The 124,812-nt window shown below is 36.0% G+C and overlaps 1 protein-coding gene across 1 annotated transcript; it reads left to right on the forward strand.

Moving 5' to 3' along the window:
• Nucleotides 1-21,903: 21,903 nt before the first annotated feature.
• On the forward strand, nt 21,904-98,408 carry LOC118278269 (atrial natriuretic peptide receptor 2). The gene is made up of 8 exons (XM_035597477.2): nt 21,904-22,066; nt 82,007-82,146; nt 83,903-84,047; nt 86,645-86,794; nt 88,274-88,466; nt 90,158-90,332; nt 94,029-94,219; nt 95,092-98,408. The coding sequence occupies exons 2-8, from the start codon at nt 82,011-82,013 to the stop codon at nt 95,608-95,610; spliced, it is 1,509 nt and encodes a 502-aa protein (XP_035453370.2). The 5' UTR covers nt 21,904-22,066; nt 82,007-82,010; the 3' UTR covers nt 95,611-98,408.
• The last annotated feature ends 26,404 nt before the right edge of the window (nt 98,409-124,812 follow it).

Here is a 124,812-nt window from a genome sequence, read left to right on the forward strand (position 1 = left end):
CAGTAAACAATTGGCGGTCTTATCACACAAGGCGATTTCTTACAGAATAGGCGGTCTTATCGCATGAGACGATTTCTTACAGACAACCTTTGGATGGAGCTGACATAAGAGTCTGATATGGGTCGTCTAGTGTACAATTTTTAAATACATGAAATACTACATAAGGGGTACACAATATAACAACGATTTGTATATAGGTATTATCACACATCTAAATAATAAAAACTTTGTTAGTCTCGGTTGTCACCACTAAACCATCGAAGGAGACAAGGACTTTCAAAGACAATACTTAAATTAAAAATAAGCTAAAAATACCAAGAAAACTAAATTTCCCTTTCCCATTTTAGTTCCCCACAGTCGAATGGAAACATAGGACCATTCTAGAACTATACCCTACGCCACAAGATTTATTAGGACGTCAACCTCTTTGGTTTTGATTTATACATTCATGGCGCGTCTCAAGCGCCCTGAGCTGTGAGCTCCCCCCCTTGACGTTTAAATTTATCTTTCCTTTCTTCTAGCTCGCTTAGAATTAGTCTAATAGATCCAAGGAGTGAAGTTTGAATTTAAGAAAGAGTTAAGTTTTTATCCTTACTTTTCACGCAGGTTTCACTACATAATATATATATAGATAGAGACACTCTATCTCAGATTAACCTGAACCTTTTTCTGCGGATTACCTAGCGGGTTACCGGGGCTCCTGCTCGAAAAGCAGGAGTATGAACGGAGTGGTTTTTAGTCAGTAAGAGTCTGACACTCCCTCTCGCCTCGCCCAAGGCGGGAGAAATCATTAGATGATTATCCCCCTCAAAAAAAAAAGCTCCAAGACGTACACTGCTGAACATATGCCTCCCCCAACGACACTATGCTTAAAATTACTTAAATATTCTTGAGAATGTTCAGAGCCAATTTCATGTCGGTGTCACTATGATACAGTGAAGTTAATCATTGTATATCCGTGGGGCGCTATCGTGTTGTATCCGTTTGGCCATCCGCCAGACGTCATATCATCTGGCAGGTTGCCCAATTGGTGTCCAGCCGTAACCTCCACTTGTTTATCATCGTCATCATTAACTTATGGCATATTGTTGGTGTTTGGGAAGTGATTGACTACCTTATTACATGGACATTGGACACACACAACTGATGTTTGTCTTGACTTACTTGACTCCATGTCCGATACGTCTTTATACCCCAAGCCGGTAAACGAGCAGACGGATCACCTGATAGTAAGTGCATTATTGGTCTTTTGGGAGTTAGGAAATTAAGGATCGTTGGGGAATCGGGGTTGACAATGGGAAAATTGGGAAGGGGGGTAATTGGGCCTCCGGTACCCTCACTCACGTACACTCGTATAGTAGCTAATGCCCATGGACTGAAACGTACAGTTGACACTCTTCATCATTATCATATCAGCCACAAGATGTCCACTGCCGACCATAGGGCTCGCCCAATGGCTTCCAGATAGGCCAGTTCGGAGCGACCTGTATCCAATGGTCCTCTTTGACCTACGTTGGCACACACTAGATAGAATTCAAGTAATTCTAAAGACCTTTTAAAATTATTTTCAACCCTTCGCTACTAAATTCGTGTACATGAAAGCTAAATATAACTTAACTACAAGAATTTCAGTGGCATTATTTCAGTAGCCCTTATATCTTATTTATATTGAAATCAGTATACGATAAATACATTTAGTGAATAAATTGTTACGGTACAGACTATCATATCTATTCAGCGAACGGTTATCGCAATAATAAAATACATTAACACTATATTCACTGAGTATTAACAATGTAAAGTAGATCGTATTGTGATTGTTATAGGGTTGCCTCTAACATTTAGAGAAAATGTAAAGCTGTATAATACAATAAGATATTTTAGAAATAACATTATTAAAGGACGTATTAAGTCAAATAGTTAACTAAAATCACAATATCTATCTGTCTGTGATTGGATCGATCTCAGTGGCATGCAATTTGCAGAATGCACTCTTAAATAGATGAGGTGCTGTATCTATGAAATCATAGGTACTGTAGGTACTTTATATACCTACACAAACTTCACAGTTGGCGCAGTGGTTAGGTGAACGGCTGCTGTGCTACGTGTCTCAGGTTCAATTGCCTGCGTCGGCCAAAAAGTGATAATGGCATTTTCTGAGTAAAACGATCATTATTAAGCCGGGTTAAAAATGTTCGTTGGTGTTTCACCCCCATGCCTCTGAAAGCACGTAAAGTCGTTGGTACTGCGCCTGACCTCTCCGTTTGTGTCGGTCTGCCGTCTGATTGGGTTCAAAGAGTGAAGGAACAACAGAGAGTGCATCTGTGTTTGCGCATACACTATTGTGCACTATAATATCTCCTGCGTAGTGGGCTAGTCTAGTTAGACAGACTGGCCACCGTGATCGAAATCAATCGGGAGGTTTTATTACCTACACATCAACGACTGTTCTGCCCACTAATGAACAAAAACTGTTTTCTTTTCTTGAATGGCAATCGAGTAATATTAAGTAAGAATTCTTTTAAATCGATGATCATTACATTTCGAACATTATCTAAACCTTGAGTATCAACCCTAATCTTTACACCAATAGCATCGTTTGCCGCGTCTAGACCGATTCGCAGTAGCCCTTAACTTTTTATTGTCGTGCTAACGTTTTAACTTGCAATCTTCTCAATAACTATACTATACGTATAATACTGTTATTTCTGCAATTGTCACAATGTTAATGGTAACAGTTCTCTGTAATTTCACTTCTTAATGTTAATTCTTAATTATTTCTAGAACGTTTTGTTTGAACGTAACAGTAATTTTTTCAATTATTTTCATTAACCTAGGTTATAATCTCGCAAATTGAATACAATTCACGTAAAACGAATTAATTTTTATAATTAGGTGTAATTCATATTTTTAGGCTCTAGTTAACTCATTCAAAGTGGTTCGACATTCCAGTCACATTTAAAATATTTTTTTATGAGGGAAATAAAAAAAAAAAACTATTGTGACATTTTCTATAATATCACATGAACAGTGGCTCACCTATACGTGGCTGCTGCTGACCAAAGGCCTTGTTTCTGTTTCGTCCTGTTTCGCACGGAGAAGCTTTGAGCATTAATGACCACGCTTGTTCAATGCGGGTTGGCGATTTCAAACTTATAATTAGAAATTATAACCCCAGGTTTCCTCACGATGTTTTCCTTTACCGTTTGTCAGTGGTGTCGTACTCGGAATAAAACACAGTGGTATTTGCCGTTCGTAGGTTTCGAACCCGCACTCTCATGCATGAGAATCGGCCTTAACGAGCCACTACGACCATAATATTTTCTATGCCACAGATTATATTTCATAAAGCCATCTCATTCATTTCATTCAAATTGGAACAATAGAAATACAAAATCTTATTACTCGTAGCTAGATATAATAGCAATTTCTATCGAATGATATTGGAGATAGTTTTAAATAAATAATTTCTGGGAATTTCAATTTCGTTTGAAGAAAGTAAGCTCATTACGGTACCTAATAGGAAAATAAATGGTTATTGGATTCTTAAGCTTCTTATTATTTGATCATTTTTCTGTAAACTCAGGAAAAAATAAAACAAAAGGAAATTACGTGTCTCGACGGTCATGCTACACTTTGCTATTTATAGAATACCTAGGTTTTATTAGGTATACTTACTTATTTATTACCCTGTTTAAACAATGAAAAAATGGAGTGTACAAAAAATTTTGGGTAAACATTGCAATTTATAGTTTAAAAAACAATACCCACATTGATCATATTAATTCATTCACTGTAACTCTAATCCGAGGTTTTACGGTTTTGAATGCTCCAGGCACTCCACTATTTGTTATTTATAGAAGACAATATTATCTAGGTTTTACTTTGGTGTACTTACTTATTTATTACTCTGTACTTTAAGTAGGGATAAATATTAGTAGGTATAACGCGGTATTTATTACAACAAGTTGTTGGTTTGTATTTTAACGGGGATAATCATGTAATGGCTTTACTCAAAAACGAAAGAGGCTTCCTCGAAAGAAATGGTATATTTTGGTCTTGAATTATTTGTGAAGTCAGGGCAGGTGAGAAAAATATGTTTAAGGCGGTACGAAGTTTGCCGGGTCAGCTAGTAGCTAATAAATTAATATACGCGTCTTTTGAAGTAGGTATAGGGCTAACTACTCATCGAAATCATAATGATTTAATAGATAACGCCATGTATGGGTTTGTCTACGAACTTTTCAGTTCACCTATTACATTTATTTATTCAGTGAAATGTACTTACTGTAAAATCTTTTTGAACTAAACAAATTACGTTTACTTTATCACTAACGTACTTAAAACAAAACTTTCAAAATTAGCTACCAAATAGAATAACCATATTCAAATACCCGTGGTTTCTGTATATAACCCCTTTAGCAGATTAGTAATTGGGCCGAAAGCATTGACGGACAGACAGACGGGCCGTCACTCAGATACAGACGGGAAAATTAATTTCCAATGGTCGACGATGTTTCGATGTGGATTTCCCAACTTTAATAGGATTTGCCATTGGGGTTAGGAATAGGTGTTAGCTGTAGATACCTTTGGGTTTTCGTTCAATGGTGTAATGATTATTATGGAGATTTCATTTGATTTTAGTTTAATCGGTAAATAAAGTGTGGGAGAGCCATAATGCTTCGCCACGGGCTGGTCGACCGGAGTGATATTATGCGTATGGCCTCACAGAAAACCGACGTGAAACAACGCTTGCTTTGTGTTTAGTTACGTGAGTAATGTTACCTGTTTCCCAATTACCAAAACCTCACTTAATAAGTGCTACATGAAATCGAAATCCAGTCCTTTTCAATTCGCATTTGCTTATACTTTCTTTATCTTGAATACTTTATATTATCAAAACATCGCGAAACCACATAAAAATCTAATAAAATATTAACATGTCCTCTAACTGCTGTAACTATAGGTTTAATTAACTTTATTTCTTAGTTTTCATGGCGTATAAAACCAACATGGTTCCGTTTACGACCACACTTCGAGCTCAAAATGTTGAGTATACACCACATATAAAGTTATACATAACCAGTATAAACTGACCGTCGAATGTATGGCATGATCATACAAAGTGAGACCATGATAAATTGGTTTATTATAGCTCCATGTGCAGCCGTCTACATGTGGAACCGTTGCAATTGTGTACACAATATACTTGTAACGTCTTATGTGTGTTATTTACAATTGATATTTATATATTAGTATTTATGTGATGTAACACAATACATAATATGATCATATGAGCAATGTTAGACTGAGGTGTTTTCTTTTTAGAGGGGAATATTATCCAATGACTTCTTCCGCCTCGGGTGAGGCTAGAGGAAGTCTCTCTCTTACTGACTAAAATACCCAGTTCCTACTCCTGATTTCGAGCCGGAGTCACGGTAAACCCGCTAGGTAGTCCGCACCTCCGGATAGACAGATAGATATATTTAAAATATACTATCGACAAAATTAGCAATCGACCATCATTAAGCGATAATTATTCGCATCGCATGTACTCGGTGCGAGCGACTGCACAGGATTTCGTTTAAGAAGTGTACTACCGTATACTTTTGCGATTGTACTTATTAGGATCAACAATAGAAAATCTTAATTACCTAGCCAGGGAAGGTTCAAGAACTTTAATAACTACATTAAACACTTTATATGATTACATTAAATACTTTAGAAAAACAAAAAGTTACCGTATTTGATTAGTCTAGAATTAGACGTTTGTTTTAAAAATTATAAGAAGCTTTTATAGAAAATTTTCTAATTTCAGTCGAATATTATAAAACATTTTTATTATAACTTTCGTGAGCCATACTAAATTAATTAGTCGAGTTCCTTGTCAAACAGTTACGTAAGCCGATAACATAATAATTGATTATAAAATCTACCTAATCTTGTTTTTTAAAAACCAATTCTCTGAAATTTTCAAAGAACCAGTCAGTCTTCGTTTCCGAGCTTTGATCCTAATAACACATTTTATTTTCAGTTTAACTCCCATAGATATGTGATCTATCGTAATAAAGTCGTAATAGCAAGATTGCCATCTCGCTTTATAGATTAGTGTCGACTGGAGATAGATCGCAACAACGTGAGCAGATTGCAAATGGCGGCATAATATTCTGTAGTCAGCCTCGTCGACACACATCTACCTACATGCTTATATTACTGTTACCATCTTCTGTACCCTTAGTATGAGTTTGCTTTACGTCTAAGTGAAACGAGAACACGTTCGGCGCTCTGATTGGCTGGCTTATTCAAGCCGGCTTCACACTTCACACTCTTCATCATGAGCAGCGCGTGAAGACGCATCGCCGCGTCCACTGATAATTTGTTACTTGTAGATATTTTCTAAGGCTACGACCAGGTTGACACACTTACAGTGATTTGATGGAAAAACAATGTGAGGAAACCTGGGCTTATAATTTTTACTGGGCTACTACTATCTGGGCTTATATTTCTGGCTCAGCAGTAAGCACTTAAGCTGTCACTTAGTTGGCACTTATGATCACATCATAAGTGCTAACTTACACTGGAAAATCTTTCTGGAAGAGTTAAGTTAACTCTTAATAAATTTTCCTTAACTGTACCATAAAATAAAGCGCACTGCAAACATCAACATATATTAAAATTAGCAACTCTTTTATAATACCTACACGTGTCGAAACTACCCATATAATAGCTCGCCCTTATTATCATTACAATACACACTACACATTGCAACTAATATCCCTATAATAGTTACACGTGGTTGGTAGCAGCAGAACCAACACGTGTCGCGTCTTGTAACCTTCCACGAGGATAATAAAATTATTATAAAGCATATGCCCTTTTATCTTTCAAAACTATATATAAATTAATTTCACTAAAAAGTTTTTATGATTTAACTAAAAATACTGCCTCCTTGGTCGAGTGGTTGCAAATGCGACTGCCGGGCAAGGGGTCTCGGGTTCGATTCCCGAGTCGGGCAAAGTATTACTGGGCTTTTTTCGGATTTCGAAAATATCTCAGTAGTAGCATGGAGCCTGGAATTGTGCCCAGTATATGGCAATAGGTTCACCCCCTATTACTTAGGACTTATAACACAATTTGTGAAAAATGGGTGTACTTGCATAGCGGCATTACGTGCCGTAATGTGCACCTCTGCCTATCCCTTCGGTGATAAAAGGCGTGATGTTGAATGAGTTTTGATGATGATATTTTTTTTTGTACTGGTTGGAGATTACAGTTTAAAAGGAACCGGTTTATGAGAGAGTGCTATTGCTCGATCTGTCTTCTATATCTTTCTTCTGTTAAGAAACCCGCGTGAAGAGCAGGCTTGGTCAAAAAGATTCTACTCTGCCGTCATTATACAATTATTATTTAACTAAAATATTATATTTCTTTAGTTACACGTGTATGGCAGGAGATGAAGTAACACGTGTCGCAATTTGCCATGAGGATACTATTTGAAGAAGCATACGCTCATTACCATCAAGGATAATAATGCGTCGAGCGTATTCATGTTATATTGATCGGAAAATTGTTATCATTGAACATTTGAACTGCTATTTGTCTGTTAAACAGTTTGCTTGCATTGCTCGTGATTTCATAACTACTAAGTTTTTTAAACGTTGCCCGATATTAAGATTTTGTCCCGTGTCGTGGGTGCGTTTACACACATACCTACAATTTATATACACATGACACCCAGACCCGAAACAACAATTTGGTTCACACAAAGATTTGCTCCGGAATCGAAGCCGTTACACATAGAACGGCAGTCGGTTGCCTAACCACCACGCTACGGTGCAGTCGAATGTCTTTACAATAGGTCTTAGGCAGAGGTGTATGTGTTGGATGTTTTTAATCATATTAGAAGAATTACTCCTGCTTAAGATTGTCAATCTAATATTAAGCTTGCGGATACAATACTTTTACCCAAGACAAAACTACAAAATCTTAATTTACGTAAGACATCCTTAACTACACAAAAAAAAGGAATATATAAGCGACTATCAGATTAGAAAAACAAAAAAATAAGGCTGTCTAAGATTGTTTACATAGACTGGGTTGAGGTCAGTGACCTGCTTAGGATGTTTGGGATTTACTAGGGTTAGAATAGACCCAAGGGATTACATAGAGTGTCCGACAGGACGTAGTTCATTAACATTGAACAGCCGACGTAGAATTTTTCTTGTGTAATCAACATAAATATCTAGAAATGTCTAGCTTTTTCTACATTTGTTTCTAGTAAGTCATTCTATAGGAATGTAGGCATAAAATAGTGAAAAGTTAACTTTCCAAATGGTAAGAATTTTGTCGAAATTGGTTTACTAGATCCAGAGATTACTCTTTACAAACTCAATTTTACCTACTAGTAAACCTAAGGGAGCTGCGGACTACTTAGCGGGTTTACCGAGACTAGACCTAGACCTGTGCGAGGGTGCGTCGCGTTTTGCGCGTGCCTCAAAGAGCCATCAGACCACCAAAGATGGGGGTATGTATGTAGGGTTGATGCCTGATCCGGAGCTGCGGACTACCTAGCGGGTTTACCGGGGCTCTCGCTCTAAAAGCGGGGTGATTTTTAGTCATTAAATAAGAGTCTGACACTCCCTCTCGCCTAACCCAGCGAGAGAAGTCATTAGATGATTTTCCTCCTTAAAGAAAACCTTAAGCTGTTGACATACGAGGAACTGAAGATTATACAAACCCTCTAATAAAGAGAAAGCCCACAGTCCAGTCACACGCTGTGGATATATTCACATAAATACATTATCTCTACCAACCATTTGGGGAAATAAAACCTTAAAATATTTATGCCACGTTATGAGATTTAGGGCCAAACGCTAATCAACAATTTTAACTCAGTCACAGGAACAACCATTTAAATAAAAGCTACCATTTTTATGCCCACTTGTGTAAACATAAAAAGAGATTTCGTTGTAATTAAATTCTATTTTTTATTGTCATTTCATATTGTGACAATGTTGGGGTTTTTGGGACAAAAGGTGACCCTTAGGGCTATACATTGGATGTATCTGAGTAAACAAGACTTGGTTATATGAATGTTAATGTAATATGAGATGAAAAGGTTGTTTCTTTTGTTCAAAGAAAAAGTGCTGTGTACTATTTCTTTGGGTTAACGAGTAGAGAGAATATGTTGGATACGATGTTTAGGTAAGGAGATAAAATATGTGAGAGCTATGGAATTGATTTTGGAGTCGGTAAAAGATGTCACTATCCTCAGAAAAGAGAAGAAGAGATAGAAATAGCATACCGCTTGTGTTAGTATCAGAACCACAGAAAAGAGAAGAAGTTACTGTCAATTAGTAATAATTTTACAACAGGTTGTGTACGGTATTTAAATCAATGGCAAATTATAATTTTAATGAATCGTAAGCTTTTCTCGACATGAAGATAAATTTTAACGGATATCAAGCCATAAAAACAGTACTTGTTTATTAGGTTAGGTTACGTTTTACTTTTATTTAGGTGAGATTTAAAGCCAAAATCCATAGCTTACACCTCAAAATCATACAAAATACATTTACGTAACACGAGCCAGCCCCAAGATTGAGGGAATTAGGCGCTCTCCACACGTCGGCATCGGCTTTGTGGCTCACCGCAACTGGGACGGATATCAAAACGTATTCACATAAGTGACCACGGCTGGGCACATATCTGAGAACATCTGAGAAACCGTTCTCGTTCTTGTACATAGTGTATCGATGTAGGTATATAGATCTTCCGGAGCTGCGGACTACCTAGTAGGTTTACCGGGGCTCCGGTTAGAAAAACAGGTATAGAAACGGGGTGGTTTTTAGTCAGTAATAATCTGACACTTCCCAATCGCCTCACCCAAGGCGGGAGAAATCATTGGATGATTTTCCCCCCTTAAAAAAGGTATATAGATCTTTAAACCGTAATGTTATGTTTTAAGAAAATTAAAGGCCTCGAACGAACCAACTAATCGTAGCGCCGTACGCGCTCTCGTTTCGATTTCGTTAAACGTAATGCAAACTCGTACTACAGAATAGCTAAGCAAGATCGGAATAGATCGCAGCTCCGGAGCCCTTACTGTGCAACAATAGTATAGTCCTAAAAAAAATAACGGGCCGGGGCCTAAGGAAGCACGGCAATAAAGATCAGAAATGACATTATTATCATACGATTACACGTAAACAAAAGTAGACAATAGTCATTATTTACCGAGCAAACAATTACTTTCAATCACCTAACTTTCTATAAACAACAATAAATAAATATGTACCTACGGGAAGATTTTGTTCTTAACAAACATTTCGTGAAGGAATTTGGGCGCATGCCAATTTTTCATTTGTGGTCAAAGAACCTTGTTTGTGTACGAAAATAATAGTGATAGGTATTGTCTGGAAGCTTTACTAATTTTATTGGAGTTAGATTGGAAGTCTTTGCTAATTTCTAGCCTTGCGTCTGGTTCTGGTCTGGATGGCGAGCTATCCTAGCTCGCCGTCCCAGATCCGCACTTACGGTGGCCGGAGATCGTCACGCGGTCACCGACGCCCGGAGTGTCTCTTGCGACGGCTGGGGCGTGAGGAGGTTCGTTCCTTATTTAAGTACAACTTAAAATTGAGGAGCATTTCAGTATTCGAGCATAAATCTAGGTGGTTTTGCTCACCTCTTGGAGTGGACTGTAAAATTGAAATAATAACCTGTAAAATAAAATGAATAATCTTCAAATAAATGTCATAATAACACAATTCACGGCGTAATTGTTTGTGTTTGTTCCTTTATTGGTTTTCAGTAGGAAGTCCGTAGTATATTCAATGTATAAATTCACGTTTGATTGTTTAAGTTTGGTTGTAACAGTTGTAATTTATTACTTGTTTAGGTGCAAACTCGATGTTTTACTGTGATAACGAATAAAATCGTTTATTCTTGTATTGTTGACTTATTTTCTCACTTGCTTGTAGATAATTTATTATTCCTTGGGTTTTGGGTCTTTAAGTTGTAATGCGACTGTCAAGCACACAAGCAAGGTGTTTTTTATAGATAGTTTAATTTGAAATTATTTTTTAAATTTTTTATGGTATAAGCCGGTAAACGTGTTGACGGATCACCTGATAGTAAGCAATCGCCGCCCATTGAAACATAGGCATAAGATAGACAAGAAACATAGGATACGACATAGATGACACCAAAGTTTTGTTGTCTTTTAAGGAATAAAATCCAACGTCTTGGTTTCAAAACCTTTAACTCCAATCATAGTACCATCGATACAGTTTTTGTCGAGTCTTTGATGAAGCAAAAAAACTGGTATCAAATAAAACCGATACTCAAAAATATTTTTCAAGATTAATCGCAAAAGAACGTGGGTTCGATGACCGGGTCGGCGGGCGATATAATGACTTTGTTGTAAATAAGGAAGTTTTAAATTGTTTTGCTTGAAGATTTCAGCTGTTATTGCAAAGATTTCGTCTTATTTAATCTTCAGGTTTATTTTTGCCTTTTCTCGAAGAGTCTCCTTGTTAATTTGTTTTGTTTAGGATTGTGTTTTATATTTCAACTAGCAAACCCGGCGAACTCCGTTTCGCCACCAATAATTTTCCCTGTTTTCCTGCTTTTCCTTTGAATTTTTTCCAGATTTTTCTTTGCTATAAACCTCACGGAGCCCGAGACCTTTCCCGCGAATGCAAAACTCTAGAAATAGGTTCATGCGTTCTGGAGTTATAGTGTCAGGATGGAAAAGTCGACTTATTTTTATATTATAGATATGAAATTACGGGAGTCTTAATTTTTTTTAAGGGAAGAAATGGCAATTGTGACCAAGTTAGGTGCAAGGATTTTATCTGAAAACCAACAGGTTGAGGCGGATCCGAAGATCACAATTATATCAGCAACCTGAGGATAAAATTTGAAAAACTTTCATCATATAAACTGGCTCACAGTTTGGCGATTTTTGTATGTATTTTTATATATAAGTATAATGTGAATAAACGAATTAAAAAAAAATCCAACGAAGCTTTCAATTAGCAGAAACATATTTCCTTGTTTCATTTTTCAAAACAAGTATTCGTGGAACTAAATTAACGAGTTTATTTGACATTAATTTGACCTTGATACCGAACAGTTCACGTATTTCCGCTTCTGGAAAGTAACTGAGTAAAAAAACGTTTTCTTCAGAATAAAAAAGGCATTATCGTGATTATGGTGAATAGAATATTTAAGTAATTGACATAACTTTTTTATGGAATAGTTAAGGCTAAGTTTAGGTTACTTTTGGGTAAAGTTTGGGTTAGTTTTGGGTTAGGTTTGGGTTGGGTTTGGGTTGGGTTTGGGTTGGGTTTGGGTTGGGTTTGGGTTGGGTTTGGGTTGGGTTTGGGTTGGGTTTGGGTTGGGTTTGGGTTGGGTTTGGGTTGGGTTTGGGTTGGGTTTGGGTTAGGTTTGGGTTAGGTTTGGGTTAGGCTTGGGTTAGGCTTGGGTTAGGCTTGGGTTAGGCTTGGGTTAGGCTTGGGTTAGGCTTGGGTTAGGCTTGGGTTAGGTTTGGGTTAGGTTTGGGTTGGGTTTGGGTTAGGTTTGGGTTAGGTTTGGGTTAGGTTTGGGTTAGGTTTGGGTTAGGTTTGGGTTAGGTTTGGGTTAGGTTTGGGTTAGGTTTGGGTTAGGTTTGGGTTAGGTTTGGGTTAGGTTAGGTTTGGGTTAGGTTTGGGTTAGGTTTGGGTTAGGTTTGGGTTAGGTTTGGGTTAGGTTTGGGTTAGGTTTGGGTTAGGTTTGGGTTAGGTTTGGGTTAGGTTTGGGTTAGGTTTGGGTTAGGTTTGGGTTAGGTTTGGGTTAGGTTTGGGTTAGGTTTGGGTTAGGTTTGGGTTAGGTTTGGGTTAGGTTTGGGTTAGGTTTGGGTTAGGTTAGGTTAGGTTAGGTTTTTATCAATATCTTAGAGGTACTCCGGTAAATGAGATAGGTATACACGGCTCCGTCAAAACCTATACGTAACTAGTATAAACTGACCGGCGAATGTGGGGAAAGGTCATACAAAGCCGGACCATGATAAACTGGTTGTTAATAAATGGCCAGTATAATCTGACCATCGAATGTGCGGATAGATCATACAAAGCGAGGTCATGATATACTGGTTTGATCAACATGATGTGTAACCGTGTTTACCTATGTACGAGACTAAACATGATCGTTGTAAACTGAAGTAGTAAAATCGTTTATTGTTTTTAAATTGTTCTTGATCTTTGGCCAAGTGGTTGGATGTATGACTGTGGATTACGAGGAATCGGTTGTTGTTCTTGGGTGAGGTAAAGTGTTGCAATTATGCTTAAGTTGTTTGATTTAGAAAGGGGTTGACTTAAGCCTATACATTGAGCTAGATTAGGTATTTTTGGGATTCTAAGATATGATTATTTTTAATCGTGGATCGCATCTTACTTGAAATACAGTAAAAGGCCTCTATTAAAATAAGACTTGTGGCGACACATGACAAATGACAGACGACAAAACTCGCACATAGAAGATCGACGAACAAACAACGGATGGTGTCATAAATCCTACACTGCACAATACATGTGAATTTTACATGCGAATAAACATGGATAGAAAATCCTAATCAACAACAGTTGGGCAGAAAGACCGCCAGACACGATCACCTCGACTGATTGGAGGATCCTCCTTTTATTAGGGAACTTTACTCACTGTTCTTAAAGACTCAAAATATCTATCGACTGTTACAAATTAATTTCTAATTAATCCCTATTTGACCTTACCTGTGTATCCAAATATGATGTTGAGAGAAATAACCTTAAAAAGTCCTTATAAATGAAAGAAAATTTTAAGAAAAGATCGTTACACCCTGCGTAGGCGTGTCGCTAATTTGATTTATATATAGACTTCAGAAGTGGGTACCAAAATCCTTATTGCCAGTTCATTCAACCAGTTTCTAATCTAATAGTCTTCTATGGTAATGAGATAAATTAATATTTTAGGAAGTACTTTGAACTTTATTGTGAAAATTGAAGAAGGAAAATTACTATCGATTTTTTTATTATGTATTTAATTTTATTTATATGTCTATATTATTTACATTAGCTGATGTCAGCGGCTCGCGTGGATTACGGTCTTTGTCTACATCTATTTACAAGGCAAGTAGCTACCTGCCAATAAAACTGCACGGTTGGCGCGGTGGCTGGGCAACTGGCTGCCGCGCAACGGGTAGCGGGTTCGATTCCCGCACGGAGCAACTCTTTGTGTGATCCACAAATTGTTGTTTCGGGTCTGGGCGTCATGTGTATGTGAACTTGTATGTTTGTAAACGTACCCACGACACAGGAGAAAATCCTAAAGTGGGGCAACGTTTTTAAAAAAAAAAAAAAAAAAAAGTCCCGTAAAAATCGGTCCAGCCGTTACCGGGAATAGCCAGAGCATACATACAGACAGGCTGACAAAAATGTAATAACTATTAGTTTTGTGTGTGTGTATCACATCTCATGTCGAGTCAAACGAGTTAAAACTAATTATCTTTAGATACAGTTCTATACTTGCTAACAATGACTATTTGTACTGCAATAAACTACGTACCGCTATAGAGTAAAACTCACAAGTTAGGTTAAAATGTTGGATAAAAAGTACGAACTAAGACGTAACCTAGTTTCATCTGGCATTTGTAGTAAACCGAGCACAAGAATTGTAGTTGTCTAGAGCAGTTGCATTCGTTGCAGTAAAGGCAACGTGTTGGGAAACTGCAACGCGGCAGATGTTATGCAGATGTCAATGCTGTGATAGTTTACTTATATGTATCGATGATATTATAGTTTTGGCTGCTTTGACTTTGTTTTGGGAATTTAGATTTCGAAATTCAGTAGTTTAAAATTTGTTGTGGTGGCCCAGAAGTTTAAGACGACTGCTTCTCATGAATTTGTAACCCATCTGCGGTGATTACCAATGTGACTTTTTCCGATTTATATGTACTTTCTAAGATTATTTAGACTCCACTGACAAACAGTGAAGGAAAACATCGTGAGGAAACCTGGGATTATAATTTATAATTACAAGTTTGAAATAGCCAATCGACAGTCTGCCGGAACCGGTTCGGTTGGCGGAGCGGTCTCAGTCTTATATTTGTAAAGTTGAGTTAAGTTTTTTATGAATTTTTCTTATTGAAACTTGATAATATAGTAGGAGAGATTATTAAGTTTAGTCGTTAAGTCTAGGACTCCCAATTAGTACGGTAGCCTAAAACCCACCTCTTCTCATATATTAGCTAACCAATGAAATAATAGAGTTTCATAACACACTATTCAACATATACTATTTCAATCCTCATTTAAAGCTACCAATCATAAAAGCTGGCAACATACAATTTTTTCTTATAAAGTTTCCTACTCACGGTCCGTGTGAGTTTATTAATACTTGTGCAAGTGTGACCCATATCGGCGATAGTGTATAGGCACCATTAGTGTGATTAATTGATAATACGAGAGAGCCTTTTAAGCCTTGCGGCCAACCGCGCCATATTGAGACCGGGATACTGAGAGTCAGGCGAGGAAATATTGTAATATTTTGTTTTATAAATATTGTAAACTTTTGTAGAAGTAGGCTTCGTTAAAAGTATACAAGTTAGTATCCCCTAAAAAATGCTATTATCGTTTGAATTTGCTAATTTGTGTCTCCGTAAACTACAGAATCTGTATTATCAGACTTAATTTACTAGATGTCTAGTGAGAAAAAAACATTCTTTAAAAAATACGAATCTGATGAATTTCCTAAAATCTATTTTTAACTTCTTTGCTTTGCACTGGTTATTATAATAAATGACTGCACGGTTGGCGCGGTGGCTAGGTAACTGGCTGCTGTATAACGTGTCGCGATTAATCAAAGAATTCCGGATTTGAGTGTCATGTGTATGGGAATTTGTATGCTTGTAAACGTACCCACGACACAGGAGAAAAGCCTAGTGTGTTAGTTAAGACACACACGGCGAGAGATTAAAATAATTCCACAAATCAAAACAAAAATGTTCCGTAAACAAATATAAATAACAATAACACTGACATGATGCCACCTGCTTAAAATAAACAACAGGCAGCCATGACAGATCGCCTCATTTATCCACTTTTGTGCAAACAAACGAGATTGTTACCGATTCTGCATTTAATATTATAAATGTGTTTGTGTGTTTGTCTGTGTGTCTTTCTTTGACGTCAAAACGTCACGTCAAAGACAGCAGATTGACGTGCGTTGGAGATAGTTTTAATAGTTTTGCGATATGGGAAATAGTTTCATTTCCTCAAGGAAAAACTTATGGTGATAGATTCGGATATTATTGTTGAAAGAGTGGTTGCTGTGGAATGCTGTGTACCGCTGGTCGTTCCAGCTGATCTGAAAATCGTGGAGGAGGCTTCTGTTTAGCAGTAGACTCTTATGTGACTGATATGATGATAAATAAACTACTTTTAATTGTTCATATAATGCAAATAAGCCATTAAAATTTGTATCTTTAAAACTTAAGATGGGATATTTACCATGTTTATTCTGTTCATCCGTGATCATGATGCTTTCAACAGCGCCGAAATTTCGTAAACTTATTAATAAACATGATAAATTTCTGTTTCAAGTTCTAATGATATTGTTAGTGACCATGTAAGTTTCAAAAAAATAGTGCATTAATAAATATCATAGCTATTTTTCTTTAGTCTACAGGCATACCCGGGAGTACACCCTAGTGAAGTAATAAATCACATCAGCTATCGTTTGGTAGATGACTCAGTCGCACAGATAACATATTCACGCGTGGAGATCGGCGGCCATGGCAGTTTAAACAAAAATAATAAATGCCTCACGGACGCGGCTTACAAATGAGGTCCGTGAAAATAAGGATCGATGGCTATGTGATGTCGGAGGTACGAAAATAATATTAAAATATGGTTTATAAAGATCAGATTGTTGATATAGTCCGGTCAAATTAGACATTCGGTGCTACATAAATTCGCAACAAGCTGAATTTCGGTACAATTGTTCAAAACACGATTATAAACAATAGCTGAAAGTTCCCCATCATTCCCGTGTGTGGAAAAAAAATTATTCAAGTTTAAATGTCAAAAAAATTAGTTTTTCGCGATTTTCAGCAAAACGGTAAGTTTTATCAGAAAAATACCTGAGACTAAATTGTAGATCATTAAATTATCTATAAAAATATATCAATACTTTTTTTTCTCACGAGACACCGTTTCGGAGATATCGCAGTGTAAAAAGTTGTAACAGTTGCAATTGTCATAAAATGCACACGTTTCCACGCCACCTATGAGGTAGTGTACTTAGCGCGTTTTTTAGGGTTCCGTAGCCAAATGGTAAAAAACGGAACCCTTATAGATTCATCATGTCTGTCCGTCCGTCCGTATGTCACAGCCATTTATTTCCGAAACTGTTGGGTCTACATAGTTGAAACTCTGTAGGTTGATGTATTTCGATAACCGCTATTCGAATTTTGAATAAAAATTCATAAATTTAAAAATTAAAGGGGGCACTAAATACATGGAACTGATTAAAAAAAAAAATTTTTTCAGCTAATATATCCGTTATGGGTATCTATGGATAGGTCTTTAAAAAAGAGATTAAGGTTCCTAAAACCATTTTTCGTCGAAATCCACCGTTTGAAAGTTAGACGCTTCCAAAGTGGAATAATGAGTGTCGGAAGGACACTCATTTTTCCACTTTGGAACAATGAAAAAAAAAGTATTGATATATTTTTTATAGATAATTTAATGATCTACAATTTTAGTCTGAGGTATTTTTCTGATAAAACTTACCGTTTTGCTGAAAATCGCGAAAATCTCATTTTTTTGACATTTGACCTTGAATAATTTTTTTTCCACACACGGGAATGATGGGGAACTTTCAGCTATTGTTTATAATCTTGTTTTGAACAATTGTACCAAAATTCAGCTTGTTGCGAATTTATGTAATTTCACCCTAATTTTTTGGTCTAATTTGACCGGACTAATATTGCTAACTAGTATTTATCAATATCTTTGTTTTAATATTCTGGTTAAAATTTCTTTGCTATTTCTGAGTATTTTTCGATAATATTTGTTTGATTGGAAATCGAATTCTAGACTTCTTGCAAGGCATATTTGTGGCAACTCTTTTTTATGGAATTGGGGGCAAACGAGCATACCGGTCACATGAGCGATCAGGGACACCTGCTACACTAGAGGAGTCACAGGTGCGTTGATGGCCGACCAACTCGATTAACGAGGTTATATGACGATATTATGTGAGAAAGATGAGAATATTTTTCTTAAAACTGATTTATGAGTGTTATAAAAATTTACATACACTCATTGCCCGAATAAACTAAAGTAGGTATTTAGTGCCGCACTCAGAATCATTTAATGGTTACTTATCCCAGTTCTTAACCACTTGTTTTCGAAACAAAATCGTTACTAACGAATAATATAAGTAATCATTAAATGACTCTGAGTATGGCAGTTAATAATCTCAAAACTAAACATTATATTATGAAAATCGAGTCACATTTTTTCTTTAATAATTTCTCTAGAGTTAATAATGGTGATAGTAAAATATCACAATTTGCATTAAGTGATTTAAAGCTTAATAAATATGAGTCATGAGGTACATTATGCTAATACAAGCAAGATTGCGAGAAGCCAAAGTTTTTTTTAAAAGTCAAATGGATTTACAAATAAGGTTCATGAAATAAGCTTATTACTTTTTTATTTGATTTATAACTTATTTCATTTCGCTTGACAAAAGGAGGAAAATGAATTTCGTGTGTAAGGCGTAACATTTAGAGCTATAAGATAATATCATTATATTTAATACCTACGTTTTTGACGTAGTTAATATTTTAAGGGATTAGTGATAATGTTTTAAATGTTTTCCTGTAGGTTAAAGTTGTTTAACATAACACTCACATCACATTAAGAGCCTGATAGTTTTTTTATGGTATAAGCTGGTAAACGAGTAGACGGATCATCTGTTAGTAAGAAATTGCGTCCGCTCATTGACACCCGAAACACCAAAGACGTTACAAGTGCGTTGCCGGCCTTTTGGGTTTTAGGAATTTAAAGGGTGTTGGGGAATCGTGGATTGGAAAGATTGGAAAGCCCAATTACCCAATTGGACGTCTGGTAATCTCACTCACACAAGGAAACACAACGCAAGCATTGTTTCACGTCGGTTTTCTGTGAGGCCAGAACACTCCGGTCGAGCCGGCCCATTCGTGCCAAAGCACGGCTCTCTCACACTTAAAAAGTAACAAAATAAAACGTTCTTTACTCCTATTTAACATTGTGAAATAACTTTGCAATTCCTCATAAAAAGGTATGAGTCATAACCAGCGGACTAAAAAATAATCCGAGACGAAACGATGAAGCATAAAGACGGTTGAGAATTATGTTTTTACGAGCGAACCTACGTTATATACTACTTATGTACCGTAAAACATGGCAACTTTACCATATTTTGGAACAAAAATCGAAATATATTTTTAACCATAAGACGCATAGAAACCAAAACTATATATTTAAAATTGTAGTCTATCTGGCTCACTTTACTGTAATCGTCATTATATACAAACGCTTACTTTAGCCGTAGTAAAGAAAAAACAACATGGGTAAAGATACCAAATTTTTGGCAACTTTACCTACGCGCCGTATTCATCGTGTATTGCATATTAAAGAGTTGTTGAGGTACAGAGGGCTTCATCTAGGACCTCTTCGTATTATAATGCAAACAATATGAGGAAATCTATAAAGATAACGGCTACACAGACGTTCGGGAAAGTTGCCACGGGTTTCATCGTAATTTACATACAAATAATTTGTTACGCTCGGGGTTGTCAAAAAATGAGATTTTTTTTATGACATGTATATTTAAAAAAAAATTATAAACCTTAAACCTAAAGTAAAAAAAAAGCATAAATATCTGACATAAATATTGTTCCCTTTTAAACTAAATTAAGTTCTAAAATTTTAAGTATTTATGTTTAAAATTGTAAAAAAAGGCTACAAAATAATGTTTAATCTTTTGACTTTTTAATTTTTTGACTTCACTATCTCCATAGCTAATTTTAACATTACTTTCGTATTCTTTTTATATTGTCTAGCTCCGAGTTTTCTGCGGTTTTGTTTCATGTGAGCCATTTTGGCTCTAAAACAAAAGGTATTATTAAATACATTATAACTTATAATCCAGGATATTCACTATCATGCTGGGAAATTTAGGTATTCGAAAATGGTTACATACACACAAACAAGAAAAAAACATTTATTGCCAACCCTAACTGTAGGTAAAGTTGCCACAAAGCAGGCCGTGGCAACTTTACCTAACCTGTGTCAACATTACCGAAGCGATTATTTATCAATAAATTAAAGAAAAAGCAATTGCTGACATTACAACAGTAATCCCAACTATATTATACATACAAGATCAAAATTTCACTCACCTGTGACAAATAATTTAGGCTCTGTGAGTACAATTTAGGAACTACTAACTTTTAGCACATTTTCACGCATACATTGTGACGGCCAGTACTGGCATAATAGCAGTCTTACGTCTACGCAAAATATAGTAAATATTTCATTTTAAAGTCTAAAAAATACTACTATTACAAAACAGAATTCTAGTGGGTAGATTTTTAGATAAATGAGTTTATACCGAATACCTATAGTATGGTAAAGTTGCCAAGGGTCTGGTAAAGTTGCCATAGTTTACCGGTACTAAAATTTAATATAACACAATATTTCCCTCTGTTTAGTTAAATTTTATATTCAACATTTTGTAAATAATGAAACTTTATTTCGCGAATATTTTATTTTTTTAGTTTATTTTGTAGTTTAGTCTGAAAAGCTATGTATCTTTTTAATTGTACTCGATTAAAAAATAAATAAACTTAAATTGAAACCGGGCTATGTGTCTAACCTACAAAACAAAATCTTGTATCTAAAATAAAAGTAACCTAAGTTATTATTTAGTACATTAGCTACTCGTCAAATCGATCCAGCCATTTCAGAGATAAGCCGGAACAAACAGACAAACATTTTAAAAACAGTTCTTTTGGTCTACGTGTTGTATGGATGTTCATATGCATGAAGTATGCGGTTATTTCAATATAACAAATAGACACTCCAATTTTACTTATTTACTTTTGAAAAAGGACTTACCTATATAAGTACATACACATATACAGCAGATATCTTTATATAGGTTCCTTAGTTGTGTAATAATAGTCCTATTTCAGTATGATGCAAAGCTATACCAAATAGAAAATGTTAAATATTAATTATTTCAGTAAAAAACTCTTCAGCTAGGCGAGTACCGACAGACGTGAAAACACAATTTCTTGCTCATTTCTTCCAATACAATTTATTGAAAGATTTTGAGAGTTTGCTCCGAAGATTAAATTTTGTCAGCCATGCCTAATCAAATATTTTATTTATCAGAGAAATATAATTTCAGATGCAGTATATGAAATTGTAAGATAAAATATTATTTCCATTAAATTAAGAAGAAGAAGGAGATGGCGGGACGAACTTGACTTGACTCAGCACAGAGAGGAGTGCAAGGAGGGTAGAGGTCTTTGTCCTGCAGTGGGATGATCACGACTAAAAAGTAAGAAATAAATTAAATTAAACTTCATGGAAAGAAGACTGAAAATTGAAAACACTAAATTATCTGAACAAAACTTTCTCCGAAGAACATTTTACTAACTGAAAACTGAACAATTTCAAGTTCATAACTAAGTACTAAGGTTGTTAACGTAAAGTTGTCCAAGTTAAAACTAAGTTGGATGTAAGTATAAATCTCGATGCCTCAAGGATCACACCCTAAGGCTTAGGCGTAATGTCTCATCGATCACGAGTGGAATTCCGTCGGAACCCTCGTAGGCCGGCAGTGCTACGAAAAAGTCCCACAGTCGCGCCGCGCCCGTAGACAGCTACGCTCGTAGCTCCGTAGCACCGCTACGACCGCGCGCTACGAACTACATAAACAAGTGTATTTGTGAATGTGGAAGTGACTTTTGTGACTTTGTTACAACTTACATGTAAGTTTTAGATAAGTTATACTTAAGTTAAGACCTTAATTTGTTGTTTTAAGTAAATTTTTATGAGGTTGTTTATTTTTAAGCCGGATTTTACTCTTGAATGTGTTTTGAAATTTCCGTAAATTTTTAATACTTCGTACAGAGTTTTGTTTGTATATTTTTTATTTTAAAATATACAAGTATTAAACTATTTAATTAAGAGTGACTAATTAATTAATTTATATGTCAAATGAGTGATTAGTAAATACATCGGCAACTTTTAATTTCATGACTCAGTTTAATGCTTTGATTTTAGTTGAAATGGATAATCGGATTAAATTATATATTATTTTTAAAGACAATTTAGATCTATTTATAAAAACAGCATATTTAATTCTTCCCTAGTTTTCAGTCTTACAATTGAATAATTGAATCTTAAAAAAAAAACATCCCAACAAATTGAGTTCTGACACAAAGTTCTTTTAAATTGACAAACAAACATACTTTTTGTCACCTCGTCACATCTAAGTAAACAATTTTATTTATATACATTTATATACGTTCAAGTATATAAAGAAAACGAACGAAGATTGAACTTTTTGTCGTTTTTTTCCATCTTCAAAGGTAATGGTGTCATCGAATGGAGTTTCAGGAGGCTGAAAGTGGGTCAATGATCTCCCGTCAGGCTTTCAGCGCGTAACGTTACTTTTCAGACGTGATATAACTTCTAACTGGTTCTATATTTAATTGAGACCTCTGTACACCCACTTGTAAGCGGTCGAGCGGTCGAGTGGTGAATTCAATTGTGGTTTTCTTTTTTGCTACTTGATGAAAATACTATCAATTTTAAGGAAAGGTGAATTGAATGGATTTTTTTTACAAATATTTAACAGTATTCCATTATGTCTTTACTAGCTTCTGTCAGCGGCTTCGCCTGCTGTCTTACACATTATAAAAAGTGTCCTGTGTTTATTCCAGACCATAATCTACCCCTGTTCCAAATTTCATCCCGATCCTTTCATCTATTTTGACGTGATTGAGTAACAAACAAACACAAAACATTCGCATTTATAATATTAGTAAAATTTAGTATACCTATAGAGTCGTCTAAGGGACTACATATTTAACAAAGGGCGGTAGTGTTCTCAGGTACACCTAATCCTTTTAAACTGCGATATCCAACCCGTTTTCCAAGCTTTAAGAGTATGGCAAACCACTTATGAAAGAATTCCAATAGTCCAGCATTGGATTCTCATGGGTTGTTGTTGAAAATTACCTGTGATAAAGCACCAAAAATCCTTATTATTCTTCTTACGTTCAGTGTCAAAAAGATCGACAGCGCAGTCACGTTGAAACATTTTCCGCACTTTAATTCTTATCTATTTTTGGAATATTTAAATTTACATCGTCATGCCTTTTATCTCCGAAGGGGTAGGCAGAGGTGCTCATTACGGCATGCAATGCCCATGTACAATGTACACCCACTTTTCACCTTTTGTGTAATTAGTCATGGGACTTATGGGACATATGGGACACGAGATTATCTCATGGGTAATAGAGGGTGAGAATATTTATATTAATATAATATAGATACGTATCTACGTTTTAGAGTAGTATGACCTTTTGCATTAACAACCACTGAAGCCGAACAGGTTAATCGAAACTGAATTTTGTATTGGAAAACCCCAACTTTAAAGTGATGCTCGGTAATCGAATATTTCGCATTAAATTGAATGTTGGGGCTTTTAAAAAGTAAAAGTGCTTCATGTAATTTTAATGCGGGGCATAAAAATATACCAATACTAATGGTAGTTGAAGGTTATGAGTCTATTGATATTTTTAATTAATGAGGTAATTTTAAATTACATTACAGGTATTATTTTGTATCGTTGATAAGTCTGCGTTTCGTCACCAACCCGCTCACTATAACTACTTAGAATATATTATATGTACGTTTCTATGTATGTATTATTTAATTTTATTAAAGAGTAAGTTTTACATGACTATGACATTGTATTATAATCATATCAGCCACAGAACGTCTACTGTTAAACAAAGGCTTTCCCTGATGACTTTCAGATCGGTCGGTTTGTACTTTTGAAGTGTCTATCTTATATTATTACTTGCAATTAATATTAACATAACATACAATTGTATTAAGTGAGTACTGCCTATCACTTCAACAAAAGTTGAAAAATATATGTATTATAAGGCAAAACTAAATATAAAGGATTATACTATTTTTGTTAGTTGGTTTCTTGCATGAGCAAACAGGGTTTCGTGGAAATTGTAAGCGGTTCTTTAACATTGTTAAAAATCTTATTTCATCCATGTCATGAATGCAAAATATCTTTTCAAATGCATTTACGGATTAAGATTTTATTTGCGAATATGAATTTATGATTTATTTATACTTTAGTGATTTTGTGTTTTCAAGCGAAATAACTCGCGTTTGGTATTTGATTTCCACATAATGGTTTTATTTTTCAAAAAGTCAGCCTTCAGCTTATTATTAATTACCTGTAATTAACCTTATCAATTATGAGAATAACACAGATTCTGCATCTTCTCCTAGATTCTCCTTTTCCATTTAATTCGTCCACGTTTCTTTAGCATAGTTCTGAAAAGTCCAAGAAGTTAGTATACTTGTAACAGTTAATAGATTTCAAATTAGTATTTTGACACAAGCTACAAAATTATTCTATTTTGATAATTAGGAAATAGATAAACCAATAGATATGTTCACAGACTATGTAGACTGTCTGATAAGTGTTTCTCTGCAAAAACCTTCAAGGAATAGCAGACAATATTTATCACAATTTGTCCTATTAAAGTTTAGCTTCTGCCCATTAAACAGCAAAGCCAGCACTAAGTAGTGGATGCTCGTCCCGCAGCTAATTGCAACTGCAGATGCACTTAATTGCCAATTACCAGCGGCCATCCTGTCTTTGAGAAAACCTAATTTACTCTACGAAGTATTTTCTTTAAAGTTAACTCTAGGATTAGCTTCGAGGCGCTTAATACGGACTACCTAGCGGGTTTACCGGGGTTCCGGCTCGATAAGCAGGAGTAGAAACGGGGTGATTTTTAGACAGTAAGAGTCTGACACTCCCTCTCGTCTCGCCCAGGACGGATTTGAATTTTCCCCTAATAAAACGGCTTTAACTGATTTCAGTTTACGATATATTTATAAGTCTTCAATCCGAAATCTTCACTTATTATGCCAAGACTGGAAATGTCTCCTGTGTATGGTAAAAAGATCTCAAATTACTCTGTCACAAATATCTCAATACACTTGGAACGCCTCTGGTATTGCCATCCGGGTGGCCATGGATGACGCTGATTGTTTACCATCAGGTAAACCGGCAGCTCGCTAGCTGCCTTGTACTGTAAAAATATCACACTTATTGCACGAAAAAATAACCTCTCTTCTACACATAAAGCCTACCCCAATAGGGAAAAACGAGGCGAGACTGTGTCTGACTTTTAAAAGCATTGGAAGTTTCTCCAGCAAGAATAGAAGTTAAAAAACTTAAGTCAAGGTTCAAGTTATAAATAAAGTTAGTCTCCGTGACGTGGTCTGCTTCGTTAGCTGACTAGTGTTTGTTATTACAGGAGATAGTGATCAGTTGTATATAAGGTGGGATGAGCTTGTATTATTATATTGCAATTTTGGTATTTTTTTGCTACACACACCAAATGTTGGCGTTCATTTTTATTTGTTTTTCTTTTGTTTTCATAATCATGATCGCATATCATTATCGATTTATATCCGTCTATTACTGTATATAAGAGTTTTTAATAGTATGCCATTGTGTTTAATTTTCAGTATGACTTTTTGTTGAGGGTGAGAATATCATCCAATGTTTTCGTCTACCTTAGGTGAGGCGAGAGGAATGGTCACACTCTCACTGACCAAAAACTAACGCGTCCCTTCTCCTGCTTTTCGAGCCGGAGCCCCGGTAACCCGCTAGGCAGTTTGCAGCTCCGGATCTCTTACGAATTAGGTTATAACTATTACTCCATGAGTTTGATAGGAGAGTTACAAAGGAAGAGTAAGGTCCGTTGGAACCTTAAACCTTTTTGCTCAATTTGGCAATCAATTTTAAACATCAAAGACCATGTTCAGCTTTAGACCTTCTTCTCAAATAAGTACATACTAGAGCAGCAAAACGTATTTCTTCAAGAAAGGGATTTTCGTAAAGAGTACTCGAGGGATCTTGAATTGAATTTTACGATCGCAATTACAAAGAGAGTGTTATTAGAATTTATAGAATCTTTATTTCACACTGGGGTGCCGCTAGTGCTTGAAGGATGTAGAAGCTGTATATTATGGTAATTTTTGTATGTAAGGATAAATCTGAATATTTAAGTTTTTATGTTGGTCTACTGGGCTGGGGTTTCGGGTAGTCAGAAGTTTTGTGAGAACAAACAGATTGAAATGACCCTCATGATATGCCAAAACTAGGTGGTGTTTGTGTTTACAGTCAATAAGTTTAGCAGAAAACGAAGAACGCCTAAACAAAGTAAAGGGTGATTTTTGAGGGAATATCGAAAACTATGGACTACCAATCTTCCTCTTGAACTAGTAAAAAGAAGGTCAAAACACGGTAGTAGAAGATTTTGAAATTGTAAAAATGATTACAATAAAACTTTCCTATATTCATGACAACATAGCCACATAAAAATGTATATGTTAAGAGTGTTTTTTTTTAGAGAACAACACAGAACCTACATGTTACATGTTAGGTTATGTTATGTTACTCTTATATAATAGTTACATAAGGAAACTGTCAATTGGTAGGCGTGTCACGTGTAATTAATATAAAAGTTTCGGTTGCGTGCTACGACTACATCGCATGTTAGAAATATTACTTCCAAGACTGTTTCAAGGTCACTTCAGTTTTCTTCGGAAAACATTTTGTTTCTTGCGTGAAATTGTGTTATAATGTGTTAGTCATATGCTGCATGAGTAATCGCGCGGTTTAAGAACTAAGTTGAATTTAAATCAGTGGTTTTTGTGAGTCACATCACATCATCAGCCTATAAGTGGCCACTGGTGACTTAACACCTCTTGCCGCACGGAGAAGGTTTAAGTATTAATCACCACGCTTGCTCAATGCGGGTTGGTAATTTCAGACTTATAATTAGAAATTATAAGCCCAGGTGTCCTCACGATGTTTTCCTTCACCGTTTCAGTGGTGTCTAAATAATCTTAGAAAGTACATATAACTTGGAAAAACTCACATTGGTACTTGCTGTTGGTAGGTTTCAAAATAACCAAACTACCTCATGCCAACCACCATGCATGAGAAACGGGCGACTTAAACCTCCCAGTCACCACGACATCGTGTAAATACACAAATTAATTTAGGTTATTATTATTAACTGGAATTTCATCAAAACAAAATTTATAAATAGAGCAACATCATTAAAGATTAGAAAAAATCTCAAATATTTCCTCTTTCAAAACAACCTTTTGTAAGTAGGAAAAAAATTGATTAAAGTATTTTTCCAAACAATTTGTTTTTTTTGGCCATTAATAAGGTAATAATTTCCTTTCAAATTTCTTCCGCTTCATTATGGAAAATAGAATAAATCGTTCACGTAAACATTACGTCACTGGAAGTTAATTAAATTAGCCTTAGGTTAAACTTTTATGGCGATGGTTTAAGAGTCTCTAATTCCTTTTAACTTTCTTACTTAATAAATCATTAAATTAAAGCGTCGTGGGTGTGAAATGATTTGATGGAGGCTTCTGGTAAATAATCTTTGAGAATTTTAGTATATCGTGATATTACGGAAGACGAAGCGTGGGCAGACCTCCCGCTAGGTGGACCGACGACATCGCTAGAGTCGCGGAGAGCTAGTGAATGCAGATGGCTTTTTTTTTGTTTTTTTTCTGAGGGGGAAAAATCATCCAATGACTTCTCCCACCTTGGGCGAAGCGAGAGGAGTGTCAGACTCTTACTGACTAAAAACCATCCCGTTCCTTCTTCTGCTTTTCGAGCCGGAGCCCCGGTAAACCCGCTAGGTAGTCCGCAGCTCCGGATGGATGCAGATGGCTAGCTGTCGTTTGATGTGGAGGACTAAGGGGGAGATCTTTGTCCAGCAGTGGATGTTTTTCAGCTGTTGTTGTTGATGATGATGATGATATCGTGATAACGTCACTATCGTCGTGTCGTCGTGGAAATGAAGAGGTATGCGGTATGCGCAGCATTCTTCACTTGATGAAAGGTGACGAAATTGAAAATCAGTCTCATTTCCAATTGTAGGAGCCTTTCTTTTCGCATGTTCATACCTAATAGCCTTAAAATATAGCCATAATATCTTTAGACCATTAAAACATGCAGATTTTTACAAAACATCAAAAATGTATGTTAACAATGCGATTACGTACCACGTGACCCGTTCTCATTAACTCATTGTCCTCAAATTTAATGATCTCGTTCGTTAAAACAAAAGTTTTTCATTCGTTCACTCATTACTTGTTGGCGCTTGTTATCGTTCAGTTGAGACCGGTCTGGTTAGAAACTCGTTAGCACACGTTTAATTAGTATCAGATTAATTGTTTTTTGTTGGTTTGTTTGTTTTTGTTTTACGATTTTAATTCACTTGACATTGGTCTTTTCTAGATTTTGTACTTTACTTGCAAAGAAAGCAACGTTGCTGTTTTTTGTTGTTTTAATGGTGTAACTAATTATGCAGTTTAAATGTGTTATGCTGCTTAGAGCCAATTACACCAATGTCAGATAGGTAAAGGTAAGTCTTATTCTAAGTAATGTTGGTTTTCTTTCTTGGATAGCCAAATTTATTATTTATCCTATGAATAAGACAGCACACGGTAGATTTAGAAGGACCGTTGTTCTCTCTCTGATAAAGTTAAAAAAAGTAAAGAAAAGGTTATAGAAATGTATTAGGATAAAGTTTAATTCGCAGTTTAGTTGAAACTGAATAAGGTTCTGCTCGTACTCAAACTCAAACAACTCGTTTGACTCGTATACAAAACAGTACCTTTAGTACGAGTTGGGCGCTCTAATTGACCGGCTCAAATAAACCAACCAATCAGAGCGCCTAACGCGCTCTCGTTTCGATTACTTTAAACATAAAGCAAACGCATACTAAGTACAGACCACCACAGTTAACAAGCAACTTAAAATAAGACATGAAAATGCCAGTTTTTCAAACTAATGTTAATTATTCAGTAAATATTCGCATAACACATTCTAACTTATATCATACATAGTTCATATCATTAAATAGTTCTCTAGAATAAACTCATATCCAAGCTTCGCTTTGAATAAACGTTAAAGACAAACATGTAGGAATAACTTTCTAACTACATATTTATCATGAAACTGACCGAGTTTTCAAAGCAAAGAAATAGTTTTACTTTAAACTTCACATGTTTTTAGAGATTTCTCGCATGATTTAATAGCGAAAATATCTCTGACCGGATAGTGTGACGAATATTAGGGTAGATGACTAAGTAATTTTTATTTTATTGTCCGTCTTGTAGATTATTTTAAAACATTAGACACGTATTTTTTATTTTCTTACAGAAACAAATACTTTAGAAGATATATTGATTTGAAATATCGCGTAACGTCACTTCTAGTTACGTTTTATACGTAGAAATGACGTATTTGCTCCCTCTTTTATCCGTGAAGTGGAAAATAATATGAATGGTGTTAAGTATAGAATATATATTAAATTGTGTAATGTACATATATGTACTTTCAAACCATCATTAAAATGAGCATGGTGCTTGCACAATTTTCTGGTCGATTACTACATTTTTCGATGGAACATCTGTCGTCGAGTGAAAATAAAACACATCATATATACCATGTTTGTTGTATTTTGGTATTTAGAATTATTGAATTGTAAGTCCCATTTCTTTATTTGAAGACTTTATGCAAGATATTTGAGTATTTGCATACCTAACTGTTAGATACCAGTAACTGATAATTATGAAAATAGAAAAGTCCAATCAGAAAATCCATCCAATCCAATAACATAATATATCCCGCCTTGGGCGAGGCGGGAGAGAGTTTCAGACTCTTACTGGCTAAAAACCACTCCGTTCCTACTTCTGCTTTTCCACCCGTAGCCCCGGTAACCTGCTAGGCAGCCTGCAGCTCTGAAAAACACGTCTACACAACGGTCAGTTGATTTTGTATCTATTTTTTACAACTAAAAATACCTTCAAAATAAATTTCTTTATGCAAATTGTTACAATCAAAAGCTCGAAATGAGCCAGTTACGACAAAATTGTTCATTAAACGGTTGACTACCTTCCAGCTAAATTATTGGCCCACTGGGAAACACGAATTTTGATTGTATAACATGAAAATGTACAAAGTATAGAAAATTATACTGGCGTTGTAACTGTTGGACTATAGTTCTTTCTGTTATGGTGTTACCTCACCCATCGAGCAATCGATGCGATCGATCGATGTTAGAATAGATTACCTAGTCGTTCGATAGTTGCTACCACACCAATCGGTCGATAGCCGATAGATTTCATCGATCGATGGTATATGGTACACTCACACGTATACAAGGTAGTCATAACAAAAGTAAACAAAACACTAGTTAGATAATAATATAATCTAAAGTTATAACTACATCGGAAAGTTTATACTATACATTCTATGTTTCTCATCACTGCACTACCAACTTTTGATTATGAAATGGACGCATTCAATATTGTCTTCAGCACAGCTCATAAAGTAATTATAGTTTTACAAACATACTTTACAGAAATAGTCGGTTTAAATTATAGTTTAAATTACTTCGACGCGTGCCAGAACTCATGGCCAAAGTGAAAATAACTAAATTTATATTTAGGTTTTACATTAATTGAACTATAATATAACGACTGTTGTTTTGGTCGAGAGGCTCGCTGTGCTGTGCATAATGGTGTCAAAAGATTTTAGTATCGAGTCTGGACTCCATACACAACTTCAATTTATGGTATACGCAGGTAAACGAGCAGACGGATCACCTGATGGTAAGTAATCGCCCCCGCCTATGAATACCCGAAATACCAGAGGCGTTACAAGTGCGTTGTAGGCCTTTTGGGCTTTCGGGGATTGAGAAGATTGGGTAGGGCGGTAATTGAGCCTCCGGTAACTGGTGATAAGAGGTTGTTACATTGTAAATACATTCTGTATGTACACTTCTGTTTACCCCATCTGGAATTAAAAAGCATATTGTTATATTTTTTTATCTTTCGATGTGTAAACATAGATTAAATTACTCAACTTTTCAACCGCATACGAATCACTTAAGATCCGAGAACTTTTAAAACGCTGAACAAGAGCCTCAACTAAGTTTAACCCTCGCTTATCCTTTTAGAAGATGTCGCAAATTCTTCAAATTGTTTAGTATCCTAGCTCAATTTAGTGCTTAGACCTTAAACGAAGAATTTTAGACTTTAAAACTGGAATTTAATTTGAGGACAAGAACTTCATTTAATATGGTAGTGTTGCTAGTATTCTATATAGGTATGTTTCCTTTTTCGGTTTTTCGAAAATTTCTCAGTGGTAGTACGGAGCCTGGAATCGTGCCCAGTATATGGCAATAGGTTCACCTCCTATTACATAGGACTTGTAGTGTACAATGTATAGTGGCATTACGTACCGTAATGTGCACCTCTGCCTACCCCTTCGGGGATTAAAGGCGTGACGTTGACGAAGAATGTTTCCTGATGTGTTATTTATTATTTATTATCAAGACTTTTTTCCATCATATATTATTCTGATTGTAGCTCATTAGTAAATAATATAGACGTAAGAAAATAAAACTGTTTCGTGTATAATGCCCATTTGGAAACTTATGAAATGTGTGGGTGTATGGTAAAGGTCAAAAAGTTTGAACATCTACTGTCTATTATCTATGCTTATTGACAGACCAAGGTTTCCGTTGTCTCTGGAACGCCCAGTAAATATAGCTATTAGGAATAATTAATGAATTAGATGCTTCGTTGGTCGAGTGGTCGCAATGGCCACTCGACAAGACGTCTCAGGTTTCACCACATTGGTTTTAGTCAGTAAGTGCCCAAGATTCTGACACTCCATCCCGCATCATTCAGGGCTTTAGGTAAGAAAATAAAGGTTGACAGAGACAGTCGCTAGTAGCAATTTATACTAAATTATATAGTTTTTAATTTAGCCACATCTTCTGTCATTGATAGATTCAGTAGCCAGGTGAATCTTTAAAAATAACCACAATAATTTAAAGGCGTCATTATCTTCAACCAAAAGTTAACTATTATGCTGACTGAAACACAAAATGTGGTTCCAATAAATTAAACTGTGACACTGCTCTCAACCAATCCAATCTAAAATAAGGATGATAATAAGGTACCACGATGTTTAATAATGCGGGAGAATAATGTTTTGTTAAATAGAAGTTAAAGTTTTTTGAAGAAACACTGTCAACTAATATTTGTTGTCTCTGTCCTGAATCTTTATAATCTCACCTGCATAGTAAATAGCTGTTCAGGCTGTACATAACATTTCCAAGATGTCATAACCTAGTTACCTTATATCTGTCACTCTGCCTTTCCCATGAGGGTGTATGGTGTATTAGGTATTCAGAACAACATCGACGTGTTCCCCGAGGACTTGTGATGTGTGTTATACATTCAAGGTCGTTGAACTTTGCGGACTGACTACCTGAATACTAAAGATGGAGTATCGCTGTGCATATTAATCAATTAGGTATCTTTAGCTATGTTTTGGTTACCTATATTATGTGTAATATGAATTTGAGAGTACGGAGATATAATACGACCTTCAAACTGTAAAGAAAAGAGCGTATTCCCTTTTAAAAGGCAGCATACCTCTGTTGTTGCGAAATCATATTACATACAAAAATATAAGACATTACATGATATTATTGTCAGAAGAAAATATCGTGAGGTAATCTGGACTTATAATATCTAAATATAAGTTTGAAATCATCTGAAGCAGGTCTGCTTATAATGATGATAGTGTCTCTGTGTGAAAAGAAGCCTTTGATTAGTAGTGGCTACTTACGATAATGAAAAGTGGTCTATCTTATTTAAGAACTTATTTTTTGTCACCCACACATCGACACCAGCAATTTATACTACGCTAACTCGAAATTTGGAAAAAACGTTTTTTTATGCCAAGTTGCTTAAAATGTGTGTTTACATACGTCATAAAAAAATTGAGAAGAAATATGCAAAAATAAGAAAGTTACAAATCTTATAAAACGCTAAGTAAAGGTACTTTTTGAAATCACTCGATTTATATTACGCCAACTATTATTAGCGGAGTGTGCGCGGGGATCACTTTGGTCAAAGTCCGTGCAACACTGCACTAACTCATAGTTAGCGTAGTTTAGTGCGTTCGTGTGTATACCTGTTCGTTTGTAAAATGAACTACTTAGCGACTTTTACATAGTAAATACTTATGTGTTAACGTATTAATTAGTTTATTAATGGTACGTTGACTATTCTTTTTGTAAGTAAGTACATATTCTTTATAAAAATATTGAAATATGCATCAGATGATTGATCATACACTACGACCTCCCGTACTACACTACGCTAGCATTAGTTAGACGTGTATAAGATGTAACATTTTTTTGATGAATTACGTTTATATACGGCTAACTTGCGCTAAATCAAAAAATAGAAAGAATTAAGGAAATATAAATATGAGATATTACAATGAATAAATTAAATATTAAGCATACCAAATTTCAAAAAAGTATCTTAATTAATGTAAAAGTTATCACGTTTTTCCCTTTAAACGCCTCTACTGTAAAGTACGCTTTTTTGAGTTAGCGTAGTATAAATTGCTGGTGTCGACATATTGTTTTTGTAAATTGTACACATTTTGTACATTAATTTGTTGTGTGGGTGACATGATCGAGTAATTTCTTTTTCGATTTTTCTACGCCAAACAAGTCATCCATTACTTTTATTCAACACCTACACAACAAGCAAACAGAACAGATGTTTAAAGGAAATTATATTTACAAATAGCTCCTTATTACTCCATAGGGGATAAAATCTCAGATGAATGATACTTACCGATTATTTACACCGCCTTCATTGTATCGTTAAGACTCATCGATTTATTTCTTAGGGTAAGAACTCACAACGATTTTTCTTCAAGCGGTTTTAGGTTTTAGCCTCGCAATATTAATAAATGTCGCTTCGAAAATATTGGTTGTATTTTATTAACATAATTTATACTCGCCTATAGAAGGTTGACAAGTTTGTAATCAACGCAACCATAATATGTACTGTAGTAATTTTATCTAAGACTAGCAAACCCGGCGAATTCCGTTTCGCCACTGATGTATTTCCCTGTTTTCTTGATTTTTTCCTAAATTTTCTTTGCTATAAACCTTAGGGAGCCCGAGACATTTCCAACGAATGCAAAACCGTGAAAATAGGTTGGTGCGTTCTGGAGTTATAGCGTCAGGAAGGAAAACCCGGCTTGTTTTTATATAATAGATTAAGGCCAGCCGTACACGGACGGCTTCAAGCAGTTATAACCGACTGCTTGAAGCCGCGACTGCGCGATGAACTATAGCCATTCATTCGCTACCGTACACACGACTGCTCGAGCAGTCGCGACCGCTTCAAGCCGTCAACTGCACGATGAAATTCCATCGTGCCGTCGACCGCTCGCGAGCAGTTGCGAGGCATACACGGACTGCTCGAGCCATTGACTGCTCTAGAGCAGTCGACAGCTCTCCGACTTCCCTCCCCCCACCTTTTGCGGCCTCGCGGCGTCTGCTGAAAAAATCAAAAGAAAATCAACTGCTCGAGCAGTTGGGTAGCGTGTACCCAACTGCTCGAGCAGTCAACAACCGACCGCTCGAGCGGTCCGGGTATGTCGCTTAGCCGCTAACTGCTCGAGCAGTCCGTGTACGGCCGCCCTAAGAGTGCTTTCACACTAGCGTTTGCTCACGTTATTGTGTAGGAGTCGTAATACAATTCTGAAGAGAATCGTCCTTCATAAAGAAACTTCATAGACTAGTTAGTATGCTATCATGGGCTGTTGATGATTTGAACTCTAAGTAATTTTACGATTAAAGCTTAAAATCGCACTATAACCTAAATTCTACGATGATTTTTTTCTGCAAAGATTTTCGCCCACGCACCTAATGGCTGATTAATGTCCTGTCCTCCGTTCTATACATTTTCTCGTTACTATTTTCAATGCACGTATATTAAGTACCTACGCAAACAGTTTACGATGACCAAGGAGTATTTTATAAAGGTCAGCGTTGGAGTTTTGGTATTACGTCCCGACTATTGTGGTAATACGATTAGGTTTATATTGTGAGTACATATTTGGTTGGTATCAAAGTGAACTTTGTGTTTCATTTTATAGTAGGTAAACAGGCCACATGATTGTATTGTATGTCTTATATTACATCGAGCTACTTTGTAAGATTCATAAAAAAAATAGAGTCTTTTAAATAAAAATAAAACCAAAAGACTTACATCTCACTAAAATAATTGTGAATGGAATAGGTTGCACTGCTAAAAGATATACAAACAAGATTATATCACATTATTAAAGACTCTGAATACGCTGAATATGTGATCCAAAATCTCCTGAATAGATTTAAAACGCACAAATCAAAAGCATTTATTTCAATTAAACTATATACAGGTATTTTGAATTGCCAATAAAACATAGAACGATCAATCAGTTTGTCTGTCAGTGAAGCTAAATGCCAAAGTGTAGATACTAACTAGTACCTATTCACGCAGTTTGCGATAAAATCGACAAGCAAAATTCAACCGTATCGACATTTTAGTTGGATACCGTGAACGAGCTTCTATTATGGAAGTATTGAACGCTGTTCACAAAACCGGATTGAAAAAATCCGTTTGAAAAAACGGGACATCGGATAGATTGGAAGCTTAATATAACAGGCACGTGATGTTGTGATGTATTTGTAGTTTGGTTGTGATATTACTTTTATTCTTCTTTGTTTTGGTGTTAAGAACGATTTAAGGTAAGCATCCACAGGTACGCATTCCGTATGACGTCATCAGCACGCATCGCATGTAGGCTTTGCTGATGATGCGGTGCGTACGATGCGGATCAGTGGACGTAGTTGTATGAGTTTCTATACAAGACAAACTAAAATCCGTTGCGTGTGGTGCGTGCGATGCGTATGATGCGGGCCTGTGGACGCGTACCTTTAGGACTTGTTTTAGGACTTTAAATTTGGATTAAGAACGTATTTTGTATGAACTATCTGTCACATAAGTTTCTCAAGTACTTATATAGAAGTGTGAAACAGGCGCTTAGGGTCGGTTCATAGCTGACGTAAAATACGTGGAGCGTATCAGCCGTCGCACCAACGTAGCATCGGTTAAGTGTGAACGATTAAGTATTTTTTTGTCTGTTCCGGCGTTACGCAACCGGTAATACGTGACGCATGTTTCTTCATACATTAACCGACCCTTAGTTATGAAATAAAGTGGTTCCAGATTTTTGACCATATGTAGATAACTGGTTAGGAATCGTTGGACATTTTAAATTACATAATCACAATCGTAAAAGTATTTTTGTCAGTTACTGAAACTCTCCTAAACGACTGGGTCAATTTTGATGAGTTGATTTAGTTTGTTTTAAGACGAATGATAATTCTGATTTCTGATTGCGACCCACAATTGATAAACTCATAACAAACTTTGACATGAGACGACCATACAAACATTCATTGATGCCTATCCAATGAAATCACGTCTCCTTAAGCCAATATAATAAAAAATAATGTCACTGAACCACGGCACGACAAAAATAAAGTGATAAATATTACGTAATGGCGGTTTGCTTCGCCCAACCTCTTATCAATAAGGATCTGCTTTATAAGCAATCCTTGTAATGGCAAATTGAATTTTCACACCCCACTTGAGATCAAAGTTTGCCATATTCCAGGGTAATTGACCTCTGTACTACGGCACACTATCATCAGACGTCTCGGTTTCTCCCCTGGCGGTCGGCCAAGACCCGAGAAGAGCCGAGGATCCCCGAAAGGTCCCGACCGCTAATTCATTACGACCTGGAACTATTTTTTCTTAGCTTGCTTCATAGAGTAAAACTTTCGTGTCAGTTCGCTCACATTGAATGTGTGTGGGAGTTTTTTGGCTGTGAAATTGTTTGGTTATTGTCATGTATTTAGGTACTATATCTATTTCTTGAAGCGTTGTAATGTATATGTTAAAGTGTTTAGTGTTATTCCTAGGCGACATTATATTTTTCTTTATACATAATTATATACAGAGTTGTATCTATATGGTTACATCAATGTTACGCCTAAAACAGCCACGCATTTTTACTCAAACTATTTCGACACCAGCAATTTATACTACGCTAACTCAAAAAAGCGTACTTTACAGTAGAGGCGTTTAAAGGGAAAAACGTGATAACTTTTACATTAATTAAGATACTTTTTTGAAATTTGGTATGCTTAATATTTAATTTATTCATTGTAATATCTCATATTTATATTTCCATAATTATTTCTATTTTTTGATTTAGCGCAAGTTAGCCGTATATAAACGTAATTCATCAAAAAAATGTTACATCTTATACACGTCTAACTTATGTTAGCGTAGTGTAGTACGGGAGGTCGTAGTGGATGATCAATCATCTGATGCATATTTCAATATTTTTATAAAGAACATGTACTTACTTACAAAAAGAATAGTCAACGTACCATTCATAAACTAATTAATACGTTAACACATAAGTATTTACTATGTAAAAGTCGCTAAGTCGTTCATTTTACAAACGAACAAGTATACACACGAACGCACTAAACTACGCTAACTATGAGTTAGTGCAGTGTTGCACGGACTTGACCAAAATGATCCCCGCGCACACTTCGCTAATAATAGTTGGCGTAATATAAATCGAGTGATTTCAAAAAGTACCTTTACTTAGCGTTTTATAAGATTTGTAACTTTCTTATTTTTGCATATTTCTTCTCAATTTTTTTATGACGTATGTAAACACACATTTTAAGCAACTTGGCATAAAAAAAACGTTTTTTCCAAATTTCGAGTTAGCGCAGTATAAATTGCTGGTGTCGATTTGTCATACGGAGCATTATTTATTACTATAAGTCTGGCCTCATCTAGATTCTTCGATACTGTTTCCAAATATATGCGGCTCGAATTAAGTTTATGAATTAGTATCAATGCACGATTTCGTGGTGTCGGCCGTCGCACCATGTCTATGGCACATCATCTCAGCAACCGTGTCAACACAACGGGCTCAACTGTGCCCCCTTTAGCGACCTAACTGAACTAAAAACTAACGTCATTGTCATATTAATTTTAGCACGGTAGCTGTTGTCTAATAACGGCGCATTCCAATAACCTACCGATCGGTAGATTTGCCTACCAGACGTAGAATATTGACACATTTTGAATGGAGCTTCTATGTCAAAATTCTACCGCTGGTAGGCAAATCTACCGATAGGTAGGTTATTGGAATGCGCCGTAAATGGTCATTTTATAGTATAGAATATAATAGAATAGAATAGAATAGTTTATTTGCAAGTAGTCAGCAACAACAGCCATCCTCCACATATATAAAAAAGTACATGACTACAAAGCCTCGTGCTTAATTATACTTACAATTATAAAGATTGACAAGGCCAATCCCATGAACTTTGGAAACGATACCAGCTTCGTTTAAATATGAACAAAGTATTCCGAAAATACTTTGGCCTTTAATCCGTCCTTGTAGGAAACATTCCATATGATTCATACGCAGTTATTACACTATTCTAGAAAGTCTATTGTCTAAGATATGAGTGAATAGATTTTGAGTATGCGTAGTTAGAAACTGTACTCAAGGTTGCACATCGAGTATAAAAACCAGTTTATGATGGTCTCGCTTTGTATGATATTCCCGCAGTTTTAACGGTCAGTTTATACTGGATTTGTATAACTTAATATATAGTTATTTGGGTTTTGGGTTATTCTATGGATTTGGGTTATTTTAATAGATACATAGTATCAATATTTTAGTTATGTGTCTAGATATAGTTATGTAAAATAGATTTATGGAGTTGGATTTTGTTTGTGGTTTAATGGACATTCAAGCTATTGTTAAGTACTTATCTTGATTTGATTAACTTGGGATCCTTTAACCTTGAAGAGGTTTCTACATTTTGAGAGCTAAGAACGAATCTTTACGCCCGTTACATACTGATTTAACTGATTTCAGTAGTATCCTTTGGACTATCCTTTTTCAAGAACCGAAAAGGCAATTACAATTTTAATCCAATATTCTAAATTCTTAAGTTGAGTGTGCATTGAGTCCTCAATACCTTATTTGTAGACTGTAACTACTGTAAGTGTGGGAGAGCTATGCTTCGGCACGAATGGGCCGGCTCGAACAGAGTGATATCACCGGAGTGGCCTCACAGAAAACTGACGTGAAACAACTCTTGCGATTGCTTACCATCAGATGATCCGACTGCTCATTTACTGGCTTATAAAAAAAGAAACTTGCTTCAACTTGAGCAACAATCGCAATACATAAAGCAACAGGAATTCAATAAGCAGCTGTGTTGATTATCCAGTAACGTTCTAATCGTTCGTGTATTAATCAATTAGAAGCAAGTTCGACGCCTCGGTCGTAAAAGTTACGGGTGGGCCGTTTATAGGCGCGCTCTGTTCTCACCTAGACGGAATTTTATTTATGTCTCGAGTTTTTATGGACTTTTCACGTAATATTAGGAAATGGGGCTTTGGGACTCAAATTGGGAGTTACATAGATCAGGTTTTCAGCGAATATTTTGGTGTAATGATAATATTAAATTATGTATGTTTTGGTCGTAAAAATTTTTTTGTGAAGATTTAAGAGGTGGTCGGTCTGTAAAAATAGTAAGCAATGAATATACATACTTTAAGAACGTTCTGTAAACTCAAGATGTGTATATGCCTTACCTATATATCAGCATGTGTATATATATACTATATACTTACATGTATATATCTTCTTGTACATGCTTTTAATTTGCTTTTAAGACGTTATTAGGATTAAGAGGTTTCAGAATCAATGAGGTAGTGTCAATGTGAACGCGTAATTCAATCACATTTTGATTGATTTTGAAGAGTTTTATTGTTGACATTATGAGAGATCTTAATTAATCGATAAAACTCTTATCATTCTTAACTGATGAGTTAAATTGGAAACCATTTTTTTAGGGAAAATCATTCAGTGTCTTCTCCCACTTCCCTTTCGTTCCTACTCCTGCTCTTCGAACCGGAGCCCAAGTAACCCGGTAGGTGGGATTCGAATCCCACCTACCGGGTACCACCTCTGTATGTCGATTTATCATCATATTTATCAGTCAAAAGACATACACTGCTGGACATAGACGTCATAGTGTAAATTCTTACAAAAAATCATTACATAAACTTCAAATTTTAGCAAATCTAAATTCAATCACATTTTAGCTACAAATCGGGCGACAAGTCCTATTCCAGAAAGATTCCTGAAACAAAATATAAAGCCTTGTTCCCTTTAGGCTATCTACTTGAACGTCGCGTCTGAGTGACGTGGAATAATGTTACAACGCAGTGCTTATCAATCTCCCGCAAAATAATGTGGGAGTGGTAAATTACTGTAGGCTGCAAGTTAACGTCTTACGTATAAAGGAGATTGTTCGAAAGTAGGTCGTGATGCTTTTGTATATGTACTTTAGTTGTGTTTGTTTAAGGTTCAGTTTTGTGTGGCATGTTTTTTGGGTTGTTGTTTTGTATAATATGGAGTGCGTGGCAAAAAGTAGCTCATATACTATCATGAATGTATACTTTCCAGCCTTTCCTAATGTGCCTGGACTCTAACGCTATACTCCAGACATATATCATATTATTTTACTATAATATTGCTTCGTTATAATGTGGGATATTTATTATACACTAGTAAACTCGACGAACTTTGTTTCCCCACCAATGACTTCCCCAGGTTTCCTACTATTTTCTTGAATTTTTCCTGAATTTTCTTTACTATAAATCTCACGGAGCCCGAGACCTTTCCAACGAATGCAAAACCGTGCAAATCGGTTCGTGCGTTCTGGAGTTATAGCGTCAGGAAGGAAAACCCGGCTTATTTAAATATTATAGAGAATATTATACAAACAAACACACTATCACATTTTTGAACTTGAGAATCAAACTTGAGACTACGCACTTAACACAAATTACACTATTTACGAAGTGAAAAAACATAGCAATTTGTAACCTGACATTTTGAAACCATGTAACCAAAAATATACATGTAACGGAATACTTTTATAACCCTCGCACTGAAACGAGCATGACTGATACTGTAGGTAATGTGACGCGGCGTTCAAGGGGTTAAAGTGATTTGTTCAGCATATTCTGGTTTATTCTTTGCCTTTGACAAATCACCAGTCCTCTACAATCTCGCTGGGATCATATTTTCTTGTTTATCACACTTATTTTTAGCTTTTGTTTTTGTGTGTACCTTTCTGGACCGAGTGACAGGTTATTATTTTTGTTGGACAATGTATAATGCTTAGTACAATGACCTATGTTCTTCCAAGGGCTTACTGTACAAATATAATACACAATAGTGTACTTTGACACATTTTTCTTTAATTCTGTAATGAATCTCAGTTGATAATTTGAAAGGTATTAATTGGTTTTTCTTTTCAAAAATGTTTATCAGTACCAAGCTGATATTTTACGTCACCTGGGTTATAGAAGAAAAAAGATATTTAAGTAAATAACAATAAAAAAATGCAAGATTATTATTTTAAAATACAGCTTATTTCCTACGGCGTAGCTAGCGTAGTCTTATTAGCGCTACGCTGCTACGGATTCGTAGCGCGGTTTGAAAGACATAATCCCTAGAATCTTGTCGAAACACCGTATTTTCAGCGCAAAATGTTGGTTTAAATTAACAGCTTTAACTATTTTCTTAATAAACTATGTTTGGAACTTTGAATAAACTAGTATTCAGTTACTTTAGATAGTAGATTTCCGGAAACTGGCAACTTTGATAGAAAACTGTATGACTTATATAATAAAAAAAAAATATATATATAAAATTTAACCGAACAACATTAATAGAATATCAACCGCTTAACAGAAACTCTTTTATTTTTATATAACCCAGTCATGACTGGACAAAACTTGTTATAACGTGATAGTCTTTGTAACCTTGTAATCTGAGGGCCCAGTGCGAGTTTGTTTTACCTTTTTTAATACAATCGACACATTTATGACGTTCGGCGCTGTGATTGGCTGCTCCAAGTTACCCAACCAATCAGAGTGCTAAACGCGGTAACGTGTTGACCGCCTTAATGGTTTGTCAGCACAGTGTCTGGGCAACCAGCTGCCGCGCAATATGAGGCAGGTTCGATTTCCGCACGAAGTAAGTCTTTTGTGTTATCTACAAATAGTTGTTCCGGGTCTGGGTATCATATTATGTATGTGAACTATAGGCAAAATCCTAGTGTGTTTTAAAGAATAAAGAAGAAAAAAGAATGTTAGTAAAAAATTGCACTAGACCTTCACACTGGGGTCGTTAATACCCCGTTGCTCTTAAGTTTATGACCCATCAGTTATAAAGCGGTTATAGGTTACGACACAAAACTTATGGGATAGTGCCACTATGGGTTTTATTATGTTATTTTATTACAGGAAAATTAAACTGCTATTGTTTTATGATAAAGCAGTTTACTGTTTATGTGGGACATTAGGTTGTAGTTGCAACGTGGATGCCAACTTGAAGAGTTGCTTGTTACCGAGTTATGAGCGGTGATGTAAGTGTTTAGTGTTACTTTGATCGTTCATGAGATCGTGTTTTTTTTTGGGCTACAAGCTGGGAAACGAGCGGACTGATCAGCTGATGGTAAGCAATCGCTACCGCCCATGGACGCCCATGGAAAGATGCGTGCTTTAGATGTGTGCTACGGATGGTTTCCCTACTATCGATACATGGCCTACTCGAGCTGCGCTTCTTGCTCGTGGTCGCCTCGCACAGGTACATAGCTTAGTATCAGTGGAAGCGGTCACATTGTTTCACAGCTTAGCTATTACATCTTTAAAGCATAGCTACATAACACATCTTAGGTGGAAAAGCACGCTAAAACTCATGGTAATTTGAAATAATACAGATCTCAGTTTAATGTTAATAATTATTTTCTTCCTTCATTATAATGAATATCATTGTACTACATTCTAAAACGTAATGAGTGAAATAACACCCGGCGTATGTAACTATGAGCTCTTTGTTTCTACAACTTTGTTATTTGCATGGGATTTTCATATTTAAATGTTCAAGCTTAGGAATTAAATTGGCGTGTGTAGTATCTTCTTTATATCCGATGGGAAGACGTTTGGCCACTATCTTGCCTGGTAGTAAGCGATGATGTGGTATACGTAAATTTATTATATTAAATTTATAAACTTCCGAAGAAACAGATTTCAGAGATTTCGCAATAACTCGTAAAGTCAATGTATGAAGAGAAATACTATATCAAAAAAATCTAATTAATTTTGAGGTATTTTTAAAGCCCTTCCTAGCAGTTACATAAATTATAGTACTTTTAAAAATTTTAATGAGATACTACACCACAATATGAACAGCTCATGCGTTGACATTGGCTCACCCATAAAAATATTACCTGACATAAATAAACCCTGCTTACCCTTCAGTCCAAGACCTAATATCATGAAGATCCGTTACTTCTACTTTCCAACCACAACACCAAAATTTAAACTCAACGCGATTCCGTAATTATAATTAGTAAGTAATTTAGAGTGTCGTTAAAATCCGCTGAAGTTACGGGAACGAGGATACCCTCACGTTTGAGGGTTATAACACAAACGTTTATATAAATTGTTGCGGATTACGCTGTGAATATTTTACGAAAAACATGTTTTGATGAGATTTGGAACAGATGTGTGTGATGGCCTTTTAAATGTCATGGCAAATCCCATACAGCGGACCGACAGGCAATCAACGATTTAATCTCCTCTCTTCTTTTAAAATTAATTGAATTGTAGATACTTTTTTCTCGTCATTACATTTCATTGGGAAGTGCAACTTATTTATATGCTGTTAGATATCAATTTGTCGTGGTGGCCCGGAGGTTTAAGACGTTTACGTTTCATGTATGAAGGTGTTCGAAACCTACTAACGGCAAGTACCAATGTGACTTTTTCCAAGTTATATGTACTTTCTAAGATTATTAAGACATCACTAAGAAACGGCGAAGGAAAACATCGTGAGATAACCTGGGCTCATAATTTCTAAGTATAAGTTATAAATAATTGGTGATTAATGGTCAAACCTTCTCCGTGTGAGAAGAGGCCTTTTGTCAGCAGTGGCCTCTTACAGGCCATTGATATGATGTGAGATATCAATTGATGAATAAGTATTATTCGGCAGTGGCCGGTAGCAGGAAGATATATATAGTCCTCCTTATCGATTTCGGTAACGGCGGCGACTTAGATAAGCTATTTCCTGTCGTGGGCCCTGATGTGACTGGCCAGACCGAACTTGGTTTTAAAAATGCGATCACAATTATTATTGGAGCAGTAAAGCTGGCCGGCAGAGTTGTATGTGTAAATATAGGAGGGCTTGGGTCGGTCTTTACGTAATTGACGCTTTTCGTCTAACGTATCTAAGCGCTGGTGTTCGTACGCTTTAATATTTTCATTGACAGCAATGCGCCAAGACTGTCTGTGAGTAGCAAGCCTCTCCCATTCTTTCGTGTTGATGCCGCATGCATTGAGATGCCTCTTGAGCACATCCTTATAGCGGAGATGTTGACCGCCATGCTTACGTTTGCCCTCCAACATCTCAGAGTAAAATACCTTTTTGGGCAAACGGTTTTCTTTCATCCGAAGGATGTGCCCACACCACCCGAGCTGGCGCCGCATGAGTAAAGCTTCCATGCCATGTATTGCGGCACGACGCAGAACCTCGGTATTAGGGATTCGATCCATCCATTTGATGTTAAGAATGGATCTAAGACATCTCAAGTGAAATGTGTCGAGTTTCCTTATGTCTGATTTATAGAGACACCAAGTTTCTGCGCCGTATAAAAGTACAGGTAAGATTAGCGCCTTATAAACACTAATCTTTGTCTCTAGCCTTAAGTCATGAGATCTCCAGACACGGGCATTGAGCCGCCCAAAATTTGCAGCAGCATTTGCAATACGAGAGGGTATCTCTGTAGCCAAGGTATTGTCGTGTCTAATGTTGCTTCCAAGATATTTAAAATGCGTAACTTCTTCAAGTGGCTTCCCACCCAGATGAAGAATGGATCCATCACGGAGATATTGTATGCTGACGATGCCAAAATTTAAACTCACACTCACTCACTAACTTTCAAAATTTCATCACGGAGATATTGTATGCTGCCTTATGTCCGATAGCATGGCGAATCTCCAGAGTTATGTGGACGCACTACATCAGTCTTGTCAAAGATTTGGTTTGGTAATCAGCGCTTCCAAGACCCAAATCCTAAAACAGCCAGCACGAGGTTGCGTAGCAGGAAGATAATGACGTATTAGATGGTTGGTTTTGTTTCTGGTATGACTTCTAAGAGAAAATCCTGGCATATAGCCAGTCAAAGGTCAAAGTCATATCTACTGCAAGCATCATGTTAAAACTACTAACAAATTATTCCATCAAAAAAACTCGAAATTAAATTGCCACATTTTAAAGTCAAAGTGTGGCAATTTCGGGGCAGGGTGTGCACTCCACAAAAATTGGCTTGATGCATTTTAATCAGGATGAATTACCATGGAAAGCCATTGTTACCGTTATTGTGGCCAGCTGAAATGGCGTCTGTCGGGCTGCATAAATTTCATGTAAAATACGCGCCATACCACAGTTTGGTCGGCAAAATGTCTCTTTACCCTTGTCGCAAATTTTCAGAAAATATTTTAATTTTTTAGGTATGTACCTCGTCGCATAATTGAATCGTTTTAACTTTTTTAGGAGGTGTGTCGTATTTGTTCTTGTTTTAATTTGTGATTCTTGTAATTGTTTCTGGTAAAGTGTCTATCGAATTAGGTGATTAGTTATTTCCGAAATTTCGCCTGTTGAGGTTACACACCTGAATATCAATGTTGTTTTTTTTGCTATTAAGAATCCGAATAAACCAACCAATCAATTCGATAACGTAAAGTAAACTCATATTAACGATACTGTTAGAATTGAACTACTATAATGCCTTTTTTAACCGATTTAATCTTTTCTTATACTTTTTATATGGAAAACTCACTCCAAGGTTTTACTCAGAACAATATGTCCGTTTGTCAAGACAAGACAGGAGAGAGTTTAAATTGAAACTTTTTCTTTCCATCCACTTGAAGTTTAATGTGTAAAACGTAGCGTTGTAACTTCATTCAAAGTATAAAATTTAACTTAGACGAGCGGCAACTTGGACGTGGATGCTAAAAGAATACGATTAAGTGCGAGTTGGACTCGTACGCGAAGGGTTTCGTCTTTATTCATTCGAGCAATAAACGACATAAATACCAACTATTTTGAATAAGACTTAAATAATTTGTTTTAATTTTTAACAAACTTTAAAAATTCTGAGAGATTCTCAGTTTGACCCGTACGTATTATGTTTACATGTTTGTATGTTTGTCCGCTACAGTCTCGCAATTGGCTGAACCGATTTATTATTTGATACAGCTTTTAGGAAAGTGTTTGTTACACTTAGGGGCAGAATATTAGCCGACTTTTTTTTTAAATGACTTGGAAAATCTTAGTGAAGTGTGTTTGTTTAAACGTAGTTAGTAGTTGTTGTTATAGTGGCAATATGAATAAATCACCTTTAAAACAACTGTCAGACAGACAGACAGACGAACGAACAGTGGTCTTAGTAAAAATGTTCCCGTTTTTACCTCTTGGCCACGGAACCCTAAGAAGAAAAGTATGAAATGGCTAGAATGCTCTTAGCATAAGCAGAAGTGTTAATCGACTTGAACTGTCTTTCAAAAACTGTCTGCTTGGCGGTCGAGGACTGCAACGTTGCTGGAATTTGTAATGCTAAGTTGAATTAACATGTAAAGGGGCGAATGGGTAGTTTCTTCTTTTAAATGGATACTGGAAGTTGATAGTTACCATTAAGGACTTTTTACATTGTAGTTTCATCGTTGTATTTAACTTTATGGGGGCGAAACCTTCAAATGGCGCCTAGCTTTCAGGGGATAAAATATTATAGGGAGTGTGCGAATTTTACCTTACTAAAATCATACCGGTAGTCACCCTCAGCTCTTGTAAGGGGTACCGGGTCCTCTTATAAACCTGCCCTGGAGAAATTTATGGGGTCTATAGTGTCCTTGTAGGAGGATGGCCTTGACCGTCAGTATAACAAGCAATTTATTATCTTTGTCAACAGAAAATGTAGTTTAAGAAACTTTGGAAAGTTATTATTGTATTATCTAGAAAAAGAAGAGAGCAATCAAAGTTTTAACTCAATCTACGAGGTCTCCAAACGTTTGCCTTATTAAAACAAACAAGGTTTGTTACTGTCATAAAGTTGTCAACAACTTTCTAAGAGTATATTCTAAAACAAATAAATAAAGTTTTTAATTAGATCGGATCGGACATAAGAAATAATATTTTCCTATAGAACTTTTAGCCGGAATTCTTTATTACTTATGTTTTGGGACTTACTCAATAGTTATCTGTTTGACGAGGAACTTAACAACGTGACGTGCCGACAGTCGAGTACTCCAGTAGCAACTAGCAAAAATAACAATATGAGCTCTAGCAAGGCTTGAAAGTAGTCAAGTTCTTCCTCAAACAATAACGTGTGTAAGCTGCAAAACATAATAACTAATTTAGTATGTCTCACTATCTCACAAAAGTTGTAATATAAACAGAATTCTTTATATTGAAGGTCGATACCCGTATCACTCAGAGAACTTTTATAGAAATGGGAAGAAAAAATATGAAGATTTATGAAGAGATTTGTTATCGATTGCCACTTTGAGAATGGAAGGTGCGTCCAAAACATATTGTTCGTTGTTCCTTTTGTGCTCGTGAGCTTACGGAAAAAAGGGAATTAAGTCGAGCAGAAATTTGCTTAGATAGGAATGTTGTCTGTGGCTCGGATTAGACCGAGGAATTTACTTTATTGAGATTAAGGGGCTCGTAGATATACATGTCTAAATGTGCTTTTGATTTATAAGGGGCTAGATATATATAAATGTGGGCTTTAGATTTATAAGTATCGTATTGTTAATTTTGTTAGAGGTAATAAATAATATTGTATTGTAAGTATATGAAAGAAAGAAAGAAAAACAGTTTATTTGCACCGATTAAATTATATTCTTGTTTTATCTGTAGCGAATCGCATGGGTGCAATGGTGATATAATACCTGTATTATATACATAAAAACCTTCCTCATGAGTTTTATCTTTAAAAAAACCGCAAAATCCGTTGCGTAGTTTTAAAGATTTAAGCGTTCATAGGGACAAAGTCCTTACCTAATAAAAGAAACCAGTATGTGCTTGTATTAACTCGAGCCGAGACGGAGGCACACTGTGACACTGGACAAGGGTACCGATAGTCTCGGATTACGTACACACTACATAATACAACATGACAGAAAAAGCGACTTTGTTTTATACTATGTAGTGATGTGATTTAATACAGTTGTAATTTACTAATTTTTGTAACGTTTTTTCTTGATTTGTTTTACCATTCTTATACAACGTGTAACAAAAAGGGGGTATACATATCAATTGCACGGTTTCTAGATAACATAACAAACGATACGGGAAGGGTTTTTTAAACTCATGTTTTCATGGTACCAAGTTATGAATTTTTCAAATCGCGCCGGCGCGCGAATCAAAATTAGGTAGACAGATACTAGGCGATCAGATTGACAGAAGAAATGTTTCGTCATATTAGCGAGTGATCCCTGTAGTGTTTTGACACGTTTGTATGATTTGAAATCAAGAACTATGCGATACCAAGTATTTATTTACAAATTTTTTTTAAACGTATTTTAAGCTGAAACTTTGTGTAGAGATTCTATTCAACCTGTATTCATCAGGGCTTCTTGATGTATATGGGTATTTTGTTACACGTTGTATAAGTATAATGCAATCTGTTTTGTTTGTTTAATTTTGTTCTCTGTTTATTATCTACATATGTAGCTTAGTATCAGTTACATAGTTTCACAGTTTAGCTATTTTAACCTCGCAGCATAACCACATAGCACATCTCTGGTGGAAAAACACCATTTATCCTGTAAATCAAAGCTGTAGCCTAATAAAAGAAACCAGTATGTGCTTGTATTAACTCGAGCCGAGACGGAGGCACACTGTGACACTGGACAAGGGTACCGATAGTCTCGGATTACGTACACACTACATAATTTACTCGGGACAGACTGATTGTGTGACGCCATTGCTATTTGAGACTATATTTGTGTGTTGTGGGTATGCTTGTGTGTGTGTTTTGATGTCTGACTAAGAGAAGTTTAGAGTATTTATGTTCAAAGCCGCAGAAGACCTAACGGGTTACTGGGGCTCCGGTTCGAAGAGATCTTGAACGGGGTGATTTATAGTGAGTCAAAGTCTGACTCTCCTTTTCGCCTCACCCAAGGCGGTAGACGTCATTGGATGATTTACCCCCCTCCCCCCAAGAAAGTGTATTTATGTTAAAGAAAAGAGATTATTGATCGATGAAAAACGGGGAATTTTTCTATTCGTGTGGATTATTTTCTTAAGTTCCGTATCGTTCTAATAGATGTAGCTGCTTAAACTATACAGTATACCTTAATGGCGTATGTTTAAGCTATGAGATAGTGTACTTTTTATTAGCTAGTAAAACATCGTTAAACGGTTAATCACGACTTGAAACTTTACACATTTATGTTAATCGACATACATAATTATACAAGTGAGACTAAAGTTTCATAAATCAAATTTTTTACCATTCTAATTATAGGTAATACAAATATATATTTTTCAAAATTTATTTAGGCTTACATAAAAAAAACATTCATTTTACATTATCGTTGTATTCCTACATTATGTATAAAATCCTCTTTTGATTGATTGGCTTTTCCAATTTACTGATTGGTTTTACGTATTACGCGATTACCGGCAACTCATTAGTTGTGTTACACAGAATTACGAACTAAAGCGATATTAGTGGTTTCAAGCCACAATTTGTAATAGAAGTTCAATTGTGGTTTTTGTTATTACGCGGTGTGAATGGGATTATTATAATAATTTTGGTTTTGACAGTATTATTGTATCCTTTGTTGTTGTCTAATGACACGAAAATAATGGACCTCATTTTGTGGTGCTGTGTTTTGTATTACGTTATAGAAAAAAAAACTTACTACTAGACTATTAGATGAAAGATTACACTTAGTAGTCGCACTTTTAACTCATGAAACCTAGAAAATAAGTCAATAACCTATTATGCAAAATGGTTTAGGGGTAGGCAGAGGTGCACATTACGACACTTTATGTCACCGTACACCCTCATTTCATTATTTGAGTTATGGTCCAATGTTATAGGGGGTGAACCTATTGTCATATACTAGGTACAATGCCAGGCTCCGTGCTACTACCGAGAAATTTTAAAAATACCGAAAAAGCTCAGCAGAATTTTGCTGAACCCGGGAATCAAACCGTCTCGTCCCTTCCGTCAAATTTGCGATCACTCGAGACAGTCATATGCAGTCGTAATTTAAAATATATTTCGTCCAATGTTTAAAATATATTTCATCTCAATGCTACTGATAAAAGAAAATACTCGTACATAAAGAACATGAAATTCTTGTGATGTCCAAAAAGCATTTGCTCAAAATGTTCAGCTTCCATAATGTGCAAGGGATTCGTTGCCAGCGATCTCAATTTGCCATCTTTCTCAAATTTCCTTCCTTATCTTTTGGAGTGAAATTCCTTTATTTTTCTAGAATTGGGTGAATACAATCCAATGTAATAGCAATATTGTAGAAGTAATTCCGTTTGTTTGCTTAATATATTAAGATTTAAGGGTCAATTTTCAAAAATCTAGATCAGTTAGCTAAAACTTCTGGAATCTCGAATTTTCCAAAACGTTCACTTTATACTGACTTAAGTTTGATTTGTTACAGACATAGGTTGGAATATAACAGCATCTAGGATATTTTTTTTATATAACGTTTTAATTGGGATGTTCTCTTGTATCGTGGGTTCGTTAATAAACATACAAGCTTACATACATATGATACCCAGAACCTTAACAACAATTTTTGGATCATACAAACAGTTGTTTCGTGCGGAGATCGAACCCGATACACGTTTGCGGACGCCGGTTACCCAGCCACCGCACCAACCAGTCAGATGCAGAAACCCGCAATACGTTTAAACATTAAAATTAACAACACGGCTACGTTGAATATTTCAATGAAATTACTAAGAATTTACTTTGAATTCCAGTAAGTAATTACAATTTAATAAGGGTTTCGTTTCCTTTCAGATTATTAAACCGGCATTAAGATATAACAATAGCCCTTTAATTAGCTAAAATTAAGGATAATTCACAAGAAGGAATTAATTACCATTTAATGATACTGTTTCATTGTAGTCGAGTTTTATTTTAATGTTAATTGCGGGTTACGGCGTTTTGAAGATTGTTTCGGGAGCCCAAGTGAATTATGATTTTAATTGTGGAGCAAGAGATTTGAAATTTATTTCTTAAGTTGTATATAAGCTTCTGATGAGATTAGATCAAGGGATTGGGGTAACCGTAAGTATTCCCGTCTGAATACTAGCACGATGTATGTATGTTTCTATAATCATAGTTAGTTATTTATTGGAGTTAGTTTTTAATCCGGAGCTGGGATCTACCTAGTGGGTTTACCGGGGCTCCAGCTCGAAAAGCAGGATGGAGTACCAACGGGGTGGTTTTTAGTCAGTAAGAGTTTGACACTCCCTCTCGCACAACCCAAGGCAGGAAAACTCTGAGCCAGTTCATAAATCTGACTGGCTGTTCTGAGGTAAAATCGTAAAGAATGTATTTATAACATTATTTTTTTTATTTAAACAGAATAGTAACTAAGTAAAAACAAAAACAGTGTTCTATCATAGTAACTACAACAAATAAAACATTTAAAAACTATTTTTCTTAAAAACTCTTCTGAAAAAGTTTCGCGTGTTGTATTGAAAGTTGAAAATTCTAATTAATTAAGTCTCAGTTATGTTAACTAACTAATTGACAGCAACTTAATCAAAGTTACCTCCAGTCTGGTACTGAAAGTGATAGGTATCGATAGATTAAAGTTTTACAAAAAACTTTAAGCTCGTTAATTAATTAATTAGGTATTTCTATATTATTCCTTACGCTAAAACGATTAATCATTTGAACTATTTTTACTGACAGACAGACAATTCAATTTGATGTTTCAAACTGTCTAATGATTTATTGAAATAAATGCTTTTTACATTGATATTCGCACATAAAATTGTCTTGTTGCCTACCATTATAATTACAGAAACTCAATCACTACTATACATAAAACGTTTTCGATACATAAAATGCGTCAAAGCAACTAAGTCACATCACGAACTTAGTTTTTTTTTAGCTCACGCGACAATTTCAGCCCACGCTTATATTTGCGGCGTACAAGTATAAGGCAAATATTAGCTCTCATAGTGTGAATGAATATTTGCGTGAAAGCTTTTCCACGATATGTGGACAAACTCGGAGTTTATTACAGCCCACGATTTCGTTAGGAGTGGGTCGGAATAAGTATGTTTTGCAGTAAGTCTAGTAACATAGTATATATCTTATTGAGATAGCATATGTAAAGAGTTTTATTCAATAGGTCTATTGCTATGTAGCGACAATAATTTTGAAACAAGAAATTTTTGTGTCCGAAAACCCAAAAAAACCTTGGGATTTTTAGTATTACTGGAATACTTTGGCCGACTTAGGAATCGAACTCTAGACCTCTTGCTAGGCAGTCACACTTACAACCATATTTTATACCACGACCGTGGCAAGATAGCGCACCGCCTACCTGATAGTAAGTGGTTACCATTTGCACCAACGTAAAAATGTGATAAAAACAATACATGATATCTAAACTGTAAATACGCCTTTACTTATCCAAGAAAATACCAAACAGCAAACATATCTAACTCTACATTATTATAATGATCCAAAATCTTCCACAGTGTAAACTTCCACCGCTCATTGTTTACCTTTATCTTAAGAAGTATCATAAAGTTGAGCCATCACCACCTAATTTACATTCCAGGCGAGAGTAACAGTCAACAAGCCTTTCTCCTCCTCCTGTAGGTACACTCATAATGCTAATATGACTGAAAACTGAACAAAGTTAGCACAATTTTATCATCATTTTAGTTAGTGAGTAAGTTTGGTTAATCATATCACATCATATCAACAGCCTATAAGTGGCTATTGTTGACCAACGGCCTCTTATCGCACGGAGATGGTTTCAGCATAAATCACAATCACCCCGCTTACTCAAGTCACATTGGTACTTGCTGTTGGTAGTTTTCAAACTCGCACCATGCATGAGAAGCGGGCGTCTTAAACCTCCTGGCCACCACGACATTTTTGTTAGAAAAAAGAGTTAAGTTAATAATTATTTAGGGAACAGAGAGTAAAGTTCCCTAAGCAAAGGAGGATCCTCCGACCAGGCGAGGTGATCAGCCTGGCGGGCTTACTGCCCAACTGTTGTTCGTTGGGATTTTCTATCCGTGTTAATTCGCATGCAAACTTCATATGTGCGATGCAGGACATTTGTGACGTCATCCATTGATTTGCTCGTCGATAGTCTATGTGCGACTTCTGTCATCTGTCACTGTCACTTGTCAGAGTGTCGCCACATCACTCCCCCCCAAGACCGGAGGTCGATCCTGTTGAGACGGCTGTCGATGCTTGAGATGAGCGGTGCCAGAGCCAGTGTTGAATGTCCCTAGTTCCAGTGAGTCGGAACTGTGCCGCTGAATGCCCAGTGAGTCGGGTGAGCGGTGCAGGGTGATACTCCAGTGAGTCGGAGTAGTGAGGCTCGCAGTGTCCCACGGTGAGTCGGGGAATTGATGCTGCGAGGGTAGGTGCGTAGTGGCGTAGTAGTCTGCGTTGACGGGAGGAAGACGTCCTCAGACCGTGTGCAGAGAATGCTGTGCCTAGACGCTGATGAGGCCGTAGGGAAGAACCAGGCTGCATATCTTCGATGTAGCGTGTGGTGGTCCCTGATGAGGCCGAGGATGCTGGTTGGCTGCGACTTGATTACCGCTCAGCGGAGAAGTGATGGGTGAGGGAGATGGCGATAAGGATGACGGTGCTGATCTGCTCCGTGAAGGTTGGTTTCAATCACGTCGGGGGTCACCACTTTAGGGAACAGAGAGTAAAGTTCCCTAAGCAAAGGAGGATCCTCCGACCAGGCGAGGTGATCAGCCTGGCGGGCTTACTGCCCAACTGTTGTTCGTTGGGATTTTCTATCCGTGTTAATTCGCATGCAAACTTCATATGTGCGATGCAGGACATTTGTGACGTCATCCATTGATTTGCTCGTCGATAGTCTATGTGCGACTTCTGTCATCTGTCACTGTCACTTGTCAGAGTGTCGCCACAATTATCATCATCACCGTACCGTGAGAGTCCACTGCTGATAAAGGCCATCTTCTAATATGAGGGAATTTGTCAAATTCGAGAGAGATTGAAAGGTTTAAGTTATCAGACTGAGCTATTACCTCACACACACATCATAAGTCTATAAGCGGCTATTGCTGACCAAAAGGCTCTTTTCGCACAGATAATGTCATGTCTGTACTCATTTGAATATTTTTTATGATACCCATGGAAAGACTAAGGGTGGTATTTTACATCGCCATCACCAAACGGCATTGTTGTGAAGTCAATTTGTAATTAAATGTCACATTGTAATTAGCTTCACATTCAGGAGTTAATGAACGTTCATAATGTTAATTACACACTGTATTGCAGCACCAATTCAATAGCTGAATTGTTAATATAAAATTTATTACCTACTGTGTCATTGGTCGAACGGTTGGTAGTGCAATTGCTATGTAAGACAATCCCGAGTTCTTTATTTTTTTTTCTCGATTTGGAATCCACACTCCGATTTGCTGATAAATAATCATTTTCATCAACCGCCCGTATGGGTTTACTGTTAGTATGGGTATAGCCCATCTCTGGTGGAAAAACACTCTTATTATGTAACTTAGTAGACATAGGTACAAAACTACATATACTTACGTTTGTAACGTAAGTAAATATGTCAAATCCATGCAGATGGAAAATGTTCCTCACATCTGTAACTAAGTACTTCAAATGGAAACAATTCTGAAACTTTTACTCCAACATTCTGGAATTTTCTGCAACTATCCGACGGTAGTACGATTCTCAGTTGTAAAACACTGCAGGGAAATTTGTTCGCATTTAATTCATGAATATTGTTTTTGTCTAAAGTTTGAAAACGTAGGAATAATATGGACTGTTACATTTTACATGTTACAGTGTTCTTTCTCTCTAAATAAGATTTAGAGAACACTAAATCTTTAAGTGTGGAAGTAACAACAACCCTCAAAATCCTAACCCCCAAAAGGCCGGCAACGTACTTGTACCGTCTCTGATGTTTCGGGTATCCATGAGCGGCAGCGATTGTTTACCATCAGGTGATCCGTCAGCTCGTTTGGAATCTCAAGTGCTAGGAATGTTCTCAAAGCTCAATGTTTTTCTGTAGACTATAATTGTATGTTTTAAAATTCGCAATATATTGAACAGTATTTCTATAATCATTTCATGGGATCACCCAAACCAATGATCCAACCCCTTAAGCATGGTGAAAATCATCATAAATTACAACATGAAACCAGCACAACTAAACAATATTCACCGCAAAACGGAACCTTATCAAAATAACACAGAAATACGTCATTTAAATGGCTGACAAGCCTAAATCTCGAAGACAGTTTCAATTAAATTCCCTCAAAGCTAAGTCTTACACAAAATAGAGATTAAGTTCAAAATGGCAGCCGGATTGTAAGGGCTAAGGGACTTAACTGATGACAGGTTCCTATCACTTATTGTACCTTGTGCCTTTGTAATGATAAGGGTAGTTCTTCGAAATTTGATTCTTCGACTGATTCATATGGCCAAAATTTAATTCCACTTTAAGATCTGTAACACGTGTTCATATGAAAATAGTTAAACCAAATAACGTATATTCGAATGAGGGATTCGTTTTAAAAAAATAGTTTTCGAGATATCGACGTTTGAATATTTTCTGCCCAGATGAATCAGAAATTGTTACAGATGAATCTGTTGAACAATTGAAAATTGTATGTAAATGAGCTCTGTATTTATTTTAATTGTTAGCATACCATTTTCGAGTACTTTCACACAGAGAAGTCACGAGCATTCATCATCACGCTTGCTCAGGGCGGATTAGCAATTTCAGACTCATATTAATTACATTCCTCAAAAAAAGTTTTTAAATTGTAGCTATAACATTTATAGCTAAGTTAATTTAAAAATAAGACTAGAAAAAATATGGACAACGCAACAAGAGCATTATTTTATGATTCATATGCGGTTTTGACCATACGAATCAGGCACAGATGAATCAGGATTTTGCTTACAATCATGCATAACTCATCGTATATACAGACTTCAATCTTATCATTTTTCTACACGAATGTATAACCAAAAAACTTCACACGAAACATAGATTGAAGTTTTAAAACTGTAAAGTAAATTTTATAAAATAGGCATTGTAATCAGGATGCCATGTAAACCAAACACAGATGAATCAGATATTTACCTTAGTAACACCTGGATCTAAGCCAACCAGCCGCACGTCCGCCTCCTAACTTGTCCGTTGCACGCCTGGTTTCCCTCCGCACAGGAATCCAGACTCTCATTATTAATACCCGACCAAGTATGGTCATTCGTAGCTTACGCCATATTAATCAGTATTATACGCCGGACACTTCTTATTTATTTATTTATAATCATACTAACATAGTTATAACGAATGCATATTTTTTTTTGAAGAGGACAACTCATCTCCTTTCTATGTAATTATAATTATATATTGGAGTATCAAAGGGAAAATGCGAAATCGACTACTTTGTTCCGGAAAATGGCAAACGGACACACCATATGAATCAGAAGAACAAGCTTTAAAAAAAATATTTTGTACCTAGACTGCAATTATTTAAAAAATATTATTTGTCCTAGTAACTGATATAGCTAAACTATACTAAAAAAAATATTACATGCCATTTTGTTAGTTGGTTTCAAAAATATTCCCAAAGACATCGAAAATTTTGTCTCTGAAGAACTACCCATAACTTCAAACTACTTGGGTTTAACTTGAGTATTAATGGCGGCTTTGAACTTACCATCTTAAGACAATGGTTTATAGTTTAGCATGTGTAATTGTGTTTGGTTGTAAAGTTTGTGATGTGGGACTAATATAAAGGATGTAACTAAAATGTTGTCGTTATTTTTTTTTTGTATTTTGCGTATTAATTACATATTATGTTTTTCGGCTTACTCATACAGCACAAGATAATTGTTTGACGAGAAACTCAAACAAGAACTTCTAAGCCATACTAAAGGTTTATCATTCATGGAGGTTATCGCACTGCTACTACTGCTCGTAGTCACCATGTCCTGTGTCGCGAAATGCTGCTCGTATACGACTCCCTACATAAGCCACTACATAAGCAAACTATGGGAGGCCTCTTAGGTTGAAGAGGTATAAATACCACCGTAAATCACTTACGTATTTTCATAATCCGTACGAGGGATAGGCACTATATAAGTATTTGATGTAGACAATATGTAAGTAGCATATTAAAATGTTGATCAGAAACCAAATAGTATTCATCTACATTATTAGATTCAATGATCAACCTTGCACCCTCTAATCACTTTTCTTCATATCAGACGGGCGGCGCCTCGTCAACGATGCAATTACATCTCTGCATCCCCATAAAGTCATAATGCCACAAGGAATCAAGAAATCGAGTTTCATTTTAAAAATTAAAACATTATATGGCGATTAAAGACTAATGAAACTGCTTTTCTCAGAATTGAAATAAATTGTACGTTTTTCCTTTTGGTGACATTTGATACTTATTGACTGTTAACAAATATGAGTTTATTAGAGCTATCCTAACATGTTTCAGAATATATCACAGGCCGAGATAGTTTAATAACTGCGATACATGGGCCTCTTTTGGGTGAGTGAGCTGAAATGTATTGTGATCCCGATTAAAAACGAGTAACATATGGAGTTTCTTGCTTGTCCTTTTACACAGGAATCTTTGGAACGAACGAAGTACCTCCATTAGGGGACTGAAACTACTTACAAGAAAGACTGATACTTTAATTTTTTTTGTTTACGTTCGAAAGTGCCATCCTGGTCTAAATGAATAAATGATTTTGACTTTCACTTTGTGGAGTAAGCCATAAGCTTTACATTTGGCTGACACGGTTTGAAGATGGCAGACCCGATTTCTTCTTGATTTCTGATGAATCTCTTATGACACCCACACGAAGAGTAGAGTTGGAGATACATGTATTCTACTCTGCCGAAACTAACTATCTAACTATCTCTGCCAAACCGTTAACACGTAAGGAATTACTACTTTCCCGTAGTGTAAATATGAGTGGTTTTTGCAACACGTTTCCTTGACGCGTGTTGACCGTACGGAGACAATTTAATTTCCTCCCATTTGACCTCATACTGCGCTCGTGAGATTTTATGGTTTGCTATAAAATATACTCTTACATTTCTTTATGATGGCGGCGTATGGCGTTTTTGTTGAACGGTGTAAACGATAGGTAGTCATTATTTTTATGTTACTTTCTTATGGAGTTGGAACGTTAACCTCATCATACAAAATTAAATAATATGTTTCTACTAACTGAGGATGTACCAATGTGTGTGTGCTTGTTACTCTATAACAGAAAGACAGAGAGTCTATGAATGTATATCTGTTTTTTTTTGAAGGGAAAAAATAATCCAAGCTTCCAATGACTTCTCCTGCCTTGGGCAACACGAGAGGGAGTGTCAGACTCTTATTAACTTAAAAACCATCCCGTTCCTACTCCTGCTTTTCGAGTAACCCGCTAGGCAGTTCGCAGATTACACAAAGACTACTGAAAGAATTTAGATGAAACTTACCCAAAATAAACTTGGGTAATTTTAACATAACTTTATAACAATCATATCAATATCTATACAAACATTCCTCAAGAATTTTCTCAATGAATATATTCTACAACATAAATAAAAATGTAAGTAAAATATTTTACAACTTCACTAAACTTTGGTACTTTTACTAAGAAAAATAAACTTCAATACATCATCCATCAAAAATTGCATTTGTCAAAACCTTATCTTAGTTCGATGAACTTTTAAAAAGTTGTCAATGGATAATACGCTGACCACTCGGTTACAAGTTCATTGTCCTTTACGTAGCTTAGATCGGTTAATGAACTTCATATTTTCCTGTGTATACTCGTATATCATATCTTTCGCTTCAGTAACAACTATCTTTTACGATCCTAATATCTTACAAGTTAGGTATAAGAATAAAGAACTTAGATTGATTTTAATAAACGTACAATTTTAAATATTGTATGAAAATTTAAATATAATTAATCCGTCAGTTAGATTAGGTAATAAAAAAATTAGACACTTTTTTTTTATTTTGTCATGTAATGTAAAAATACTTTGATAAAATTGAGTGTTAACTTTAGGAGTGAGAAGTCGTTACGTCACGATACCCTATAAAATGTAGTAAATCGTGACATCACACGATATTTTAAATATACTAGTGGTCGCCTAGTGGCCGAAATTCGACCATATATGATTTAATTTACAATACCACTTAACGTACGTTGAAGGATAATTTTTATTTAATTCAAACTCTTTTATAAAACTCTTTTCATATGAGACGTGAGAATATCATCGCAATGTCTATCGATTTTGACGTTTTGTCAAATACGATCAGATACTATGCATGTGTGTGTAATGTTTTATTTATTGATTTAATGTACTTTATAAGCATTATTTTTGAAAAATATTAGCGCTATGCACCTCTCCTACACATAAACTATAAGTGTACCAAATTTTATGCTCCTACGTCCGCGCAATTATCGTAAAAAGTGGTCCAAAGTTTTTGCATCACGTATTAATATATAGATGTATAGTAGAAAGTAATTTGGTAAGAAAAAAAAAATACGAGTCTAATGTTTTAACATAATCTACCAGACGGACATTAAAAAATATTTAGGACACAACCCTATTTAGTTTTACGTACTAGTATACTCCTTTTAAATAAATTTAATTTTCCTTCTGGTAAATAGTCCCTAATTTATACAGTGTAATTAAAGAACCAGAGCAGGGATTCCATACATACATAAAGGTGTGAGTCGTTTGTTTGTTTGTCCCACTTTTACGCTTCAATTGTTCAGTCGATCAGCGTGAAATTGTAATGGACTGAAATAGAACGGAGGTGGAGAAAAATAGATATTTGTCGTCTATAGCCACTGACCTAGAACCATTGATAATGAGGTTATTAAAGTTTATTTAGGGCTTTCTTCCTATTCATCAAAACATGTTTACGCGATTGGAACAGTGACTGGGCAATTGGCTACTATACAACGTGTCGCGTGTTAGCATCTCGCACGGAATAATTATTATTTGTGTGGTCCAAATTTTTCCGAAATTACCCAATTATCTGATTTCCTAATCTTCCCAATCCCAAGTGAGTTGTAAGTTGGGCCTGCGGACGGCGAGCAAGGGTAGCTCATCGCCCGAACAGAACCAGACCCGTGCGTGCGGCGCGTCGCGTTCCGCGCGCGCCTCAAAGAGCCATCAGACCACCACAGATGGGGCCCAGTAGGGCTGATGCCTGATCTGGAGCTGCGGACTACCTAGCGGGTTTACCGGGGCTCCGGCTCGAAAAGCAGGAGAAGGAACGGGGTGGTTTTTAGTCAGTAAGAGTCTGACACTCCCTCTCGCCTCGCCCAAGGCGGGAGAAGTCATTGGATTGCTTCGGCACGAATGGGCCGGCTCGACCGGAGTGATACCACGGCCTCACAGAAAACCGACGTGATATAACGCTTGCGTTGTGTTTCGTTGTTTGATTAGTGCTACCGGAGGTCCAATTACCCCATTTCCAATCTTTAAAGACTCCGAATCCCGGACAACCCCTTAAATTCCTAACTCCCAATAGGCCGACAACGCACTTGCAACGCCTCTAGTGTTTCGGATGACCATGGGCGGTGCCGATTGTATACTATTAGGTGAACTGTCTGCTCGTTTACTGGCTTATACCATAAAAAGCCACTATTACACTTTTTTTTATTTCGGTTCGCAAAAACGGCACAGAAGAAGATAAATACAAGTGTGGAACAACGTTTGTACGATAAAAAAAACATCAACATTTTCTGTGATAATTCGGTGAAAAATATAATTTAATAAAGTACTGTGTGCCTAAAAATCACAGTTAAATATTCACGTTTGATTATATTTCGAGTCCCCGTGTGCCTGTGCCATCATCTGTGAGAATTAACTGGCTAATATTTTGTCGGCCCCAAGCGGTAGGTACGTGGACAGTTAAAATTAAATTATCAAAATTATGTAACCCAGAAACAGTTGGAACGAATTGAAATTTGTCACCGAAGGGACCGTGGTGGCTGTCATATATTTTTATGCAATAATTTCTTGAAACTTATCTATCTTTTGGTCGATGGTTAATATTTTGTGCTCATATGGATTTATGTTTGTGTTTGATAATAAGTGAATGGTATACCAATTTTTATAAACTGTAAATAATACATTTTAGGTTTACTGATATTATCATACATATATGATGATGGAACTATCGGGTTCAATTTCCTGTTTGGACAAAGTGTTAGAGTTTTTTTTAGTTTTACATAATAGGTATAATAATGAGGAAGTACTGGTGAGCGCAGCGTCGGACTTCTACCCGCAAAGTGGACAGACGAACTGATTAAGGTCGCAGGGAGCCGCTGGACGCTTCCAACTTGCCTATCTGGAAGTCATTCGGGGAGGTTGTTATGTTTTGCTATATTTAGGCGGCGTCTTGTGACTGATATGACGCTATATGATGATAAATATGAATCTCTTTCTCCTAACCCTTTGGAGATTAAAAGCCGTGCCGTAGCCATGTAACGAATGAAAAATTCAACACCAAGACTTCAGTGACACAGCCGAATATTATTCTATAAACAACATTTTCCTTGATAAATAAAATACATGACATTCAAAGGAAAAATCCCTAACTTTTCCCTATTTATTGAAGTGAAGATGAAATATTGGGTTTTACCGGATTTGCCCTGAAGTGTGGTCGCCCTAAACGTACTGTTTACTTTATCCTATACTTTTTATAATGTGTGGACCTACGCATCTTATATGATATGTTAAGTAAAAAATATTTCAGAATCTGAGTTACATTTGGTATTAGTATACAATGTGATAGGGGTGGGACTTCTAACCCGTTAAAGGTCTCAGCACACATATGGGATCGGAAAGGGATCGTAACCGTAACGCCTTTCGCCTCGCTGTCAACCAGGCGTCAACCTACCGTATGCACGTAACGAAAGCGTATCAGCAGCGCCTGTACGTCAACTCGGCTACGGCTAGGCGACACCGACTAGACTAACACGATAGTTAGTCGGTACGGAGAGACGTAAGCGCGGGGACGGAGAAACGTAAGCGTGGGGACGATGAGCCGTAAGCGCGGGAATTCAAGTTCGGAGCCTGTTCCGAGGCGAGACGTTATTATTCCGATTAGTGTGCGTTGCAGTAGGGAGTTTAATACAAACCATTCGGAACTACTGGCTTCTGCCATGTGTGCTGAGCTTAAGGCTGAGTACTACATCAAGTTCTCGTGGGATAGAAAGTGACCTATGTACATATTATTCCAGACTATATGTGCCTATTCCAAATTTCACCTCGATCCCTTCAGCAGTTTTAACGTGAAGGAGTAAGATGTAGTACTCAAACAAACATACAATTGTATGTTACGAATATTAGAGTTATAAATAATTATTTGATTATAGTGGTATCTAATGACTTTGAATGACGTATTGATTTATTTATTGGGTCATACATTTTACTACTATACATATACTACTAGCTTCTGCCAGCGGCTTCACCTGCGTTTCCGTGGGATAAAAAGTGACCTATGTCTTAATCCAGACCATATTATCTATCCCTATTTCAAATGTATAAACTTTCAAATAAATAATACTAGTAGTATAGGTGAAGAAAATAAATAAAACAAGCTGAGTTATTTTAAAAAAGGAGGTTCATCGCCAATACTATTTACCGTCCACAACAGGACGTAGCCGTTTCCAAATAGTTAATCACTAAGTTCGCTGCTCAGTTCTTCGCAAACCAAAGATTAAATAAAATTATCGCTACATAAATAAACCAGAAACGTTCCTATCTTGAACAAATCTAATCCACCATTATTTACAAACATTAACATTCCAAGAAGTTAATTCACAAACAGTTTGACCTTGACCGTTCTACTTGGTTCTAGTTTATTTATCCATTACACCAGAGGCGGATTCAATCTAGAGAGCGCCCTAGGCAAGCTCATAGGCGCCCATAATTTATAAAAAAAAAAATGGAAAGAAGTTCTTTGACCTTGTTTAAAATGTCTACAAGTTGGTATACACATACTAGAATTTTAGTAGAAATAACTCTAAATAATTATACGAATTATTTCAGATTTCAGAAAAATACAACTAATTAATCATTAGTTTTTCGATAAGGAAAGGAGGGCCCTCAGACCATGCGAGGAATATAAACTTCACACGTGTGATGTAGGATTTTATGACGTATTTTAGTATTATTAAGAAATGTAACATATGTTTTTCATTTAAAAATAACATTTTCCACCTGACCGTTACCTGCACCACCGTGTGCCGTTGACTCTATGGGCACGTGGGTCCCGTGGCGCCCCTTAATAATCTGGCGTCCTAGGCATTGGTCTAGTTTTGCCTTAAGGACAATACGGCCCTGTATTAAACCCTTATTTTATAAGGAACTTTCGTAAACAAAGTAGTAAAACAAATTTAGATTAAGTTAAATGTGTAAGGTCTACCGTGGCTGTTTGCTTTCCGTGTTAAGTGTCTAAGTTAATTAATTACGGGTTCAACTTTTCTGTTTTTCGAGCGTTTCTTGTCTCAAGGTCAAATTGAAGGTTAGTTTCGTTATATTTGAGTTTTAATAGTGAATCTACAAGGATTTTAGTCTCATTGTTGTTTGTTTATTCACGTGTATTAAACAAGAAAAGCTCTACTAGTTTCGATTTGCGGAAGGACTTTTGATCATGAGCAGCGTGCGCAGACAGGGCGACGTCGTGTAGCCTACTGAGGCTTCAATGATGAAGAATCCCTCTTTGACTCGAAACTAGTAGAGTTTTTCTCCATTAATGTACGACATTAAACTTTGATTTTTAGTTATTTCTGTATGTTGCAAGATCGTTATTATCTAATATATTAACAAATAAACTAATCCCACTGTTAAAATTATCTTCAAACATAATATTTTACTATGTAGTGACACAATTTGCCAACTTTATACATACACCACTAACTAGTTACGTGTTACAGCGATATAAATTACGTTGGAAAGCATAATGAGAAGTATACGTTACCGAGACAGCTTCACAGCGGCTTGAACTTAAATTACTACTTCGAGAATGTTCTTAGCTAAATCAAGTGGTGTGTTTCGCATCTTTTACTATTTTACTGTTTTTTTATTTATTTCACATTTTAGTGAGACGCGTGTTACTCATACACATGTTAGCTGTAATAATTTAGATTAAGAAAGTAAAGTCAAGAAGTAGTAACTTTTTGACAACTGTATCTTTAGGCATCGTTCGGTATATTTTTAGCGTTCGGCGCTCTGATTGATTGTTTTATTCGAGGCTGCTAATCACAGCGCGAAACACTCTCGTTTCGATTACTTTAAACGTAAAGCAAACTCGTACAAAGGATACTGAGAATCTCCTTATTTGTAGTCGGTTTTAAACCGACTACTAATTTTGGTGCTAGGTTTTTTTTACCATACGAAGAAACTGTGAAGTATTAAGTATTCGTTAATTAATAGAAATTGAGTGGTAAAGATTTTTAAGTAATAAACGTACGGTACTAAGATTATCATTATACCACAGTAATAGGGACAGTAATAAAAAAAATATTCCAATAGAGATTTTCTTACTGAGACAATGGCTTTGACTCTTATATTACTTCTATAAACTTTAAGATTAATAAAATGACAATTTTATATAGTTTATAATTGATATATAATTGAATAGAATTCCATTATCAGCTATGAAGAGTACCAATCATAGAGTGACATCGTATTAAATCAGAACCAATTTGAATTCTAATATGAGTGGCGACGGAAGTGAGGGGAGATTGCCTCACTTTGTGTGGGAAGGGGGGATGTCACTCAGTACTAAGTGTTCTGCTAATTTCCCTCAGTGTTTAACAGTTCGACCTAGTTTTCGATAAAGTTCGAATATTCGATGTTTATTAATATTTTAGCGGTGTTATTAATGGGTCCTACCATCAGAATGGAGATGAAAGTCGCATGAGTCTGTGCCCCAGGCAGAACATACATTAAAAAATATTAGAAAGTACAAATCTCCAATATAAATAATTGAAAAAGACATAGTGTACACACCGGAGGTTTGTTACTCGGTCTTTATCATAACTACAAAATAAATTTATAAACTTTTTTTTTTCATAAACTTATTATTTCTTGTTGAATGTTGGTTAATACATACTAAATTACGTATGATGTTTAACAATAATTTTATTAATGCCTTTGGGCCATCTCGTTGGCCGAGTGGTCGCAAGTGCGACTGCCGAACAAGGGGTCTCGGGTTCGATTCCCGGGTCGGGCAAAGTATTACTGGGCTTTTTTCGGATTTTCGAAAATTTCTCGGTAGTAGCACGGAGTCTGGAATTGTGTCCAGGATATGGCAATAGGCTCACCCCCTATTACATGGGACTTATAACACAAATGGTGAAAAGTGGGTGTACATTGTATAGCGGCATTACGTGTCGTAATGTGCACCTCTGCCTACCCCTTCGGGGATAAAAGGCGTGATGTTGTGTGTGTGTGTGCCTTTGGGCCATCTCCATCCAAAAGCACCCGCTTTTGCACTAGAGATGGGCAAATTTTCTGTACGTTTGGCTTCCACTAATCATATTCATTGGTATACATAGCTTAGCACTGGTGGAAAAGCACCCTTAGTCTTATAAATACAACTTTAGTAGTAAGACTTATCCATTCCAATTTATAATGGGCACACAAACCTATAACTGTCCTAATTGTTTATGGATACAAATATCTACAGGGTGTGTATTTACTGAAGCCTAATTTTGCGCAGTTTATGACAAAACTAGCAAATAAATTGATGAGGGTAGGTCGCATTTTTTTCTATAACTTACTTAATATTCAGCTCGTAACTCATTTTTTCTCGTTAATATGACGTATTATGGTCGTTGGATGACTAATAACCCTAGTAACATCACATTGGATTATGGAAAAGGCTATTTCCTTCTGTTTTTGTTCGGTTAAATGTAAATGATGGTCCCACGGTGGGCGGCACTAGGAAATTTATGGTATCTTAATGTTCTTATAAATAGTTCTTACGAGACAGTTGTTTTTTTCTGTGTAGATTGAAATTGATGGTAGCAAAGATAGTTTCACCTTATAGTAAATTCATACTATAAAAATATTTGTATTAACTACCTAATTTGTATGCAGACAAGACAAGATAAAATGCGAAGAAACTAAATAGTAGACTAAAAATTCTCATCAACTTTCGTTTAGTTTGATAAAAATACTTATTTTTTTATCGATATCGTTCTTAAAAGCCAATTTATAACGGTCCCACGGTGGGCGCCAATAACAAAATTTACTGAACATAATGCCTTTGTTTTAAGAGTATCAATTCCCATATTTTACATTGAAATTTGCAGTTTAAAGCTTGCGATATGCTACGTATAGCTGAGAATATCCTTTCCCGTGGGAGTCGTAAGACGATAGCTGGTGCAAAGTGTGCTATCCTAAGAAAATTAATGGAAATTGGAGAAAATGCCACTTGATAACCGTTTTACAAGAATAGAACCTTTATTTATAGTGATAGGAATATGGGAAGACTGCCTCGTTGGTCGAGAGATCGCAAGTGCGGCTGCTGGTAAATTGGTTTCTGGTCCGATTCTCGGGTCAGGCAAAGTATTACTGGACTATTTTCGGTGACTAAACAACTCATTGTGTGATCCACAAATTGTTGTTTCGGATTTCAGTGTCATGTGTATATGATGAATATGTGTAAATCCACTACACACAAAAAAATCCTAGTGTAGCCCAACTATTAAAAAAAAAACAACATCTTTTATAATAATACGAATCCAAAACAAACAACAGTTGACTTGCATCTAAAACGTCCACCACAAAGTCCAATTCCACAATTGGAAATGGAGTTTTGGTCATATGAAATCCTTTCAAAGGCGACAGGGTGATTGTAGTGTCAGCTCAAATAGCCAATAGTTGGGATTGCAGCGTAGCCTGAGCTGTTTTCAAAACGAGCTTTCGAGAACCAGCAATGAATTTGAAATGTTATTTGGTCCTGGCATTTGCAGTATTACTTGTACAGACCACACACGCACGGCTCGTGTTGATTGCTTTCTATTGTGTTGCTGAATTAGAAATTAGCAATAGGAGTTTGAAAATAATATTTGTTTAATAAAGTAATGATTGATGTGTATGATTTATTGGAATGTATTTTGTAGTGTTTTTAGGTAAAACCAGTTATTTGCTCGTGATTTTATCACATCTGACAGAACTTGAGTTTTAAACTAACAGAAAATTTCGTATGTGTATTCATATTACATGCCATAATGTGCACCTCTGTCTACCCCTTCGGGGATTCAAAAGGCGTGACGATGTGTATATGTATGTATTCATATGAATGTAGTGAAAAGCGGCTATTTCAATATTACAAACAGACACTTCAATTTTAATTATTTTTCTAGATTAATGATAAGAGGTGTACATGCACACACTAATCGACACCGTCTGGGGAGTGACGTAACTTTACAAAACTAGACAAGCATATCCTTAAGAAAAATATTAAAATATCCAAAAATCGTTCTTAAACACAGATCTAAAACACCCAAACTCAAAACAACATTTCCACTCACATTTATCCACTAAACCATGAAAAATATGATATCAAAATCTCCCAACACATGTCAGCTTTGTAAAATCACATCTAAGATCTAAATTCTCAATTTCCTAGGATATCTAAAGCGCAGTGGAAGGGGTGGCGCGGAACGTGTGCATTTTATGCCACGTTTACCAGCGTGAGAAAAAAAGTATTGATATATATTTTTATAGATAATTTAATGATCTACAATTTTTTTAAAGGTCATGGCACAGCTATTGTTTATAATCGTGTTTTGAACAATTGTACCGAAATTCAGCTTGTTGCGAATTTATGTAGCACCGAATGTCAACCTATAAACACAGCTATTCCACTAAACTTGATATCAAAATCTCCCAACACATGTCATAAAATCACATTGAAAGGAAAAGAAATGAAAACCATTGATATGGCACAAATAAAAAAAATATTAAAAACAAGAGTAGTACAATATTGAAATGCTACTCCATTTGAAGTTGTACTTAAATACCGCGCCATTTATGTCTTTTTAGTCTTTTTATAAAAAAATGTGGAGACAGACCTAAATATTTTTGAGAGCGTCTTAAATACATTGAGTGGCGTTTAAGTATTCGGACACAAGACTAAAAAAAGTTAACTAAAAACTGGAGTAACGTACATTAGTGGAAAAATTATGATTGATTAATTTAATTTGACCATTAAATCTTACGTTGTATGATATATTTCATAATGTCAATACAAAAAGGCTGTAAGCACGCAGTCCGCGTGCTGACAACCCGCTGTTGGCTTTTTCAAACTCAAAAACGGCGTGGTGCAGTCGTGTCGTTACTGTGTGACATGACCTTAATACCGGCTGTCGTCTAAGACTCCACAATACCGATGCCGGTGAACGTACGGAATATTCATATCCGCATGTGCATACGAGCTTTCTAGAATAAATTGCCTCACGTTTACTTGAGAAAATAAAACCATTGAGAGTTATATTTCCTTGAGTAGATTTCCTACAGGTTGTTAGACATCACTGAAAAACGGTGAAGGAAAACATCGTGAGGAAACCTAGGCTTATAATTTCTAATTTTAAGTTTGAAATCGCCAACCCGTATTGAGCAAGCGTGGTGATTAATGCTCAAACCTTCTCCGTCTGAGAAGAAGTTTTTGGTCAGCAGTCGTTACTTATAGGCTGTTGATGTGAAATTTTTAGGATACCTACACGTAGAAGGTATGACTTCTTGATTTTTTACGTTGAGATTCTTTATCGATATTTTCTTGTCAATACAGTTTCGTGTCAACAGCCAATAAAACATAATATTTACGACATTACCGGGCCGTAAAATTTGGCCGCTAAAATATTTTGTGGTTTCACCTTGAAATTAGGGGAAAGTGTATATTTATGGAAATTATTATGACTTTAATGATGGGGTATAGGGTTTATGGTGAAATGTATAGTGTGTATAATATGATGTATGGGAATAATTTAACTCATAATTAACACTTATTATGAGTAATTGTGTTAGTTCATCATGGTTTTGGAACATAGGTAATTATTTCGTATGTATAACGACACGTAAGCTCATTAAAAATATCTTTATACACATCTAATGCATGTCTATCCAAGTTGGCAACACGGATCAACTCAATGGTGTGGTCAATTGACAATACAATGTCTTTTCTATCTTATAATTTAATACTTATATGATATAATAATTTATATATTTTTATAAATATATATAATTTTTCACTCATATTAAAGATCCACCTTGTATTGACAGTAATTACTTACTTTGTAATTGTCAAATTGTAAACATATTTGTTGGTCCCCTTATAACCAATTTTCTAAGCAAAATTACATTAAACTCATGTTTTATTACATCAAACTCATGTTTTATTACTCATGTTTTTTAGAAACATCTCGAAATCAAAGACTTTTGAAGAGCACCCTTGAATGTCAATATAAAATAATTAAAAATTTGGCTGCTCCTGTGTATGATTGATTATTGACAGTATAAATAATTTTAAATAAAAAAGAAAAAGTGTTATATTAAAAAATAAACAATAGAAAACAAAGATGGCGTCGGACGATGAAATATGAGCAAACAGAGGCATAAGAATGATGTTCAAACAATGTCTACTATAGATGAGTAAAGTAACACAAAGTATGATAAATCACGCTAACCATCTATTTATTCCATCCCCTTTTGTTTCACAAAGGTCAATAGACCTTCTCCAAAACTTTTTGTAATAAATTAATTGGCCTTCGGATGCTCTTTCAAACCATTTTGTAAATTTTCGTTCACTAATTTATGATTTTGTTGTCAACTTGAGTTTTTGTTATTTGAGTTATAACTTCAGAGAGGTACTTAAATACAATGTTTATTTTGATAATATTTATCTATTTACTTATAGATGCAATGGATTTATTTAGTGTAATGAATTATATGTTTATATTTAGAGACGGTATAAAATATGTAATTTTCGAAATTGTACAAAATTTTTGAGGTTTTTTAATTGACGGATCCCCCTTAAAAAACTTCATCCAAAGACTTCTCCCGCCTTGGGTGAGGTGAGAGGGAGTGTCAGATTCTTACTGACTAAAAACCACGTCGGAACCCCTATAAACCCTGCTCTGGAAAATTTTAGAGGTAATCTGATTTTTTTAAATACAAACCTATATCATAACGCATAATATATGTGTAAATAGTGATAGTATAACGTGAATAAATGCAATGTAAGTATACTTCTAACGAGTTCTTTAACAAATAACTTAAAAATTGCATCGTCGAACGAAAGCATGTAAGTAGTACGTCCTTCCTAACGGGAAGCAAGTTTAAATTTCAGTTAGGCAAAGTTGGTACAACTTTTAAAGTGCACTTACACTAAATGGGACAGTTTACCTTGAGTGAGTTGTAAGTTTGGAAGACAGGGAAGTTTAAGTGTGGGAGAGCCATGCTTCGGCATGAATGGACCGGCTCGACTGGATTGATACAACGGCCCCAAAATAGTGAAACAACGCTTGCGTTTTGTTTCATTGTGTGAGAGAGATTACCGGAGGACCGATTACCCTTTTCCCAATCTTCCCAATTTCCAATTCTTCAACAACCCTTAAATCCCTAATCCCCAAAAAGACCGGCAATGAGTTCCATGAGTTTTTATTTTCATATAAACACTTTTAAAAATTGCACAATATCTGAAAAAATGTAGGGATCTATAACCTAATAGCATTAGCAGTTTTTTTTACACACAAACAACCCTGTTTCTAGTAGTCTACTCAGTCTATCGAAAAAGAACATGCGTAGCGAAAGATTTTCCATTTGTATAACCGACAGTCAGATTACATGTTTATGGTTGTCTGCACAGCACATATCGGGCCTTTAACAGGCGAGACCGACTTTTCCTCAAATAATGTAATGTTTTTACGACCCACCGTCACTTTGAGCCCCTTCCGTTGTAAGCTTTAGTAGTTTCCTTTATCTAAAGAGTTTTTATGAAGAATAAAACTGACTGCAAATTGCATTTTAAGATTACATCAGTATTACCGTTTATGAGTGGTTTAGTGTGGATCAAATGCGGCAGAAGATATGTATTTTTAAACGTTGGAGGTAACTCTTTTGTAATTACCAATCAGTTTTAAGCACGCGAGGTGATTAACGACCGCTCTTTCTTTGTGTAAGAAGATCTTTACCCCGCGTGGCATAGTCACAGGCTGGTTACCGATGAATAATTATTCTTTAAATGTTTTAGATATTTTTGAATGAAAAGTGGATTGGGCAGACAAAACTTATTAACTTCTAACATTCTGAACCACAAATGGTGATACAAGAGGAAAAAATAACGTTACTATTTCAGAGACATCATTAAAAGAATCTATATGACATAGGTATAGATAGATTCTAAGCATCTTGTTTACATTAGTGTTGCACTAAACAGCATAATCTATGCAAAACATAATCCGGTCGTAATATGACACAGAATATATGCCGTGCCGGTTGCCGACCGGAACGGTTTTAATTAAGGCGCTGTGCATAGTCAAAATAGGATTGATTCAACAGTTTTTTTGCCCAATGTTTACATGTTAGAGCAACAAAAAAAATATATGTTAATCTTGATCAATTTTATGAATGGACCACCTTCTTCAAAACACGATTTCTATTAATTTTCTCGATAGAAAAAAATCATAAACTAACCATTTAAATTGAAATTCTAGCCATTGTAACTATATTATTTATGAACATATCTTAATAAAATTAATAACAGTGACGTAATTTAAAATAATAAAGGGATCTGCCTTATTTATTTGTCGATTGAAATGAGATATTTGTAAGAATTAATATAATTCATGATAAATAACTCAGAACGAATCGAACAAAACGTCGTCCGATCATGACATCTATTCGTTTCTCTTTCATTCCTACGCGGACCGGCAGTGACCGCTGAGGCGCGCTGCTTGGTGGACCTATGTCAGTTTGTGTCAATCGCCGCTCAGAAAATAATCATTCACTAACATATCTTTTTGCTGTTTGTAATATTTTATTTTGTAATTAGCTTTTTCTAAGTTGGGTTGTCAGTATATTTTTTTGTACGAAATCGATTTGAATTATAAGTTGTGTAAATACAATTAATTTTTTCATATACTATTACCGCGTAGCATGGTGCAGATGACACATTCAGTAACGTTCCGTACCATTCTTGAAAGGAGAAGGGGACTTTTGGGCCCAGCAGTTAACTAGTTGAAATGTATATTAAAAAAACCGTAATTTTTTTCTAAGGGAAATCACAAAATATGGTACCTTGTTTCTATCTGGGAAGCGAGAAAACTTAAATTAAGTTATCAAACATTTATGATTATTTAATCATTTATGTATAACGTACTCTGTGATTTAAACTTCTTACAACACTCCTGTCTGATATCAGTCATATACCGATTGACAGATGACACTCGTTCATTGTGTTTCGTTCTGAGTGCGCACGTATTTTCCATGTTTTATTGTTTAACCCCACGACCTCGGCTTTATAAAGGACTTTTGACGGATCTTGCATTTCTAAATTACCTGACTCTCTATTTTGGACAACTGTTTAAGCCTATCAATTGGATATTGACGACATGGATCGCTGTGTAAATTGTACAATTGCGACTGGTCGCAGTAACTCTATTGGCAGAAGAGTCTTGGAATTATTAGTTATTCGTCAGTGGCGTGCATCTCAGCCTGTATAATATGGTATCTCAGTTGGGAAAGATACCAAGAAAATATACCCCGACCCCCTACCCAATTCTTAGATGACATTCTCCTAATGATTGAAGATGAATAATACATATTTTATACTAATATTGGTGTTTTATTTATATATCCTCCTATCCCTTTTTTAGTTTTTAAAAGATTAGTGCCTACTGCGTCTAAGGGCCTATGCACACCACGTTTTTTAAACGCGCCAACGGCGCGCGTTTTGTAGCGATATAGACGCGATACGTATATAGACGTGTTTAGTGATGGGATATACTGCTACGATGGATAGGTAGTCGATGTTTTTTTGGAATAAAAAACGAATATCGTACGAAGTTCAATTTTTATTTTAAAAAAACCTTTAATTAAAGGTATTGATGAAACAACGCGACATTATAAGATTGGTTATAAAGTTGTTAAGAAAAATTATTTACTTTTTATTCGTCCAAACTCATATTATTATCTGAGTCAGGATCATCTGAATCTGTATCTGTATATTGACATTATATACACGCAGATAAACTGCACAACTAAACAACACACTTTAATAACAAAATTAAAGAGAATTCAATGTATGCTGCGAGTATCGATAGCGATAAAAAAAGATCTTTCTAATGTCCATCCCTAATCATGTGGTACTGAGAGACGTCAACGACATACAGGCAACTGTCACTAGCGCAAAAACTATAGTAGTAGTAAGTTTGTGTAAATTATTGTTCGATTTCGGTTTTAGTCATAAAAAACTAATAAAAAAATAAATAAAAATAAAATAAAAATGTATACAACATAATATTGAAAAAATAAGAAAACAAAAACTAATACGAGTAATGAGATTCGATCTTAAGGATCACGGAACGCGAATCTAGACAGCAACGCACTGGGCCACTCGTCCATGAAACTATAGTAGCGAAATTACGCACCTAAATAAAATGGAATACGCGTATCAATGACATTTGCACGGTGCACCCCTCAGTACACGAGACCCACTTCACCTGCTTCACCCCCTCAAATACATAAAAGTTGTCTATTCACCGCGCCTTAAACCACAGATTGTACTATATGGCGGACGTAAAATGAGCTATGTATTAACTTGTTTATTAATTTATAAAGAGGAACTTGGAATAAAGTTGGACTTAGTCCGAATACGGATTAGGTTGAGATATGAGAAGTATGATTGAAATAATGTAATTTAAACTAAAAGTAGTTTTTCTTAAGTGATCGTTATAGTAAGTTTTCGTCGTCGTCGCCGATGGAAATCCGCAGTGATACAGACTTGGGCATTGGTAATTGGAAATGTGTCAGGGAAGGGGGGATTTGGCCTCCAGTAATAATCTTACGGACCAGTTACCGGCCTTATGTAGTAATTTAAAGATTGACATGTAAAACTCTTACTTTTTAACCTATTTGCAGAAATAAATATCATTCACCGCAAAATATAACGCAACCATGGTTTCTAGGCGGTTTTTTGTGTGCCAGTACATAGTAAAACTCCGGATGAGCCGGTCTATTAAAGCCAAAGCATAGGTCTCCCACGTAAAATAATCCGTTCTAATGTTTCACTCCCACTTCAAAATATTATTTTATATCTTTACTAAATTCCTTTTAAACTCATAATTCTGAGATGTTATTAATTTAATTATGAAGTATAATCTATTTTATAGCGTGGGCGGTGTAATTGGTCCATTAGTTTAGTGTTATATTTCTGTAGCTCAGTTTTGTATTTTAGTTAAATCAGAAGCAATTACGATATCTCTAATTTCAATATAATCTTTACATCTTCATAAAGAAGAAACCAGAGGTAAAACTTTTTTTGTGGAGCATCATTTCATCTCCTGTTTCGGGTCAAGCGAGAGGTAGTGTGAAACTCTTACGTACTAAAAACCAACCCGTTCTATATTCTGCTTCGAGCCGGAGACTCGGTAACCCGTTAGGCAGAGGGCAGAGGTAAAACTATACCGGGATTTGTTTATCCTGTCCGTCATTTGGTTCATCAGTTAAGTTAGGTGCTCGTTCCAAAATATAGATTCGTATAGATAAAAAAGGTGTCGTGGTGGCCCGAAGGTTTAAGACGCCCGCTTCTCATGCATGAGGCAGCGAGTTCGAAACCTACCAACAGCAAGTACCAATGTGACTTTTTTAAGTTTCTTGTTTTTTTTAAGATTATTGATACCACTGACAAACGGTGAAGGAAAACATCGTTAAAAACCTGGAAAATGTCTTATTATAATTATGTTTGGAATCGCCAACCTGCATTGAGCAAGCGTAGTGATTAATGTTTTCAAACCTTGTCTATGTGAGAAGAGGCCTTTGGTCAACATTAGCCACTTAAAGGCTGTTGGTGTGTAGTATATGTATAGGGAAGAACATGAAATAAACTCTATCGATAAAAAAATCATACGAAACATTCGCAACAAGAAGGATTAAGAAATGAAAATATGATATCAACTGCAATTTCCAACGAACAATGATTCGGTCCGAAGTGATTTTAACATTTTTCGAACAAAACCATTTTCCTGGTATTCTTTCAGTGAATTAATGGAATTTCGATCGCAGTGACTGTTTTCTTCCATTTTTCAGTTGAAAGCCTTTCAGACTGAAGGCTGCGCTATCGATAGCTTACAAAGACTCGTTAAATAAAAGGATTTGATACAAATTGTGACGGGTTTTTTATAAGAAGGTTGTAGATTTAAGATATCTGTCTTAGCCAGATTTATTTTATTGATCGACTTCAAAAACAATGTTCTCTGTTTGACCTGTATGTATGTTTGTATGTGATTATCTCACGATTAGCCGAAACGATTTTATGCGGTTGTAAGCATAGTATTTTTCAGACTTAGGAAAAGGTTTTAGGGATATTACCTGACTTAAAATAATGGAGGCGGTAAAGAAACATGAAAGTTCATGTTCATCATAAAACTAAAAATACCTAAATTTTAAGTTTTATGATGAACATGATTCGTAGTATCATTAGACAAAATTATTTCATTGTAGACACACAAAGACCTACTTTCAAGAATAGGTTTATCACCATCTCCAATCCCCATGGTTGGGATATGACTTGGGGTTTGCAGTTAAGTCATCTATTTATGGATGTTGATTTCCAGTCTATGGCTAGTCTTTTTGGAACTTTTTCTAGGGTTTTAAAAGACCCCATTAAAATGATGAAGTACTTTAGAAAATGAATAGATTTCCTTTCAAAATTTTTTAAGAAAACTATTTTTCCACATTCTCTTGGCTCATCAGTAGCTACGCTTAACCTGACCCTGAAAATAACAATGTAATTTAGATGCTATTATCCTGGTATTTACGTTTAATTTTCTCTGCAGCTTGTTTGTTGGGAGAGAAACAAAAGACAAACGTACGTGATTCTTCGCTCCGAGCTATCTGCAGATTTCAATTTGATTCCACAAACATGCTTTGTAGGTTGTGGGATGTGGGATTCGCTGTTTATTTTTCTAACTGGCTTCGCTCGTGGGGATTAAGGCCTTTGTGACTAATAAAAGAAGCTTAAATTAGTCCATATTACATTAGCTACTTTGTTTAATCTGTTTCAGAAATTTTCGATATACCAAATCAACAAATGTATATCACGTCCCTTCTTACAACCTTTCCACCAACTGCTGTTTACGGATGTCACAAGCGAGGAAAGCAGTATCTGATAAACCAGAGGCCTTAGTACGATTTTATTTTAAGTTTAACGAGATCGAGTTTGTAACTCTGATTAGTTGGTTAATTCGAGCTGGTCAATCAGAGCGCTGAACGCGCTCTTGTTTCGTTTTTGTTCAGCTGCGATTTTTAAACCACCATATTGCAAAGGGTCAGTGGACTAAAACAGATTGTTGATGTTGATAAAATAACTCTTCTTAATTCTATCATAAAAACTTTGATAAAATCATTGCAAAACAAACCGAAAATTGCGGTAAAACCCAATACTAAAATATTTAATGTAAATTCCAAGTTCCATGTGCCATGTAACAAATCTCGCCATCTTACCCTCATCCGCATACTAACGTTCCACCTTGCGCATAAAATTCGCATTCGAAAAATTCAATCATAAAATATATCTCAGGGTTAGATTTCGGAATGCATTCTTAAATTCTCGTATACGTATTAAAGTTTTCCGACTTTCCATGCTGTAATTTTCGAATCCGGAGCGAATGAATCTGTGTAATCTCACCTAATATTAGAAATGCAAGTTTAAAATTGTTTGTTGGTTTGTTTGTTAGTGCTCCTGTTTAGATTGTACGTTATTTACTCGATAAATCTTCTTAAAATGCATATACATAATATTTATATAGTTGAAACAATACTTGCTTTGTGTTGTCGTTGTGTGAGTGAGGTTAAAGCAGGCCTAATTACCCCCCGTCCCAATTTTCCCAACTCCGATTACTAACAATCCTTAAATTCCTAACCCCTGAAGGCAACGTACTTATAACGCCTCTGGTATTTCGGGTATCCATGGGCGGCGGCGATTGCTTACCATTAGGTGATGCGTCTGCTCGTTTACCGGCTTATAATGTAAAAAAGTAAAAAAATACAAATTACAGAATGTAATTTATAAGTTACAACAATTATAAAAAATAAAGATTTTAATGGTTTCTTTGTGTGGGTTTCAAAAATGAAGAATTCTTACACCATTGAAAAGGTAACTTTTCGAGAAGTAATATAATTATATGCTACATTTTACCTAGAAACTCTTATAGAATTGATATTTATTTCAGAGAAATATTCTTATTTTTACTTGGCGTGGGTGAAGCTATAGATGGAAAGCTGGTGTGGAATAAATCGCAGCATAGACTTACCTCATTCATTCCACACATTGTGAATATTTCACAATGCACTTGTGTGTGGGATCCAATGCCTGTGGGCATCGTTATCTGCCTGTAATAAATTGAAAATGGATTTATAAAGAGTTCATTGGATTTTTGCATCGCTATTAAATTTTACATTTTCAATTGTGGTTGTGTAGGTTTTAGCGTGGTTATTAGGTTTAATGTTAAATATATCCTGATTTAAAGTATATTAAGAACTTCTATGAAATGGCCTTTGCCTAACCTTTTTAACCCGCTTAAAAAGGAGATTCTTTGTTTGACTTGTAAGTATGTTTGTGTTGTGTGCAATTATCTCGCGTTTGGTTAAACCGATATTGATGCGGTTTGCGGAGAAGGTTACAAAGGATATTATTAGATTTTTGAAGTAAAAAAATGGCAGGCAGTAAAAAAATTGAAGACGAGATGCGTTTGTTTTATCTTAATAGTTTTGTAAAGAACAGTGGATTAATTTTGATTGAAGTAGTGAATAAAACACCCATTACGTTCAAGTGTAAAATCCAAACTTCACACATTTACTGAATACATCAAGATAAAACCAAAATTAGACACACACATGAAACCCATAACACAAACACATACCCATTTGTTAACCAAATTACATATTAGTCATACGACATTATTCATCACTTTTAAAACTCCAGACATTCCCCAGACAAAACCACCCATCAATTCCACATGTATTTTCAACACGCGATTTTGCTAACTCGCTCTATCGCTGCAAAGCTGGTTGGCTGTAGATTTAAGCTGTGCATAGAGAGGGCTCTTCACCGGAGTGTCACTCCACAAACACGGCCTACTTCGTACCGAGTCATGTTACATGCCTTTGTGCCGTGACGTCACTCGATAGGCTCGTGCAAGAATGGCGGAGTCGGAAAAATTGTATTACGTTTTGTTGCGTTCATTGTTTACATATTAGCTGTTTAAAAAGTTTTATGACAATAAATACTCTTAGGTTGGAGAAAGGGGGTGTTTGTTTAATTATTATGTTTTTCGGCTTACTCACGTTACTATTTAACGAGGAACTCCACTAGTTTCAAGGTATGCTAGGGGCTCATATACATGAGCAGCATTCCGCTATACAAGACGCGACGAAGGTCGTGTTGCTGCTGACTACCGTCGCCCCGTCTTGTGTTACATAACATAATAACTAATTTAGTATGTCTCGTGAAAGTTATAAATTAACGAAATGTTGGCATCCATATTTTCATGCAAATTAGATTGTTGTGAAGATTGACAGAAAAGCGAAAGACATGCCAATCCCAAAAAGCATGGAACTAAAGTAATATAAATGTTTACAAGCCAAATACTGCTTTTAAGCACAACTCTGCCTGTCTTTTTCTATCTAAAAGGTGTGATATGAGGTTAGTAAATAATACGGTGAAGGTCACACAGAAACTTTACGAAACTACCTCAGAAAATCTAATTTGCGACAAATAGCGAAAACAACCCAAACTCCCATACTAATTCCCCATTTTTATTAACCTTGATTATCCCGGAGTTACCCAAAACGATCCCTAAATCCCTTAGCAGATTCTTATTTCCCAATCTCCAAAATGCGAGGCAATTACTAGCAAATAAAAAGGAATATACATATAAGGTGAAGTAGAAGGTCCATAAAAACCTTAATAATATACCCTGTGGGCCGATTGGATTTTCTTCCTCAAAATTTACTGTGGGCCCTCGGTAAAATATGATAGGGACCTCCTATTAATTGTATGTAACTTAATTAATTACGATTATTAAGCCCTTAGTTAAGAGCTCTTGTTGCGATACCGTGTAAGAATTATGTGCTCGCTTTCTTGGAAGAAATACTTATATGTTCTCGGAGTTTTTTTATATATGGTGGTTTTTTAAGTATTATTAATTAGTAATGTTATCATTTAATGAGAGCACTATAACCTTGTCTTTTCTGCCTACGCAATATCAACAACAACAGCCTATAAGTAACCACTGCTGACTAAAGTCCGCTCCTCGCACGGAAAAGGTTTGAGTATTAATCACCACGCTTGCTCAATACGGGTTGGCGATTTCCAACTTATAATTAGAAATTCTCAGGATGTTTTCGATGCCCAGGTTTCCTCACGATGTTTTCTTTCACCGTTTGTCAGTGGTGTCTAAATAATCTTAGAAAGTACATAATCGGAAAAGTCACATTGGTACTTGCCGTTGGTAGGTTTCGAACCCCTCATGGGTGAAAAGTTGGCATCTTAAACCTCCGGGCTACTACGACATACCTACCCTCCTACCTATCTGCCTAGTGGAAAAGATATACCTAAGAAATTATGTATGTAGGTTGTACCTTCATTAGTTTGGCCTGTTAGGCTACTTACATGTATTTCTCGCCTAGTACGAAACCCAGGTAACAAAGGATAAGTCTATCCATTAATATACAATCACTGGGCAGGTTAAATTTGTGTAGCTAAACAAAAATTGCAAAATGGCAAAAAATCCAATATTACTTTTGTGGTGACACGTGACAGATGACAGAAGTCGCACATAGATAGACTATCGACGAGCAAATCAACGGATGACGTCATAAATATCCTGTACCGCACATATTGTGAAGTTTACATGCGAATAAACATGGGTAGAAAACCCCAACGAACAACAGTTGGGTAGAAAGCCCGCCAGGCATGATCACCTCGCCTGGTCGGAGAACCCTCCTTTTCTTAGGGAACTTTACTCTTTGTTCCCTAAACTTTGTTTAAAAAGATCAAAATCTCATTTATTTTTTGTCATTTTTCGATCACTATTCCTATATTTTTATTCCTTTTAGAAAAACTAACTTAATACCTTACTTAATATGAAAATAGCTACCTCCAATGTCTTAGCTATTTTGATCAAGGTCTGAATTTATTAGAATTTTTCATTACAAGGGGCAAATCGAATTCTTTTGGTGAAGGTATCTTTTCTCTTACGCAATTTAAACGTTGAGTACTTGAGTACGCTGCTTTATTATTAGCTCGTAAAATAATGTTTCTAAGAGCTAATATCCATTTTTACTTTTCAGAATTTATCGTTATAATGTGGAAGACTATGTAAAAGTACATATGATTGTGAGAGCTAGTTAGTTCTCGTGGCTTCGTTTATGCATTCATGTAGAAGTTGTCAATCAATCAATCTTACCCTCTGCATTAAATACAACATATAAACAGTCCAAGAATACTAAAATCAGTTCACACTTAATATACGGATTTATTCTTTTCGGTTCTCTTGCTTATGTACATTCCAATTTACAAGCAATGTATTTATTTTCAGGGTCATGATCATGGAAACTTCGGTTAGTTTATCACAGTTTTAAGACGTACCTTTTTTTCTGAGGGAAAAAATCATCCAATAACTTTTCCCGCCTTTAGTCAGGCGGGAGGGAGTGTCAGACCCTTACTGACTAAAAAACCACCCCGTTCCTTCTCCTGCTTTGAGCTGGAGCCCTGGTAACCTATTATGGTGACCGCAGCTCCGGATCAGGCATCAGGCCTACTGGGACCCATCTGTGGTGGTCTGGCTCTTTGAGGCGGGCGTGGAACGCGACGCGCCGTATTTAAGACGTACCCTGGATCGGGTTTAGAACACTGTAAACATCGTTTAATTATTATTTTTTGTCTACAGAAAGATGTCCCTGGTTCCACCAGGGGGTGCGGACTCCCCCAGTCCGCGGCGGGCAGTGAGCCCACTGCTGGAGATGCGCAGGCCTCACTGCACCCTCGCCTGCGACTACTGCGCCGCCATACTCGAGGACAAGTTCAAACGTAAGTTTATGGCTTTATTTGTATGATTTTTGATGATTCGGCGAAAATTTATGGTTTAGTTTTTACCTAGTCGTAAGTTTAAATGTGAATTTTAAATTAGATTCCTGCATCGTAAAGTATTAATAAAGTTGGAAAAGAAACTGAACTTGTCACACTGGACGATATAGCAATCGGTATTTCTTTTGATAAACATATGATAGTGTCGTCAACAGCCTATTAGTGGCCACTGCTAAGCTGCTGCTGCCTTTGCTCTTCTCTGTGCAGTTATCACCACGCTTGCTCAATGCAGGTTGGCGATTTCAAATTTATAATTACAAATTATAAGCCCAGGTTTCCTCACGATGTTTTCTTCACCGTTTGTCAGTGGTGTCTAAATAATGTTTGCATCACTTATAATTGAATTACAATATTAATTTATTTTCCTAGAAAAATATTTACTAAAATGTTGTACCACATATTTTCCTATCAAGCTTTCATAATAGTAATGTACGAAGTCACACAAGTATTTTACTATGATAAGTTAGAATACCATAGCACATTTTGCCGTAAAATAAACCTTTCATGGAGTTTTGTTTCTTTTTCGACTAGCTTTCGAAATCCACTATGAAATAGAGTCGGGAGCTGGCACCATCGCAAAAAGAAGAAAAAACCAGTTTTATTTCGATCGTTGCCTAAACTGATTGGTGTTGCAACGAAGGTTTTATTTTTGTTTTTTCGATGCGTCGATATTTTTGGAGCCATATTTTTTCATTGGAATTTTACGAGTATGGACGAAAAACATGGTCCCTTGCATTTCGTTTTGATTAGTTTTTTGAGCTGAAGGAAATAATTGGAAACGTGGAAACTTTAATTATTAGTTATAGAAATAAATAATATTTACTATTCACCAAGGTGAATATTAGCGTGATTTTGTGAGGTAAAAATCACCACACTTCCTAATATTTCTCAGTAATAGCACGGAGTCTGGAAATGTGCCCGGCATATATCAATAGGCTCACCCCTTATTACATGGAACTTATAAATTGTGAAAAGTGGAAGTGCATTGTACAGTGGCATTACGTGGCATAATGTGCACCTCTACCTTCCCCTTCGGGGATTAAAAGCGTGAAGATTTTTATTTTACTTCCTATTCTTTCTCTAGGTTCCTCTGCATCATTAAAAGACAGTTTCCTTCAACGCATGTGTGGCAAGAAAACGAGCCATGAATGCATGTAATGCGTTGCTCTGGACGTCTGCTAAATTAACATATAAATGGCTTCATCTCGCCCTGACTTTATAAGGGGAGGGGGGGAGTTTTCGAGAATGTTCCACACCATTGAGATGCCTATTAAGTTTTATGGCTTTCTAATTACATCACATTTGTTACTGTTAAGTGGTTGAGAATGAAAACTTTATTGTCACATACGTTTTGTAGATATTAGGTACAGGTTGAGTAAGAGAGCATTAAGCGTAGTTATTAATTCTCAAACCTTCTGCGTGCGAGAATATACTATTTTGTTAGTACTGGTCACGTATAGGCTGTTGATGTGATGTGAAGCAGGTTTTATTTGTAACTCCATAATAAATATCAGATTACTGTAACGGTTAGTAGTTGCGCGAGTTTAAAAAAAATGTAATTATGCAGTTTTCAGTTTGATTCTGGTATGTTCCAAAAATACGAGCGTATTATGATAAGACTGGAAATTAAATAATTCAAATCCGTATCGGTATAATTCAATACTCAAATAGCTTCTAATTATTGTTTTCTGCACATCAGGTAGTGCCGACATGCGCAACAGAGGAACCTCACCTCTGTCAGCATCACCGCGCCAGTCCCTCACTGGGGAACCTCCTTGGACACTCCCGGATGACGACCGACCTGACTTCTCAGCCCTAAAGGAAAATATACAGAGGATTAACAAGTAAGTTTTAAATAAAATAAATAGACACCTGGTTAAGATGGGTGATTCTAAATGTTTCCCAATATTGCCAATCCCCGATTCCCCAACAAAACTTAAATTCCTAACGCCTAAAATGCTGGCAACGAACTTCTAACGTCTCTGGTGTTTCGGTTGTCCATGGGTAGCGGCGATTGCTTACCATCAGATGGTAGTTGACCGGCTTATACCATAAAAACCCATAATTACAACATGTTTAAACGTTTATAATCTGTACATAATGTCATTTGTTTGTAGCGTGTGAAATAAATCTTTCAGAATTCTCGGTTTTAATCTTTCTGGTTGGTTGTGTACATACATTGGCCGGTCAAAGATTTTTATTGATACTTTCAGTAACTATTAAACATTTTACATTATGTTAGTATGTAGCATTATGTTAGTATTAGGAAGAATTTAGTGGGCACCGCTGTCTACCCCAGGGAATAAAAGCCAACATGATATATAACGTCTAGACTATAATTCAGTTACTCCTCTGTGGCGGCAGTAAACACGGGTACACATCAAACTATACAAAACCAGTTTATCATGGTCCCGCATTGTATGATCTTTGCGTACATCCACCGGTCAGGTTATACTGGTTATGTATAGGTGTGCAGCATGTACCACATGGTTAAGACACTTGCATATTTAATGATATAGGACGCCATATATTATACAAGAAACTTGAGCGTCACTTAAACAGCAAACGTGACTTGTGGCTTGCTACATTATGCTTGGATATTTAAAATATTAGTATGGGCGCATAATGTTGTATAATATAATTAAACTTTGGATAAATCGGCTTTTCATTATTGGTGTTCTAATACATTGTGGAGCCGATTAAAAATAAAAAAATTAAAATCATCCATGTTTTATTTTTGTTGACTGACGAAAATCATCCAAAGACTTCAGAAGAAAACTCGTATGTGTATATTAAAAAAAATATATTAAAAGATTTCATCAATTTACTATATGCCTTATATCTTTCCTCTTAAGATATCATATCAAATTGCGTATACTACAAAAATATAACATCGAAAGCAATACTAAGATGCAACAATAGGCTTAAACTGATATTACAAGAGCATAATACCCCTCCGGGCAGGCTCAAGCAGTTGATTGAATTGCCGCTCGGCCGCTGATTGGCTGCACGCGCGCTACAGATACTGCACCCCCGTCGAGCGTAACATTACGTAACAATGCTTTGATATTGTAGCTGAATAATAGAGGTTGACTAATACCCTTATGCCTTTTAATCTCGAAGTCAGAAGTGCAATTACTAGGTACATATTAGGCCCAGTAGGGCTGATGCCCAAACTGGAGCTGCGGACAACGTAACAGGTTATCGGCTCAAAGCAGGATAAGGAACGGGGTGTGGTTTTTAGTCAGTAAGTCTGACACTCTCTCTCGCCCTACCCAAGGCGGGAGAAAAATGGAAGGAATCATTGAATGATTTTCCTTACTCAAAATAAAGTACTAGGTGCTCTACATTCATGTAATTTTCACTAGTTTTAACATTTATCGCCATAATTAGAATAGATACTATTGTCTGTATGGCTATGGTAATAAGCACAGCTAAGAACGAAATCTTATAATCGAAGCTCGAGTTGGGCCCCTTTCAATAATTTAAATTTCAAAATAGCACTAAAACGATATCTTTGAAAATCTGAAAATATAATAATATATTAACTATGTGCATCTAGTAAGCAAACAAAATGTCTACATAAGCGTTCAAATTTTATTGAGAATTAAATGGAACACTTTTAGTCTCTATTAAATAAATAATACAGCTCACAAAATGGTTGGGCTGGGTAGTTTAATACCAATATTTATGACCCACGTCCCAATGTGGTGTTCCCTAAGGTATAATTACCAGGGAATTTGTCAAGACATAGTAAGCGGTACCTGGCATTAAATAACAATTTCTCGGTAAGAACCGACTGAAGTATCCTTTGGGATCGATCCCTATTAGTTATAGTAAAAATGTCTTTAAGCCGATCTTGACAAGACTCGATAACTTATCGGGAAATGTAATGGAGGAGCCAGGGATTCCTCATTATTGGTTGATGTGATATTTCTTATTACTATATAGTCACATATCTATATTATTATTATGTCAGGATGTTAACGATGGGATATTCGGTACAAAACATAATAATTATATAGGGGAAATACAACTTTTATAGTAAGTTATCAATTCCAAGATTTTTACTTTATCTATTTACTAGCTGACCCAGCAAACTTCGAATCGCCTCAAATACTTATTTATCATCTTATAAACCTTCCCTGGACACAAATAATTCAAGACCAAATAGTTAATTAAATCGGTTTAGGTAACAAACAGCAATTGATTGTTATATAATTATAGAGATTTTCTCAAAGACCTATGATGTGGCATAGTAAAGGTTAATGGTGAATATATTGCGTATTGCGTAGATAATAATATTATGATCGTTGTTATAGTTGTTTATGTATATAGATAACTTAAGTACCAAAAACTAACCCATTAGTTAGACACTATCCATAAATAAAAATAAATAAATCTATGTATAAAATAGTAATTCTATGTTTTTCTTTACCAGGGACTGTGAGACCTCCACACGTCTGGACATGTTGCTGACACAAGTGGAGCAGTACGCGAATAACCTGGAGGCCCTCGTCGAGGAGAGGACTTCGGACTACTTGGAGGAGAAGAGGAAGTGTGAGGAACTGCTCTACCAACTTCTACCAAAGTAAGATATTGTATTAAGTCTCAAAAAATCTGTAATATTTATGCAAAATTAATATACAAAGGGATACAACACAAGCTACCGAAGGTCTGATCAATCGCTTACGTTCGTCAAACGAATTACATTGGCGGTAGTACAAGCAGGTACGGGAGGTCGCAACATAGTTAATCAGATTGGTAAACTAACAAATAGATTAGTATTCTAAGTCCTTTGCTGATGATGTTGTATCTGCTGTGTTATTATTAGAATTGTGAAGATACAAAATATTGGCAGGCTTACATTTAGTTACAACAAGGCAAACTGGTGGCTAAATTTCGCCCAGTAGAAAAAAAGTTTCAAATTGAAACTTTTTTTCTATTACTTGCCAATATGATGATAACTTGAGAAAGTCGCTAAAGAGTCGACTTTATGATGTGAACGTATCTAGCAGTTATGGAATGAATTTTATGTAAATACATTTTCTACGAAAAATTTTATTTATTAATTACTTGTTTGTGGTCTTTAACATTAAATAAGAAAGATTTGACCAACTGTGAAAATGCATAACACAAACAGAAATTCCCTTACATTTTACTCTCAGCATTGTAATATCACAACATTTCTAGAATATTCGATATCTCCAGAGATTGCGGTCAGCGGCTAGTTCAATTGTATTGCAGTGTCAGCTTCGGTTGTCCTGTAACGCTAGTTAGTGGTCAGTATCGATTTCTAGGGATAAACTAGTCAACTTGGTTATGCAATATTGTATAACTGGTTTGAGAAGAGCATCTGTGTGCCATCAAAGATTTGGTTTGGTATAGTTATTGGCATAAGTTCGAAATGAAAGTTTTGTACGTGTAAAATGGAATATTTTTCAATTATGTTTTTAAAACATACCTAATTGTGATTTAAACGCCTTAAGACACCGTAAGACGTGGATGAGACAAATATCTTAAACTTAGCCACCGCCTACGCCTCAAAAATTTTTTCTCACCTATTAAACCTTCCTTGGACTTCACAAATAATTCAAAACCAAAATTTGACAAATCGGTCCAGCCGTTCCCGAGTTTTAGCGAGACTAACGAATAGCAATGATTTTTATATACAGATTTTTTTTTAATTGTACATTACAAAAATTATATCGGGATCACTTTTATCATATCAGGATGAAGAGGATAATCTGATGTAATGTAGAAGTCTAGTATGACTACGATGATGACCTATATTTTTTTTTTACTCACAAAAGCTTATCTAAGATTTATAAATACGTTCCCTGAACAACGATCAACCATCTTGCCTATAAACATCCGGAGCTGCGGACTACCTAGCGGGTTTACCGGGGCTCCGGCTCGACGGGCAGGAGTAGGAACGGGGTGGTTTTTAGCCAGTAAGAGTCTGACACTCCCTCCCGCCTCGCCCAAGGCGGGAGAAGTCATAGGAAGATTTTCCAACCTCAAAGAAAGGCCTATGTAGGTAATAATAAGGTTTAAATTCTCTTACCAGGTCAGTAGCCTCCCAGCTGATAATGGGCCAGCCCGTCATGGCGGAGACGTACGACCAAGTGACGATCTACTTCAGTGACATCATTGGCTTCACCCAGCTGTCCGCAGAGTCCACTCCTCTGGAGGTGGTCGACCTGCTCAACGACCTGTACACGAGCTTCGACTCCATCATTGAGAACTTTGATGTTTACAAGGTAAGAGCATATCGTTTTTTAGTATGCTTTTATATTTTTAAGATGGGACTAAATGGAAAGAATTGAAGGAGGCCTACACCAAATTTAATTTTTTTATGGTATAAGCTGGTAAACGAGCTGACCGATCACCTGATGGTAAGCAATCGCCGCCGCCCATGGACACTTGAACCACCAGAGGCGTTACAAGTGCGTTGGCGGCCTTTTGGGGGTTAGGAATTTAAGTGTTGTTAGGGAATCGGGGATTGGGAACTTTGGGTAGGGGAGTCATTGTTTGAAAAAGGTTTGACATGATGATGATGATGAGGAATTTTAGTGTAGGGTCATATTTTTAAAGAAAAGTAAACATTATGGCTCGTACCTTAAAAGTCGTAATTACTATTACAACGTTACTCAAATCATTTCCGAACACAATATTATTTCTATCAAGTAATATCAGTTTATAAAACCAGAGATGTAAACTCCTTGTTACCGTTCCATCACTGGGTCGTCGTTTTGTTACCTTCTGCTACAAAAGTGGGACACAGTGATGTATCGCGCTCAATATAGTTAGCTATCGTTCATCGTTATTTACTTTATTAGATTCAGCTGCGCGCTTCGAATATTGTATCTTTCAAAAGAATAATGTAGGATCTTTGAGAGAGTGACATTGAATTTGACTTTTTTAAGGAACAGAGAGTAAAGTTCCCTAAGATCATATCAGAAGAATTCTCCAACTAGGCTGTTTACTCTTGAAATCAATCTCAATGTGAATGCATTTGAATACAATTCTAATCCTGTTAAAATACCATTCAGTTTACGGAATACAAAGCTAAACTTAATACCATTTAGTTTTTTCAATATCCACGCAATACGGATGCAATGGGTGCTAGTGTTGCAACTCAAGAGTATGAAATTTCACAATATCAATGTCGATCGCTCGGAATTGGATTTAAGAGTAAGCCTGTAGGCGAGGTGATCGTGTCTGGCAAAAATTTCGTTATTTATTCTAATGGTATTTGTGACAAAAAAGTAGGTAATGTCGGCAAAGTTTATGTGCGAAATACCGTCAGCCAATAATGTTAGCCTCATTTAACATTGTATATAGTATTCTCATTACATTTTGTACAAATAATTAATTATAATGGCAAGGAAATCCAGTAATAATGCTGTCGAATGCATCAATATTATTGTACAAAGGAAATTAATTTGATTCTGTTCAATAATTGAATATGTCCAATTCATTGGAAGGCTTTGATTTATTTAATAAGTTATTCAGATGGCCGTAAATGCAACTACTAACTGAAGTTGGTATTATTAAACGCTAGCTAATTCCGGCCTTTTGGGGGTTAGGAATTTAAGGGTTGTTGGTAAATTGTGGTTTGGGAAAATTGGGAAGGGGGGTAATTGGGGCTTCTGGTAACCTCATTCATGCAATGAAAAACAACGCAAACTTTGTTTTACGTCGGTTTTCTGTGAGGCCGTGGTATCACTCCGGTCCGGGCCATTCGTGCCGAAGCATGGCTCCCCCTCTATCTCACTATCTTATCTTATTCTATTCTATTCTTTGTACCTTCAACCCATCTGCTGAGCGTGGAGATTTAGTATACGATGTATTAGTATGTAGATTTCACAGTTTGAAGTCATTTTACAAACACATTTAAAGTTTCAACAATTAGCTAAATGTTTCTAACAATCCTTTTTTTGTTCCTTAGGTAGAGACAATTGGAGACGCATACATGGTGGTGTCAGGCCTGCCGATGCGCAATGGCAATCGGCACGCGGCTGAGATCGCGCGCATGTCCCTCGCGCTCCTGAACGCTGTGCGCGTGAAGACAGTGCCGCATCGGCCTGGAGAACGGCTGTTACTGAGGATTGGGATGCATACAGGTAAGGATATTACTGAGTATAAAACATTTTGGGGAGTAATTAGGTAAAGACCTGGCTTACTGACTTGTAACTCTACCATGAATTTGAAGCAAAAATATTTGTCAATAGTCGCTAGAGACGACGTACATTTTTTGCAAGTTAAATTTTACAATGCCAAAATTTGCCAAATAAAAAATTTACGTCGTCGCTAGCGACTATCGACAAATACTATTGCTTTAAACTTGTGGTAGAGGAACTGGACTGCCTGCCCTTTTTCGGTTTATCGATAATTTCTCTGTTAGTAGCACGGAGTCTGGAATTGTGCCGAGTATATGGCAATAGGCTCACTCCCTATTATATGGGACTTAACACAAATGGTGAAAAGTGGGTGTACATTGTACAGAGTGGCATTACGTGCCGAAATGTGCACTTCTGCCTATCCCTCCGTGATGATACGACGACGAGACCTGGCTTAGTAGGTAAAAAGATTTTAAGGAAACATCTTGGGAGTATTTGGGATGATAGAAAAGAACAACATCGATTCTTGGCCTAAATCGTATTATTAATCATACTATGAACAATACTATAACGCGTATGAAAAACAAATTATACTTTTGCTCTATAGTTTTTGCCTATCCTTATAAGGGAGTTTGCTCAGTATCAAAAGGATAATAAATTTTATCATAAATACAAAAGAAATAAAAACCTAATACATAAACACTATGACTTAACAAAAGCACAAAAAACTAGACTAGATAGAAGCCATATCTTTTGTTTTTATGTCACTTAAAACATTAAGTGACATAAAAACAAAAGACTAACGTATAACGGAATATAGACGACCTTGAAACTTCTAGAACCATATCACACAGTCCATGAGCAACAGTAAATCAATTTGAAATACATTAGTTAGTACTCGAGCTGTCAAGTTCGGTGAGACTAATGTATCAATAATTCAATTATGTACAGACCTACACACGTACATACATTAAGTATGTACAGTCACACAGCATATCAACCTATCCCCTTATATTGAATTCCTTCATTCGATTTTCAACTTTATTGTCTTTGATGTTAAGTCGTAAAATCCATCTGTAGAGTATATGCTGGTAAACTATGGAGCACCCACGCTTAAATAACACCTACCATTGCACATCGATTAATTGTATCAAGTTAACTGAGGCGTAGGATAACTATATTTTCTTGGTTAAATTGCTGCATGGGTTATTTCTGTTAGTAAAATGGATTCAGATAACATACTGATGATGGCGATACTCAGAATATATTTGTATTTAAACAGTTTTATTTAGCTTGACCTGTTTGTTTGTTTGTGTCAAATATAGTAATTGGAATTTATGCCCCTTACTGACAAAAGATCAATTAGATTTTTGCTAATACTTCTTCTTTTTGATGACCATACATATTAAAATCGTTTAGCATATTTTTGTATGTAGGTATTACTGGTTTAAAAAGGTTTTTAAGGACTAGATAACGGAAAACGATAGAGTTGAAACATTTATTTTGATCTTTGAGTTTACTGAGCTTGCGGTCGAAATTAATGTTTCTTTTAAAGGTAATCTATGTTTTAAAGACATAATTAATTTGAAAAGCTTTGATGCCATTTTTCTTAAATATTCTGTATTGCCCAGCCCTATTATGTAGGTACGCTATCTGTCTAAATAAAACATTATTTTCTGTGAGCGTACGTCCAGACATCGTAATGAATCTTCCTGTCAACTTTGTGCGCGAGGCATATCAATTGCTAAGTATAATAATAACAAGTAACTATGAAATGTTATAATACGAAATATACTTTCATATATTACATATATTATATGCAAACTATCTCTTTAGTAAGGGCTCAAGTTTTTAACCACGAAACATGAAACATTAAAATGAAAGTTTTCGAAAAGTTCTGTGGAAAATTTTAAGATCACGCGATATTTCATACGTTTTGAAAAAACATCAATCATCACAAAGGCCTTATGTATTATTATTACTCATAAATAAGTATTATTGGCAATTATTGATGACTAAGGGGGAGGCCTTTGTTCAACAGTGGACGTCTCTCGGCTGATGATGATGATGATGATGACTGATTTATGAAAATGATACATCACAGAGGTGTAGACTTACGACGCGACTACGTAACCATCGATGATGTCTTAGAACCAAACAATAAATCTAATGTTTATTAACAAAAAGCTATTAGTTTGCCCCAAATACCTATCAATATATTTTAAAAAGAAAAAAAAATTATACCCTTCAAAGTATCCAAATAACGATTTGTCTATCCCAACAGCACAATGAATATTTGAAGAGTGCGTATACCATATAAATACTTCTACCTACCTTCCAAGGTGAACTCCCGTGATTTGATATTATGTAGTATGAATATTTCATAGCGGTTTCCCCTCAATATTTATCTCATACTTAAACATAGCTTTGGTGTGTTTTGTCGAGCAAAGCCGGGGCTTACAGGTTGAGTATAGGAGTTCAGTTATCATCTTCCTGATGCCTTATTGGGTAGAGAGTATTATACAGGCTCAACAGATAGCTTACTTTTCTCAAAATATGGTTGTAATATTATTTGTTGAAGGTTATACTTGTAGCAGAGGTAAATAGGATACATAACATTCAAACATCTTATACTAGCTGTTGTTTGTGGCTTTGCTTGCGTGGTCTAAAGAAAAAAAAGTTTAGACAACTTTCTAGCCTCCTAACTATCTCCGGAGCTGCGGACTAGCCAGCGGGTTATACCGGGGCTCCGGCTCGTAAAGCAGGAGTAGGAACGGGGTGGTTTTTTGTCAGTCCCACCTCGCCCAAGGCGGGTAAAGTCATTGGATGACTTTTTCCCCCTCAAAAAACCTCCCAACTATCTTTAGACACTTATATCATAAAATAGCTTCTTTCCGTCTTGAAACAAAGATAAACGAAAACATTATTATAGATTTATTAAATTAAATATTACTAACGATTTATATTTCTTTTTATAGCACAGGGAATCAAACACATAACTTTATAAGTGTTTCACTAGACCAACGGCTTTCAGAGGTCCAAATTACATTAAGGCCATCTTTTCAGACTACAGGGTGTATTGTGAGGTCTCTTTGTAACAGAATAACAATGAGACCCATAATTTAACCAACACAGGTGCAAAGTACATTCAAATTTTTGACAAAAACTCGCTTACAGTAGGAAGGTAAAATATTATTCTACAAATTGTAGTTGATGTTTTCACAGAAGGTGTCGTATAATAGTGTTGTGAAGTTATTTCAATTTTCTTTATTTTTTTTGTTTCGTTGTGTTGTGCTGAAACCTTTTGTATTTTAGCATTTGAAGTAGAACAGAACGTAACTCTAAGAAATAGATATTATTTTAAATCTTTGACATGCGAAATACCAGAGGCGTTACAAACGCGTTGCATACCATTTGGTGGTTAGGAATTTAAGGGTTGTTGAGGAATCGTGGGTTGGAATGACATCTGAATCGTGGGTTGAAAGACCCAATTACCCCCTTCCCAAGGGGGGGGTAATTGGGCATCCGGTAACCTCACTCACACTACGAAACACAACGTTGTTTCAAGTCGGTTTTCTGTGAGGCCGTGGTATCACTCTGGTCGAACCGGCCCATTCGTGCTGAAGCATGGCTCTCCCACAAAATATGCAATTTTTCTGTACTATCGGCAGTGCTAGTAACAGTTCATCTCTTTCCCAGGACCTTGCGTGGCTGGAGTGGTGGGTCTGAAGATGCCTCGATACTGCCTCTTCGGAGACACGGTGAACACCGCATCACGGATGGAGTCACACGGAGAGGCTCTCAAGATACATGTCAGTCCGAAGACCAAGGAGGTTCTCGACTTGTATGACTGCTTCGAACTTGAATGCAGGGGAGAAATCTCCATGAAGGTTGGTTGCTTTCTTAATACTTATTAACTTTTCTTCAATGTAGGGACATGTGGATGTATCAGTTTTTGCCAGCTATTTAGTCAGTCAGTGATTAACTGCACGGTTAGCGCGGTGGCTGGGTAACCGGCTGCCATACAACATATAGCGGGTTCGATTTCCGCACGGAGCAACTCTTTATGTGATCCGCAAATTGTTGTTAGAAAACGTGTTCCATTGCTACTGCATTTTAGTTTAAACCAAATTTTAACTGCCATTAGAAAACTCTTGATGGCAAATCCTCCACTAACGTAGGTCACCGGTGACCTACGTGGCAGTTAACGTGTTAATTTTCAGATTCTGCTATTAAAAAACCACCGAAAATCATTACCTTTTAGAAGTCGAATCTTCCTGGGTCTCTGTCCTATCTCTCGTTTAGATTTATTTATTTTAAATACAAGAAACTGTAGTTAGAATAAATAAAATGTACAAATACAAGTTACAAGTTGAAAATAAAAATAAGTTTTAAGAGATATTGTAGAGAAACTGCCATTGTATTTGTGTATTTCCGTACACTCTTTACCATGTCAAAGGCCAGCATAATAAATAAACATCGCTTTGTCTTGTTCTACAGTCTACTGTCGCCTTATGAATTTTCATAACAAATCGACTTCCAAGATTTAAAGGAAGATAGATGGATTCAGATCTAATAATAAATGAGAATATCTTCACAATAAATCTTTAAGCATTACGCCTGTTCATAATTTATAACCATCCATCTATATTTGAGTCGTTTAATCTTCCAAAATTCTTATTAACTTTAATAATTGAATCTGAATGGACTCAATTTGCTGTCGTTATATCTTTTTCTTTATCGTTTATCTTTCTTTTAACAGGGCAAAGGCAAAATGGTAACATACTGGCTGATCGGAGAGAAAAAGCCAGAAAATCAAGAATGTTACTACACCCAAACAAACCATGTTCAGAGCACTTTGGTGAACAATCCAAGCATCACGTTCCAGGGTCCTGACAGCCCTGCTTCCCATTCTTTAACACAGAGTCACAGCCCTGAACAGAACATGCCAGAAACGAAAGAAAACCACCGACCACTGGAGATACAGAGCGAGAGAGACCGCATCAAACATGAGATAGCAACATTCGTCGCTAAAGACTTAATCAACAACATAGACATCGCCGTCAGAGAATTTCGGAAGTCGCAAAGCGCAAATTTTGTCACGGCAACCAACAAACCATTGTGCAATGGAAACGAAAAAGGTCTGATAACTCCAACTTATGACAAAGAGCTCGTGATTAGCAAAGGTAAGGTGCGAGATGTAGTGAACAGGTTCAATAGCTGTGTGATCACCAATGATGGCAACAAATGCTCGAAGACGAAAATAAAAAATGAAGACTGAAATGACGAAGGAACGCTTACTGACTTTCCCTGCCCGGTCTAAACAGAAATTTTGTAACTTTAGAAACGTTTATAGGGAAACTAATTTCACACAAAAAAATATAAAACAAAAAATGTATTTTGTGCCAAGCACATAGATTTCTTGGATAGTCTAGTCATTATTGTTTTGAGAAATTATTATATTAATAATATTAAAACTTAACATTCTTAAGAAAAACATGTTAAATGTAGTGGGTGACCAAAGACCCTCCGAATTCTAGTTAAGTATTAATAGACGATTTTAAATGTATCTCATAGATATTTATTATACGTGTACTAGTTTTAAGAAAAACGGTCGCAGAAGCGATTTCAAGAAAGATGTAGTGAGAATATTATGTGTGAATATTAAAAAGTAACTATTATTGTATTATACACTTGGGCCCTGTAGTGTTTTTACTGACCTTTTATACTTCCGTATCTTTCTAGTCCATTGTATACTCGTCGTTACTAAGACATTTGTACATACATTGATAAAGTTTAACTTTAATTAGATTGCACGACTTAATCAAGCAACTATCTGATGATACTCAACTAATTTCAAGCCAGCTAGGGACCCATAACCGAGAACGGCATGCGCAACAATTATCGTGCGGCCATCTTGCTTGGTTACGGGCGTGGCTTGAAATTAGTCGAGGCAACTCTCGAGAGGTTACGTGGCTAAACCGTGCAACCTAATTAATGTAATATGTCACATGATAGTTGTAATACAAAAATTAACTTTTCACACCATATTAGGTGTTGTATTGTCATTCCCTTAGTGGACTTCACGTCACATGTAAGTAAATAAAAAAGTGTTTTACGCTTATCTAGATGACTTTCTGATTTTATCAAACATATAAATAGATGCTAAGTGGTTGTTAGACTCTTCTAATTTTAGAACGTTCGTTGCATTTTATGCTGTAAGCATTTTTAGATAATTTCGATGTTTCAATGAAATCTGTTATTAGCTTAACGAGATATTTATTGTGAGTTTGGATACAATAGGGATGATGACCGGGTATGAAAATTAAAAATCTATTTAGTCCGTCAGTTAGGTAATGAAATAATATTAGTTTTTAAACTGACATGGTCACTAACACCATCACTAGAACCTATTACGGGACATTTACCATGTTTATTTAATTTGGCGAGTTTCCGATATTTCGGCACTGTTGCAAGCGCCATGATCACGGATTAACTGGAGTAAATGCGGGTGGGTGTTCACGAGCAGACAAATCGGTCTACCCGCTTTCTCGTTCGTTTCTTGCTGACATCACTAACACCACTACCATTGTCACTTGTAACTCGGTTTAACTCTCGACACACAAAACTCACTGTGTCCGCTCGCGAATTTTTCTTTCTTGGCACTTTTTCGGGTTTTACACAGTTGGACCACTGGATTCCAAGCCCTCGACAGTTGAAACCCATCCTCCCGGTTGAAGTTTTTGTACTTGGTTATCTCAATCGCTTCTCTTACCAGTCTAGGTATATAGTGGCGTTCTGTCGAGATAACTTGTGGGTTATGTAACTCAATCCAGTGGTTTGATCCAGCCTCCAAGATGTGTTGAGCTATAGCGGATTTTTGTGCGTCGTTGTTTTTCACCGCTCTGATATGCTCAGAAATTCTACAAGCCACAGTACGCTTAGTCTGACCGATATATGATTTGCCACAGCTACAGTCCACTTTATAGAATTTATCCACTTTATAATATTAATCCGTGATCATGGCGCTTGCAACAGTGCCGAAATATCGGAAACTCGCCAAATTAAATAAACATGGTAAATGTCCCGTAATAGGTTCTAGTGATGAAATAATATTAGACACATATTTTTTTTTATATTGTCATACAAGATAACAATACTTAGATAAAACGAATCAAAGTTGAGGATTGGGAGCAAATACGTCATTTCTACGTATAAAATGTACCTTCATAAAAAGTAATATAATGCGACATTTCAAATCAATAGTTATATCTTCGAAAGTATTTGTTTCCCGAAAAATATACACATGTCTAATGTTTTAAAACAATATACAAGACGGACATTAAAATAAAAATGATTCATCTACCCTATTTGGGCAATCAGTACCTAGTTTATACAATTGAATAGCTTTATGAATATATTCAATATAGTTTTGGACAAAAGGTGATCATTGCGTATGTGTCTATTCATTAGTTCGTTTTGTTGTTTGGTTGACTGCATAGCATTCATCGACGTATTCACCATTTATAGCTACAAAAATATCTAAATTGACAGTTGGTGTATGAATACAGTTAATTATAGGTAAGCGTCTACTGGGCCGCATCGTACGCACCGTATCATCGGCAATGCCTACACTACATACGATGCGTACTGATGACGTCATACGAAATGCGTGCGATACGTGCGATGCGGGTCTGTGGACGCTTACCTTATATCGTTGGTTTATATATAGAGAGTAAATATTACTATGTTATTTTTAGCTCAATTTCAATAAATTATCTATATTGTATCCAAAAGTAGATACCTATATTTTCATTGTTATATAAAAACACATTATATTATATTATATAAAAATAGAATTATAAGTAAAGATCTCTATTTCTAGTCTGTTTTAAACTTTTGATTGTGATATTATATTTATTATTGAAGTACAACTTATATAGAGCTGTGAATCTGAATTGTTTTATAATTTTAATATATAGCTGTATAGTTTATTTATTAAAGAGTTCCTTTGTCTGATGTGCACGATCTGTTGCGTCATTGTTTAAATCATATTAATAAACTGATATTATAATAATTTATTATTTGTTTCAATTTTATTATAGACTTTAAAAAGGCTTTTTTATGGTATAAGCCGGTAAACGAGCTGACGTAACACTTGATAGTAAGCAATCGCCGCCGTCCATGGACAACCGAAACACCAAAGGCGTTACAACTGCATTGCCTTTTGGGGTAAGGAAATTTAAGGCCTCTAGCATGGCTTGAAACTAGTCGAGTTCCTCGTCAAAACAGTACGTGAGTAAGCCGATAATTTAATAATTAATTTAAGGTTTGTTGAGGAATCAGTGATTAAGAGGGACGGATAAACATCTAAATAAACTTTCACATTTATAATAGTAGGGTGATGCTACTACACAGTGGAATAAAACGGTATTAGTCTGTGTATAATTCGTTGTTCTCAAATAAGTCTGCAAAATAAACCGCAAAGCAGATATTATTCCCAAACTAAAGCTAAAAACTTTTTTCATTATCAAACTTTTTTCAGAACTTCTACAATCTCTGTTCTTTGTTTATTTGCATTTCTCACAAATGTTAATTAAAGTGAGAAGTTGACTTTCAGTCCAATTATAAACTATCATCGTTCTCGTTTTCACGCAAATATTCACACAACAATAAGAGTTTTCAGAATCGGAACATTAATTGTGACTTAGAGCTATTACTGAACATTTTGAATATTAAAGTTTGACCGAATGCATTTAAAAACAAACTGGAGTCCAACCAACTGAATTGTTTCGCCTTGCGTTCTTTCCAATTCAATCGACACAAATGATGTGCTTCTGAAGATGCTGGGTCGGTTCACATCTGACGTAAAATACGTCGAGCGTATCGTCGGTCGTACTGACATATCATCGGTTGAGCGTGAACAGTCAATTGTTTTTCCATACATTTGTCTGTTCTGGCGTTATGCGACGTGTTTCGTCAGATATCAACAAAGGCTTAACATTTTCGGTAAATATTTGTAACCCTATAGCCAGACCCGGCAGTTGTTTGCAAATGTCAACACACCCACGTAACGATACAAGAAGATTGAGAAGTGATATTACGCATATAGACTTTACAGGCCTATTCATTTTACAGGAGTATATTTTTTTAATAGGATAATCGAGTAAACGATCCGGCTGATCATCAGATGCTAAGCAAACGGTAACGTGTGTGGGCACCAGAAACACCAGAGGTGTTATAATTACCGGCTTTTTGCAGTTTTTTTTGAGGGAGGAAAATCAACCAATGTCTTTTCCCGCCTTGCGTGAGGGGAGATGTAGTGTCAGATTCTTACTGACTTTAAATCACCCCGTTCCTACATTTGCTTTTCCAACCGGAGCCCCGGTAAACCCTTCGGATTGACTCCGGAACCTTTTGAGAATTAGGGATTTGAGGATTTAATATTGAATTGGATGGCGTTTGACAATCATCGTCGCCATTAAATTTTAAATTTCATACGGAGGCGCTTTAGGAGTTAAGAAAAATTTGTCAATGCCTCACAAGCACAGATGCCGAACAAACTACTAAACTCACTTTCACATAATGTTTATCTAATGTCAAGCAGTTATGAGGGCCCAGGATATCTTAAGCAATAAAACTAGGATTAGATGGACAATTCTTCCGTTTATGGTCAAGTTAAGTGCGGTGCATCTAACGGCTTGTCCATAGTTATTCCACACGGTAAATCTCTAAGCAACTCTGAATTAATTCTGTTAGCTTAGGGAATGTCTTTGCGTTTTATTTTATGAGCACCTACGTCAATGTGTTTCGGTCTCGTTTTGTTTAGTAGTTCAGTTTCTGGGTTCCTTAAGACATTAGACAATTTTATTTTAAGTTTCTACTAGGTATTAATTTTGAAAAATAACAGATATAAAATAAACAAACAAAATAATAAACTTTCATGTACAAAACGATTGTATAATGATAATGTATCTACGTCATAGGGAAGAAAACGCTTTTTGATTTATTTTTCAATTCATTCCTCTGGTGTTGCGGATGTTTCTGGGCAGCACTAATCGCTTACCATCAGGTCACACGTAGCCTTGTTCGAACCATATACATGTACCAAAAAATATATATATATAATTATAATTAATGGAAAATAAATGCTTGTAATGGTAATTAATGATAGCAAAACAAAAAAGAACTAGTTCTAATACCTACGTGTTAATAATAAACAAACCAGTCCATTAACTAAGCCAACAGGTAAGCACTACTATACATACTAATAAAAAAACCAATTTCAAAACGATACATACTAGGAAACAACAAGCTACGAACGAAAAGATTGATCTGCACTAACACTGATATATGGGGCTGTGAAAAATGATACGTATGCGCAAACTGCGCGGGCAAACGGAGTGAAGACGTGTCCAGTGATCGATGTGCGATGCCGGTAGCTTTTGTTTTGATTCCGTAATAATGTGATTGTGATTGTGGAATAAAGGGATCCTTGTAAGACGTAAAAGAACACTTTTTTCTAGATGACGATTCTATTTGTAGTACATAGTATTTTTTTATGAGTTAGGGTTTGATGATCCGATGGTAAGTGATCAGTGTCCACCATAAACCCTGATTCCGTCCAACAATCCTTAAATTCATAACCCCCAAAATGCCGGTAACGCACTTGTAACGCTTCTGGTGTTTCGGGTGTCCATGGGCGGCGGGGATTGCTTACCATCAGGCGATTTCAAAATAGGACGACTTCCTCGTTAAGCAACTGGTTGCAAAGGCGACTGTTCAGTTTCTGTAATGAAAATTAAGTTAGATTATAATTTCATTTTTCAAAAACTCAGACCATTCATTCAAGTGGAAACCACCACCAAAGTGGAAAATCCAATCATAAAACCTAATTTTAGACTGTCATCGGATACCCTACCGTACCTAATGTAAGACCTTCCAATTTACTCCTGTCGACCTATGTCCTACATATGTCAATTCCTTTTGTTCCAATTACCCGTCCAACCTGTCTATTACGCATTACCTATATTGACAACAACGTGACGTCACGCCCTTTATTTCCCAAAGTGGAAGGCAGAGGTTTTCACTGGTTATGTGTCCTACGCAATAATGGGTAAGCTTGTTGCCATAAACTGAGCACAATTGCAGGTTAAAAACAAACGTAATTTATTATTCTTTTCCCAGCTCGGGATAGATGGGGCTCAGCAGGGCTGATACCTGATCCGGAGTTGCGGAAAACCGGGTTTTAGTTTGTGAGGGTCTTACACTATCACCTCAATCAAGCCGGAATAAGTCATTGGATGATTTTCACCCCTCATACGTAAGCTCGGTAAACGAACCCAAGATTTCAAATACCTGACCGATAGGCTGTAAATTTATGGAAATAACTCGAAATGCCCCATTTTTCACTACAAAAACCTGCTTCAAAACTTGTGCCTACAATTTTGGGTTGGTAACATGAGAGACATACGTCTCCCTAGGGATATGCCATGAGTGTGCCACGGGTGTTGCCCCATAAGAGCTCCGGAACAAGTCTAATTAGAGAACTCGGTGTACCTTATCGGTGCTGAATGTAGCCACTGGGTGGTTTTAGTGAGTTAAAAATCCACACTCCCAAGTTTTTCTCCCGAATAAGCCTTTTGAAGGTCTCACCCCTTTATGAAAACAAAAAGGTTGCAACAAAAGTTTCGAAAACTTCTATAACAATACAGTAAGTACTTAAACATATATAGTTTCCTAAAGTAACTTCGTTAAACAAATAACTATATCATTGCCATCAAGATAATAGTCCCCTAGAAAATGTTTCGAATGGCCCAATTAAAAGGAATTGCCCAAAGCGTGCTTCAGTTAAATTTTGTCGCCAATTCCACCAAGTGCCTTTAGCTGGGATGGGGCTTTTAGTAAATTGATATCCCTTTTGAGACTATCGTTTCATATTTTTGTAACAGAAATAGAAGAATAGTGTTTGTTATTGAGATTTGAATATTTTATAGCTTCAGGATTGTTTTAGTGTCCACGGAGTTTCGGAAGTTAAAATAGTTTCAAAGTACGATGTTAGGCGGTAGGCTTATCCCTATTAAAATGGGATACTCAAATTGTTTTAGAGAAGTTTAATCCTTGTCAGAATCTTCACAGCACTGTTAACTTAACGGCAATAACATTTCTCATCTTTTTCTTTATAAACTGAAGGAAACTTAGTTGAAAGTTTCGAACACATCCCATTACGACAATAGTTCTGGTAACTATCGTACAATATAATTTTATGGTGCCATCAAAGCTATCATCCACAGTTATTCCTTTGATCTCCAAAGTTGGTAACAACCTCATCCTGTATTCTGCTACAGTTCAATGACTGTCGAACTTTGTCTAGCGGCGATGTTGACGACCTCGCGGTCTCACTCATCAATGTATGGTGCGCAATGTATAGAGGGAGTGTTTACAAATATAAGTGTAATTATTTGGTTTATTTGCCGAAAATCCTGATAAGATTTTTTTTGTTTTATGCAACTTATTTGTGTATTTTGCCTTACAAACACATAATACTTTTTATATAACGTAACACTTATTCTCCGCGAGTTATGTTAGGAGTGTCATGTTCTCATGACACTCATGAGAAATGTTCTCATTTCTAGCACAGACAACAGATTAAATCAAACTAGAATCGAAAGCATTGACTTCTACGTCAATAAAAAGAAAAACTCCATAAAAAAATGGGTTCTAAGAACTTTCCCAGGATATAGATACCGACGGTGTCAGGTAAATCATCTCAAAGTACGGAGCAGAAGAATTCCTACAAACGATAGAAAACTCCAAACGAAACGGTTTTGAGAGTTGTTTGCGAGTTTAAACAGAACTTTTTGCTAATTGCTCGAGTTCGTAATTCTAGGAGTTGGCAGTTGTTGTTAAATGAATGTAAAACTAGACAGGTTTTAATTAAATTATTGAATTTTCTATGAGGATATCGATTCAATTATTGAGTAGGTACGTGTAGAAATCTTCGAGTTTCATAAACTTTGAAAGACTCTCGGGGTTTTCAGGTACATATCCCTTAACTTAGATATGTATCCTATCTTAACTTTAACCGCAGAATAATTTATCAAACATTTAGAAACGTGCTGTTGTAAAATTGAATAGATCTAAAATTTTTTGTACTGGCGCCCAACGTGGGACTCTTATATATTCTTTTTTTTTTTTTAAAAATGTTGCCCCACACTAGGATTTTCTCCTGTGTCGTGGGTGCGTTTACAAACATACACGTTCATTCTTAAAAAATAACTTTATATTTACCGAGTTCTTATTGTATACGAGATAAAGTAACAAATATCTAACAGGTATGCAAATTTCAGAAGACTAACTTAAACTTTACAGCAAATACACCTTGAAACACCTACAGGCGTCCGCTAATACAATTTGTGAGACCGAAACTTTGCCGTTTGAAAATACCCGGAGGCTAGGTGCACAGAAGTACATTTCAAACTTATGAACTCCACTATCAAACTGTATTTGCAGTTTAAGTGGTCCTCGAAAATTGGTAATCTAGTATAAAAACTATTTTTTTTTTATAATATTATAATAGATACAATTTTAGATATCTTCTTCAAAAAAGATTATTTTTTTGGTGAGGGGGGGAGTCTGACACTCCCGCCTTGGGAGGTGTCAGACTCTTACTGACTAAAAATCACCCCGTTCCTTCTCCTATTTGTGCCGGAGTCCCATGTAACCTTTTACGTTGTCCTAGCTCCGGATTTGCAATTTTCTTGAAAGGCTGAATCGCAAATAGTTCAGGTTTGTGAGCCAGAGCACTACTGTCTGATCTCTGTCAATTATACCAAACCAAGTCAAGTAAATTCAACATTAATTGTATTCTAAACATAATAGTCAGCTTAGAACCTCAAGATCAGCATCTGCATTCATTACCACTGAGACCAAATAGCTCGTTATCTTTTCATTAACGGAATAGACACAGATTTCCTCTTCGTGAAAGGAATGAAAGATTGAAGGCAATATACAAAAGTCGCCTCCGAGCGAACGCTTGCAGGATTTAATTCATCTAGTCGCGCCGGTCCTGGAATCAATCAAATTAGATTCGTGATCTTCGCTCTCGAATGAAAGAGAAAATTCTGGAACTGCGCTGCCAAGATTATATTACATAGGTACATATATCCTCTGTATTCCTGTGATTACTAAATGTATTTTTGTTGAATGGTTTGGTTATGGCATTTACTCAAATAAATGTTTCGTTTAAAATCAGGAAAAATAAATATTACAACTATTTCAATTAATACTTTTGAAACGTAAAATTAAATTGTACGTCAGTCTATCTGTCAGTGAAGCTAGGTGCTCGTCCCAAAGTGTAGAAAATCTTCGAATGGAGAAAAACGAGCAAGAAACTCCATCAAAATCCAGATGAAAGATATTCAGTTGTTTTTATCTGGATCCAAGGAATAAATAAAACACATAACTCAGGAAACAATCGATAAAATATTTCGTAACCTTTGAACGTTTATATGCCATTAAATAAACATCTTCAGCCCCAGTCTGATGTTTGACAGAGGTAATTTATCAAAGCGACACGCCTCAGCCGGCAGCCTGACATTGTGGAAGAGATTACCAATACATATAACACTGGGTTTTATATGTTTTATATGTTGTTACTTGCCTTCTTACTTATACAACCCAGATACGTCTATCTATGTGAGTGCGAAGTCTTATGAGATGGTTGAAGAAGCCATGTGATTGAAAGAACTGGAAAAAGTTGTGCGAATAACAGTACCTATTCGTTCTTTTAGAAAAAGCAATTGTGATTAGTAATGAACTTATAACAAGGTTGAGTGTGGTAGAAATTAGGTAGTAAGTAGTATTATAGACTGTAGTGTATAGTGTTCTAGTTGCTTACTGTAGTAAGATCGGATTTCTTTGGCCCTACAGCGTAACTTTGACAAAAACTTTTAGACCAATGAAAAACTAATATACACTTTTTTCTGGATTCCTATTGGTTACAGAATTTGGATCAAAGTTACTCCAGTGGATTATAATAAGCAAAACTTACGAGTATAGAGTTTCTTTTTATTGTGTAAAGACAGTTATACCTAACGACATTTCTTGTGTTACTGAAGTTCATAAATCACTAACTATTTACTACTCTGTTGGTTGTTCGTAATAAATCATACTTTATTCAGAAGCAATTCAAGAAACATAATTCAAAACTACACATCACTTACTTATGTGACAACAGAATATGACATGACGTGATGTTACATTACATTAAACTTGTTACAAAAACAATGTCAGTTTCATATATTTTGATAACCGATAAAAATAACCATGAATATCAAAAGGCACTCGTCGTCTTTTCCGTCGTAGAAAGAATACATCTTAAATTATTCACAAAGAATATAACTCACATAACATACATAGTAGAACTACATAATATAGCCCACACATAGTAATATATCATTCAATGAATGTCAAATATTATTTTCGAAATTCATTCAATGTCAAATATTATTTTCAAACAAGTCTTTCACCTATGGTTTCATCCGCGTCGAATTCAACAAAAATCTTTTTTTGTCGTATAAGCCGCTATACGAGCAGACGGATCATCTGATGGTAAGCTATCCGGTAAGCTATCCGCCGCCTATGGACACCCGAAACAAAGGCGTTGCCGGCCTTTTTGGGGTTAGGAATATAAGGATATATGATATATGAAAAGAGTAACGATGGAGTTTCTTGCTCGTTCTTCTCCATTCGAAGCAACACTTTGGAACGAGCGCCTAGCTTCACTGACAGACAGACTGACGGACAATTCAATTTGACGTTTCAAAAGTGCCTAATTTAGGACTAATTGAAATAAATGCTTTGACTTTGACTTTGACTTTGAAGGGTTGTTGGGGAATTGGGCATTGGGACAGGGTGTAGTTAACTGGGCCTCCAGCAACCTCACTCACACGACCAAACAAAACGCAGCGTTGTTTCACGTCGGCTTTCTGTGAGGCCGTGGTGTCACTCCGGTACAGCCGACCTACTCGTGCCAAAACACACTTTGTCTAGGTTCTTATAATTTAAAATCTTTGTAGAAGATTGCTATAAGAAGTGCTTCGTTCTTGCAAAAGAAGCATTGTAACGGTGAAAGAATTCTTCAAATTAGTTCCTTTTGAAAAGGCCTGTGACTCTTTTAGTGTTGTGAGTGTCCATAGGCATCGCTGATCGCTTATCATCAGGTGACCCGTCTGCTCGTTTGCTACCTATTCCATAAAAAAAACTTTTCAATGTAAAACAAACAAACAGTCAAATCTCTCCTCTTTTTAATATTAGTACGTACAGAATGTTTCCTCGCAAAAAAATCTCCTTAACGTTTTGCCAGCCTTTTGATCATTTATATCAGAGTTGTTGATTTCAAGTGACTTTGTTCTCGTGTGTAGATTTCCTTTTATATGTTCGGAAAAAACACGACCCTTTGTAAGTATTGAAACTGGGATTCTAATTATCTAGATGGAGTACTGGTCAGATATAGGTTATTGGTAGATTTGTATGTAATGTTGATGAGAGTAAGATTAGTATTGCATCGAAGTAATATTATTTTTGGTACATAAGTAGGTTTTTTTTTGTAAATGGTTAACGTTGTCTAAATATATTTTTTATAAGGCGGTAAACGAGCTGAGAGTGAGAAAGTGAGATCACCTGAGGGTGAGCAATCGCCGTCGTCCATGGACACCCAAAACACCAGAGGCATTACAAATGCGTTGCCGGTCGATTGAAGGTTAGGAATTTAAGGGTTGTTAGAGAATCGGGGACTGGGAAGATTGGAAAGGCGGCTTCCGGTTACCTGACTCACACAACAAAATACTGCACAAGCGTTATTTCACTTCGGTTTTCTGTGAGGTCGTGGTATCACTCCGGTCAAGCCGGCCTATTTGCGCCGAAGCATGGGTCTCCCACACTTAGGATTATATTTGTAACACCAGTACGTATTATGAATGTATTGCGTCCACAATACACAATACAAACAAAATACCTTTAGGAATTTTAGTCTCCAAACCAATACGTAACTAACAAAATTGGCTTACTAATTACCCAAACACTGTCACAGGACATGAAACTCTAATTACATCTAATCAGAACATAAATTCCGAAAGCAGTAATCCAGATACGCAATAATAGAGCTATTCGTACAATTTGCTGGGTTATTCGAAGTGGTGTTGATGTCATGGCCATAAACGAAATATCAGAGAGTGTTCGTACGAACGGGTTGAAATGCTATTGTGATGCCAACGATGTGTTCCATGCAAACGGTACGGGGTTTATATTACACATCTTTGTGTAATGAAGCTGTGTATTCGTTTTATTATAGATGTTACAGTATATCGTACAAATAGCCCCCTGTTTAATTAAGTAACCTTGTTGTTTAACACATTGAACGCCGTGGTGGTCACCGGTGGCCGACGTTAGCGGAGGATTTGCCTTCAACAGATTTCTATTAGCAGTCAAAGACTTAATATAATAAGGTAGTATCCAGTATAATAGACTGCCTCGTTGGTCGAGTGGTCGTAAGTGTGACTGCCGGACAAGAGGTCTCGGGTTCGATTCCCGGGTCTGGCAAAGTATTTAATACTTTCGCCAATATATTGATTTGTAATATCGTGTGAGGTCACGAATTAGTATATTTTATAGGGTAACGCGACGTACCGATTTGCTATTCTTAAACTTTTATCTAAGTATTGTAACTTTATATGACAAAATAAAAAGATGTTTATAAAAACGTTCAACTGCTAAATAGTATTTATTTACGTGTCTTTAGTCAAGGCACGGATATATATACTTTGCTATCAACTAGAACATTTTTTTCTAGACTTCAGTACCAAACTATTCTACGCCTACTTTATTGAAACCATTCAATTCTAAACTCTATTTACAATAACCTAAAGTTGTAGAACGTGTACAGAATGACCAACAGAATCTAAGTCTGTGATAATAGACCGTGACAAAGGCTAGCGCTCTATTATTCCTACGTTTCCCTTTCAAGGCATGTAAGGGTTGCCAATAGAATTTCTTGGTGCACTATAAATAGTAATTGGCAACCCTGGTCGCGTGGTAGAGGCCATTAGGGACCGGCTATGGCTAATAGGGATGCCAACACGACGGAATGGATTGACTAATCAAATAATATGCATTCAATTTATTGTAGTACTGCCGTCTTATGACATAACCCTATGGTTGTCGGTTGAGGATTTAATCTTGGGATATATAATAAGTATAGGGGAAACTTCACTATGAATGTGTCAGTGTCGTGTCAAATCTTGGGATAGAATGGGTTGTTTGAATTTTCGGTTGCAAAATTGAGATTAATGGATCAAAGATCATCGATTTACAATTGATGCTGGAGATTTTTGCGTTTTTTTCGATAACAATCGACACTTTCCTAGTTTTTTAACAACCTCTATGTTGACGTATCAAAACTTTTAGTTTAAAAGATAGATAATGTACTTTTGATATGCGTCTAAACAGAATCAATCGTTTTTGAAAATTAGACGACCTGAACACTAAGTGACGTAGTTACAGATATATACACAATCGATTGAGCACCTTAATGTATTAATTATAAGGTACACAATAGGTATTGCTAGAATTTCATCATTTCTAAGAACATAACACATGTTATGTTTGAGGAACAAAGTCACTATTTTGATAAGTGTGACGTAGATATATGGCGTGACGTCAGTGACTGCGTACTTTGAGACAGTGATGGGGAGTTGGAAACTTGGATATCTGATAACCAAGGATATTAGAACACCTGAAAGTTATTTAGAACTCCAGTTGATACTTTCTGCTTTTCAAAATAATGACTGAATTTAAAATTCATTAGAATTTAGTCTTTATCAGCACGGGCATGAGTGTAATCAAAGTACTTGTCAAATAATAACTGTTGAGATATACAACTTTGAGTTCCGTAATATAAAAAAGAATTGCTTAATGTGTTGCTGAGCGCAAATCTCGAGAACAACTGAACCGATTTCGCTAATTATTTTTATCGAGTTTTTTAATGTTAAGAAAGATCTCGTGGAAGATTCTACTTACATAATTTATCGAATCTAGTAAAACAAAACGTAATAGGTGAAATGTTATTTCTATTTTTCACTCTTAGCAAAACCTTCCGATAAAGTATAATATTCTAACTTCTAGAAAATACATATCCAAAGAAAATACAAGTATTTGCTCACACAAGAAGTTTAAGTGAAAAACATTTCGCACTTATAATCATACAGGACCAAGTTATACAATAGACTCGGGTCCTTAAGGATGAACTTCTCGCAATTTAAGTTCTTAAGTTCGAAGAGTTTGCCAACTATTGATAACGTTCCTCTATGTATCCCTAGGGGTTGACAGAGGTGGGAAAAAGGTTAGGATAAAGGTTAGTTAGGTTCGTTTACAATCGTACTCGTGTTTTTCGTTTCAATATTTTTTATCGTTTAATAGAAAATCATACCTATAGATAGATACTTCTTCATCATTAACAGCCTGTAAATGTGGCACTGCATAGGCCACTCCTCACACGCAGCAGGTTAAAGCATTAACGCAAGCGTGAAACTTGCTTAACGCGAGTTGGCGATTTTAAAATTGTAATTAAAAATTATAAGCACAGGTTTCCTCAATATATCTCGAAAATGTCCCATTCATACTTGTTAGGTTTCGATCCCGCACTCTCATACATAAGAAGCGAGCATCTTACCCTTAGACACTTACATGTTATTTTTTGAGGCGTTGCTATTTATTTTGTTAAATGTTTACTGTCTAAACTTCTAGCAGGACGTTCGAATAGTAGCCTTACAACTTACGAAATAAATTATCTACATATTTGAATAACTAATGTATACCCAACTACATATTTTACACTTTATAGCTATAAGTAACGAGATATTAAACTTATTAATTAGATTTAACAAAAAATATACGACATTACACCCCGTAAGCTAAACTTATTATAACACCAGCTTTATTTTTTGCTAGAAAAATAAGCAACGTGGAGCAACTTAATATAATAATTTGGTATGACGTACAATATGGCGCTGGTTCTAAGTTAAAAGGGTTCCAGTCGTATACCCGTCGACTTATCAAGCTGGTCGCTCCCACTTTACGATTATGTCAGATTGTCAGCCGTATCACGTCCAATTATCGTTGTTACTAGAAAATAATATAAAACATGGCGTTAAGCCTTTTATTTTTAGGAAAGATAGGCTTTTTTTGAAGAGGGAAAATCATCTTATGGCTTTTCCCGCCTTGTGCGAGGTGAAAGGGAGTTACAGATTTTTACTTACTGAATTCCACCTCCTTCCTACTCCTGCCTTGAGCCGGAGCCCCGGTAACTCGATACATTTTCCGTAGCTCCGGATCGGATTAAGTCCAGTCCTGACTATTACTCGTAGTCTTCTCAACTTTATTTCGTATTTCTCAACTTTAAAATAGAAATTCTGGTTTAACACGAACGATAGACCAGTTTTTCATGTATTCGACTGACTGCGTAAAACTATTACGCAATCGAACATAAAACGTAATATCTAAGCTCGCAAGACTTTACTTCTTTATTCAGATGTCCTATCTTTTATGACAGGCTGTGTAAGCCGAGGAGACTTTCCTCGGCTTAGTGAATTCTTTTCACTTTCATATTAAAATAAAAAAAAAACTCGTAAACTTTTACTAAGTAATCAAATCTCTCATAATCCTCAAGTTATCTGTGATAGTTATATTAATAGAAGATAGAAAACGTTTTATAGTTTTTAAGAAGGTGGCTTTTATGTTTAAATATTTGTCACGCGTCGGGGTTTGAGGTCAGAATGTTTTTGGGTTTTGGGTTTTGAGTTTTTTCTAATAGTCTACATGCAAATTTTTAGCATTCTATCTTGAAATTGTGAAATGTCCCATACAAATTTCCACCCCCAATTTTAGGAAAGCTTGGTCTTAATAATAATATGGGGATTAGAGAGAGACAAAAAGTAGCCTCTGTCACTCTCCAGCCTAGTCGCTCTACAACTAAGCTCACAGAAGAGGTCATGGTCTTAAACTCACTCCGTTGCGAGGTGAACAAAAGAACACAAAAGTGGAAATGGTGGAAAAGTGGATGTTTCCTGCATTGTATCCTGCTCTACCAACCCCTTCAGTGGCTTGATATTATATGTATTATGTAAAAATTTTAAAATATTCAACAACCACGAGACCCTAAAACACTGAGCTCACAATAAAATTACTTCAACTTGACAAAATTAAACGATTCAAAAGGAATTTTGTAAACCTGGTTAAAATTCTGATATTATGCATAACAATGACAAATTCGAGGAGTAATTAAAACTTTTTGAAAGGGGCGTTTATGTATTCCGAAGTTTTGATTTAATATTGATAGGGTTAAGTGAGTATTTTAGAGGTAATTTCTTTAAAGTCTTTAGATTGGTTATCGTCTTGCACTGAACTTTTGCAACATCACCCCCGAAGGGGTAGGCAGAGGTGCACATTACAGCATGCCGCTATACAATGTACACCCACTTTTCACCATTTGTGTTATAAGACCCATGTAATAGGGGGTGAGCCTTGAGGCACAATTCCAGCACTGATCCGGAGCTGCGGACTAACTAGTGGGTTTACCGGGGCTCCGGCTCGAAAAGCAGGAGAAGGCACGGGGTGGTTTTTAGTCAGTAAGAGTCTGACACTCCCTCTCGCCTCGTCCAAGGCGGGAGAAATCATTGGATGATTTTCCCCCCTCAAAAAAAAAAGACTCCGTGCTACCACTGAGAAATTTTCGAAAACCCGAAAAAAGCCCAGTAATACCTTGCCCGACTCGGGAATCGAATCCGAGACTTCTTGTCCGGCAGTCGCACTTGCGACCACTTGACCAACGAGACAGTCACTGCAGCATTGAATTTCTCTGCAACTAAAGTAAAAACATAGGTACCAAGCTGTAAAAGGAAATTAAAATGTCGATTTTTAAAACTTATTTTAATTACCGTGAGTCATCTTCGTCGTTGTCTCTCTTAGAAAAATGTAGACTATTTAAATATCTAATTTTTATAGGATATGGCAGCAATAGATCAGTACTTTTAGTACGAGATTGCTTTGCGTTTAAGTAACCAAAACGAGAGCACATTCGGCGTTCTGATTAGTTGGTTTCGATTATTTAAACGTAAAGCGAACACGCTCTCGTTTCGATTACTTTTAAACGTAAAGCAAACACATCATAAGGGTAGTGTACCCTTTGAAATTAACTGTAAATCGAAATGAAAGCACTTTCGATGCTCTGATTTGCCGACTAATATTTTTTCATTACCCAACTGACGGACTAAATAGATTTTAATTTTCATACCCCGTCATCATCCCTATTGTAAGCCCAGGTTTCCTTACGATGTTTTCCTTCACCATAATTATGTCGGTGGTGTCGTCGAAAAATCTTAGAAAATAGGTAACATACACATATAATTTGAAAAAAGTAATATTGGTGCTATCCCATATTACATGAGACTTATAACACATATGGTGAAAAGTGGGTGTACTTTGTATAGCGGCATTAATGTACACCTTTGCCTACCCCTTCGGGGATAAAAGACGTAAAGTTGCATCATATTGATACTACCGTTGATAGTTTGCGAGCCGTTACCGTAATGATGATGGTGCGCATCATGCATGAGAAGCGGACGTCTTAAACCTGTGAACCACCATGACGGTATTATATTCTATTCTATTTATTCATAGTTTATTCTAAAGTTGTAACCGTATATATCTACATTGTCTACGGAGCGACCTGCATCTGGGTTACGGTAACGTGACGTCACGGATGACATTTAACTCTCGTGACGTCACTGTTAGTCTATATCAAACGTTACACTATCAGTAGAAGCCGTTTTGTCATGTCAACTAGTACAAAATATTTTTAAATATGTTCTATGTATTACTTAGTCAGGACAATATTTATTTTTTTTAATAAAATGTTGCCTAGTTAAAATTATTTTTTTCCCCAAGTCTGAGTATCTTATACTATACTTATCTCAAAACGATCGATCGACATCTAAAACAAATGTCTATAAATCCTAAAAGTATTTATTGTTGGAATTGAATCACTCATATACAAGTATATACGATATATACACCTAGATCACATTTTTTACAATTTGTGTTTGTCTGTCGATCTGTTTTTTCAGGTGATATCTGAAATGGGTGAATCGATTTTGATGGGACTTTTATTAGCCGGCATATACCTGATGTACTGAAGAGTAAGTTAGGCTACTTTTATTTTAGAAAAAAAAATCAAATCGTATTCTCGAATCCTTTGTCAATTAGCACTATTCTACGCGAACGAAGTCGCAGGCAACAGCTAGTATCTTATATAACCAATATCAATTTTTCTATCATTACCGCAAGTCACCTCGCTATTATACCTATCACATTAATCTATTATTAGAAGGAAAGTCGATCTCCAAACAGTGACGACATCACAAAACAATATGACCTTTAGCAAATATAACATCAATACATATGGTCCATTCTATCTTAGATATATTTTATTTGAAGCATTTTGTTATTTCAAGAGCGTGAACCAATTGTACCTATCTTTCTCGCCTCGATCCACGTCACACTTGGACTCAAAGTGGTTTGTTCATGCGGACGTTTTTAATGGTCATTGTTCTGTTTCATAGTTTTCTTTTTACTTGAGCAGCATTCCGCTGCTCATGAATATGAGCCTCTAGCATGGCTTGAAACTAGTCGAGTTCCTCGTCAAAACAGTACGTGAGTAAGCCGATAACATAATAATTAATTTAGTATGTCTCACGAAAGTTACAATAAAATAATACCTATTAATGTTTTGAAATGGATCCAAATTCCAGATCTCCTCACAGTCGAGCTTCTTTTAAGGGGGAAAATCATCCAATGACTTCTTCCGCCTTGGGCGAGGCGAGAGGGAGTGTCAGACTATTACTAACTAAAAACTACCCCGTTCCTACTCCTGCTTTTTGAGCTGGAGCCCCGGTAACCCGCTAGGTAGTCCGCAGCTCAGGCATCAGCCCTACTGAGTCCTATCGGTGGTGATCTGATGGCTATTTGATGTACGCGCGCCGGAGTTCCGGCAAACTTGCTACTAGTTAGTCCGTAGCTCCAGATCATAGTTGGGCTTGAAAGCGCTAAGACCATGTGAAATTATGTCATCATCATTAATGTTTAGTCACAATATATGTTTGTTATATGGGTTTATAACAAATACATTTCAATTCCGTCGCAAATAAAAAAAATAAAATTCGTAAAATTGTGTTCAAAAATAAAACAAAAACCTTTATCGAGGAAACAGCAAAGTTTACAAAATAAACCGACTGTTAATCTCGATTAATTGCTTTTAAACCCCAGTATCTATAGACTCAATTATAACAGTCATAATCCCGGCATAACTCCGACCATTGATTCTATAAAAAACAACGGATTATTGTGTACAAAAATTACGGATTATGAATTCCGAATACCGAAACCCGAGTTTTTTAATAAAAAACCGACAAATCTTACAAAGGAAAATTATTTGTTAAAATAAATGGGCCTTTGATATTTATTTATATTGATTGTTATGTATTTTTATACAACAGAATTTTGCTTTTAGATTTTTTGTAGTTGGTACCCAAAATAGGTGGGCTGTCTTCATGAATTGACAGGGTAACAGATTGACGAGGTTTTTCCATTGATTTCGTTTTGTAGGGATGATTTATGAATCTGCTCTGATATTGATAGATGTTGTGTTTAAAAATAAATACTATAATCTACCTAATAATTACGTGTAGATGGACTGCACGGTGGATGCGGTGGCTAGGCAACTGACTGCCGCGTAACGTGTAGCGGGTTCGATTCCCGCACGGAGCAGCAGGTGTCATGTGTATGTGAACTTGTATGTTTGTGAACGCACCCACGACACAGGATAAAATTCTAGTGTGTTGGAAAGTTAATAATATCAACTGTATACCAGTTATGGTACTTCTTTGCTCTATGTAATATAAAGATTGAGCTGTTTGGCATACATATGAAATTAAGCTGCACGACTTTACTACTTTATGAGAGAATAAAAGTAACCTTTGCCATTGCTTTACAGCCTCCAAATTATCTTTAGACAACAAAATAATATCACAAACACGTGGAAGAAAGACAGACAAACAAACACGCTTTCATGAAGTGTAAACATTTTACATTCGTGGTTAGAGGTAGTTAAATACCCACCTAGATAGAAAACTAGACTTTTATTTCTATTAGCTCAGACCTAATCATTTTAAGAAATTAGCTAATAGTGGACCAAGGCCAAAAACTATTAGCTGTCACATAAAATAGAAAACTAATGTTTTGATCTTTTTACAGAAGGTAAGTTTTTTTTATTGAAGGCTAACACGAGAGAGGTAAAATATCGAAATTGTGCTGCAGATGTTTTGAAAACGTATGTAGATAGAAATTTCCTTTTGAGGGGGTAAAATCATACACTGTCTTCTCCCACCTTGGTTGAGGCGAGAGGTAGTGTCAGGCTCTTACTGACTAAAAATCACCCCGTTCCTACTCCTACTTTCCAAGCCGGAGCCCCGGTAAACCCGCTAGATAGTCTGCAGCTCCTGATCTAGCATCAGCTCTACTGGGCCCCCTATCTGTGGTGGCCTGTTGGTTCTCTGAGACACGTGCACAACGCGACACGCTTATTTGTGAAAATATTTGATGACTATCACTATCCTTCCCGCTTGTACGGGAAAAATCATGTTCTAAAACGGTTGATCCAATATTCAATCGAAGGTTGAAGGCAATATTTTAATACAATTAAATTGGCTAGTTGTTAAAATCTTAATCTAGATTCTAAATTAACAATCAAATCTTTTTTCAATTATCTTTGAACATCCATTAATTAATTGTAAAAAGTTTTACTCAAAAGAAAAAATTCTACGAATTTATCACAAGAATTGAGACACAAAATCACTTTACGTTTTTCCTTTACTTTTTCATTTAAATTATACTAATTCGTCAAGCTATAAAAACTTGGAGTCGGGCCCTGGGCCTTAATTACCGCGACGATCACAACTTAAATGGTGATTCTTGAATTATAATGTCCGTGAAAATCCTTAGCTTTTTTCGCGTTGAAAAACATTTTTTGAAATGGAATAGAATGGTGACATCTGTCTATTACATAAATCTTGTCGGGGAGTACTGTAGTAATTTTAGACAAATAAAAATAATGATGTCTAAGATAATAATTATTTAACAGTTATTTGACACAGTGCATATTATGATGAATGACAAAAGAATACGAAAAGGAAAAGGAGATTATTGTGTGGATCACATTATTTATCTGAAATAGATAATCAAATAACCTAAACAATAATTTAATACTTCCTAGCTGTAGACTTAAGCGGATATTCAACGTAAACAAAAAAGTTTTATAACATTCCTACGAGTAACCAACAAAAAGTACCGCAACAAAAAAGTAGACACATCAAAATACCCCAACAAAACCGCATAAATAAATAAATAAGTTACCAAAACCCCGTAAGTTTTTGTACTTGGCAACACACAACTTTGCCGCTAAAATGTTGGATGACGGTGAAAAACTCGTTCCCGCCAAACAAGGGACGAGAAGTCTTGATACTTTTTGTATTTGAAGTGCTGCTAAGGAATTACTCTGTTTACATTTTCCGAGGTAACAAAATGAGATTTTGCCCCATTTTTGGCACAAAGACGGGGAATAATGTGGCAATAATGACGTAGACGGTAAATAATACTTTTACCGCCATGATGACAAAACATTTTTGTATTCGAGCAATTCTGATAATTACGCGTTCGTGATTGGTTGGTTTTATTTCTGATTGATGCTGGAGTAATGAGATATTAATGAAAATGGATGTCTGGTTATCAGGGTCAGCTGCGCTGGGAGTTTAAATTGCTCATTGTTTAAGCAGTTTTAGTGAGTGGGTGTAATTACTGGTTTGGGCTAGATATTATTTATAGAACGCAAAAATAAGCTCGATTGTCGAGTCCTTTACTCGTTCTATTCTTAGGTCAGGAAAATTTCTTTTGTAAATGTTTCAAAAATGTATCGTGATAGCATAGTGGAAAGAGGGTAGGGAGGCCTTTGCCTTGCATTGGGATGATCATGGCTGAAATCTAAATGAAGAGAGAAAAAGAATTTAAATATAATCGTGATAGCGAAATTGTGTCCTGTATATTATAGCAAATTGCATGGTAGTCGCAATTACAATCACTAGACCATTGAACCAGGCAGTCTTTTACGTCACTGGTTCAAAACAAAATCTCTTTATCTTTCGAAAAAAACCTAAATATATTCCATGGCTAAATCCCAGGATGCTCTTTAGGTCTAAAATCCAAGGTACAGTAATCAATGTAATTCCTATTCAGTACCCTTTAGATTTGAATAAAGGTTTGAGCAGGTCTCCAGTGTAATCTTGACTTTAGCGTAATATATTTTCCTCGGGCAGCATTAGGTCCTCGAGTCCTTGTTTATTTAGCTCCAGTCCTGTTCATTTCGCCACGTCCATCTAAACATACTAACCGTACTAATATTGGCTTTATACTGCTTTTGCTTTGCTCTTTTAGTTTTTATTGACCGTCAATTTAAGGTTTTCTCTTTGATAAATTTTATTTATTGGAATGTCCTGTTTGTAAAGTGATCAAATGTGTGTCTGCAGTTCTGATTGCCAGGTTGGCCGAAGTATTTTTGGGGTATTTTCGGTTTCTTGTAATTTTTTCAGTACTAACGCAGGCTATGGAATTGTACGTGGAATATGGCAATAGACTCACCCCTTTTACATTATAACATAACTTGTAAAAGTCTGTAAAATATTTTATGTAATTATATGTAATGTAGTTACAACTCTGCTCACCCCTTTGGAGAATAGTCACGCTACTAATACTTCAAACCACTAGCAAAGCAGAGAAGAGAACCTTAATAATATCTAGTACTACATTTCTATTCAACATTCAAACGAGAACTAAAACAGCTGTCGGACGCCAACACAGAACTAATTACCGCTAAAACAATTCACACAGCATTCCGCAATATACACACGCTAACATGGACGTCGGGAACCACACACTACTATTTAGTATTCTGAAACACGTAAAGGAACACTCCAGCACGTTTTAATGAAAGGACATGTCCGTTCCTAGTTGCAAAACCACTCTCAATTACTTTTCCCTGAAGAATTCTAATAAATGGGAGATGCAAGTGCGATCCGAATGTGGTTACATTTCTCTTTAGCTAAGAACTGACGTACAGTCACCAGCATTTCAACCTACTCCCTTCTGTCTTATGGCATTTTCAACTTTAATGTTTTGATATAGAGTTGCAAATCCAATATAACTAATTGACAGATAGGATAAGTTCACCTGCTGGCTACTGTAGTCAAAGGTACGTTAAGATATACCTTTCTAACATAACTTGATCTTGTAATACGAAGGTTCTTGATTCACTAAAAGGTCAGATGTAACTGGACACATCTAATTCTGCCCTCAAAAGTGTAGCTTTAAATCAGAAACGAGGTTTTACGTGAATCGTCCTCCTGGGGATCCTACATTTTGCAGACGAGAAACTATTTTCCAAGTTCCACGAAACGGCTTACGTACGATGCAACGTTTTCACTCGAGAATATAGTAATTTTCGCTGTACCTGCAAGATTATATGAAACAAGATATTCGGAATGTAATTCATAAGCTGATTATAAATTAATGTTGAGGGTTTTGGTTGAACGTGCAAAATATAACAATTACAAATATAAATGATTACTTTTAAACAAAAGGGAAGGGTGTACGCCGAGGTGCACATAACTGCGTATTGCAGTTAATGAATATGAGCATGGCCTGAAACTAGTCAATTGCCTTGCCAAATAGTTACGTCAGTAAGCCATAATCCATATAACCATAATAATAGATTTAGTAAGTCTCGAAAAATAATATTGTATCTATATAATCTTTGTAAAAATTTACAAGCAAATAATATGATATAATGAGCGAACACCGATTTATTCAAGCATACCTACATTGTATAACTTTGTCGCCGGTGTTGAGTAGTTAGACGTAAACAAAATAAGCGATTATTCAAATGTGTTCATTCATTAACAAACAAGTGAATTGGCATCTACATTGATCGATCCATTATGGGCTCTCTTGTAGGTAAATGTGCAAAATCTGTATGATCGTAAGATCATTATTATCAGCAGCAGTCCGTAACACTTTATTACAAGACTATGATCCTTCACTCGTTTGGCAGGCAAGTTGGAAAATGCAGTTTAATGGTTAAAACACACTTAACGAGCACGAGTCCAGCTCGGCTCGGCTCAAGTTGGAAGCTTTTTTCGCTTGCGCCAATCGGCGAGCAGTAAGCACGAGGCCCGCATCCTGTAAGCGCGCGGGCGCCTCAATTACAACTTGAAATGATCGCGCGCTGGTCTTCTGATTTTCGTGTGGTGGGGACAAAACATATTCTACTCTGCTGGATATATTCTTCTCTACTGTCACCCCTTAGCTAGAGTACAAGAAAGTAATACTCCGATAAAAATTGAATAAAACTGTTTAACGTCCAGTTGTTAAATTATATTAGTCGTTACATTATATTTATACTACACGAGGCGATTATTTTGACACTAACAAAACCCTTTACTTTGAATAGAATACAAAATAGTTTGTTCTACAAATAAATTAACATTTTATAGTTTGGAAATCTCCATTTATTGTTGTTAGGTATTAAAATTGTATTGAAACTTCCAATAAAATTATGAATATTTTATGAATAAGTACCTACATTTCGTTTCAACACCTGAACTAGTTAAAATTTCGATTGAAAACATAATAATTTTGTTTTAAAACAAACTTTTACAGCTGTAGATTAATTGAAAATGTATTGTAACTTTTAATGAAAATATGGTTGGTTTTTCAAAACTTAGTTTTTCATTGTAAATGAATAGTTTATAGGACACAGACAACCTAATAAGGGTACACAGACAACCTAATAAGGGTGCTTTTTCACAGAGATGTGCTATGCAGCTATGCTACTAAGATGTAATTGCTAAGCTGTGAAACTATGAAACTGTTTCCACTGATACCAAGCTATGTAGCCAATCATGTGCGAGTCGCGTTAACATAGAAACGAACTCTTTCTAAGCCCTCAGTTTTAAAGTTTGTCCTAAGACTTTAAAAGTATCTTAGCATAATATATAATACATAATGTATTAAATTATGTATAAAAAGTACGTAATACAAACAGGGTTACTTCAAACAACAGGTTGTTATGTTCCATGTAAAGTTTACGCAAACATTTTGAACTTTTGTAAACTTGTAATGTATTTAAAATGTGGCTGTGTGTGGTTTACAAAATTCCAAACTTGAAGTATATTAAGTTAGAAATTGACCACGAAACAATTGCGCAAAATCACCTGTTGATCTCAATTTGTTATTTAAATTCGATAGTCACGATTTTCTACTTTATGTTTCCATATAAACGAGTCTTTAGTTCAGCACTATGAGACTCACGTCAGGCGTCGGGGATTGCAAGACGATCTCCGGCCATCGTAAGTGCGGATTTGCGATCAGAACCAAGACCGCATTCTGCGCGTCTCTAAGAGCTATCAGACCACAGTTGGGGCTGATGCCTGCTCCGGTGCTGTGGAGTACCTAGCTGGTTTTCCGAGGCTCCGGCTCGGAAAGCAGGAGTAGGAACGTGATAGTTTTTAGTTAGTAAGAGTCTGACACTCATTCTCGCCTCACCCAAGGCGGGAAGAGTAATTAAATGATTTCCCATCCGTCAAAAAAAAATAAAACGGTATGAGCTAATGGCATAGACATCAGTATAATCGAATGAATACAAAAAAAAATATTGTTAGGAATTGAATTGATACTAACGTTCGACCAAATAATGCCATAGTTTGTGTTAATTCATAACTTTCCTATTTCTATTTTGTTAGGCGTGCGTACGTACTATACAAATGACGTACGTACGTACTTCAATATAAAAACCCGAGACTTTCAATAAACATTTATAGAAAACGCTTAACCCTAGATATAGTACCTAGATATTGTAAAGCCAATGGTCAACCTATAGCCAGACTTACATACAAAATAGCCTAGTACACAAGCATCATAGCATTCAACAATCACGTGACAGCGGCCATATTGTCTTCCAGGTTATGTACCGAAGCCAGTTAGAACCGTAAATGTTTATCTCAGCTCTCGTACTAGGCACAGTCTTTGTTAAATATGCTTCGAAACACACCAATTTACCAAAACCTCTAACACAAATCTTATTCTAAGGGTACAAGGTTTAAATTTCTCTGGCTTGGAGGTGAAGGTTGCTGGTGAGACTCTTGAATGCATCCACGAAGCTATTCAGCGCTCTGATGTCGTATAAATTATAGCATCAGGTCTGAGATGGAAGGTATTTGTTTACATTTTAGATTTTCTGTTTATTTTCTTACTGGGTAAGATAGGTTTGCGTTTCTAGTTAAAGTTATGAAAGAATAAAGTTTGTTACTGCTTTTGAAACGTCTAAAATATAGCAATAATCTTATGTACAGGTAGTAAACAACGCCTACGTTGTGTTTCGTTGTCGGCTCACCAGAGTGACATTACCGGAGGCCATATTACTCCCCTTTCCAATTTTCATAATCCCCGATTCCCTACAACCCCTCAATTCCTAACTTGCCTGTGGTGTTTCGGGTGTACATGGGCGGCGGCTATTGCTTACCATCAGGTGATCCGTATGCTCGTTTACTGGCTTATTCCATAAAAAATATTACTGGCTTATGATTTCATCGCGACGTACTTAGTAGAAACACAAAATTGAACCTACACCAGTGGACTGTCATAACCGATTGCTAATCATGATGAAAGCTTATTCAATATAGGTATGTCACATGAACAAATAACATAAGCTGGTATAAACATGAAACCGTAAACGCAAAAGTTAAACATAACCGAATAAAACAACCCAGTGACTCACAAATAACTCCACAAAACATTTTAGTACGCATAAATAAAAATGATTTTACATACAATTCCTACAAACATGCTGACATAAAATTCGTTCGTAAACTTAACGATGACAAACTTTCTTTTATAGGACATAACGAGGTTGTCGACAATGGCTATGTAGGTTGTAATAAAAAGAGGTTAGAAAAAAAGAGGTTACAATATCTAACAACAAAGCTTTGGGACATACGAAATGAGGCAGAGGACTTATTTGGCAGGCTGATGAAATTAGAGGGTACAAACGTAAAGGAGAAAGAATTCATTCGTTTGTGTTCTGCGTTTGTTTGTTTGAGGTAAAAAGTAATTAAGTATTTCAACAATTTTTTTTATCGTTCCCCACACTAGGATTTCCTCCTGTGTCGTGGGATACATACATGCCGAAGTTCACATATACCCAGACCCGAATCAACAGTTTCCCCCGTGCGGGAATTGAATCCCGCTACACACTACGCGGCAGCCCTTTGCCCAGCCATAGTCAGAGTTTGATGCCAATAAGTTCGTATTAACAAGTCATTTGGTTACGTAAAATTTATTATTTCGTTCAAATTACCAGTAGTACCAATAGTATATAAAAAAATAATGATTTAGTTCGAAGTATAAAGAGATTTCCTATTTTTTTCGTGATAACTTCGATATTATATAGAGAGATTCCAATTATCGAAGGTCTGAATTAACGAGAGTCGACTGTATTATGAAATCAATCGAGAGGCAGCAAGCTACTTATTATAACCTTCTGTAAAATTACGTTATATCTAATATATTACCTTGCGATCTTTACTGCACCTATGTCTAGCCTTTAGGGACTAAACAGACATCATGCCACCACCTATAAATTAATTAGCTCAATAAACTGTAAGTAGGTATAATAAAACTTAGAGGTCAATTTGAAATTCTAATAAATTGATCTAAAAGTTAGTGTGTTCTTTTCAGATTCAAAGTTATTTTAAAGTAATCCAATTCGCTGAGATCACAAAAATCTTATTATTCGTAGCATACGAAAATATTGTAAATTGTGGATTGAAGGGAGGCTTTTGTTTAACAGGACGTCTCTCGGCCGATAATGATGTGGATTGAAATAATTATGGGCACTGAATAATTTCATATTTGCACTGAGTCAAAAAAATCGTCCATATCGATAGGTAATAAAGTTAATAAAGTTAACTATGATTAACAAAGGCACAACGCAATGCTGAATTGATGGAACAATAAAAAATCACATCTTGTAATATAAAAAAGCGAATTATGATTTCATTTCAATGGGCCTTAGGATGAAATTTGGAAAAATAATTGGGATTCATCCTACGCAGGTTCTTGTATGGGCCTCAGGGCTCCCTCGTCAAGTGTCATTCGTCAGAAAAACTTTGGGAACACTCTTATTGTGAGCGTTAAAGAAGTGCGCCCTTTTTTGAAGATTTTCCTCAAATTTTCGAGAGTTTTCCAGAAAGATGAATTTAAGGACTGCCTTGATGGTCGACTGGTCGCAAATGAGACTGCCGCGCAAGGAGTATTGGGTTCGATTCCCGGGTCGGGCAAAGTATTACTGAACTTTTTTCAGTTTGTCGAAAATATGCTGAGCTTTGATCACCACGCTTGCTCAATGCGGAATGACGATTTCACTTACCGTTAATTAGAAATTATAAACCAAGGTTTCCTAACGATGTTTTCTTTCACGTAAACTACACATGGTACAAAAATCCTAGAGCAAAATTCTCACAACAGTGACTACGATGACTATAAAAATTCATATGTATTCATAGCATTTTCAGGTTGACAAAGCCCACTTCAGTGAGGCTTAATTCAGTGGACCGGTGTAATCCGATTTTTGCTAACCCCGGACTGACTATGAATTTAATATAACAGGTACAAGTACAATCAACGTACGTTAAGGGATTTATTTATAAGTCGTCGTTGTATATTTTTGTTGATGTTTTTATGTGCTTGAACTGTTTTATATTATAATGTGTGAATGTTTAGCTCCAGGTTAAGGGTAAGGAAAGTTCTTAGTAATGAGATTTTTGACCGTAATCATTTCAGTCAGTATTCTGTCTGGAATAGGCTAGATGATTCATATTTATTTCAATGTCCGTCTTAAAAAAATAGACACGTTTATTTTGTTTCCTTACAGAACCATAAATGCTTTTGACGACATATAGATTTGAAATAACGCGTGACGTCCCTTCTAGGTACGTTCTATACAAATAAATGACGTTTTAACTTTGATTCGTGTTATCTAAGTATTGTTTTCTTATACGACCAAATATAAAACAATACGTGTCTAATATTTTTCATTACCTCACTGATGGAGTTATAGGCATCTAATGCTTTTATATCGTTTGGTAGCAACTCTTAGGTACAGCTATTTCTATTTTAAAAATACATACATATAAAACAACAAAACGACCGTGAGTTTCATAAAATGTAGGTTCAAATAGAAAGTAACATCCTTTTTTTGTTTTATTTT

Source organism: Spodoptera frugiperda, chromosome 18, assembly GCF_023101765.2.
Source record: "Spodoptera frugiperda isolate SF20-4 chromosome 18, AGI-APGP_CSIRO_Sfru_2.0, whole genome shotgun sequence".
Taxonomy (NCBI): Eukaryota; Metazoa; Arthropoda; class Insecta; order Lepidoptera; family Noctuidae; genus Spodoptera; species Spodoptera frugiperda.

What these genes read in the sequence shown, in the direction of transcription:
- LOC118278269 (XM_035597477.2), top strand. Translation starts at nt 82,011, where the DNA reads ATGTCCCTGGTTCCACCAGGGGGTGCGGACTCCCCCAGTCCGCGGCGG. An exon ending in AATATACAGAGGATTAACAA is followed by an intron (nt 84,048 to 86,644) that starts GTAAGTTTTAAA and finishes TTTCTTTACCAG; the next exon opens with GGACTGTGAGACCTCCACAC. An exon ending in CTCTACCAACTTCTACCAAA is followed by an intron (nt 86,795 to 88,273) that starts GTAAGATATTGT and finishes TTCTCTTACCAG; the next exon opens with GTCAGTAGCCTCCCAGCTGA.